Source organism: Gopherus flavomarginatus, chromosome 12, assembly GCF_025201925.1.
Source record: "Gopherus flavomarginatus isolate rGopFla2 chromosome 12, rGopFla2.mat.asm, whole genome shotgun sequence".
NCBI lineage: Eukaryota > Metazoa > Chordata > Testudines > Testudinidae > Gopherus > Gopherus flavomarginatus.
The window spans coordinates 46832981-46977159 of record NC_066628.1 but is presented as its reverse complement, the minus strand read 5'-3'; the positions used below and the strand labels follow the sequence as shown (position 1 = coordinate 46977159).

Here is a 144179-nt window from a genome sequence, read left to right as displayed (position 1 = left end):
GAGATTACCAACGGTTGATAATAGGCTCTGAAACAGTTTTTTATCACCTCTTCAAACCAAGCCATGGTCAGTGCTTGTAATGATTAGTCAGTGCCTATTTCTGATGGCTACTTAGTGGCCTGTGTGAAATGACTTTGGTCCTCTGAGCCCCATTCTCAGTGGGCAAACATCCACATGATCATTCCCCCACCCAGCTGGCACTAAATTGACACATCTATTGGTAAACCACAGCATGATGGCCCAAGTCTGCATGAGGCTTGAAAACAGAACTGAAGGATGCCTCTAGATCAGAATGGATTGGCTGGGAAGACTATGCTGTACTTGTCCTGTGAATAAATATAACACTTCGGTTTCCAAAGACGTCAGTCCAGCAATTTGCACAAACACTAAATTTCAAAAGAAAAATCTGTTGAGTTCTTTGTTTAATTGCCTGGTCTTTGCAAATCAACCCCTTAAATTCAGGACTAATAGATAATGCGGTTGCAGTCTGGTATGAATTCTACTAATGTCAAATCAACTCATTACTCTAATCCTCTGAGAAACAAAGTTTGGCAGTCCTCTTCAGATTTTTATTATGGATTACAACTCCTGTGATCAGTTAATCCAAGAAATTACTCAATTCTTCCAGTTTACTGAGACTAAATATGATTGCTCTTGAAAAAATGCAAACTTGTTCGTATTAATCTCTTCATCCTAGAGGTATAATGGTTTTTACTAATTTTCTACAAAAATATTGCCGTGTGTGGGCCCTATAAATCTGTCTCACTCTGTTACCAGTTACTAATCCCAGCTGCTCTGAACTTTACAAAAGTTGCCTAACCAAAACCCCCGCTGCCATATGTTGTAATTTCCTCTTTGGGGGCATCTGCTGTTACTGTCTCTGCAAACATTCTGCCAGCTTTCCTGAGGAAGTTTTTTCTCTCTTCCCCACCCCCCTTTTAATTCTATCCCTGAAAACACTTTTGGTAGTTACTGTGTTTTGCACCTGACCTGCTAGCCTAGTAATGTAGTCATACATAACCATGATCAGAACTCGGGGAAAGTGCTGGGACAAGGGAATTACATTTTGCCGGCTCTGTGGATTTTATCAAGCAAGTTTCCGGTTGTTTCTTGGGTGTCTGCCTTTTTATTTGTCTATTATTGGTGTTGAATTATGGGAGGGGGAGGAAGAGAAAAAGATCAAGACAGAATATAGGTCATAGCTTAAAACTTACCTTTCTGTTCCACCCACTAGTCTTAATGGCCTTATGCTCACATGTGTGTTTCTATTTACTTCAAAGAGATTACTTGCAGGGAAGGTATTTATGATTTGGCCTGTAAATGGATGACAAACACTGACATTCCTTTGGATGACCTCTAAGGCCAACATTTCAAAGGTTTTGCCTAAGTTGCACCCACCAGATATGCATATAGAGGCACAAAGAGCTCCTCTATTGTAAGACTGGTAGGCCCATGCCAAAATATATAAAACAACAAGTGGAAGGCCATAAAATCTCTGCTCTCAAGAACAAGGTCTTTGAAATGGAAATGAAGTGAAACTTATACTATGAGTAATGTGTTCCAAGAAACAATGTGAAGTGGTTTCATGTGTCCTCCCCACACCCCGCACAATTGTATTGATGTTATGGAGCTCTCTATTGCACCACAATGATGCATTAGGAATTAAGGAGAAGAGCTTTACATATGCTTGAAAAAATAGACCATGTGGCCCTATTACCGCTCCAGATTTGCACCGCAATGGAAAATTGTTTTCATGGAACCATCTAGTTTCGAACAAGAAGGCAACGATGTCCCTTGAGGTTCTGCCCCTCAGCCTGCAAACAGCATTGAAGCCCTGTGTTCCATTTTAAGATGGTTTCCCGGGGGACAGCTTCTGTTGCGCTTGACCCTCCAGCGCATAAGTCAGCAAAGGTTCTGTTGACCTTTAGAATTGTGTGCATGGTGTCTAATCATCTGTCATCTGCCTTGTTAGAACTGTACACAGCTCAACAGTTCTGGTTTATGGGGCTTTTTGCAAACATCTCCAGCGGTGCCCATCAGAGTGAAAAGACACCCTTATCGCTCTAGATTCACATCTGAAAGATCCCCAAAAGTTTAGAGAGCTGGATTGGATCCATTTAGCCACACTTCTAATATAGGACACAGTGCGGAACTGCACCATCTTTGAGGAGCTTGAGACAGACAGTCTCTCCCCAGAATACCTGGCAACAAGGAGAAGGCAGCGCAGCAAAACTTTCAAGAGTGCAGTTGTTTCCTTTCTTTGCACACAGTTGGCTCTGCAAGAAGATGCGTAAGATCATGGACTTGCTTTCCTCCCCGTAGTGGTGTTCAACAACTACATTAATTTGACTGAAAAATTATGAAACTCTTAACACAACAGAAACTACAGCATGCTGTTCATTACAACCTGCAGTGCATGTGATTCAGTCCACAGCCCCACCTTCCAAGAAGGAGGGTACCCGCTGGCAATTGCAGCCACATCCCTCACTCCCGTATAATAATTTCACATTCCCCACTTTCTTTGGGGTGACATGTGCTTGAGGGGCTTATGGAGGAATGAGAAACAATCGCATTAGCTGGTGGACCTGTGGATATAGTTATGGAAGAATGGGCAAGGTTTGGCATGTAGGCAGGAGCAACAGCCTCCTGATTAACCATCAAGAGCTTCTCCAATCCAAATGCATTTTTATGTTCAGATGCAGTGCTGCTCAGCCTAGAATCCACCACACGCCAGAGATGAGTCATCCCTGATCTCCAAACATCAGAGTGAGATGCGTGCCCTTGGAGAAGTGACACAAACAGCGGCACTCCCACAGCACTGTGACTCTCTCTCCAGGCATCCTCAGACACACACACCTCACCAAATTGGCTAGGATTGCGCATAGTTCACTTTAACTTGTGCGTATACATTGCTCTGTCTATTTTCACAGGGGGGCTGTGGGGGCAGTAAGCTATGGTACTCTGAAGAAAATATGACAATAATCTCAACTCATTGTTTTCTCATTTTACTTTGGGTTTTGTTTCATTCTTAGGGGAGAAATCCAATTTTCAAGTTTCTGACTAATACACAGAGTGGGAGATTGTATTTGGCAAATACTGCTCATGTCTCCCCTGGTGTTTTGAACACAGCTAAAATTATCTGAGTTGGGGGGAGGTTGTTGTTCTATGTTGTTGTTTATTTAAACGGTTTAATTTTCAGTGGAGATCCTGTCTCATCACTTTGCATGTGGTGGGATGGGTGTCTTCTTGGCAGATACACCGACGACTGAACTGGTGACATCCAGAGTTAAAAGCATGAGCTGGTACAGCTTGAGCTACAGCTCTGTAGTTAGAGGCTTTAACAGACTCATGACTTCTCTGGATTGATTAGTGGGGGACCTGTAACACACACTCACCAATGGGCTACACTGGCACCATCAGTGCTGTCCGCACAGCCCCTTGGCAGAGTGAATTATGGGCATTCCACTGCCGGGGCGGAGCGTCATCCCTTCTCACTGAAGCTGGTGGTAGCATAGAAGCTGATGATGCACTCTCAGAGGCCGACTTCCTACCATATCCTCAACAGAGCCCAGAGATTCTGAGCTAGTGTCCTAACCCAACATCTGTTGTATTACTGTTTCTGAGTTACTGAAACTCCACCATCAGCCTCCAGGCAAACAGTCCTGAACTTGGTCATTCCTAGGATTTCCCATTGTATCATAGATGAAGTTTGTTTCATTCCCCAGCAGTAATTACTTTAAATCTTAATGTAGGGCTTTTGAGCCTGGAAGAGCCCTGCATTCCTATGCAAGGTCTTAGCCTCCCCCATTATTTTACATTCCCGTACTGTCAATACTATGAGTGAAAAATGTTCAGGTTTCAGGAAGGACTTAGTTTTGTGTGACACCAGGTGTGGAATGAGGCAGCTACCTCCTGAATTCTAGAGCTCTCACATGGAAGTCTGGCTTCTCACCATCTTTAATGCCGACCTCTTTCCCCCCAACTCTAACTGCTTATTATGCACCACTCCACAAGGGCAGTGACCAGCATAGCAGTGAATCTACTAGCCTAATTAAATCACCACCGCTCCTTGACTGCTCCCTCCCACCCCATTTGTTTGATCACCTAGGGGGCCATTCCCCCACAGCAATAATGCCTACACTCCTTGAGATTCTACTCGCTGTCCTGCCTGCAAATGGACACAGAGGAACTGTTCCGTGTCCCCTGTGTATAGGGCTCTCTGCACTTTGGAGAAGGAAGCCGGATTAGGCTTTTATTTAGAGACATCTGACTTTTTCCCCTCTTCCTTGGTTTTATTTCATTGACTAATATACAGGGGCTATTGTTGTTTCTCTGTCTCCTGAATTAAGGCCTACAGGTCTGATTTCTATTGCTTCTGACATTGTTATTTAGGACTTAGTCTGTAATTACCAGTGGATGCAATGGGAGCGGTTAGTAATCACCATATCCCACATGACTGGCCATTCTGAATAAGCCTAGGTTTTGGACCACAGGTAGCGGTGCTCATGAAGTAATGCAACATACTGTCAGAGTCACAGCAGGGCCTTTTTTCAAACATATTTTCTGGAAAACGAGCATGACATTTGAAAAGAAAATCTGCAAAGAGGGACCCTTTCTGAGTCCTGGGGGCTCAGCACCTCCCAGAATTGGACCCATAGGAAGCAATATACCTGCAAGGATCCTTGCAATCCTTCTGTTTTAATGAGCTATTTGACTACATTATGCATAAGCAGCTGATGCAATATACTGAATCCCTGCCTATAAATTACCTTTGGTGCTGAAGTGAGGTTGCAACCAATATGTCTTCTGGAAAATGCAGTGTCTTATATTAGGCTCTTTGCATGTATCTGAATACCAGCAAAGAGCAATAAATAAAACTTGGAAGGGCGTTTTATACCTCTTTGGTTCATGCTGGAATTTATTTCATGTTAAAAATAAGTATACAAAATACATGATGGCAGTGACAGATTTACTTAATTACACATAAATGCTCTGATTCAGGAAAACAGTTACTCCCATGCTTAACTATATAAGCACCTGCAGAAGTATCGTTGAAGTCAAAGCAAAGCATACATTTAAGTGCTGTCCTGCATAGCGATGGACTTAGTACATGCTTTCCTGAATTGGGGCACACAAGCTGAGCCTTCTGATAAAATGAACAGTAAGATATGAACTCCTGGGGTGAAATCCTAGTCTCACTGAAGTCAATAGCAAACTCCCATTGATTTCCATGGCATCAGGATTTCACCCATAGATTGTCAGGAATAGAAGATCACACTATCTATCTATGTATTGCTGTCTTTACAAACATTTTCCCTATAATCCTGAAAGAAGGCCTCAGATTTAACCCATGAATTTGGTGTCACAAAATACTGATGATCTCTACATGGGCAGTATACTAGAAAACAGAAGTACAATTGTTGTATGGAATTACTAGAATTGTATCAATGTACCAAAAAAGAACTCTGAGTTGGATTAATTTCTAAAATATTCTGAATGATAACATCAACAATGGCAATAATAAATTATTTTGCAGTGACAGAATATTTTTCTCTCAATATAAGCTAAGCATATTATGAACTATATATATATATATATATATATATATATATATTAGATTTAAATAACCAACCCAAACAAAAAAGTTCTTGGGTGCCTTAACAATTAGATTCACACTCACAAATGATAACCACCCAGCAGCAAAAAATGTTTATCTTCATATCATGAATTAACTCAGCAAGCCAATAAATCAAAGCTGTAAAACAGCCTCCTTAATTCCAACCCAGGAAAATACTCTCAAACTTCCCTCAAAACCTTGTTAAATCAGTGATAAGTATACCTGCAGAAGCAGCAATTTTCAGACTATTGGAGAGCTCGTTAGAGATGGCTGAATAGATTGTCCACAAAGAAATGATAGCATTCGTACTGTTTATGGTCCATGATGTATCACTATTTAACTTTTGGTCATCTACCTGGCCATGAAGCTAACGTGACACATCCTGCCTTTGCTTGGGATTGCTTGTTCTGACTAGGGATTTCGCTGAGCACCACTGGGTTCCTGAGTACACAGAAAAAAGGATTCTCCTTCCGCAGAATGTGAAGGCAACAGGAATGTGCACAAAACCGAATAAAAAACTAGTCCAATGAAATATCAGAACTCATGATAAATCACTGCTTAACACTGTCACATCTACCAGACCAATCTGGTTGGTTGCTTGGTTTGTTTTCAAAAAAGCATGATCCAAAGATCACTGGGAAAGTCTCACAACAAAAGAGTCCCTTTCTTTGCGCGCCTGGAGAGAGCTAAGAAAGAAAAGTGTGCTGTTTAAAGACTTTATCAACAGAACTTTTCATCTGTCACCGAGCTTACCATTAACTTGATAATATATGATTATTATTTATTATTAGTGTCTTGGTCTGAAATGACTGAGTATGTTGACCTATGGGACATAACTCAATGTACATCTATTTAGGCTGGCTGCTGCAAGACTGGGCTATGGCAGGAAATCAGATTTGTGGGTGACAGGGTAGATTGGTGATCTGCATGTGGTGTAATTATGTTTGTTTTTGTAATATATGGCAGGGGCTTCTAGTGTCCTGGATGGGCACCTTTGTCTTATATTCATATAAATCTCAATCAGTAAATATATTTCTGCTCCGAGGTCTGTACACACACACACATATGCACACACACCCAGCAGCAGGAAGCATCATCTCAGCTCTGCCTCTGATGAGCACCTAAGATGTTGGTCTCAGACTTCTCACACCACTGTTATTCAACAATCACGAGCAACGAGCAACGTTTACTTGTACTGATGCATACCCCTCACTTCTCATGGTCCATTTTCACAACCACGTGTCACCACTGAAGACTTTGCTGGAGCGTAACTTAAGCCAACATCAAGGGTGGTATTTCAAAGGATACAGCCACTTGGCCAAGTCTCTTGATGAACCTGTAGAGACTTGCTGAGACAATCTTCACCTTCAGAAGTCTGAGCAGTTCACATCTATTTGAGAATAAAATTAATGATACCTAAGGCCTTTATTTTCTTAGGAAGAGGAGTTGCTTTGGTTTTGTAACTCAGCACTCCATGCCGTTTTGCACTATTCTTTTCAGTCTGTGCTGGCAGCATGTTTCTTGGAGATTTCTCTGTTTTATTACAGATTTATTGCTCCGTCTTTCCCGCTGACAGAAAACAGGATGCCTTGTGCTCAGGAAATGCTTACACGGTTATGGGCTAAAGGAGAAAACAAACATAGTAAAGGGGCTTGCTCTGCCTGACCTTCCCTTTGTTGCTTCCTGGAGTGTGCAGTCAGCATGGGTCACCTAAGGCTCATGAACCTTTGACATCTCAGTCACCCACTGAGGCCTAGTGATCCCTGAGCTCCCATTCACTGGGGATGACCTGCAAGAGCAACTGGAAATCAGACATCCCAGCCACATGAAAATGACAAACATGAGGATACTGAGATGTTTGGAAGATCACCTAGACCAGGCATATGTTCTCACAGAGCAATCAGCTAGTCCAACCCCCTTCTCAAAGCAGGACTAATCCCCAGACAGATTTTTGCCCCACATCTCTAAATGGCCCCCTTGAGGGTTGAATTCATAACCCAGAGTTTAGCAGGCCAATGCTCAAACCACTGAGCTATCCCTCTTCCCTACTGGTTTCCCTGTAACCCTGGATGCCTTTGTGTTGTGCAACTTTGGTTAGACCCTGGCGCCAGTCCCTGCCCACAAGCACAGGATCTTACTCCTGCTTCCACCAGCCTAGTTACTCTACGCAGGGTCACACCAACAGCCCTAGTCTCCCCAAATCTGTCCTCCCCAAGTTCTTAACTACTAGAGACTCTCACACATTTCCCCTGTGGTTCATCATCCCTGAAGGCATGAAACTAGCCCCCAGACACCAGATTACTTTGGTGCACAGACTCCGCAGTTTGCACAACCAGACCTGCTTGGGAGCCAGAACACCATCAGGAGCAGGGAAGACTGGTAGGTGCCGTGAGGCCCCTGCCCAGCCAGGAAATGCAGTGGGCCAGAATGCTGCTGAGAGCAGGGAAACTAGGCACAGCCGTAAGATGACATCTGTCTGATCTCCCCTGGAATGAGAGAGACTCCAGGTAGTAAAAGTGCTGATAAATTCATGTTACCTGGTAAAGAGTAGGAAAAGCCCAGCGCGGTGTGACACAACTGCTGGAGGAAGTGTAGGTGTCAAGGAAGTGCCAAGACTCAAGCTCTGAGTCATTTCAGAGATAATTAAACGTACTGAGCCACTGAAGAACAAAGTAGCCAGCGGCACTGCAGAAAAGCAGGAGCAGTCGTGGCCAGAACTCTAGCATCAGGTAGTGGGGGCAAACACCCTAATGCAAGAACAGGGCTGTTAAACCTCAGATATACGCAGTTAAATCGGCTGATTGTGCACATTGTAATTGTGCAATAAGACTATATCGGATAATGGTTTTTCATGAAAGCTTGTAATGATCTGAACTCGACGGTCATTATGAGATACATACACAGGCCATGGTTATGAATGTATGTCTGTATATATATAGAGAGAGAGAGAGACAACCCGTAACTGTGGTGCAATAGGGTGGTGAAGTAATCAGGCAGGGCTGGTGTTTTCACAAATCAGATTTTTACACAAAGCCAGCTTCAAATACCCACCCCTTTCCAGAGAGGAAAACTGTGAGTGCCTGTTAATTTAGAACTCAGGAAGGATGGATTTGGGGGGGACTCAGGACTGGAAGACTGTTGGTGTCACCCTGCATGGAGTAACTAGACTGATGGAAACCAAGGTGAAACTTTGTGCTTGTGGGCAGGTTCCTGGCATCAGGGGTCTGAAACAGAGCTGCACAGCATAAAGGCACCCACAGTTACAGGGCAGGCAGTGATACAACCCCTTACCAGTCTGGGTGAACCACAAAACAGTTACCACTGCAGCAACATTGGTTTGGAGTAAAAAGGGGAAGGTTTGTTCCTGACTGTAATGAGAAAGAGAGAAACAAGATGGGTGAGGTAACATCTTTTATTGGCCCATCTTCCATAGGTAACATATTTTTAATTTATAATTTACTCACTAAGGTGAAGACACAGGTGTGTTTGTGTGTGTTCTTTTTACAGTGGGTGAGTGAATGTAATGCTCTTTAAAACATGTTTGGAGCCAGGCACAGTGAAGGCATCAAGGATGGGGTAAAAGTCCCACTGACTTCAATGCAAGCAGAGTTAGGCCAATGCGAAACACTTTTGAAAATTCCATCTATAACAGAGAGATCCTAAGCTGGTGTAAATTGGCATAGCTCCCTGGAAATCAATAGAGCTATGCCATCTTATATTAGCTGAGGATCTTGCTTATAAAAGCATAATAACTTGAATCCTGCTAATGAAGACATCTAGTGGCCATGAGTTCCACAAGTTAATAATTCCTAGTTTCTTTTAAAAGCAGACAACCAGTTCAAGTTTATGTGTTGGATTTATGTCAGCTCAGCACTGAAAACTGGAAACTAGTTACATACACAAAGTGAAATCCTGGCCCCATTGAAACCAATGGCAAAGTTTGCCCTGACTTCAATGAGGCTGGAATTTTGCCAATGGAGGGGTGGAGAAGGGGGTGCAGGACACAAATATTTTCCTGCTTTGGGGGCAAGAGGCTGCAGAGGACCAGAAGGAGCAAAAGAGAATTAAGGAGAAATTAATGCAGGAATTAATATGAGGATGGAGTTAGACAGAGTTTTAAAGGTGAAAATGAGGATCTTGTACTTATTACAGTGAATTTCGAAAGGCTCAAGTGATACAATAGAAAAATGCCCCAAATAACATAAGCTTGAGTGTAACTGTAATAATATCAGCTCACTTGGAAGGCATACAAAGCTGAATAATAATTCATACAAAACAATAAAAAAAAATGCTGGATGATATTTTGCATCATGAAAACCACATACTGGAATCGCTACAGTATATTTGTTCTTTCATCTGTTTCATCCTCCATAGTCCTGAATTCAGCAAACAAAAATGTGGGCTCCTTGGAAATGTTTCCCAGCTGTAAAGATTTGTGGAGGGCATGTCCTGACATGCATTGGATTATAACCGAACCTGAGTTAGCTGGCGCCACCTAGCTCAGAAATTGCTGATAAAACGAGAGAGCTCTGTAGTCCATATTTTGTTAGAAGACAGTGAGGCCACATTATGTTCTCAGTTACAAGCATGAAAAGTACTTAAAACAATGGAGTTACATGGGCAGTTAAGTCAGGGGAGGATTTGACAACTAATGTTTCAGCAATGATGGAAGTTAAGAAAAGTAAATCCTGCTGCAAAACAGGTTAAAATGATTTTTGGGCAAAAATGTTGTGAGCATAATGATGAAATTGTAATGCAAAGATGAACAGTATGGGTAGATGTAATACTGTAATAGAACTTATACGTAGAGTACTTTTCATTTAGGGGAATTCAAAAAAATTTTACCCTCTTTACTAACTGTTTATGCAGATGTTAAGGGACAATAGCACATAGGCGACCACATACCAACCAGGTCTCTTGCAACGGAAGGCCAGTTACTTTGAGAGTGGTGCTCAGCAGCTGTCTAATGCTGCACAGCAAAAGTACATAACACTTTCAGACAGCGAGTGAAGGCAAATGCTGTATCCAATTGAAATGAGGTTTGTAATTTTTGGTAGGCGGAATGTCATTGCCAAAACTGGAAGGCAGCCAGGACACTGGGGCTAAAAGTTTGATTCTTTCTAATAGTCTCAGGGAATGCCAATAGACAGCACCTTCAGCAGAAGAAGAACCCCCTTAACCCTGTTGTGGACCATTGGTTTGGTGTTAACTTGCAGGGATGAGCACCACCTACTTCTCTTGCGGTGGCTCCAATTACTTCTGAAGAAGAGCTTTGTGTACGCTCGAAAGCTTGTCTCTCTCACTAACAGCAGCTGGTCCAATAAAAGATATTATCTCACCCACCATGTCTCTCTAGCATTTTTTATTATTATTTAATAGGAAGCATCCTTGATGGCTTAATAGCTATGCGTTCCCTGAGGTTATTGTTACAATATTTCTCGGATTCCATGACTCAGCACTTTATTGCCAAAGTAACGTTATCTAAAATAGGATTCCAAACAACAGCAGCAGTAGCCGCAAACAGGAGTTTGTGGACAGTGAACTTGCATCATGGCCAATGGCCAAAGCTCCAGCATCAGACTCACACGGTAGCAGAGCTCTGTTCCATTCTCAAAGGAGTGGGTTGCATAGTGCAGCAGAATCAAAGCTAACAAATCTCACATTTCACGTTGTTCCCTTCCATGATCAAAACTTTCATTCCCATTGCACTGAATGGAGAAGTTGAACTCGCTGAGAGAAGAGCACATATCGGCAGAAAGATTTCAGACATGCTAGTCAGTTTCCTGAAACGCCTTATGGTGGCCATACGAGGGGTGGAAACTGGTTTCACACCAGCCTTTGCTGACAGTAAAATATAATGAAAAACATTTATGTGCAACAATGTAGACCACATGCTAATTAGCTTTTTATGTAACCGCACCGTAGTTCATAAGATTTCAATTTAGCCTAGCTAATCACAGCATCAATTGAGCTCATTTAGAGCCATGACTTTCTGCAAATTCACACTGCAAAGGACTATGGTGGCCTATTCTCTGTCATTTCAAACTCTTGGTGGAAAAATAAAAACTGTACAGGGGAATCTGGACATCTGTGACCCATACAACGAGGCTTGCATCAGGCACTTTAGAAAACCAATTACACTGAAGTCTAGCAATATACTCAAGACATCAGGCAACCTGAGTACCTTAAAAGTGGCATCAGCAGCTAGGGAGATTGAAGAAGTCTCCTTAGTCCTCTTTAAGAAGAAAAGGCTTCCTCAAAACAGTGGGATCTTTGGGCTTTACAAACTTAGGTAAGGTGTGCAGTGAAGATGGGCAACCAGCCAGCACAGCAGCAAGAGAAGGGGGAATTTTGGCCCAAGGATACCAGGACAAATCTCTGCTTTAACCAAAAAGGCCATAGGTTCTATAGGATGGGATTTTCAAAAGTGATCTACTGTGGACTTGTCTACACAAACAATTAGACAACAGTGAGTGAGGCTGCAAATCTGCCCTACACAAGCCTGCCACGGTCTAACTCTCTGTGTATATCCTGCTGACACAGATGAACAGCTTGTTGGAGCATTTGGAGCTAGTCATTCAAAGCACCCTAACAAACTGGTAAGGCGCATTAGCTGGGTGCACATGGACAGTTAGTCCTCAGCAGGCTAGTGCAGGGTAGATTCCCATCCCAGCTTGCCATTAATTGTTCGTGTAGATAAGCCTTTTGCCTAAAGTTGCTCCCACTGAAGTCAATAAGAGTTTTAATGCTGACTTCAGTGAGAGCACAGCCAGGGCCAACACTGAGTGCACTCTTACATTTGATAGTGAACGTTGGGTTTGGGTTTTTTTTAAGGTCTCATCTCATCTCAGAAAGCCCAATGTAATAAAAACGATTTTGCACAAGAAACACCTCAGATATTCCCTGTATTTATAACACCTCTCTTCAGAGGCCCCAAATTACTACAGCTCTGACACCAAATCCCAGGCTCCACCCACTAGACTGGGCTCCCCCACTCTTTCACCAAATAGCTCAAATCACTGCAGAAGTAATATAGAGCCCACCTCCCCTGCTGCTATGTTCAGTTTCCATGGATATAAAAGGAAGAAGAAGCAACGACAATGGCAAAGCTCTGGTTAATTTCCCCTTGTTGACTGGTGGTTTCACAGTAGCCTGCTTTCGGAGCATAGGCATCGTATCAGTCTACAGCCTCTCCTCTTCCTCCCATCTGCTGCCAAGAAGCAGGTTTTGTTTAGCAACTGAACAACAGCAGCATCTACTGTATCCTGTAAAGAACGGTTTCGAAAGCCTGAAACATCAGGAGCTGAATGCCCGTCACACACACACCCAGTCCAATCCAGGATGTTTAGGCATAAAAATATAACCAACCAATAGATATATATATTTTATATATATATATATATACATACAGTGCAGAAGGGGCTGGTTTCGATCATGTTACTTGCGCTGTGGCTGTGCTGATATCTTGGAAAATTATGAGCATCAGTAAGAAAGTGGGTCCAAAGTAATTAAAGTATAACAATAAACGTTCACACTATAGACAGCGAAGCTGGGATTTTACTGTGTTTTCGTTTGGTTGTTGTTTTCTCGTTTGTAGGTTAAACAGGAAGATTGCTGCTGCAGGATATGCCAGTTCTTCTGGTCACGGTAATAACTTTAACACTTCGCTTTCCTTTTCTCACACAATACACTTAATGTTTCCATTCTGGGATCTGGCTTCAGCTGCAGATTTCCGGCACCAAGTAAAAGCATGCCTTGATTTAACCCTTCAATAGGTATGTTCCACATACCCATCAGTGAAATCTCTTTCATATCTCATTTGGGAAGGGGTTCCAAGGTCTAGCATAGGAAACTTTGAAAAATACAGCTAGGATCCTATCAATATCCAAACAGCATCAAACTCAGGGGTATAAATCTCCTCCTCTCAAAAGAGGAGAAGATCTGTGTTGACCTCTGTCTCTGAATAAACAAAGAGCTGGTGGGATTCAGCCCAGCAAATGTGAAAGTTCAAAAGGTTAAGAAAGCACTTGGCTTTCCCCATAAACAAACTGGGAAATGAATCTGGGAACATATCTTTTCATAACAATTGGGCATTAATAACACCCTGGGGGCAGCTGTCTTCAGGTTACATCACCCATGCCCCTGGCAGATTGGGAAACACAACCAATCAGAGTGTAGGGAATTGCATAACTGGCAATAACCACAAATGTGCCCACCAATAACTATCTAGCCTCCATTCACTTTTATTGGCTTTTTGAGGCCTGTACAGATGGACTCATTTTGAGGCCATTTTGAGGCCTGTGCAGATGGACTCATTTTCCTATCAGAGATGATAGATATGCAGCCATCTTTGCTCTACAGCTGGGAAGATCTGAAAAATAATACTGATAAAAAAAGACATTTTCTGTAGTTGAAAAGAAGAGGAAATGGAGCCATACTCAAGACTCTCTAACAATCCCACACCCACTTAGTGGGTGAGAACTCAGGATCTTCTGTTTCATAAACACACAGAAGCTTCTTCCATATATCCATGAGACAAAACAAATACCCATGAGAGTATGGCCACAAAAAAAGGTCCTCACCTTGAAAAAGTCTGGACGGTGATCTCTCTGGACAGGTTTCCATCAATCTTTCTGTTACGGGCTTTATTTTGCCCTGACGTGTTTTCAGATTCGTGCAATGGAAAGAATTTTCAATAACGAACTGCAGAATACTGCTGTCCCTCAGCACATGGACAATAAGCTTTTGATACTAGGTTTCAGGAGTCTCAAAGTCTTGAGTCTTCTACTCTAATCTTGTTTCAATTAAGTTTCTTGGTGGGGGATGGGGGGCAAACAGGGGAACTTGCAACAATAGCTCAAAAACAAACTCTGGAAAGAGCGACTCACTCGCTGAGCCAGTGAGGATGTTGTTTATGTATTATATCCTGTTTTCTTCCTTAAGCAAACAGCTTCTTTTACCAGGTGCTTCTGCCTTGGTTATCACCCCTCCTTTGAGAAAGCAGCTTCCTGTGGCCTCTGTGTGAAAACGGAACTATTAGATAGTAGGCAGGAATGAAGCATGCCTGTCAAAGTTTATCTCCCACCTGGGTCATAATGAGAGTCACTGTTGTCTGCTGAGGTCATTACTGAGTCTATGTGGCTTAGATCACATAGGCAGAGACATGCTCCTGCTGTTGAAGCAGCACTCTGAGGAGAATAAACACTGATTTTGAAGGGAACCCTGAACAAATGATTAGGGCTGGCTGAAATCACAGTTAGAGTAAACTTTGCCTCACTTTGGTTGGGATGAGTTCACAGTGCAAGACTTGGTTTAGACAATATAAAAACTAAAGTTCATCCTAGCTAGAATCTTCTGTGCCTCAGAGGTTCCTACAGGTTCAGAACTGGTGGTTTCATTGCCCTCTCCATCTGTGCAAGCTAGCCGCAGCCTGTACTTCACACTGGAAGTTTCTAATCCAGCATGAGCTGATTCCCTAGGAACTACTGCTAGAAAACCCACATACAGATCATTAACTGCATCCCTGAGCATAATGCAAATTTCAGAGTAGTCAGTAACCACTTGTGAATTCTAGGGTCTCGCTCAGATGTAGACAAGACCTCCGCTGACATTGCATTGATTGCCAAACCATTTTTTCATGTGAAATGATGGTGACCCTAGCCTGAATTAATGACAGTGGGTTAACTTCTAGTAATTGTGTCACTGATTCGTGTTGCCTCTCTGTCTGGTATGTCCAACCGATGGCTTCATCTACTGGGGACATTTTGAAAACATCTGTTCATTAGAATGGATGTGTTATGGAGTCTGCTACAGGAACTTATGGATACTTCAAAACAGTCAGTGAAAAGGGACTCTAAGGATTCTTCTGAGAGGTTGTACTGCTCTCTATCTTCAGTGCTACCTGCCTACCGAGGTCTGGTTTGGAGGAAAGCAATGCAGCAGAAAAACAAAGCTCTTTAGTGTTTGATGTTGCAAATCTACAAACCCCTGAAAATGGGGGTCCCACCCATTTTCCTCCTGGAAATTAAATTTACTTTAATCTCCTGGGCATAAATGTTAGGGGGAAAGCAAAGGACCACTCAGGATGGAGAAGCCAGCTAAATTCCTGCTGTTACCTTAAGGTCCTTCCATTGCTGCTGAGGAGCAGCAAAAGTGGCTCACAGAACCTTTGAAACTGTTCATCTTGCCTTTGATCTACCTGCTTCCTTCTCTTCTCCTGCAGCAGCCCTGGGGCAGCTGATCACAGATGCAGTTCTGGTGGGAAGGCGGCCACACACTCTAGGAAGTAATAGATGTGAGCAACATCCTCGTTTGCCACCAACCAGTGCAAATGAGGAAAAGATGGGAAAGGGACAGAGACTTGAGCACAGAGGGAAATCGAATGTCAGAGTCAGCAGGGACCAGAGTGGAGTAAAGAGAGGAGTCAGAGCCACCTAGGAGTGGAGAGGCAGGAGACTCAGGTCAGTGTGGTTTAGGATAGACATTGTGGATGGCTAGGTATAGGTGACGAGGGGGATTTGTTAGCTGTGGAGAGGGCCTGGGATGGGGTGAATTCCCACCACTTGCTGGAGAAGGAAAAAGTACCAGTTAATGACGTGTTCCACACCTCTGGAGTGACTCATGAATTGCCCCCTGGCCACCAGGGGCAGAGGTAGGTGATGAGTTATTAGTCACCTGGGCCTTATAAGCAGAGTGAGGGAGCTTAGGCAGGCGTCTCCTCCAGGATGGAAGCCGCAGGAGGGAGGGAAGAGCCCTGAGACAGGGCCTAGAGGGAACAGGGAGATCCCTAAGGGAAGCTTCCAGAGTCCCCAGGGAGAGGAGGCACTGGGAGAAAACCCATTACACAAGAAACAACAGAGGAGGAGTCTTGCAGGAGCAGGTTAGGTCCTGTGGAGAGGGGGAAGCCCTGAGCTAGGGGCAGTAACAGCACTTCAGTAGGGTCTGAGATGGGTAAAAGAGTTACTGGTTTAGAGATTTACTTGACTTTTATTTGGACCTTTTTGCTATCTTGGACGGGTTTTGAACTTTGTGACTTAGCTGGAGACCAAGCCTCGGACGACCTGCAGGGGGCACTGGAGCCAAGTGTACTATTGACATTATGCACTGATGCAAGGGGGTGCTCTAAGGGTGAATGCACCCCATCACAGGGATCAACTCTGACTTTGTGCTTAGAAGCCAGTCCACATATTGCCACCTCTCTGATCAAGTTCCCACCCCTACCCCAAGGTAAATATTCCCCACTGTGCTCCCCAACAGACACAGCATTTTCCCACACACCTTCTACCTCTCCTCTCTTACAGAAAGAAGAAGGAACTGCCTAGGAAGCATCCCCTGGTCAGCAGCCCCCTGCGGCTGAGGCGTATGGGAGCAGGAACATCTGCAAAACCGAACTATCTGCCAATGTGAGAATGTCGAACAATGTTAGGAGCCTCATTTAAACAAATAAATAAATAAGCTGACATCCTCTGGGTACAGGTTCATGATCATAAAAACAGAGCACGTGACTCAGAGGCGGAAAATACATCGTGTATTTTAGCATCTCTCATTTCCTCCTAGACCGTCGCAAGAATTTCCTCCAAAGACCTTTGCTTCCTCCTGACATTCTAGAGCTGCCTAGAGATCCATGTTACATTGTCCTCTTGATCCAGTGGCCCCTGATAATGAGTGATGCAGGAAGAACTGGCTGGAGGGTTACACCTCCTTGGAATGATTATTGGTTTCTTTGAAGTGCCGTGTGAAGCATAGAAACAAAGGAAAAGAAGGGGTAAGGGGTAAGTGTCTTCCATTGCCTCTAATTTTTCCTTTATGCACTCCCACAACCATCCTGGGGAATTGTTCAGATGAGATATGACCCATGGATCTTGAGATGCGATCCCTATTCATTTCCAGAGATGAGGGCAAACCACTCTTCCCCCAAAATGACCTCCCAAAGTGCCATGGGAGACAGACTGGACCCCAAGCTCAACAGTCAGATTAATCCAGTGCATGTGAGCAGGAATCCGTCTAGTTACGTACATAGGACCTGCTCCAGAGCCCATAGAATGCAATCTGACTCTTTTCATTGACTTCAGTGGACTCTGGAGTAGGCCTATAGGGCCTGGTAAAGGAATTTAGATAAAACCAGAATCAACCTGGGTTTTTACCTAAGCCTCAAGGTGAAATCATTAAAGTAAAATATTAAAGAACAAACATTGTGTCTCAACTTGATGGCGTTAGCTTGAAGCATATCCACATTCAGGCTATTGCTGTGGTGTTTTCAATTCATCCATCACCTTAAAGTCTCAGGAAAGTGCTTATTTTGGCACAATATGCAGCCAAATTCCCAAAGCAGAGAGGTTCAGATGACAATAATGACACGAGCTCCTCAGCTGAAAGTTGTTACACAAGTGCAAAGTTCTTTGTGAACATTAATGAAGCCTGACAACCCCCGTGTGAGTAATTAACTCATTTTGAAGATGGGTAAATTGAGGCACAGAAGAGGCAACTGACTTCTTCACAGTCACTCCATGAGGCAGAGCTGGGAACAGAACCCAGGAATCCTGATCAAAGTCTTCAGTTATGGAGTGTCCAAAGCAAGTCACCTAAAAGCTCAGCATCTCAGGGGTAGAAATTTTGGGCCTTGCCTCACTGTCTCTCCCTGTAACCATTAGCTCCTGAACTCTGGGGATACTTATCTAACTCAAAGTTCTTCTGAATTTTGAGAGCCCGTTAGCCCCGATCTGAACATTCTCTTCTGGACCCTCAGCATTTGCTACGCCACAGTCGTGTTTATTTCATTGTGTTCGGTTGTAAATGAGTTTGAAAAACTGACCTTTAAGTCTAAAATTACAATATACAGAATCTGATTGCAACCTCACAGTAATATCACTGGGGGGGAGCGGGGAGACATAAAGTCACCTTGGGAAGAGAATGCCTCCAATTTTTTTCTTTTTTCTTGGTCTCTCAGAGGTGTCAAAGGAAGCAATCTGACGTCCAAGGACCGGAAAATAACAGCTTTTTGGCTGATGTTTATGTAAAGCAAGGTCACTTAGAAAGATATCAGTGACTTAAAAATACATTAAATTTAAAGGCTGCCTTTAAATAATATCCTGTATCCACTGGGTACAAGCAGGAAGACACTGGAATGGCCTGCACATTCCCCCTCCTTTTGTTCATGCTCCTGGCGGTAGATCACTGAAATCTTCGGCATTCAAATGAGTGCCTGAACTTCAGAAAAGTTAGGCTAGGCTGTTGCCATCGTGCCAGCTTAGGAGGTGCAATGCCATCCTTCCCCAGCCAAGGCAGCCTGCTACTGTGCCATGTTATGTGATGAGGTTTAACAGAGCTTTGTAAAGTGTCTGCATGAAAGACATTACAGAAATGCACTGTGTATTAATTATTATTATTATCGCTCGAGCCAGTGAGTAGCTTCTCACACTGCCATGAACCAAATTTGAGTGCACATGCGTTTGCAAAAAATGCCCACCAGGTAATTCCAATGCCAGCTGCTGTAACCAGTCTTCAATAGCTTCCTGTCTAGCAGAAATTCCCGCACCTTTTCTTCAGGACCTGTCATCCTCATTTCTGATCATATCACTTTCTGTTCGCTAGGCCAGAGGTTCTGAGATGGGGTGCAGGGACCTCTGCCAGTCTGTGGAGCACTTGTTGATCTGTGAAGAGCTGGCTAGTCACATAGTGCAGGTTCTCCTGGTTCCTGCTGCTAATGTACATTAAAAGGCAGCTAAGAATATAAACACTTTCCTAATATTACTTTGCTGTGTGAGCAAGTGCTGCAGTTGCCCCAAGGATGTCAGAAAAGAGCACATGAAAGGGGAAGTGGTCAGCCATGTGGCTTAGTGGGTAGTTCATTGCACTAGCACTCAGGAGACACGGATTTGATTCCTGACTCTACCACCAGTTGGGGGTGAGTAATAGCTCAGTGGTTTGAGCATTAGCCTCCTAAATCCAGAATTGTGAGTTCAGCCCTTGAGGGGGCAATTTAGGGATCTGGAGACTAAATCTGTCTGGGGATTGATCCTGCTTTGAGCTAGGGGTTGGACTAGATGACCTCCTGAGATCCCTTCCAACCTTGGTATTCTGTGATTCTACCTATCATGAAAAAGCATGATCACAAATGAAGCAGGAGGTGGCCTACCTGGTATCCCAAGAGATGTGAACCATGCTATGAAAATATCTGAGCATCTATGCTGCATTCCAGACCTTATTTCCCTCAATTACTAGACTTTACCTCTCTTCCTACCTCCCTACAGAGAGCGCTGAGTCTCCTTTATCCCTCATCTTCAGAAACAAACTTCCTTTGAACAGGTTTTGATGCAGGAGTTACTGGGTAAGGTTTCACTGACCTGTGTTATGTAAATGGTCAGATCAGATGATCAAAATTGTCTTAAAATCTTTTAATCTATGCCTACCACATTCCTTGGCTCGCTACTCAGACTCTATTCCCTTTGCTGGTAACATCGGGCTTAGTTGTCCTTTAACACATACTGGTTTTACACTGGTCTAAATCCTGTGATTTCTTATCCTTTACAAGAGATTCTACAAGCCCCCACCAAGATTAGGGCCCTGCTGGCCAAGGTGATGCACACGTATACACAGTATGAAAATCTGTGCCCCACGCTTCCCCTAATTTACCCAACTGCAAGAAGAGAAGGAGAGCCAGAAGCTGCCATTTCTAACATATCATCCAGCCAGACGTTGTGTCAATCCCAGTATTCTCTATATGAAGCGGCCCAACACATTGTAATGTTGCTGGGAGTTGTAATGTTTAGAGAGACATGTGTTGAGTGCTATGTGCCAGATTCTGCGCTCACGTACATAGTTTTACACCTTAGCAATCCACTGACCAGAGTGGAGGTAGTCAGGGCGAGTGAGATCAGAAGCAGATGGCAAGAATTTTGACATTTCAGACAATCCTGAAATGGAAAAAGTTGATGTTTGCACATAGAGTTCTCCAGTTGGGCTTGCACTGGTCTTAACGTATTATCTTTCCAGCACATTTGCCTTCTTTGGAAACATCTCAAAGGGTTCAGGCTGTCATTGCTCTGCATTGGCTAACTGGCTAACACTTGAACAGAATGATTGATAGTAGCAGAGAAAGGGAGTAGTAATAAAGCTTGGAAAGGTCAGGATAACACACCATATATTTCTACATTTTTTTTCTGCTGCTATTGATACATCCAGCGTGTTTTTATCTGTTGAGAAATTGACTTGCAACACAGCTAGAGACTGCAGAAATAGAGGTTGGTTTGTTTTTTCTCCACCAGGAATCAATCACTGTGGATAAGGAGCAGGAAAGCAACATAGGCAAGGCCCCTTCATTCAAAGTATAACACTTAAAATGGTGTGCATGCAATTTAGCCAATAGAAAGTCGAGAGGAAGTGGTTCCTGCCAAAACACAGTAGTAAAACTTTCCATGGGCCAAAGTACCAGACAGCACTAAATTAAAGACAAGGGGAACAAGTCTTGTAAAGTCAACAGGCTTGCAGACGAGTAACTGAAGACAGAATTTGCACTGTGCTTGGATATGGAACTGCAATCCCAGTTTCTATTCAGCCCAGGTCGGTAGTGTATGGGGCCAGTTACCCTACTCCAGGAAGAGGAAGGGTTAAAGCAGGCCAGAGGGAGCCTGCACAGAACCCTCCAATTAGAAGAGGGCTCACTAAGCGAGCCAATTGGGAGGTGGCTTGTTGCAGCAGCCAATCAGGGCCAGCAGGGGCCATATATAAAGGGCTGCTCAACAGAGCAGAGTGGTCTCTCCCTGGCTTGCTAGGGAGAAGGACTGGCTCCCTAGGAGCACCATGGCTGGACTATAGACTGCCAGTTCCACCAAGAGGCGGGGAGACAGCAGAGCAGGGCACCACTGGAAGACTGTACCTGGAAGAGGATGCCACGATCCGGGGAGCAACACGAGTCCCAGAGTGGTGGAGACAGCAAAGCAGGAGTAAGTGCGAGCGAGACACCACCGGAGGAGGATGCCCTACAGAAGGACTTGAGCTAATTCCAGAACGGCCAGCAGGGGGTGCCATGGTGGTGAGTCTTGCACTGCTACAGTAGCAAGTGACCAAAAGTCATCACTATGTGAAGTTTGGTGGCCAATGTGACCCATTCCACTGACTAGTGGGCAAGTGTCCACATCATCAAAACAGCTATTGTAATTTGAACTTATTAACTTTTTATTGGCCATCTCAGAAGATGCCACCATTTCAGTGAGTTATGTGTCATCGTCCTCTCACCTGTGCTAGAGTTGAGGTGCATTGAAAGGATTAACCTGTATTGCACTTGTTTTGTAGCTAGAAGGTAGATGTATCATCCAGTTGTTAGGGATCTAGCCAGGGACTTAGGAACCTCAGGATCAAGTCTTTGCTCCTGTGTGGCCTTGGGCAGGTCACTTTAGTCTCTCTGGGTATGTCTACACTGCAGCTGGGAGGTGTGGTTCCCAGTGCAGGTAGATGGACTTGTGTCGGCTCAGCTCGAGCTAGCATGTTGAAAATAGTCTGCATGTTGTGGCACAGACAACACCATGGGCTAGGGACACAAATTCAGACCCATGCTAACTTGAGCAGAGCTAGCCCGAGTCTGTCTACCCACACTGGGAATCACCCCTCGCAACTGCTGTGTAGACAAACCCTCTCTGCCTCAGGTGCCCCTCTGTAAAATATGATGAGAGATCTTCCCTGCCTCAGAGGGATGATCTGAGAATAAATAACAAATGGTGAGGTGCTTAGAAACCATGGTAACGGGGGCCGAACAGGGAATTTTACCTTGCAGGGCTCTCAGGCTGGCCCTCTTTGACCAGAATAATTTTGAAAAGAAGAAACTTTCCCTAAAACTATTATTTTTGTAAGTAAATAAATAAATTTTAAAAAAAGGCACATCAATATTTGACAAGTGAAAAATTCCACCAGGGCGGAATGCGACATACGCCATCCAGTGCCCGCTCACAACAGGAAGGTCTTGCAACTTGGTGGCTGCGACTGCGTGGTAATGATGGCAGGTTGCCATAGTGGCTTTACCTGGAGTGCCAGGCTGAAGCGAAGTGCTGAAAGCCCTTCCTGTCCCAGGGCACTGTAGCTCTGACTTTTCTACAGCCCATAAATGAGCTCTGTTCTTTGGTGAGTTGTTACGTATAGATTTCTCTCTCTCGTTCCCCTTCAGCATAGCGAATCTTTTCTTCTCTAAATTTTGGCGGGTGTGTTATAAAAATAAATAAATAACGGCTGAAAAATTGTAGACAGACTATCCATTTATACGTGACATTCTTTGCTGAGAAACTTTACAGCACTGGGAAGAATTGACACCCAAGCAGAAAGAGAGATTGAGAGGAAGAGGACTTGTATCTAATAAGCTTAAAGGATCAAAAGCTAGAGTGATGTAAAATGTCACTTCTTCACATTCAAGCCTACACTTAGCCTTTCATGTCAGCAGGAAGGAAGGAAGATGCTGAGAACTTTCTCAGCTTTATAGAAGTCAGACTTTATTTCCAGCTCCCAGGTCAAGAGGTGGTGAGGAGAAAAAACCACAACAACACTGGGAGATAAAAGCTAAAAATATCTTTCTATTTTTTGGGCGTAGCAAGATAGACATCGATGCCAGAAGACTGCAACAAGGATGTGCGTAGAGGCCAATCTGCGTCATCCTGAACAGGTGTCCCCCAGCACCGTTTATTGACAATAGGACGAGTGAGATCTGGAAGCAGGTGCTTGAAGAAACCCAGGCGGAACAGAAAGAGAAGTATAAACAAGACTGGGTCTCAGTCAAACTTTTTTTTCACAGCATGCTGCATGTGAGCTCACAAGTATGTGGGAGGGTCAAGCATTCCCTCTCCAGGTGCCAAATAGCACAGGGGCCTTGACAACTTCTTTTTATGCTTTGGCAGCTTCAAAATAGACACGGGGCATATGTTGTGAGTCAGCTTTGCTTTTAGTTCTAGGGGATTTTGCGAGTAGGGGAGTGATTTCCCAGCGCGGTTCAAATTGAGAGTATCTTTCAATTGTAGCGGAAGGGGAGGGGCAAATCCTGACACAACTTCAAAAGTGTCTATTTCTGATTCAGGCAGCCCTGTGCTTAGGGCATTCTAGGGCTTGTTTTGTACAAAATGTGTCAGAAATCATATAAAAATGGAATAGATCATTAACACAGCGTAGCCTGTAAGCACTTACGGGCAGAGATTGCAAACTACTAGGTGTTTTGCTGGTGCCTAGCCCAATGGGGCCCTACTCTTAGCCGGCCCTTAGGCCCTACTGCAATCAACATGATTAATAATAATAAAAATCACATTGCAGCCTTCATCCCTCAGAAGTATTTTCCCCTTGCTCTGCCTGGAGAAGCATTCCCGAGAGGGATTTATTGTGCAACAATGTGAAGCAGTTGCAAAAAAAAAAAAAAAAAAAAAAAAAAAAGGGCTAATATCATTCTGGGGTGTATTAACTGGAATGTCATATGTAAAACATGGAAGGTGATTGTCCTGCTCTGATAGGCACTGGTGAAGCCACAACTGGAGTCCTGTGTCCAGTTGTGGGAGCCGCACGTTAGACAAGATGGGGACAAATCGGAGAGAGTCCAAACAAAAGCAACAAAAATGGTCAAAGGTTTAGAAAAATCTGACTCAGGAGGAAAGGTTAATTAAAAAAAGGCATGTCTAGTCTCACCAAAAGAAGACTGATAATAGTCTTTAAGTGTGTTAAGGATTGTTTTAAAGAGCACAGTCATCAATTGTTCTCCATATCCATTGAAGGTGGGACAAGAAATAACGGTTTAATCTGCAGCAGGGAGATTTGGGTTAGATATTAGAGAAAACTTTCTAACTTTTAGGGTAAGCTCTGGAGTAGGCTTCCAAGGGAAGTTGTGGAATCCCCATCATTGGAGGTTTTTAAGTACAGGTTGGAACCTGTTAGGGGATGGTCTAGAATTACGTGGTCCAGCCTCAGCACTGATGGTTGGACCTGATGACTTCTCTAGATGCTTTCCAGCCCTATATTTTCATGGTTCTATAAGTCAATGGATCTTCTGACAACTTTCCTGGAAAGAGGGAGTCCTCCAGGGAAAAACCATCTTTTTGTTCTGTGTTTGTACAGCTCCTAGCACAATGCAGTCCTTGGGCATGACTAGGGCTCCTAAGTGCTACAGTAATAAAAATAATAAGATGCTTCTGGGAAAAATGCTTCTGCAGAATGCCCTCATCCCCATCTCCTTAGCTCCCAAAGCAAGGCTTATACAACTGTAAGCAGAGCCAAAGCAATTTGCAGATGAACTAAAACTATTGCTTCACACTAAATGAATCCAACAGAATCCCATAGAAAACTACAAGCAGCTGCTCTCTCAGTTCCTCTGGCTCACAGGCAGCTCCTGAACCATGAAAAATGTGTGGAGCACAGTTTCATTTAAAGCATAAATACTCACTCCTTGGAAAGTGGGAGACAATTGCAGTTGTGAGTGGAGTATTAGGGGTAGGATGACATGGATACTGCATGCTTGGAGCAGAAAGAGACACTGCGAGGGCATAGAAAGGAGAAGCTGCCTTAATGGGAAATATACAAGCTGGTGGTGACTAATGAGAGTGTCACTGTCCATTCCAAGAGATGCTAAAAGTTCATCTTGTCTGCAGTGTGGGATGACAGGGTGGGATATCTGTGTGGGTGTGACCCTGACTGAGGCAAAATGGGCAAGTCACTCACTTCATCTGACACTTCTGTAATTACTCTATTCACCAAATTCAAGACTCCCTGATAGGCAAGATTGCATGAAAATTGGGGACTGAAGAAGGCTACGCCATTCAATTGTCCTTGTAGCAGCCTGAGCCACTTACATGAGCTACTTATGAAACACAGATCCCTGCACGGAACCCTTCATCCTGAGGGATCCCAAAGTGCTTTGCAAAGTATTGACAGACAGGGCCATTGTAATTTAGCTGCTTCTCTGGTGACGGGTGCAACCAGTCAGTGCATATCCCACCGGACCACAATGTGGGAGCAAATCTAGCTAAGGCACTAGTGCAAACCCCCTATTCTTACCAAAAATGCTATGGGATCTTTAACATCCCCACAGTGCAGGCTAGTTTTTTTCAGCTATTTCACAAAAGACACACACACTGAGTACTGCATGGTGCTCAGATCTTTTGCATCGGAAAGATTTATGGATTTAAGGCTGCGTCGACCTACTAGAATTTATATCTGTAGTTAAAGGGATCAGTTTTTCCACTATAAAGCTACCTCTTTCCAGCTCTATGCCAGGCACAACAGAGGTATTGCTTTTTGCACAGTATGTGTGGGGCATTCATCCAGGATTTCTCCTGTTTCCATCTTATTCTCATCCTTCACTTCCGGGTGATCCAGGCCGGATCCAGTAGCCACATTGTTGCACTTGTATGTTTCAATTCTGACAGTGCACTTTTCTAAATTCCCTGTGGTCTCTCTCATCAAATTCAGTGGGACACGTTTCCATGTGGGCGTGCGTGTGTGTCTTTGTACTATCTCACTATGGAATATTTACCTTAATGTATAATTTGCTACCAGGTCCCTTCAAATAATAACACAGATCGAAGGGGACACTGTCCAAGGCCGATGAGAGCCCTAAATTAAGACTTACCAGCTGTGATTGGTATGAGAGATATTTTGGGGAAGATATTTTTAGGCTGCACATAATTGGCAGACATATTTCATCATGTATAGCTGGAGCTGAGTGAATAATACAAAACATTTTCCGTAGTTATTCATTCAGACCTTTAACCGAACTTGCTACCTCCATGTTCATGCTTCTTTTGGGTCCGATTTTGGCAGTACATCTTTCTAGAGAAAAAAAATGACTTAATTTCATGCCAACAAACATTTATGATGGGTGCTTTCACATTCATCCATTCAGGGCCCAGATGAAAAAAATACCATGGAGTTTATCTGATCAATCACTCTTAAGATTCCTGCCTGACATTTTGAATAGTTGCAATCAGTCGATAGAGTTAAAACAATGTATTTGTCAAACAGTCCAGAAAATTCAAAGAAACTGTGATCTGCTCTTGAATAATCTGCAAATAGAAAAAGGGCTATCAGGCCAGCTCATTAATGGTGTGAATCTGTATCACGCCACTGAAGTCAAAGTAGCTGTGTCAGCTTACATGAGCTGAACATTTGACTTTAAGGCCCTTGTGGTTAGTTCTGCTTATATGGCTGATATATTCTCTCTCTGATTCTATGAGGGACAAACACATGTTTGTATGTGTATGCAAACAACCATGTTTTAAAAAATCATCTACACACTAGCTCTGAAGCCCGTTGAAATCATCCTAGTGGAGTAAAAGCTTGCAGGATTGGGCCCAAACTTTATAAGCTGATTCCTGTTAAGATTTGAAAAGAGCAACTTCCAAGCTTAACACAATTTCCACTGTGAGAACAGGATGGGAGCCCTCATTAGATCTGCTGCTTGGAACCATGGAAGTCCTGCTTGGACTCCCAGCTGCAGACAATGCACAGAATGCAAGCAACGGCCAAGCACTGGACAGGAGACTCTGCTGTTTGAGCCAACGTAGCGTGTGACAGTCAGGTGGCAGGAACAGCAGCTCCTTGTAGTTTAACAGACGGCTTTCTATTGTCAATTGATCTGTGTAACACGCCAGGGTGCAATCCAGACCAGGGAGGGGCTGTGTCACCCCTGCCCTGCAACCTTGGATGCCGTACAACACCTTGCTGGTAATAACTCCTTCTGAGCTGCTCACAAGCAGCCTTCTGGCATGCAACTCACACCCTGAGTGTCCGTGTGTAACTGCAGCCTGCCAGCCACACTTGTGTTACACTTTGGCTCTCACCAGCCTTGGTTGTACTGCAGGGTGACCCCAAAACATCCCCAGTCTCAGATTTTCTCCCAGAAATGTATGTCCTGTACTGCCCAGCTCTCTCCTGGACATTAACTCTGTTATTCCTTTAAGGAAATAAAACACACTAGCTCACCACTTTAAATGGTGTTACCCAGACACTTTAACTTAAGCACATTGGATTGGATACAAAAATAAAACAAGTTTATTAACTACAAAGAGATTGATTTTTAAGTGAGTACTAGCAATGAGGCATACGGGTCAGAAATGGTTACAAGAAAAATAAAGAGAAAACGCTTTCTAATGCCTACTTTAACAAACTATATTAGATTTAAAGCAAAGTTTCTCACCACATGCTTCCAACAGAATTGCTGACCAAACTCTTCAGATCAGGACCCCTCCCCTAAAGTCCAGCAGCTGCTTCTTTTGTCTTCTCGGGTGCAAAGAGTAAGATGGATAGGGAGAGACAGGAGGGGTGGGGTGTCTTGCAGGGGTTGCTCTTCCTTTTTATATTTCTGTCCCTGTTTGAAAAGTATTTCCAGCTAAGAACCCAGAGACATGGGTTCTGGTGGAGGAAGGAGACCTCATGCCGTTCCTTTGCTAAGATACTGATCTCTTTGTCCCTGCCCCGCTTTCTTGCCAAAAGTGATAGGTGATGGCCCATCAGCTTTGTTGACACCTGGCTGGGGCATCAGCTTACCCTTTTTAATTTGAGTAACTGATTTAGCCACTCCCCAGACTTATCAGGAAACACATTTCAGACATGATTTTCGTTTGTGTTCGTAACTTTACACATAATGTTGCCCCATGCACTCTACCATGATATTACTGATCAAGGAGTTATGAGTTTTCAGATGACACCTCACCTGGCATGCCTTGTACAAAGATTATTGCAACAGTGTGTACGGTGTGAATACAGGGGTGCATTCCATCACAATCTGGCAACTATTATACTGCCTGTCACATTCTTTTTAAACCAGCCGCAAACATTTCCCCAGAGCAAGCAATCTGAGTGAAGGCTTTCATGCTATTATTCCTCCTGGAATTCTCCTTTTCCATGTTTTTAGCTTTAATCCTTCTGCTGGGGATACTGGGTTGCAAAAGCCCAAACTATTTCTTGCTGTGGCGCACCTTACTTTTTTTTTATCCTTCTTGAAGATCATTCCAAGCCAGGGAGATCAGTATTGGTTACAAACCTTTCCAGACAGTGTTTTAAGTTATGTCATTTTTAATAACTCACAGCTAAGAAGCTGACTAGATCAGTTTTGTTTTGCTGGCATGAACTCTGCCAATTCACCACCTACAAGGGCTTACATGTTTGCTTAGAGCTGATTGCCTGTGTTTTCTGAAAGAATTCCTTCATGCCAGCTTGAATTATTCTGGACAATGGAAAATCTACTCAGCATATTCCATTATATTCCATTCAAGTTGCCTGGCAGGAGCTAGACAGAAACAGAGATGTTTTAAATCTCCACCTACAGCATATATACATAGACACTACAGAACCTGGAAAATATGCTTTATTTTAAAGATTGTAGCAGCGTCCTGAGTCCCCAGGCAACCTTAGTGCCCCATTGTGCTAGGTGCTGTATGAACACAGTAAAAGACAGCCCTTACTCGAAAGAGATTATAGTCTAATTAGACATGACAGACCTGGAGAGCATTATGAGCCTATTTTACAGATGGGGTGACTTGCCAAAGTTACACTGGGAGCTCACAGCAAAGCAGGAATTTGAACTGTTGAGTCACAGGCCAGGGGTTGAGCTACAGGACTACTGTCACAGAGTGTGGGGGAATCAGGGCCCTGCACCCTCCACTTTGTGCAATTCACGGTGACTCTCAGCCAGCCAGTAAAACAGAGGTTTATTAGATGACAGGAACACAGTCCAAAACAGAGCTTGTAGGTACAGGCAACAGGACCCCCTCAGTCAGGTCCATCCTGGGGGGCAGGGAGCTTAGAGCCCAGCCCTGGGGCTCCCTCCATTTCCCCAGCCAGCTCCAAACTGAAACTCTCCAGCCCCTCCTCTGGCCTTGGTCTCTTTCCCAGACCAGTAAGTCTGGGAAAGACCTTTGTTCTCCAAAACCTTCAGTTGGCACCTTTGCAGGGGAGGGGCCCAGGCCATCAGTTGCCAGGAGACAGGGTGTTGGCCATTCTCTATGCAGACAGCATCACACTGGCCCTGTCAGTCTCTGCAACAGTCACACCCCCTTATCCCACCACCTAGATACTTGAGAAATGCAAAGGCGAAACTGAGGCAGTCACACATTATTCAGAGAAAACATTAAGAACATTCCCACTTCGTCACACTATCCTTCCTGGCGTGATGATTTGGGTGCTATTTGGAAGTTTCTATGAAATCTAGAAATCTGGAGAACATTAAAATGTCTGATTATGGTAAGAACAAAAAAGGGGATGTTCTGAGCTACAGATTTAGAGCCATGTAGAGCTGAGAGGTCGTTCCTTTAAAACAACATCAACCCCCAACAGCACTGTCATAAACAGATAGTTAAGCGTTAATGCCTCTTTTACCTGTAAAGGGTTAAGAAGCTCAGTGAATCTGGCTGACACCTGACCAGAGGGCCAATAGGGGACAAGATACTTTCAAATCTTGGTGGAGGGAAGTCTTTGTTTGTGGTTTTTTTTTTGTTCCTTGTTCGCTCTTGGGACTAAGAGGGACCAGACGTACATCCAGGCTCTCCAAATCTTTCTGAATCAGCCTCTCATGTTTCAAACTTGTAAGTAATTAGCCAGGCAAGGTGTGTTAGTCTTATGTTAGTTTTCTCAACTTGTAAATGCTTCTTTTTGCTGGAAGGATTTTACCTCTGTTTGCTGTAACTCTGAACCTAAGGCTAGGGGGGATCCCTCTGGTCTACAGGAATCTGATTACCCTGTAAAGCATTTTCCATCCTGATTTTACAGAGATGATCTTTATCTTTCTTTCTTTAATTAAAAGCTTTCTTTTTTTTTAAGAATCTGATTGATTTTTCCTTGTTTTAAGATCCAAGGGGATTGGATCTGGACTCACCAGGGATTGGTGGGGGGAAAGGAGGAGGGGATGGTTAATTCCTCCTTGTTTTAAGATCCAAGGGGTTTGGATCTGTGTTCACCAGGGAAGTGGTGAAGCCTCTCAAGGCAACCCAGGGAGGGGAAAGTTTTGGGGGGACAGAAAGTGCTCCAGATACTGAAATTCTGGGTGGTGGCAGTGTTATCAGATCTAAGCTAGTAATTAAGCTTAGAAGGGTCCATGCAGGTCCCCCACATCTGTACCCTAAAGTTCAGACTGGGGAAAAAACCTTGACAAGCACACAAGGGCATCTGGTTAAACGGACATCCTCTGGCTATAGGAAGTGTCTCCCCGAAGAGACAATGGCTAGTGAAGCAATGTCTCCAGGAACAAGCAGTCATTGGAGCTGGGACTGTCATGTTGTGCAAAGGAGAACGTGCTCCTCTCTTGTGCAGCATATACAAACTTTCCCATCATTGGCTCTGGCATTCTCTGAAATCTGGGGTGCACTCCTGTGCTACCAGCCCTGACATTCCTTGCTCTAGGCAGGACTATTTTCATTGCTGACAGGTCCTGAGGCAGGATGGGAGTGAGTCTCTTCCTCATACAGGTGTTTCAGAGTTACCTCAGAATGCTTTAAGGGCCTGCTCCAGAGAAGCCAATGGAAAGAGTCCCAGCGATTTCAACAACCTTTGGATCAAGCTCTACACTGTTAGATTTTTAGCCTTAAAACAGATTAAGCAACAGTCTCTATAGAGGGGAGCATTGGTGACAGGTGGTTGACTCCAACCCCAACATCCCATGATGCCAGACAACAAATTCAAAAATTCCTTCACTAGAGAAGAGAGGGGGGTGGACTAATGGTTACTCCCAGCTCTGACACTTTTTCCAGGGCCTGTGTGCCTCATCTTTAAAAGGGGAGGATATAATGGGGGGTAATGACATTTCCTCCCTCTCAGGAGTGTTGTGATGCTTGCAAGGCACCTTTCCAATAAGGCCAAGATTTTCAAAAGTGACTGGTGATTTGGGGTACCTCACTTCCTGCCCTCATGGAAATGGCTGTAGAATTTAATTTGCATGAATCCTGTATGCCTCTATACAAATGTCATAGGTTTCTATAGGAATGACTCTAAAAAACCTATGGAATCTATTAAAGGATGAGATCCTCTCTCTGTTTTGTTTTGTTTTTTTAATATCCTCTGGAATGCTATGACTGGGATATAATTCTCGATTTGGATTGTAAATTCTTTGGGATAGAGACTGTCTTTTATTTTTATTACATGTCTGTGCAGTGCCAAGTAAACTGAGGCCCTGATGCCAGACTGGGGCCTGGGGACACTGTGATGGTAAATTATTAATGATTATTAAATTCCATAGGAGCATTAAACAATTCTATAAAACAATTATAACTTTTTCTTTTGTTTCAGACAAGGCACTTTTTGCTGGCGGAAAGAAAGTGCACTGAACTTTCAGTCATCTACGCCGATATTCAGCGAGGTATTAACGCACAGCATTTCCCAAATAGTTTTGCCTAAAGGGCTCTTCAGAGTGTATTTGGGAACATTGTGCCGCATTGCTACCTAAGCCTCCATTATTCAAGACTTTAATCTGAATGATTCTAAATCTCAGGTTGAAGGGAAAATATTCTAGAGGAGCCAAGAAGCCAGAATGATTTTAATCTTGGGTGTTTATCTCATCCTTGGTTAGAAAATTGAATGTTTCCTGCTGGGACAGGGGGAACATAGAAATCAGGTGTCATAAAAGCTCTTCCATAAATAGTCTAACAAATCTTTGTAGGAAAGCCTGGGTTTCATGAAACTTGGAGCAGGCGCAGTATAGACTGGACTCGAATGCTGTAAGGTTAGCTGTCTTAACATTAGCACCAGCAAGTCTATTGTTGCGTAAAACTGAACATGTGCCATTGAATTATGAAACCTGCACTTCAGAAAGCCTCTCGTAGGCAGATGCCTTTAAGGTTAGATGTCCCCTTTAGAGCTTAGTTAGTTGAAGGAGGCCTATTTAGTCACCACAGCTTTGCTTGGGGTTGCTAAAGACAGGTTTGAGTTTGGTGCAAAGGAGTTTCTCACCGAATGAGCTTGTCTCTGATTTTTATCTCCCTTGCACCTTCCAGAATTGGGTAGAAAGGCCCAGTGGGTGCAGCTGGAGGTCAGGTGATTAGAAGGGCATTCACAGAGTTGTAGCTGCAGGGGGATGGATTCACAAGTCCCTGTTGCGTTTCTTCCTTACAACCAGGCTAGTTAGCAAAGACAAGCAGACAGCCGATTACTGAGCATTATGTTCCTTAGCCTGTCTTGAGGTGAGGAAGCCGTCAGTACTCCACTGAAGAGAATCCACTGCCCGTCCAAACTGTCTTTGTCCTCTGCCTGGTTTCCTTTTATCTCCTCGTGTTTCTGGAGCAGAGGGGAAGGGTGGTTTTGAATGATGAAGAGGTACTAATTTGGTGTAACTCTAATCAGCCTCTTGTCAGGCACTGAGCACCCAACCTACCCTTCTTCCAAGTGTTGGGAGGCTCATGTTGCTTTACGTCCTAGAGGGACTTTGATGGGACATGTCTATGCCTATAAAGTGCTCTTTAAAAGAATCCTTTTGCCTCGTTACCTTGCAGCACATGCTGCGGACATATGTCTATGCTGCCCCCATGTGGGCACTTGAAAATCATGACTTTTTGGCACCATTCCTTCTGTTCTATTCCTTTAGCCTGGTTTTCAGTAGCACTTTGCAAAGGTCAGTTGACAACCTTTCTGGAAGCAAAACTCTGAGCTACTGCCACCAGCACCCATGTGCAGGTCAACAGTCCCCAGGCAGAATGCATTTTGTAACATCAAACTATCGGTAGCTTCACGCGTTAGGTCAGAGCATTCCTGTTTGAGCCAAAATGCAGAAAAGGGGAAAAAATGTAAAATCCTCACCCACGAAAAACAACAGGATTCTCATCCTCTTGCAGACTGGGATCGGTTGCAGTGATGAGGCGTGGACCTGTGAACTCTGGAGACCTGTGAAGAATTGGGATTTTGGGAGAGCCATGGATTTTGGGGGACCCAACATGTCCCTCTGTCTAGCCGCATGGCTAGTTGGTGGCTAGGTTGCCATTTATTTCCATGGATACACAATAGGTCTTCCTCTGAAGTAGGAGAAAGAGGAGTTGAAACAAGATGCTAGATGTCTTTAGCTCTGTTCTGGGATTTCCACTGGAAACATTGGGCAAAATCTTGGAAGCCATTGGGAGTTTTGCCATTATTTCATCCTTTGCAGGGGCCAGGATTTCACACTTTGTGAGCTTCTTAGAGGAACATGCTATCTGCAGCCAGGGAGCCCAAACTTCATCACCCCACAGAGCCCCTAATACATATTGCTTATCCATAGGCAGTGCCACAACCCTGGGGACAGGATAGAGTGTGCCACATCACTACTCCATCTTTCTCCTGAGCTCCCCGCCCACGTCCATGTTCCCCTCCACACTGTGTAGTGGAGGGAAACAATAGGTTCCTTGGTTGCATGCTTTAAAAAACTCACACTTGGTTGATCCTTCCCTAGTGGATGTAATGTTAGATTTAGCGTAGTCGTTGGATTGCCCTTTACTGGACTACAAAGAGGGCACTGAAGGTTTGAAAAGGGACAGAGAAGAGTAGAACCAAGATGAGAAAGGGCTGAAGGGTTATAATTATATGGAAATTTATACAAAGGGACAAGGGGCTATATCTACAAGGGTTATATGCAAGGCTGAAGAAGTACAATAATATAGGTGTGGCATGAAATGAGCTTTCAAAGGCAGCAATAGACCCTGCTACTCTGAGTATATTTTGAAAAAGGGTTAGCGCACAAGAAAACAACAACCTAAGGCATGGCTATTAGAAAGGTGGGTGAGCCTAGATGGGCCATATTGCCATCCAGTGCTGGAATTTCACTGTTAGAACTGTTGGGATCTTCCCTTTCTGAGGTGAAATTCTGTCCCTATTGAAGTCAGTGGGAGCTTTACCCTTATGGTGAGCATGTTTGAATGGGTTTTTTGATCCCTATGACCATCCAAGTGTACAGCTCCCACTGACATCAATGGGAGTTCAGCACATGGCAGAGGATAGAGCCCTGTGTGAATCCCTTGAAAAATAATTCATCGTCTCTGCAACCATAGTGTAAATGCTCCAGAGTTTTTATAAAGTGTGGAGGGAAAGCAGAAGAACCCAACCTCATATCCTTGACTTTGTAGCCCTTGTGTTGATATAATGAGAATGCTCTTAGTATGGAACTCCAGGACTGTATGGGCCTGGGGCAAAAACTCATTCCCTGGAACATGAGTGTGACTGAAAGGCAAGGGGTTTTGTCAACTTATGATTCACAAGCTATAGACAAACATGTTTCTGTATCTACATTACTACTAACACTCTAGAGGATTCTGAGAAAAATGTTACTAAATTAAGCATTTCAGTTGTATACAGTGGATGTAATGCTGTGGGCTTCTTGTTCCATACAGATGTTCAAGGGGTAGACCACCACCGGCTACTGATTCCGTACAGACGTTTCATGAATGCAGTGTGACGAGCTTTTGCTTGCATTGAGATGTCCTGTTTGTGCAATGATGCATGATGGTTCTCGTTCCAAACAATTGATCAGTATGTTTAACAATATGGGCTTTTGCCTCTCAACTGCATATGGCTCCTCCTAGGACATGATCCACTTACCAAAAGATAAAGAGGAAAACCAGTAACCATGTAGTGAAGGGCTTTGCTATGGGTTGCAGGTACACTGCTTCTCAGGACCAAGCCCTTTATTCTTTGTTTTAACACCAGGTGCTGTAATTTCAGCGAGACTATTCATGTGCTTAATGTTAGGTGTGTACATATGTACTTTGCTGAATCTGAGCCTGTATGCCCCAGCTGCTGGGACAACATTGGAAAAAAGTAATGTGATCTCCTGGTACTAACCTCATTAAGGGAGAATACATCTGTTCCATAGTGTTTTTCAGTAGCAAGAATAGACACAATTCACATAGCCAAAAAATGACTCTATTACACTTCCGGCTATTTATTTGCATTGCAATGCAAAATTGGAAAATGGGGGTCCAAAGGTTATCTGGAGCTGTCCATTCAGCACCGGAACATCACCTCTTACAGAGCCATAAAAGGATGTATGAGAAAATGTGACTTGACTGAGTAAACGTAGGCTAACACCTGGGCCATCAGGAAGTTTAGAATTTCCATGATACACATAGCTTCCATGATCCAATAACTAAAAGCCATTGCCTTTCGTGAACTGGTGACAGTAGCCATCACGAATAGTGGCTATGTTTAAACTGGGCCATATTTGACCTGCTGTCATGCAATACAAAGGCTTCTTACGCTGTTGCCAATCTATGGAGACAATGAGTGACTCCTGGCCTACTTTTTCCCATCAGCTAATCAGATAGTGGAGGGGCAAGATGTCCCGTTCACGCAAATCTTCTTCCTGCAGCTTGCATGTGCTTTAAGGGAAAGCGATACCCGTTTTTCCCAGGGCAGCATTCTGGGAGCTCCTACAGTGAAAGGAATTCTGAACTCTAATTGCTTTTCACACTAGACTCACTCACTGGTGCCATAATAAAAGATGCCTTCCCCCGCCCCCCCAGCCAGGATAGCCGTTGCCACCAGCAGGCCCAGGAATGTCCATTATACTTAAAAGGCTTTGACTGGACCATTGAGTGTGCCTCTACAGTGCAACTGGCAGCGTGCCTCTCAACGTGGGCAGACATACCTGCTAGCTCAGAGCTAGCAGGCTACAAATAGCTAATGGCAGGTCAGCGGCTCAGGCTAGCCACCTGAGTCCAAACCTGCACAATACCCTGGGGCCAAGCTCAAGTGGCGAGCTCAAGCCACTGCCCATTCCACAACGTTACAGAGCCAGAATCAAGGAAATGTCCTACAATTCTTGCTGTTCCCCTGATCTAGCCACCACAGCACACACCTTCCTTGCCTTAGATGGAGCTTTCTGTTGAAGTCTATGGAGAGTACAGACAGACAGACCACATGAGGGCAATATCCACTGAAAATGCCTGTGTATATAATTTGTCCGTTTTCTCTCTTGCTTTTCATAGAATCTAAAAGAAAGGGGGAAACAAAATGAAAGACATCACGAAACCACAGCCCTCCCTCCCACTGAGAAAATAAATATGGATGTTACAGGCTCATGTGTCCTATATGTCTCCAAATTTTTCCATCTGCTTCTGAAATTTCCATTAGGAGCTGCCAAAAAGTCTTACAGAATTGTTAACACAATGGTAAATTTAGATTCTTTGGATGGAGAGACTTTTCCCCACCAGCTTAAATGTTTGGTATCAGTTTAGTCTGTCCTTGATAAGACAAAGGTATTGACACTCTATGTGTCATCACAAGTAACATCACAAAAAATTGGGATTAAATGTGGACCATACCCAGTCATATTGCTCTCTCCAGCTGCCCCTGTGCAGGCGTCATTTTTCCTTGTGATGGTCAATATTTTTCTTTGTAGCCACCCATCCTGCAACCTTCAGTCTTTGCTCTGCTTCTCTTCTCATTAGCTCTCTCACACCTTGGCAACCACGGTGGAGACTGGGTATGGACATGGGGCTGATGCAGTGCATTATAATTCTGCAGGTGTTCTCTTTTTATCCATCCAAGAGGTGCAGTACAGTCAGGTGAGAACTTCACTCTCAAATCAATGTCCTCCATCTATGAGCCAGTAGGACTATGTCTAGTGGTGAGAGGGTAATTAATTCTCTATGCCACTTCTTCCTGGACCTTTGCGCTGCGACTGCCCAAAATATGGTTTGAATTTCTGCTACCTGCAGTGGTGATTTTTTTGTAGGCTAAGCCTACCAGCTACCTGTCTGATAACAGCTTTAAGCCACTTTCAATCCAGGTTTTATTTGAACCTGCAATCTAAAGGTGAATGGCTTCAAATCTAGATGTCTTTTCCTCTGCATAGTTTACCTTTAAAGCATCTATGTAAACTAGAGATGGACAAACTATGCCTGTGGGCCACATCCGGCCCACGGTCTCATCCTGCCCGGCCCCCTAGCTCTTGGTCTGGGAGGCTCACCTCCAGCCCCTCCCCTGCTGTCCCCTCTCCCCCTGCAGCCTCAGCTCGCTTGTTCCACTGCCGATGCAATGCTCTGGGTGGCAGGGCTGTGAGCTTCTGGGGCAGTGCAGCTGCAGAGCCTGGCCTGACCCGGTGCTTTGTGCTGCATGGTGACGGCGGCGGCAGCTGTAGCACCACCAGCCACCAGTGCTCCAGGCAGCGCAGTAAGGGGTCAGGGAGCAGGGAAGGTTGGATAGAGGGCAGTGGAGTTCGGAGTGGTGGTCAGGGGGCCAGGGTGTAGATGGTGGTTGGGGGGGAAACAAGGGGTTGAATGGGGTTGGGGTCCCAGGAGGCAGTCAGGAAGGAGGGGGGGTTGGATTGGGTGGCAGAGGTCAGTCAGGTGACAGGGAGAAGGGGTGGTTGGATGGGGCAGGGATCCCAGGGGGAGCATCAGGAATGAGAGGAGGGGTTGGATGGAGGATCAGGGGTCTGGGGGCAGTCAGGGGACAGGGAGTGGGGGTGTGTGAATGGGGCAGGAGTCCCAGAGGGGCCATCAGAGAACAGGGGGCGTTGGATGGGGCAGGAGTCCCAGGGAGCCAGATAGGAGGTAGGGGCTGGGCCATGACCCCCTCCCCTAACCGGCCCTCCATACAATTTATGAAACCCAATGCGGCCCTCAGGCCAAAAAGTTTACCCACCCCTGATGTAAACCCTTTGAGCTCCTAGTACAATAGTTTCCCAATATCTGATTGGGGCCTTTTAGGCACTCCTGCAATACACATAATAAAGATACTAAGAGCTGCTTTGCACTTTGCCTTTTAACACAGAAACCTCAATTCTCAGTTATAATCCAGGGCCCTTTCATTGCTGAACAATACAAAATGGGACTCTTATGCCATTATTAAGGGAAACAGAAGGGTCTTCTGTTTGTAAAGGAAAGGAAAGAAAGAATGGAACAGTGACAGGGTCTCCCAGCCCACCTCTGCATTGACACCCCCTGCTTAAGGAAAATCTGTATGTGTCAGGCTACCAATGAGACTTAGTCCTCCAGAGACCTAGAAGGGCCAGGAAGTGACACTGACCAATAGAGAGCCAGCAGGCCATTTAAGAAGGCTTGCTTGTGGGCTCTGGAGACAGTGCTGGGTGAGGCTAAGGCAGGGGAGGTACTCCTTGTTACTAGCCTAGAACTATAAGGCCAGATGAGGACTTTTGCTTAAACAGTGCCATTAAGCAGTTACTGTTTGGGTTTTTTAGTTAGTTTAAAGGCGCAGACAGAGAGCTTTTGAGTTTAGGCATTGTCAACCATTTAGAGACTGACACCAAGCACATGGCATGGGCTATTTAGCCCCAGGTGGGGTGTTGCAGGAAATAATTTGACTTCTTTCAGTGGAAGAAGAACCCATGATAGTTGTTGAAAGAACTTTTAACTCTACTGAGATGCTTCTTTATCTTACCTTCACAGTATGCTTCTTGACAACATACACACCTGCTAGGGAATGCAGAGAGAGTTTAGTATTTTAAATGAATGTATAAATGAAAATAAATATTATATACTCATATATGACACATTCGTTGCTTGATGGAATTATGCATGGCTATGAATGAGGAATGTGGGGCTATAAAGGGGATTCCTCTCATAGGGCCTCCATGAAAAATGTACAGAGAGGGGGAAGAGCTAAGGAAATCAGTGGTGTTGTGGAATATAGCTAGAGGCATGCAGCGCATTAGGAGAAAGACCTGCAGTAAAGTGTAGCGTGCTAAGTGCACAGGAGCTCCAGTTTGCAAAAGGAAGTGGACAGGTGTCAATCAGGAATAATTTAGGCAGGGTTTTTTGTTCATTTAACACACAAGTGCTAACAAGACATACGAGTTCGAGAATTGTGTTATTCATGTAACACCCATTCAGCAAAATTCTGACTCATACAAGATTGCTACGGATTACATAAGTCAAATTCAGTGGAAATTAGGAACATGACTATATTATATTTGAAATGACACACTCAGTAAGAAATAGAGGGCCAGCAGCAGCCCTAGTGCAACTCCTTTGATTCAGATGTAGTCACATTGGGAATCTATTTAGCGGAGGATGCTTAAACCAAAATATAGGCATACTTGTACACTGGTTGCGGATATCCGTAGTGTAGATGCAAAAAATATTCTTCCTATATTGATCCTTGACTGAAGAAAATTTTAAATGTGTGAAGGTGGAGGCTTTCACAAAAAATTATGACTGTTTCACTCAGAAGTATTCCCATTTTCAAACCACCAGGAAATTTCACAGGTAATGGGTTTGGTTTTGTTTTGGGGAAGGGGGGGAAGTGTGCCAAAATCTAATCATGTTCCCAAATTCAAAATAAAATGCAAAACTTTCCAATTTCATGGTTACAAATGTTAATTTTGAAGGTACCATGAAATATTCCATGTGAGATTTGGCCAAAGTTATATATTATTTTAGAAGTATATCTTTGTGTTTTTGTTTTGAACTCACAAGGATTTTGTGGGAGGTTAGTTTAACAAAAATAGCAATTCCTTTTTAAAAATAAAACCTACTTAGGTATTTTTCACAGATTTTAATATACTTTAGATTATTTATATAGCACCAAACCACAGCTCTGCATTGCACTGTACAAACACGCAGGAGAACCAAGTCCGTGATCTGAGGAATTTTCTATCTAGCACCATTTTTCACATCACTGTTGTTTATATTAATTTTGCAGATTCCAAAAATTAAATCTGCATTAGCTTATTTCTTCTATAGCAACAATATGCTGTTATTGTAGTTTTTCATGCAGCACCATTAATGTTGTTTGTTATTAAAGAGCATTATTGAAACAATTTGTTCAAGTTATAAACAAAATGCTACGTTAATAGAACCATCCTAAAATATTATCAGTGGGGAAGTAGTAAGTGCAATGTTAAGCCAACAACTCTGGGAAGTTTTTGAAAGTGAAAAACTTTCACTGAGTAGCATTGTGGGTGTTAAAGAGCTTGCAAAAGTAAAACAAGGCAATCGTTAATGACACGTCACTGTTGCACAAAACTTAGGCCTTATGAGAATAATCCTGTTTGCAGAACATATTCTGCTTGTGTGTTCAAATTGGCAGTGTTGTCTTTATATACTCACTAATGCAGTCCAGCCTCCAGCGATCTTCCCTTCTACTTGCTAGCACCAGGCAACATGCACTAGGAAACCTTCAGTGCACACCAGCAGGATCTACACAGGCCAGTTAGCACGCAGCACATTGATGGGCATTAGAAATCCCACCCTTCTAATGCGTCTTGCTGCACCATGTAGACAAGGCCACAGTGTCCAAGTACACTGGTTGCGGATATCCCGTTGTGCACTCTGGGGACTGGATGGCCCATGAGGAGATAGTACGATACAGAGCTTCTAGGCCACTAATTCTGTGTCACCTTTGCTCTGTGTTGAGCTTGATGATATCATGACTATGTGAAAAAGGTTTTGGCAGACTATGTTAGAAGTGTGTGCATGCCAGCAGGGCCAACGCATGAAAGGGTAAAGAAACCAATGGGCTTTGTATAAGACCCTCAACGGGCATGGAGATGGCACTTCCTTAGAGGTGACTCCTCCAGGTTGGTCAGGCTGGGATACATTGGCAAAGGAGCGTGGTGGAAGCCTGCCTTTCAGCTTTCTATGCTGTATGTTACCCAAGAATAATAACACTAAAGCCTAGCTCTGATACAGCACACTTCATCAGCAGAGCTCAAAGCACTTTACAAAGGAGGTTGATGTCATTATCCCCACCTTACAGATGGAGAAAGTGATAAGCAGTATCCCTTGGGTTGTCAGTACACCCCCTTTGCGTGGCACTAATTTCATTGTCCAATAGTTATATATTTTTATTAGGCTTATTTCTTCTAGGCAGACCCTCACTGTTCTCTGCAATACGTGGAACCCTTAGAAATCCACGTATGATGATACATATGTAATTTACACATCACGTTTCTTCTAAGCACTCATTTTGCTCTCCCCTGGGAAAAGGCCAGTGTTTGATGGGTGAAATAGCAAGGGATAGGAAATCATTTTCATCGCCAATCCCCTGGTGATCTCAGGTGGCTATTTTATTGTTTGTCTTTGGAGATTTATTTCCATCCAAGCTGACTGGATGATTTGTGCTTTCTGAGACCACGCAGTTAACACAGCAGTGGATCCACTTACCGGAAGATGAAAGCCAAAATAATCAAATGCACAATTTCAAAATACACTGCGTGTTCTTGTTGGCTGTGTCTAAGTTTTTCCCTGCAGAGAAGTTGTCGACAATGACTTGATAGCAGTCCAGTAACATTCCCTGGTCTCTAATAATAAGTTGCACTCTAGTAGAGCTTTTCATCTGAGACTCAGAGAGCATTTTGCAAATGTTCATTACCGAAGTTTCACAAAGGAAGAGAGGATTTTTATCCCCGTTTTACAGATGGGCACACTGAGGCAAAGAGAGCTAAAATGACCTGACTAGGTTTCCAGAGTGAGTCAGTGGCAGCAGAGCTGTGACTAGAACCCGAGCATCCTGCTCGGATTATGAGATCATACTTACCATTACTACACATACACATACCACATCTTAGCTCTTGCAGGGAAACATGGGTGGAAGAGCAGCAAAGAATCCTGTGGCACCTTATAGACTAACAGACGTTTTGGAGCATGAGCTTTCGTGGGTGAATACCGACTTCGTCGGATGCATGGGTGGAAGAGATGAGTTTGGAAAGGGAAGGGAGGACATCTTAAAAGGCAAGAGTCAAGTAATGTTCATGTAAAGAAGGAATTTGGGCAGGCTGAACAAATGTATATATGATAAAGAGAATACAATCTGAGAGGAAGAATAAGTAAGGAAAAATGAGGGAGAAAGAACTAAAATGAGGATGGAAGGGGAAAAAATAAGATGATAATGGCTGTGCCAAAAAATAAAAAAAAAGGCAGGCAGGCTAAACCTGTGACTTTTATTTTCATGCCCGATTTCAACTGAGGTTATAAAATTAAATGTCAGGGTAATAAAAGATCAATCCTTTAGCTGTGCTTGTGTGAGTGTGTTTAAAGGGTGTGGCTTTAAATATAAAATGCCAGTCACACAATCCTTACCCTTGTGTTTCTAAATTGCTCATCTCTCTGGAACTAAAGTGTAAAGAGAGAGAAAATACCACGATCAACATTAGGGTCCACACCTCCCAGCGAGCCAAGAAGGGAACACAATAAAGTTGAGTTTGGTATGTGAAAAGTCCAGATTTGATGGCGCTGGGTCAAAGCACTCATGATCTTGAGATGATGAAAAGCCCTGACTCGCTCTGAATTTGCAGACTTTCTTGGACAGCCATCATTCGAAAATGGGCTGAGCTTTTGGAAGGGCAGACTGTACTTGAGCTTCCATAGGCAGAGACACAGCATGTCTGCCTGATGGCAATGTTTTCAGTCAGTTTAAAAAAAGCCAAACCCTGCAGAGACATAGATGTACTAGTAAACACACCCCCCGGCTTAACCACACTCAACAGAGGCCAAGCAGTCGGTTGTCCCTAAGCAGGTAGGTCCATTAAGAGGAGCCTATAGTAATACTGTTGTTATTCTTCTCACCGAGGGCCTCTGGCTTGTTAATACTGATCACCTGTCTGATATTGCAAAACCAAGACTCTAACATCACACACTCATGACCAGGGGAAACACAGCCCAACTAGATGGCCTAGTAGTTCAATTTATAAAACAGCCAAATGGAAGCCAAAAGACTTGGGTTTAATCCTTCCAGTTAAGTCATCTCTAGATTCCTTCTCACCACAAGCCATCTGATCTTAATCAAGGAATCTTGGCTTTCATCTCATAACCTTAGCTGAGAATCAGAATGATGAAGTCTGAAGTAATCTGTATACGAAATGCTTTAGTAATGATTCCTTCAAGAGGTTTTTTTTTTCTCCTGAGTTCACGATAACACTTTGATGTGTATAGCTGTATTTAAACAATCAGAAAGCTCTTTTGAAACTGTTTCTCGTTAATAATTTGTTAACACATGGTAATTTTATAAGGCTTATTTTGTTTGATTTTTGAAAAAAAGGTGCAAGTATCAGAAGCATATTAAAAGTAATAATTTGTGTTTAAAACAACCTGTAGCCATGCATGATCTTTTATGAAAGAAAATAGAGTCCGTCTACTCTCCTAACACTGGTGAGAATTTTGCATGCATATCAAACCAAAACCAGATCTCTGCAGTTCGTGAAATGAACAAATACAATCGATAGAGACTGCAATGTGTTTCTGTGAAACATAGCACTTAGAGCTGCATAACTTAGAACGAGAGCCACGAATATCAAAAACTAGCAAGTATGAATTTAACCCAAAAGTGTGGTGAATTTGTTTTAAAAAAATAACAGTTTCAGCTTTATTACTGAAAATGTTAAGAGGTAATTATAGGGAGCAGAAACAACTGGAGCCAAATTTGAGAGGGTCTTTTTTTGGCAATGTAGGGAGAAATATGCAAATGAATCAATATAAATTAGTTCACAAATTCAAGTTGTCATTGCTAAATTTTCCAAAGGACACTGACGGATTGTTGGAAGAAGCAAAGTTAGCCTGCAGCACATCCTGGGGCATGGTGCAGTGAAACAGGAATTGTTGGACGTTTGATCTGGAATGTTTGCATTTTGAAGGAAAATATTACTCTCATCCCATGATTAGTAAACCTAAATAGGAAAAAAAGAAAAACTGCTAACAGGGATTAGAAGCTCCTGGAGCTGGGGCTAACTGTGGTATGATTTTGCTTGAGAAGTCTTTTTGGAGAGAAGATGGGAAGAATACCTTAGGGCTCCAAGAGAGAAGTGTGGTCCTGTTACCCTGTATTATAAATCCATAGAACCAGGTCCTCATCTTATGTAAATGGCCAGGGCTCCATTCATGGAGGAAATATAGTTAAAATTATATAGAGAGTTAAAAAGATGAATGCAATCCCCATTTAAATACGGAAAATACCTGGTGCCATGCAGTGGTAAGATGGAACTGGAGCGGCGTCGGTCCCCCCCACTCCTTATGCCCTCAGTTCGGAGCATGAGGAGACCTGAGCATGTGTGGACCAATGGACATTACTTGCCAGATATCTCTGAACTCAGGTGCATGGTGTGGGTACATAGCCACAGGTGGAATACACATAAGGGCCAGCATTCAAAGATGAATGGAAGTTACATCCTGCTATGAATTCTGCAACAGTGCGGGACCTCTTTGTGATATGGGCAATGGAAAATACCATTCGTCAAAGAGTGGTGTCCTTCTGAATATTGGAATTTGAAGAACTTTTCTAGTTTTGTGAGACAGCACTCGGTAACACTGGTCTACAATTTTTGAGAAGTCGTCTGCTTCAGAGATAAAATGTGATATTTATTATGTATTTTGATGTGCTGAATTCAAATATGACAATTAAAACAACTGGCTACTGTTTCTAAGATATTTAAGATTTTACATTTTATGTCTATGTATATTGTGTAGATAGTAGAGTTTTAATCATAAATTGTAAACCTAGATCTTTTCATGTGTTTATGGTTGCTTTACATAATAGTTCACCTGTCCTGTTTATGTAACACTTTAAAAATCAGCAAAAGGGTTATATAAATAAAATTTGTTATGAAACAAAAGGCAAAAAACTATTATGTACATAGTTTAGTCCAATTCAGTGTCTACTCGGCGCTTCTTGGCTTGTCTCTTGTATTCATTAAATGGAGCATCTCTTGTCACTGTCCAGCAATAGTCTGCAAGCATTGATGGGCTCCATTTGCCCTGATAGCCTGCCAGGAGATTCCACTGCTGTAGTCTGGAGCCCAACAGCTCTGCCTTACTCTTGGGTAGTTCCAAATCCCTGACAAGGTCATTCAGTTCACCTTGTGTTATGAGGTGTGGTTCAGAGGAGGAGGATGGGAGAAAATGTGGGTCCTGTGACATTGATGGTTCAGGACCAGAAGTTTCATCCTCTTCCTCTTCCTCGTCTGACTCAAGTGAGAATGATTCTGGTGCATCAGGAACTGGCAGTCCTTCTCCGTGGGGTACTGGGCGTATAGCTGATGGAATGTTTGGATAATGCACAGTCCACTTTTTCTTCTTTGACACACCTTTCCCAACTGGAGGCACCATGCAGAAGTAAAAATTGCTGGTATGATCTGTTGGCTCTCTCCAAATCATTGGCACTGCAAAAGGCATGATTTCCTTTTCCTGTTCAACCACTGGCGAAGATTTGTTGCATAAGTGTTGCAGCATATGTGTGGGGTCCACCTCTTGTCCTGATCTCCAATTTTGCAGCCAAAATAAAGGTGATAGGCTTTCTTAACCATAATAGTTATACTGCGCTTTTGTGATGCAAAAGTCACTTCACCACAAACATAGCAGAAGTTATCTGCACTGTTCACACAAGTACGAGGCATCTCTGCTCACTTTGGCTAAACAGAAATGTGTCCCTTTGCAAAATCAAACACTGACAAATAAGAGAACAGGACACTGTATGATTTCTAGAGCTGATATAGGGCAATTTGTTCAGCAGAGTGATGTAAGCTTTGTTATGATTGCATCATCCATGACTTCTAGGAATAACATGATGCAATTCATAACATGTATGACGCAATACCAGCTTCAGATTGCATCATTCATTGTTTTGCCTAAAAAGCAAGTACTGTCCAAACCCAGTCATAGATTTATTCATAGATCCAGTCAAAGATGTATTTTAGTCATTTCTGGTTTAAATTGAGATCCCTTCCCTTTATAACTCACTTATCCTCCGTCATTCCCAAGTCAAGGGTCGTATGTACTGACCCAATAGCATATCTTGAAAACTAGAGCCAATCAACAATTTTAAGCATCATTTTCGTTCTCAGTGACCCAGAATTAGTAAAGTTGGACTACATTTATTTCAGAAGCATTTTGGCTGTAGAGCAGTGTAATCTAGTGAAAAAACATTCCCAGTACATCTCTCCATTCATTTTAATAACTTCTACTCATTACCAATGTGTTTGTTTCTTGACTCCTTTACAACGGAGAGGCCTTTTATTACTGTTATGACATCACCTCATTCAAGTCTCATCAGTCTCCAAACAGCCTGTGACAGCTTGACCCACCTCACAATAGGAAGGACATTTTGGATCCTGAAAGTTCTCGGCAACAGATCACGAGGGTGTGGAGCAAAGTAATTTAAATGTCTCTTGGTGACCCTGTGTAATACACACACACACACACACCAACTAGAAGTCCCACTCTCCAGCCTTTTCTAGAGGGAGTGCATTGCAGACACTGGGGGCTTGGTTACGCTTGCGAGTTACAGCGCAATAAAGGAGCTCCAGGCGCCCTAGCTCACTCCCCATCCACACTGGCAAGGCACGTAGAGTACTCTGTCTCCGCGGCTACAGTGCTGCTGGTACTCCACCTTGGTGAGAGGAATAATGTTTGCTGCGCCTTGGCTACAACTGCTCTCTGATCTGCCTCTGGAAATGTCCCGTAATCCCCTTAAGGCAAGTGACCACTCTTGTCAATGTTTTGAACTGTAGGAATGCGGAAATGCCCTTTCAAAGCTCCGTTTCTGACAGCCGGCATGCAAGCCATTACTGTGGAATGCTGTGTGTGAAAGAGAGAAGCGGTGGTGTGGAGGGTGTTCTGCTGTCTGAACTTGCAAGACAGAATGCTGATGTGCTCTCAGCCTCCCAAAAGCCCACTTTCTCTCCCCCATACATACACACAACACACTCCCTGTCACACTTCACCCCCCCCACCCCATTTGAAAAGCATGCTGCAGTCACTTGCATGCTGGGATAGCTGCCCATAATGCACTGCTCCCAGTGCTGCTGCAAGTGCCACAAATGTGGCCACGCTAGTGCGCAAGCAGCTGTCAGTGTGGACAGACTGCAGCGCTTTCCCTACTGCACTCTTCGAAGGCTGGTTTAACTCACAGCACTGTACATCTGCAAGTGTAGCCATGCCCTGTGATAACTACAACTACTAATAGTAAATATAAGTGTAGTAACACCTAAAAGCTCCAGTCATGAACCAATGTCCCATAGTGCTAGGTGCAGTATAGACACTTAACAAAAAGACAGTCCCTGTCCCAAATAACTTACAAAATCCCATGCCTCTAGGAACCAGCTATTTCTTCTTTCTTTTTCTAAACCCTACGAAATTCAGTGGTGCTATGCAGCTGCGTTGGGAGTGGGATTTACAAAGCACTAAGTATTGGACTAATTCCATTCCCGCTTAACTTTGTGGCCATTGATGTTCACGGGAGTAGAGTTAATGCAGCACCTAGCACTTTAAAAAACCCAGTCCCTAGCAATCTAACCAGTGCTTGGCCATTCTACTTATGTGCAGTAGGAGTGAGTTGATTTCAGCCCATATTCAGGAAAGCAGGCCTATTGCCTGGGCACATAATTTAAGCAGGGCACGTGTTTAAGTGCTGTTCTCCTGAGCAAGGATGGATTTCAGCACATGCTTCAGTGATTTCCTGAGTCCCAGCTTTTGCTATTAGGTATTTTAGCTTTTGCCATTCTTTATCTTATTTAAAACTGCAATCTTAGCTGTTATAGCGTAGGGGGTTGTTGTGCATACAATTCCCCCCTCCCGATGAAATACTCTATATCATATAGATGATGAGACAGAGAGAACGACTGTCACTTTGCCAACTAAAATAATTATCTTAAAAAAACCCAGTCTGACTTGTACTATTGTCTCTTGTCTATATTCCAGTGCTATCCTGAAGGTGGATATGCATCTAGAGTCTTTCAAAGAGTTAGCAGCTAGTCTGTACTCTTACTCCTTGCTATTTATTTATTTATTTTTCCATCTTGGAGCTTTTAAAATTGATAGGAAGCACACAGCAAGAAGTGATGTATTGTAACTGATGACAAAGAGGCTCTGTAAACTTGCTTTTGGCATCTCGAGTGTGTTCTAGCTCCATCTTATAAAGTATTGGTACACTTCAATGATAAAAATAAGTTTGTTAGAAACTGATTATATGAGATAAAGCTTACATAAAAAGAAATGCATTGATGTATAAATGATCTTATACTTAGTATAGCTAGAGATGATCAAATCCTAGAATAAATGTCACCCTTTAAATAGATAGACATATACACACACTGAGCAAAACAGATATAGAAACAGCAGCTGTTGTGCTTAGAGGAGTCCCACAAACAACTGTATATCTTACATCTCCTTTCTCAGACATCTAGAGTGGGACCTGTATATCATAATATTCTCGTTGCAATCTGAAAATGTTCATTCCTTGCCAGTTGCATCCTTTTCCATGCTATGAATGTTGATTCCTTTCCTGTCTGTCTACAGGTTGGTAAATGAACCTGGCTATTTTTGTTGACTTCTTTCTTTAAAGCATCAGCAGCAGAGCTCTGGAGTCAGTGCTTGTTAGGTAATGGGGACTGCAGAGTCAGCTGGTGGAGTTTGTATATCGTTTTCTGTGAGTCTAACATGAATAGAAAGGGTTCTTTTATTTTCACAAGGACGGGTGCTATTGCATGTTTCTTTAGGATCCAACCCTGCACTCCTTATTCAAGCAAAATGCTGCTTGACATATCTTAAGAAAATAGAAATGAAAATCGGCTTTGACAAAAATTTGGGATTTACAGTTTAAAATCAGAAACACAAAAAATAATAATTAACACTTAACAAAATCTGCCTAGTTTGAGCTGGCACTACCACAAGAGCTCAGTCATACTAGATCGGGAATACGCCCATTGCATTTCCATTGCTGCAAATGCCACTGTTAAATAGAAGACACTTTAGGGTGCCTCTTTTTGTTTTCATTTTGAAGCCTTGTGGCCCAGATCCTCAAAAGAATGTAGGGAATCTCTACAGTGCACTGTAAACCCAGGTCTGTGGCACCTGGATTTGTGGACTCACTGTTTCCAAGCCTGTGCCTGGGCATCCACACTGAATTGGAAACCTGGGTTTACAAGTGCTGGACCTGGATGTCTCAGCCATAAAAACAGCCACACTGGGTCAGAGCAAAGGTCCATCTAGCCCAGTAGCCTGTCTTCCAACAGTGGCCAATGCCAGGTGCCCCAGAGGGAATGAACAGGTTATCGTCAAGTGATCCATCCCATCGCCCATTCCTAGCTACTGGCAAATAGAGGCTAGGGACACTGTTCCTGCCCATCCTGGCTAATAGCCATTGATGGACCTGTTCTCCCTGAATTTATCTAGTTCTTTTTTGAACCCTGTTATAGTCTTGGCCATCACAACATCAGCTGTGTTAACGCATCCATACAGCACTACACAGACCATCTGACTCATGTATGAGGCTTGACCTGTATCCACACTGCAAAATGACAGGGGTTGGACCCAACTCACAGTGGGATTTGGGCCTTGACCCCCTTCTGCAGTGGAATCCTAGGACCCGGGTCCTGAGTGTTTGTTGAGTTGAGTCAGACTGATTTGTTTGTGGACAGAAGCATGGCTTGGGTTCCAACCTGAATCAGACCAGTCTGGGCTTGATGCATAACATAGATATACCCCAAGGCCCTTAACTCCCAGTGAAATCAAGCTCACTCGGGACAATGTCATGTAGTTTAGGCACTATATTTAGGGGGGTTTCGGTTTTTGGGCAAACAGAAGCACAGAGAAGTGAAGTGACTTGTTCAAGGTCACCCTGAGAATCACTGGTGGAGCCATGAATGGAACCCAAGTGTAAAATTCTGACCCCCATTAATGTCAAAGAGGCCAGTTTTGTCACTACAGGTCTCCTGACTGCTAATCCAGTGCCCCCGTCTGCTAACCCCAAAGCCTCTCAATTAAGCATTGCAACAGTGGGGTAGCATGCGAGAGTCAGAAAGTGAGGCTGACTGCAAACAGCCTTGAATCGGAAGGGAACCCGAGTTGTCCCTTTCCTTTCTGCACTTCACTCAGCTTGAACAGTGAAAACAAACAGCAGAATCAGTGAAAACATATAGTAGAGCTTTAACGTTCTTCTGGGGATTTTAACAATCGATAACACATTATTAGGAGTAAATTGTAACATGATTTTTGACCCAACTGGATCCTTTCACAATCTGACAAAAACAATACTGAAAATGTCCACAGTAGCTACTGTACGTATCCCCTACAGGTATTTCCCTCGATTAATACATAGAGACAGCACCTTTTAAAAATTTTCTTTATTCTTTTGTACATTTTCTGAACTCGACTGACATACCATTGTTAGAAAGAAGCCCACCTCTTTGAATATTTAATCCCATACCACCAGTTCACGTGTGGTTATAAAAAGTCTCAGCAAAGAGGTTCTTGTTGTTTTGTTTTTTTCCTTCCAAGCAGTTGTCTGAATCATTTGATGGCTGAACACGACATTGAGCTGTACACACACACCGTGCCAAGTTTAACATACACGTCTGGAAAATGGTTACAGTGGTTGAAGTTTCAAAAAGGTATTATTCCCCTCTTCTCTCAGCAGCAGTGTTAAACCTATGAATATCCTGAGAAATAATACCAGAGTGTAGTAGAGTTCCTCTCCTGTTAGCAGTTTTTTTCAAGTAAAAATATATTCTCCCATTTTAATTTGTTGAAGTGTTGGGGATAGGGATGGCGGGGGGGGGGGGGGGGGGGGGGAGGACAGACAGTAGTGATTTAAAGAACAACTGCTCCAATGTTTCACCCATGTCCTCAATCCAACAGAACGCCGATCCATAAATTGTTTAATAAAAAAAACCCAACAATATTAAATTAAAGCACACATACAGTCACACAGCTGGTTCTAATGTCAGCTTCTGACTGTTGATCATCCTCCTAATTCTAGAAACCCCGCAGTTTGGGATGAAACAAACATGCACGCGCTAGGAGGACTTTTACTTTAAAATACTCTTAATGCAGAAGTTTGGAGGAATCTTTCTGATGGTGAATTCTCATTAACAGGCATATGGCCCAAATCTGGCAGCATTTTTATTTTTGTTTTTTGCAAACCATATCCCTAACACTTGTTCACAGTAACTGGCTGTGGCAGATCATACATCGAAGAGAAATACAATACGGCATGAAGATGTACAGATTGCCTGGAAAACACTTGAACACTTGAAATATCTCAGCCTACTCCAACTCCCACAAAAGACAACAGGAATTGGATCAGGGCCTACATTATGGTTTGGGTTGTTTTGCTTTTCAGTAGGGAAGAGCTATCTAACCAAGCAAGGAAGTGAAAATTAAGCTTTCTAGCCAAATTGCCTGGCCTTTCAATATATTTCTATGTCCTTTTCAACCATTTTCATCTATCTTGACATAAGAGCTTTGGATCAGCCACGGATTTTATGTCTTCATCATATAGCCTATGTTACCTGCTCATGTATTCTTATAGGGGCATCTAAGGTTAGGAGCTGGTAAGCAGCAGTGGGAAAACACACCGCAGGGGAAACAGGCAGGCAAAGACTCTTTAAATAAAACAATTTAAAGCAATGAAAAGATGGATGAAAATGCAGTTTGATGTACTTTCGACGATAAATAAATATTTTACATTTTTTTAAATCTCTCGTACTATTTTAAAATCTCCTAAATGGCAGATATAACATCCCGTACACACACACATACACACACACATACATTTCTGGCTTAGTACAGCTATTGTATTCACTTTAAGACAGGTTACTTGTGCATTTTGAAGCAGAAAGACGCAAAGTTTATTACCTGGCTTGATAACTCCATTTTCTCCCAAACGGTATTGGAAAAGCAGAAATTAAACCGGGGCCAGATGTTTGCTTAAAGTTCACTTCAGATGCATGAAAACATTTATACCCATGTCCTTCTGAGATCCTTACTTCTAAGGAGTTCCATATTCTGCAACCCACTTCCCAGCATTTGCTCACAGAAAAACCAACGCAAGAAATTAAGAGAGAGACGCAGAGACTTCTCTTGGCAGAAGGGCCAGTGAGGTTTTCATACCAGCAAAGGAGAAAGGCACCTTTACAAATGGCAGGAGGGAAATATAAAGAACAAGATTTGCCCCGACTTCACAGGAAATTTTGTTGAAGAGCGGGAATGAGCACTCAATTAGTTACTCTACGTTTCATCATCCAAAGACCGCACACCAGTTCTGTCCTCTATATAACACATGAGGAATGCAAGCGGGTGCATGTTTCACCCTAAAAGGACACAGGGCTTACTGATTTAATAGCTGCTGATTGCAGTGGGTCTACTCCTGGCATGGCTTGCAGAATCAAGCCCTAAGAAGTCACCCACTATCTCTCAATTCAGAATAGGATTAACTGTCATAGCCTAATTCTGGCAGCCCATCCTTGCCACGGAATATCCCAAGGACACGGTGCAAGGTGTTTGGTGGCAATATCCTGCCTTTGGAATGTGTGCGCTATGTCTGCTGACATCAATGGAAGTTCTATAATGCAGGCAGAATTTGGCCCTCCGAGTCCCTGGGTGGCCTATGACCTCATAACACAATAATCATAACGTTTGATTGACATCGAGTGACTGTCTCATTGGCCAAGAGTTAAAAAGAAAGATTGAAATGCTCCGTGCAAATTTGACATATAAAGGCATGGAGCAACCAAGTCAAGCAAAGACTTAGACAACCAAACATCTTTAATCTATGGCAAATCAGTGATTTTATTTTTCAGATGGAGAATTACAGGCATTTAAAAAAAATTTTAAAAAGGTCTTTCCTTGCAATTGCCAGTGGCCCTTTTGGTGAATCACACTGTGATACTCACAGAATTTACTGATTCCATGAGCCTTAAACTGAGACAATCTGTTTCTGAAGTCACTGTCACACCCAAAGTGGAACTCCCCCTCATCCAGTGTTACTATTGTTTTTATTTTGGCTGCAAGATCTATTTAGAAACTTCCGGACCTTCAATTAAACGGTGTAAAAAAAAAAAAGATCCTTATTCCCACAGCTAATCACAGGGCAGAACAAGTTAAATTTCAAATTGTAACAAATATAATTTAAAATACTAATTAGCGCCAGCAATAGACATTTGCCATTTCAACAGTCAGAGGCTAACAAAGAAAGACATAGGTAAGCATTTTGGGGCAGGGACGATGGCTTTCTTTAGTACATTTTGGGTGCTACCACAAACGAATAAATAATAACGAGAGAGTAGTTTCCACCTGAATTCTATCTGATTCTAGAAACTTCATCACAAAACTTCCCACAACCCCAGGAAAGAGCAGATTGTAATGCTAGAAATTTTAAAATTTCATTTGTTTCGATGCAAAAAAAACCAAAAAACAAAAAAAATAATCAATCTTGGCCAATTTTTAAAATCACTTGATTTCAAAGTTTCAGTCATTTCTAGATTTTTTTTCCCTTGGCAAGGGTTCATGTTTATTCCTAACTCGCAAGAAACAAAATTTAGCAGCTATTTTTCAAAGTTAATTTAATTTCACCAAATGGAAGCGAAATGCAAATTTTCAAGATTTCCAAGATGTTGCTGTGAATATTTCAGCCAACCTTGATCAGTAAAATGGCAGTTGTCACTAAAAACACCATTCACATGATTCACAGCTTCAGAGACAATGAAAGGGTGACATAGCTTTGAAAATTCATTTGCTAAGATATATCTACAACAATTTGAGCCAAATTCTACTGCCATTGACATTAATGTCCTCTGATAGAATTAGGGTCTAAATCTGGAGTGAGTGCTCTGTGTTGGATGCAAAGTTCTGCATTTACACCAGAGTACATGAAAGCAGAATTAGAAACTGATTGAATAGCTGACATTCTGACTGCTGTTTATTTCAAAGTTTACCCCGTGAGCGACAGGTAACTTTTTAACTCTCCTGCTGCCCTCTGCCAGCTCACAGTAGATCCTTAATCTAGTACTTCCTATCTTTTCACAATATTCTTCTTAAACAAAATACCTGACTGGACTGAGAAGGACTAAAAACTTTAAGAGACTGTTCCTGCAAATTCAGGGATGGCTGAATGTTCTCTGAAGAAACGTAATGTTCCCATCCTTTGGTATTTACAGTACTTCAAAATCCACCTGCCAGTGTAACAGACAAATGTGTAAGTGAAAGGCTGGACTGGCTAAGTCAGGGAAAATGCATTCTTCCAGCACAAAAACCAAACAGTCCAGTGCCCAGATCTTCAGCTGACCTCAGTCATTGTAGCTTCATTGAAATCAACAGAGCAGCGGTGATGTATATCAGCCGAGGTTCTGAGCCTTAGACTTTCAGAACAGCGGGCAGATGGGTTGTCATCTGTTTCAAACCCTCTTCCCTTCAGTCAGGACTAATTCCTCCCCCTCTTCCCTCACAAATATATCTGTATGTACAACAATCTGAATCTGTAGCAGCTTATCCTTCATTAATATTCTGTGCGATACAAGGGACGGGCCAAGTGTTAGATATATGGCACATCTGTACTTCAAAATTGCCGTCAATGCCCCTGTTCCTCTCTCAGTCATCAGAAGGAGCGATGCCCCTGGCAGAAACTTGGGCTTTTCCTCATGGTTTCTGTATGAAGAGATCATCTCTATTTCCAGTGGGATGGCACAAGCCATTTCACCCTGAGGCTGCAGGTTCCAGTTCCTCATAGATCACTAGGCCAGAAGGGACCACTGTGATCATTTAGTCTGATCATCTGCATAGGACAAGTCAAAGAACTTCCCAGCCTAATTCTAAGATGGCTGCTCTCACCACCACATTGTGGCCACAAGATGTACTCTGGTCCTTATCTCACGTTGTCTTCTGGCACAAATTGGTGTGTGTCATTTCCGCATACATGCGAGCAGAGAATACACCATATCACAGAATCTAGCACTGAGATTGAACTATATCAGGGGCCACTCAGTTTCAAAAGGATTGAACACCCAAATCACACTTACATTAAAGCTCCTTTACACTGTTCTGGCACAGTGAAGGCACCTTAGTGTAAGTGAGAATCAAGCCCACTATCACCTTCTAAAGGTGAACAATTAGGGAGGAGATATAATCAGAACTGGCCTGAATCCTTCCTATAGTGCTCACCAAAGAGACATTTTTCAAAAAAAACTTGGTTCACTTTTTTCCCCCTTCTATTTAAAAATTGCACCATTTTGTCCTTACTGGGTTTGGCTGGGCCCAGAAGTGGAAGTAACATATCAAAATATAATCAGAGAAGCTATAAGAAGGTTTTTCTGCTCCAGTCAAACCCACGATGTATTGGAAATCTTCAAATGACGTCTGATCTTGTGAGATTTCCATCACTACTTCCAGAGGACTTAAGAAGCTTCTGAGGTTCTGCCTGCTTATCCTCATAGAACCACTCAACCCCTGGAGTTTTGCCACATTGCTTTAGGGAACCCGTAAATCCTTCTGGGACTTAAACACAGTCCACACTGCAGTGTGGCTGTGGATGAGACAGATTCAGTTCTCCGTTCTGTTGGTGTAAATCCAGACTCGCTCCATTTCTGGAAAGGATTTTATTGTGCAACACTCTGAGAGCAAGAAGCCAAGCCGGAGCATGCATTAGTGGGCCACAGGTACACCCTCTCAGCTGGTGGTAGACTCCCATCAGAGGTGTGCACCCATGGATGATTTAATGTGGCTCACTGCTGTAACATGAGTCACTGGACAAAAAAAAAAAAATCGATCAATAAGAAGGATCCTAAAAACAATTGCAGGCAACGCCCCTGCCTCCCAAAAAGCTGCGGAAATCCCAGAAACACAGTGCAAGCCTTAGAGGATGGTCACAAAATGAGATGAGGACACAGGTAACCAATAGTTCTCATCCCTGCAGCCTTGGGATGAGAACTTTAAAGGTTTAACAGCTAGGTGTAAAATAACACACGGTCAGATTCATCCCTGGTGGAGTGCCACTGGCTTCAATGAGGAATGAAACTTCCCCTAATAGACCATAAGTCATCTATTCCTTGTAATAGGATAGTCAAAGCCAGCCCTAAAAGGTGGCTCCTCTCACTTCTTGGCTTTGTAGAACTTCCCTTGGCTCTCTTGTCTTTGTACTGCTGCCAAAGTTATGTCCCAGAAACACACTGACAAACGTGGCTAGGGAGTCGATATGCACAGGAACGTGTATTAGCTGGTATGGATAAATTAGCTGGCAGAGTTTTCCCTCTGGATTTTATTTGGGGTTCTGCTGCTCTCTGCTCTAAGGCCTTCACCGGGACAGCTTTGGGGCGATGAGAAGGGGTACAGTAGGAATCGGTATTTGCAGCATCAAAATGTTTTTTATCAAAGGGAGGACTTGTGTAGTTGGGCCATGTGCACCGGACACAGGAAACGAGTTATCTTCTCTCTTGGTCTGCTTAGTGGCTGAAGCAGCCTATGGTACATGGGATGTACCCCATGGGCATACTCGGGGAGCTCTTATGTTCTGCTTCCCACCAGGAGCAGAAGGGAAATAGGAGGATCAGCACTGTGGCCAGTTCCTTGGTACTTCCTCTACCTGCTGCCATGCAGGGACTGTGCTCCTTCCCACACATCTTCCATTGTTCAATTGCATTCCATTTATGCAGCACAGAAGGCACAGGTCCAAGGGAAATCTACTAAGGAACAATCCTTTGCTAAATATCTTCGCTACTGCTCACATGTCGCAACACCACTTTGCCTCTCCTCGACGATGTTCAAGGAAAGCATCAACATCAGCATTTGAGATGGGCAAAGGGAAGGCATCGAGACCACAACTGACTGCCAGTGCTGACAGTCATTCTGCCGCTTGGCTTTCCGGGAAGGTTTCTTTCTTCGGTACCACTACTGGAAACATTTTTTACTAGAGAGGGTTTGTGCGACCAAGCATTGCACAGCAGCCATCTGCCCACAGTTCCAACACAATGATGTCCTGGCCATGTCCACAATAAAAACTCAGTCAACAACTTGCAAAGGCAACGGTTTGGGGAATCAAAAAAACTGCACTGGGAAGGGGCAGACATTCTCCTAAGTGAAATCAACTGGCTTTATTGCGTGGCATTGCAGGGGTTGGTAAGTGCTCTTTCAACTAGAGAAACACATCTGTCTACTGGGGAGACCTCAACAGCAGCAGTTTCTTCCCCTCGAGGTGTAGGGGAGTAAGTCCGACTGCATCAGTTCTTCCGCAGAGCGCTGGCCTGCCAGAACTCCTCAAATTCCCTATTATCCACCTGCTCCACTAAAGGCTGAGCTGAAATATTAACTGGGAGATCAGATCTTTTTTCACAAGAAACAATCTGGATTTCTTAGCAGAGCAAAAGGCCAACTGTGCAGACAAAGCTCTGTAACATCTCCTTTGCTGCTAGTTAACAGCTTTCAAGGAAACAATCAAGTAGGGGAGGAAGGTACAGACTATAAAATATGTGGACATCAGGTCAGTTATGTCTCTTTTATATGCACTTCTCACCCCAGCCCTCCCACTATATAAATATATATGCACAACAGAGAGACAAGATTCCTTAGACATAAACAGCCATAACACGGCAATAAAGATTAACGAGTGGAACTTGCTACTTTACGTGAATCCAGGGGAGATTTCCATCCATTAATCTTTATTATTGTAGAACAGCTGTTTATACAAAGGGGGCCAGAGTCTCAACTGGAGTAAATCAGCATCACTCCAGCTAAATCAATGGAGTGATGCCAATTTATGCCAGCTGAGAATCTATAGCCCAGTCTCCTTCCCATTTTTAGGGACAGGAGATTTTACTCCATTAATAGCAGTGAATATTCTGCAATATTCCCCCCATGCAGACCACTGTTTGTCTTGATCCCGCTCCCAGTAACAAAACTGAATATAACTCACTGCCTGGTAACTGGAAGATGTCAATAAATTGGAGGAAATTCAATGAAAAGCAAAAATATGTAAGAGGCTGGAAGGAGGTGATTTTTTGGCAGGTTTGGTGGCACGCTAACCTAGGAGGGATGTGATGATCTCCATCTGCAATCACCAAGGATGGTCCACGGGGGATGGACATCAATGAGATGGAAGAGGGGCCAAGGAGCATTTTGACGTGTTTTTTTGCAGCAGGGACAAGAAGTGGTTCTGCTTGAGACTTTTACAACTACACTGGACCAAACACTAGTGAATGGGCTGCAAGAATCCATGCTGCATTGGTAGGGGAATGGGTAAGATGGCCTAGCAGATCTTTCGCATTGATAATTTCTATGAAAGGTTTGAGGCAGACTCTTCTACTGAAGCAAACAGCAAGAAATACTGGCCATGTTTCATAGAATATCAGGGTTGGAAGGGACCTCAGAAGGTCATCTAGTCCAATCCCCTGCTCAAAGGGGGACCAATCCCCAGACAGATCTTTACCCCAGTTCCCTATATGGCCCTCTCAAGGATTGAACTCACAACCCTGGGTTTAGCAGGCCAATGCTCAAACCACTGAGCTATCTCTCCCCTCTTGTGTGCATAAGTGCCTTTGTGCTCCCTCTGCACTATATCAAGGAGGGAGCACAAAGGCATTTATGCTCCACCCACTGCCTCTTTCTGCTGGAATCTATAGTGTAGACACAATCCTCACTTCACACCACATATCATTTGGTGCTGAAGGGAACAAGGGTGGTGTTGGCATGACGCCTTTGTATTCGCACAAGGGCCTCCTTGGCTTGCTCCTGTGGCAAAGAGCCCTGGGCCATATTCTGGCTGCCCCTCGGTGGCTGTGCGAGGTGGGCAGGGAAAGTGGTGCAGGGAGCTCCTTCGTTATCAGTGCCCACATGCAGAAGGCCGCCCGCTAGCTGAGCCAGGGCTTCTTGAGCAAAAGGTGTAGGGCAGCAGCACTGTACACTCCACAGAGAGCACGACTCGGCGGACTGGCATTGCTACACCCCACTCTCTCACCTGCCGACGTGCCACGGGGCACGTGGGGGAGCGCATGCTTCCCTAGTTAAAGTGCTACTTCTGAGCAATGCCCTCTCTAGAGCCCCCTGCCGCCACACCATGTGGGCAGGCTGCACCCAGACACTGCCACTCCACCATCACAAACCCAGTCCCTGTGGGTGTGAGTTAGGAACGACTCCAACAACCAGCAAACACGGTAAAAGGAAGGACAAACACCATGCGGATCTCTGTGTGAAGTCTCGTGTGCTGCCTGGGAAAATCTCCAGAACCAACAGCGATTTGTCCTCAGCTCCAACAAAATCCTACCATACAAACAACAGCAACCAATGCACCGCAGCCTCAGCCTTCCCGCTCAGTGTGTGATGGAGTGAGGGACCTCTTGTAATATCCAGAAATAGAGTGTTGGGAAGCCGCTGACAGAAACCTTTTCACTTTCACTGCATGAGCCACACAATTAACCCTCAACACACTCATCTTGGTAGGTGGTGTTATCTCTATTTTTACAGATGGGGAAACTGAGGCAGAGATTACACACTTGCCCACTACCACAGTGTTAGTAGAAGAGCCACCACAATGGTAATCAAGCGCTTAAGGAATCCTGGCTCCCAGTCTTGTGCTCACACCACTAGGTCATGCTTCCCCCAAGGCTACCTGTGGCACAGTACTTACAGCAGGTGTCAAATGATCCCCACATGTTACAAGCTTTGTTTTGATAGTTGCCCAAGATGGCTATGGAGATACAGAGCAAATCTCAAATTTCTCCATCGACCCGCACCTAGCACGGTCATTTATACTGGACAAACTGGGTGTGTAATGCTGCTCAACCAGAATTTCCCACTCACACCACCAGTAGCAGTTTACACTTACTCTGCAATGATTCAAGTGAATCACCTACCCAAGGTGAAAGGCAGCAGAGACTCAGGCTTTTGAACATCAGATAGAGGAATGGGGTGACTGTTTCTTTTCAATATTCCTTCTTTCTTGTTTTAATGTCATTAAACTAAGAGTTTGGATGAACCAAACATCACAAGAGTAAAAAGCATAAAAGAAAACACTCGACCTGTAGTGTAGAGCCATGCATGATTCACATAGGATTACTAACTGCATACAACACTGACATTAGTTTTCTGTTGGAAAACGCTGAGGATATTAGTATCTGCTGTTAATACTGATCTTTGATGGTATCCCATAAATTCAGCCCGTCAGTTACCATGGCACTGGAATAAAGGTGCTCTGAGGTCAAGGGAATGTGGTGTCCAAATGAGACTTATATCCAAGAGAAACGAGGCAAAACCGATCTTTAACGAAAGCATCAGATCCATATGCAGGAAAACCAAAGGCTGGTTTTAAATGTCATGTTTTTCAAGTGAGAACTGATGCTGGAACCAGCTCTATAAGCTGGCTGGCTGGACTTTCACTGCAGCTGAAGACAATCAATCAAAACAGCTCGGAGTCTATGCAAAAGTGAGAGAGAGAAAAGACACGCACACAAAGCTGAAAACCAGGGTGCAGATTATGAGCCCCCTGTGGCCTTTAAAATGACACTGAAATGTAAACGAACCCCGTGTTTCATCTGCAACAAAGCTCCCCCGGAATCATGCGAGAGGGAGATTATACTTACAAAGGGGTGCTTAGGCTGGAAAACAGGGGCTGGAGAGCAAGGAACCTCTTCACACAAAGGATATTGAGATACTGTACTCACGGGGCATGCCTGCAGCTCGAGCAGACAGACCAAAGCTAGCTCTAATTTAGCTAGCATAGCTCCTAGAACAGGGAAACCGAGGCAGCATGACTTTCAGAGCTGGCTGTGCAAGCCTGCCTGGAACGCTGGGTAATTATTCATTGAGCTAGCCCAATCTGCAGCTCACACTGCTGCAGCTTCACATCTCCAGGACTCAAGCTCAAATGGCAGCCCCGCCCTGCGATTATAGCACAGACATATCCAAAGTCTTTGCAACCAATTTAATTCTTCAGAACACTGTGCCCCCTGGGGAACTATCCCGCAATCCAGCCTTTGAACCCTCCAGAGCCTCCTCAAACGATGGACGTAGCAAGTACGTGGTGCAGAATGATGGGATCCTGATGAACGAGACGGTAGAACTCCCATAAACAGTGCAGTGCTGTCTCCAATGACTAATGACCCCCCCAGACAGATGCAATGCAAGTTACCATCCTCCCCCTCCGACCTTGCAAAGGAACAAGGCAGCCTTGGGGAGTGGGATCACTTCACAAACGGACGCTTTGGGCTCGTCCACCGAGTTACGCCCATTTACACAACTGAGGGAGAGGGTGAAACGAGGCAGAACTTGGCCGAGTCTTGTGCTGCAGTGAGACTACACTTTGTGCAGTTTCTTTCTGGGCCTGAATGGATTTCAAGGGATTTCAGCTAGGGCTGCTGTGGGTTTTCATATTACTTTCCCTCTCCCAACCCCAGCTCTGCCTGAATGGATCTTCCTTCCCCTAATACGGGAGAGAAAGGGAAACGAATGCAGAGAAGGCCTATGACTGGGTCACAGTGGGAGCTTTCTGTTTCCCATGATGCAATAGAAAAGGCTGCCTTCAGCACATAAGCTAGGGGAGAGGAGCTCTCTTGACTGGCATAGCACCAATTTTCCCGGCTCTTCCAGAGCAACATGGGATTCAGCTTCCAAATCGACAAATCTGGAGCTTCTGTCTGTGACCCTCCCAGCAGAGGCATAGTGCTGCGATGGAGGCTTTTAAAAGACAGAACAGGGAGATGACATCTCACACACACACATTCTGCCTAGCTGGGAGGGTGAGAGGGAAGAGATCAAGGGGGACAAGGCGCAGAGACCGGATTGCAGAGAAAGAGCCAAGTCAGGAAAGCTCTCAGGCCACGTTCTGCTTGGTGACATCAGTGTGAATCAGGAGTCAGTGGAGTCACTGAGAGCAGAACTAGGATCCATCTGCTCACCCTACAGAGCACATGTTACTGGGTTAACACGAGAGCAGCGTTTGTGTGCTGTCTTCCCCTCCCATCCTGACATCCCCAATGCTCTTCCCCCTTGGCTAGCAGTTTTCTTTGCGAACCACGTCCGACAGCAACAAGCTTCTGGTATCAGTGTAGCTGTGGTTTCCTTGTGGGTTTTCCCAGACTGAAACCCTGCTAGGGGCACCTGCAGCGTGTGCTATAGCCCAACATGCACAGCTGCATTGATCATCCTGACCAGCCCTGGACGAGGATCAAACCGCACTCCAGCAGGAGTTCCTGCGGAGCTCGCTAGCGTTTCAAATGACTGTGGGTAAGTTCAGGGGATTTCTGTCTATGTAGTGCTAGGAACTTTGGAAACCCATCCTGGGACGTAATCCTCTGTCTTTGCTTCCCCCTTTTGCAGATATCCAGCCATTCATAATGTTCCTTTCTGTTCAGGGAGGACAGGAAAACTCCCTTGTGAGGCCAAAACCACCACAAAACCTGAACTCTAATGTCAGCACAAGGTTCTCTATGGAACACTCCCAAATTCATAGCCAGGTGAGGGATCAGCAAATGCCTCTACACATTGCCACGCACTTTAAAACAAAATCTTTCCTCCCTGCATTAGTTCCAGTCACTACGCTTCTTCCTCAGGACATCGCTGTCTTTCAGACACTTGCATAAATAGCTGGAACCTGAGGATTTAGCAACGCAGTGCGCTGGGAATGCACCACAAACGCCATGAGAACCATGAGAGATCCTATCAATCCCCTCAGCATGTTTTCCAAGGTAGCCCCGGCTTTTGACCCAAGATCCTTGTTAAAAATTCTTGAACGATGCACATTAAATAGTTTCCCACAACATACAGGCTTCTTTTTTTTTTTCTTTCCTTTTCTCCTTTTAACCCTTTTCACAGCAAAGCCCTATAAATATTGCTTGCTGTAGCCTCATTTTCATCATTATCATCACACGTTCATTCTCATATAAAACAGAAATCTATTCAATCAAGCACTTAACATAAATATTAAAATAATGGAAGGGACAAAATATAAATCTACATACAACTTCATGACTACCATAGCACCTATTACCATGACAAAAGCAATTTGACAGAAACAAGGGAAGGGGGTTGAGGAGAAAGTTGGGGCAGGAGGAATCTTGACTGTCATTAAATATTTCAATCACCCTTGTTAAAAATTATTTCATTTGTTTGAAGAGTGCCAACCTTATTAAAATTCATTTCACTAACCAGTTCTCTCTATGTCACTATGGATACCAAAGAACCCTTTAAAACATTGGAGAGGCGAGGATTTTAAATTTTTTTTAAAAAGGCGACTTTCTATTGGTGCTTTCGTGACCAAGCCCCGCCGCACACCTCTTCCCCTAAACCCACCAGTCCACAGAAGGGCAAATCATGTACAAGTCCATTTCTCAGTCTCCCAGGATGAGTTTTACAAAAGAAGCCACGTCTGTCTCTTTGGATTCGTGCTGGGTGAAGAAAGGGTGTTGCTGGGAAAGAAAAGAAAAGAGAACGTATTAAAATGTACTATTCAAATCAAAACCACCGAACTGACACCCTCAGCGTCAGCTTGGCAAAATTCTGCTCAGTTGGGGAAAAGTCTTTCTAGTTAAACAACATTCCCCTACTAGCACCACTAGTTTCCCCTACTAGCACCACAGTGGTGTCATTCAGGTGGGTAAGTAGATATCGTGCCTGGGCCGGAAAATGCAGTTTTCTCTGGCTCTCTAGCTCCAGTATCCTCTGCTGTCTACTGTCCCTCAGTCCTGGCAGAGACTAGCAGTATTGGAATGGACTGCTTGCTCACCTTTCATCTAAGAATTACAAAGTGACCATTAGAGCACGTGAACCCCATGTGGGTAGGAACAGATGGCAACGTCCCGACAAGCCCACAACAAAGGGAACAAAATGGTGCAATGCGTAAACAACATGGCACAATAGAAGATCACAGGAGATACAGGTTTAGAAGGATGCTTTGGGCCCAAGGAAAAACAAGGAAGGTCAGAAAAAAGCTGGGCCCATTAGCCTTGAATTTGTCTCTTTCAAATAACGGACTATATTATAAATCAAAGGCATTGGATCACTGAACGGTTTGAAAAAGAAAGAAAGAAAGATGTTATCCCTTATTTTAGTAGGCCCAGACATCTCTCAGTTGAATTTGCATTTCCATTGTCAGGGAAGATATAAATGCGTTCGCTAGGGGTGTGCATTCGAAGAGCATGCTCCCGCTGAATTCACAGAAACAGGACTAATAGCATGAGTACAGTTCCACAAATGTGTAAATGTTCGCAGGGAAAAGTCTATCTGCAGTGAATATTTACCAAGCTTCCAATTTTATTTATTTAATCTTTTCCCTCTGCTCAGTTCTGGGTTTTATTCCTTCCTATTGGCAACTGTTAAGTCTCCCAGTAGGAGAAGGCTACTTCATTCTTAACCACTCAGCAAAGAGGAAAGCCACGCTGGCTGGAAAATGATAAACAGCTATCTGTTTAAACACTTAATTGTAACTAACATATTAAGGCATCCTGCCGGAGGCTCTGTCTACAATTCTGTCAATGAAAAAATATGTGCAAAAAGCAAAACACAAAACAAAACAATCCCAAACCCTGCTTTGACCAGAAACTAATGTTTGCTACTGAGGGCTGCATCTCAGTGGGTGAGATCAATTCACTGAAGCCAGAAATCAGCAAGGCTTTGGGCAACGCAGCAGCACCACCACTGCAATTTGCCAGAAGCTGAATGAGGCTTATCTAACGACCAGTTATTTATTTGCACTGAAAGGAGAGTCTATGCGCCCAGTCAGGGCCCATGACCCCACAGTGCATAGAATTCAAAAGACAATCCTTGCACCAAAGAGCTTATAGTCCAAACACAAATGTGCATAAAATCAAGCAGACTGCCATTGACCTCATCTTCAGTGCAGGATGGAGCTGTGGTTAATGCATGGGGGTGCTGGATTCAGTCCTCAATTCTGACAAAGTCTGGCTTGGGCCAATCTCTCTGTGTCTGAACTCCTTGGGTGTAACGTGGAGATCATATAACTCCCCAACCTCATAGGGGTGTTTGGGAAGATAAATTGAGGTGCTCAGACACTACTCTGATGGAAACCATGTAAGTACCCCTCACAGACAGGTCAATATGGGTGCATGACCCAGGTTCCAGCAGGCAATCTCCACCTTAAGATAAAAGGTGTGACCCATGGAGACCAAAAGTCCCGGCATGCAATACTCCACCATGACTTGTGTTGGTTCATCCTGCACAGACCTAAAAACACGGATGTCCATTGCCTACTCTTGCCTGTATGGCACAGCAATATTGAGAATGAGAGGGACTGCACACCAGGTTCTCATAGACTACATTGCAGGTATCTCTAACATACATCCAGGTTGGTTTACTATTGGTTCATCAGAACATAAGAATGGTCACACTGGGTCAGACCAAAGGTCCATCTAGCCCAGTGTCCTGTCTGCTGACAGCGGCCAATGCCAGGTGCCCCAGAGGGAACAAACAGAACATGACAATCATCAAGTGATCCAGCCCCTGTTGTCCAGTCCCAGCATCTGGCAGTCCAGTGGGAAACAGCCAGATTTTTAAAAGACTATGGACAGAGGTCCACTTGCATAACGGCTACACACTTGAGTCACTCTTTGTGCCAGTAATTTGCACATGAAATTGCTGCGGTGAAGCCAGGTGAGTTCACATACATGTGGCTAGTTAGGCACCCAGGTGTGCGACCGTCCAAATGCAGGGGCACAGCAGGGACTACAGCTAATAAATCTGGCTTAAGGTGCAATGTATTAGACTTGCTATTGCAAGGAGCAATAAAATCTCTGACACCTCAGCAGATCTGAGAGGCCAGGGCTGCAACGAGGCTTCATATTTCTAAGTTTTCGTCCATTTTAGAATGTTTTCCTGGACATTTTGCTGTTTTATAATACCCACCCTCCACTCTTCCCTCTATCTCCTGTTCCCCTCCTGCTCCCCCTCCCCCCACCTTCATAATGAATGAGCAAAGGCTATTTTGGGAGGCAGTGACTTTCTCACAAGCCCTGTCTGCTTGTTTAATCACTACATGCTGTCCTGCATTACACTCATTCCAGTGGGTGTCAGTTTCGGAGCAAGAAGCCACGATTCCCTGTGCTCAGTGACCTGCACTGGACCTTCCAGTCCCCGGCATGTGTTATCAAGTTTTTGCTGAATATTCCTTGCTGTTGCATGCAGGTAGTGACAGCCCCTTTCCCCCCCTCCCCCAACCATCTGCATGCAGTGGGAGTTATATGAAACCAGAATAGGCAAAGCCAGCATGGGAGAGATATGCCACTGCACAGATCCCTCAGTCCCCCTACACAAAACAGCAGGGCATGGCAATCACTGCTTGAGTTCAGGGGGAGGAGATCTGGCCCTTACCCATCTCCCCAGTGCTTATCTGAGCTACTGGCACTGGATGCTAGGCTGAGGATTTGGAAGAATCTATTTTTCAGATCATTTCCTTCACCCTTACTCTGCAAAAATAAAAGCTTCCTACAGCACCCTGACAGAAATGCAAGGATCGTACCCACTCACTCTGTGTAAACAATCCTACAAAACTCCTGCTGGGCAATCTTAGCTGCTAATTGCATTCCAAGAACCCCGCACCCCACCCCCAAATCTGAATTTGTCTGGCATTTAAAGACTTTGTCAAAATCATTCAAAACGTCTCACTGATGATATGGGACCAATTTAACTGGAGTTGGCTACACTGATGCTTCCTGGCACAGGGGTCCCTGCTATTCCCTTCAGCTTCTGATGCACGCGACAGTGAGCTGTTGGGTGGGGATGTCCCTCCCCACACTCGCTTGAGACACAGCATGGGCGTGGTTTTGCTTTTTGTTTCTCTGCGCATGCTGCAGAAATGCCCTGGCAAGCCATGGGGGAAACAGCAGATGTGTCAAAATGTGCAGCTCACCTCTTGGGAGAGAAAACGGCTCTTTGCTTGGCTTGCTTTAAAACACTAATGTTCAGCTCATAAAAAGGAGGGACAAAGAGCATGGATCGCAGCCTGACTACATGACAATGTCTAAAGTGTACCCAGCTCCGCCAAATAACCTTAATCCTGACCTGCAACACCTGCTGTAACCCCAGGCCTCTGCCCGACTCTGCTAGTCCAACCCTGCAACACCCATACTCCAGTTCAGGGCTTCGTTGCAGCTCTCTGGTTGCCTCTCCACCCAGCCCTGCAACACCCTCTATTCCAGTTCAGGTTCCAAGTACCATCCTGCCAATGCGTCTCAATCCAGATCCGAAAGCACTGCTGCTAATCTAGTTTGTATTTATTTTATTTGACTTTGTTGTCTTGCATCTGTCAGTAAAGTCCCTTCGTCAATACGCTTACAACCTAAATCAGACAATGGATGGACAATGCACGTGAGGATGCCATGGGAGCTGTGATTGTTTAGGCTTGGCACCTGCATTATAAGATTTGTTTGTTAATGCAGATCAAAATTATTTTTAATCTATTGCATTGACTGAGTGGAGACAGGAGAGGGTGGTTGGAAGAGGGAAGAAGTGAGCTGTCTTAGGGTGGATTTGAAAGAGGAGAGTGATGTAGCTTGATGCACTAGAGGCTACGCCAAGCATAGGGAGCAGCATTAAAAAGGTTCAGAGACATAATGGTAAGGAGGAGAAGGAACATTTGAGAGAGGCATAGATTTTAAGCAGAGAACAGGGCTCAAGCAGCCATGAGACAGGAGATAAGAGCACAGAGATCGTTTCGGCTGATCAGAGATAGTCACTTGACTCAAACTGTGCCATTATATGAGCAGGGACTAGCGAGAGATGCACCAAGTGACCTAGTCACTTTTCATAAGTGCCCTGTGAACAATTCTTGCAACAGTTCCCATGATTGTTTTGGTCACATGCTGATCCCTCCAGGATCTCAACCGCAGCCACTGGCTGGAAGAGAACGGTGCCAAAAGCTAATGGCCCAAAGCCACCTCCACGTGACCTAGGATGTATTTGACAGCCTGCAAGCTGCGGGAGGGGGATTCCTTTCATTGTTTCATGCTCCATTTCACCTGGGGAAGCAGGTTTGAAAATAGAATTAAGCACAGACCATCAGTATCTGTTTTCCCGCTGCTCAAGTCAGAGAACACAGAGTCACATTTTCCATGAGAAACCTCAATTCCACAGGAAAGCAAAGAGCAGTCTTGTTCTAAAAAGACAAGTCCATTCCAGTACCGCAACTCGTAATGCCATAAAAGAACAGGAGAGAAAAAAAACACCCCAAAACCACAGGACCTCACAACATTAACGTCTGCCGTAAAATACCACAGTGTTGAGATATGTTGGAAAGGTGATCCAAGAGCCTAATTCAATAGACATGAGTCCAGCTGCCAATGGGTTTTATGCTGCAACAGAAAAATCTGCTCTGGTGAACCTTTTTGATAAAAGGCCATTTGGCAAAGGTCTGAGATTTGCCCTCTCTATATTTATTTATTCAATCATAAAAAATAAAAACATCTGATCCTCCCTTTGTTAGAAAGTCGGTGTGCAAGCAAAGCTGCGTGTAAAGTCAAAAATGCCCCAGGAATTACTCACTGCTTACACTTGATTTTTAAAAGGCGCATGCCCTTCCAGCACAGCTAACACCTATCGAGAGTTAGGAACCTCAGAGCTCTCTATCAGCTGGTATCGCAAAGACCCGTAAACTGAGCTGGAGGAAGTGATGAGTGAGGATACTTTCATTTCTGAATAACTTCCTTCCCGCATCCCAGCAAATGCAAGAGGTGCTGGAAATGGCAGGGAGGGAGTGGGACATGCACCTGGGGATGGACAAAGCACTCGGCTAAAACAGAAACCGAGCAGAATGTCTAGGGGAGAGAGAGATGTTAACTTCACAAGCAGCTATTCAGCTCTGTTATTTCTCATGTTTTCATCGGGTCTCAGAAATTCCAGATTCTAACCAGAAATAGGAGCAGAAGTAGCTCCAGAAGATCAGGAGAGAGGTTCTGACCAAACTCCAGTCTGGAGGTACAGGACACCTCACTGCAAAGCCTGTTCTTGCCAAATCAGTTCCTACAGCTCTGGCTGAGTTTAGAGCAGTATCCTAACTGCTGGGAGTTCATCTGCAGCTAAGCACACTTGACCTCTGAGCCCGTTCAGCACTGCACACCAATTACCTCGCATTGCCCTCCCGTCATTAATCTTTTTCCGCAGCTGCTTCCCCCAGCCCTGCCCAAAGCAAATATATTCTAAGCAGCAGAAGAAATTCAGTAAGTGAATTATTGTTTTGGTCACATGCTGATCCCGGCCAATAACATCTGGAAATCATTCAGTTCAAAGGCCTCCTCTCCAAGTTGCCATGGCAATGAATCTCTGTTGCACGTTCTTCTCCTGCTGCCCAACTGGAACAGCAATGAAAACTCTGCTCAGGATGGGCGTAGAAAGACATCATGCAGATCCTAGCAGAGAGTTTTGCCTTTTGCCAACCCATCCTCAGCCATTCTAGCAGTACTCCCCAGAAACTCTTGGTCCATTACGCCTTTAGGGAAACATAGTGCTCTTAGTTATACATGTACACTTTCCTTTGATCTGAGTGCGAAATGCACCTAAGTAATAAAGAACCGAATTGGTACTAACACCAAGATTTCCTAGAACAAGTAGTGATTTGGGGGTGCCTCACATTTTGGGTGCTCAACTCCAGACACAAGAAAGGGGCCTGGATCCTTGGAAAATGCTGAGCATCTGCTCTCTGACGATCAGGCCCCTTCAAGGTTTTTTCAGAAGTTGGGTATCCAGAATCATTAGTCACTTTTGAAAACCTAAGCTTTAAGCTCTGGTTATCATGCACCTTTAGCCTTGCCACACTCACCATAAGCTCTGGGTATGTTGGCCGTTCTTTGGAATTCTTCTTCAAGCTTTAAGAAAGAAAAGGAAAGAAAAAGAGAATTATATCTTGTATGTAATTTAAGCAAAGCCATAAAAATACACCACTCAAATACCCAAAGATTTAAGTCCTGCATCCATATTCTAGATCAACAGCCCTCAGATGTCAGGACCTTCCAGTGACTGGAATACGAACACTCTAGATTTCCTAGCAGTTAACGTGTTTTGTGTCACTGTGACCCTGGCCTTTACAGGACTCTGAACAGCTGACGCCATCTCCTGAAGACCATGTTTCACTGCACACCTCTGAAGCATTGAGACCCTTCCTCTGATTCATTCAGTCTCATCAGGAACCAAATAATGAGCTGGCCTACAGCTCTTTGAAGTCAGTCTTTCTATTGACTGCAAATGGGCTTTGGATCAGACCTCCCAGGCAGTCTTGTTTTCCCCATTTATGTTCTCACTTCACAAGTCCAGGTTTATTCAAAACTCTGTCTAGAAAAAGAAATGCTACAAATTTAGGGTCGTGCTCTGTTCGCAGTCCCACCGACATCCTGGGAGAAATCTGGCAGCCTGTGCCTTCTAGCGATCACATCTCACCCATCAGATCCCTTGCATTTTAAAACTTTCATGATAACATCCATCTGCAGCCATGGGCCTCTCTGAATGTATCCCCCTCTGCTACTTCCTTTTCGATGATCTATTCGTTATTTGTGGCTCTGTCTGCCAAGGTTCATTCCCCAAGTGGCAAGCCCCAGAGCCCCAAGAACTTGCAGGCTCAGTACGCTCCGTTCATGACCCAACGACAGCCCAGTGGCCTGTACCCTCCCTGCGCCACTATGCTTTTGAGTCTTGGTTTCTCAGTCCCTCGGCCAGCAGTAGCTCAGCTCCAGGGCAAGAATTGCATGGCGGCAGGGGAAATTACTGCACTTTGTGTTTCAATAAAATCCCCTCGAGCTAGATATGGACTCTGATGGTCAACATACATACAGACAAAGGTGACAAGCTGCACCACTCACTTGTGGCCCATGGAGCCACTGACTAATGCCAGGGCCATCAACTGCAAAAACAAACAGTTGCCCCAGCTCTAGTGGTGGCAACAGGACGATTATCTCCTGGAAGGCCAGTCATGAAGGGAGAGTGATACACACACCGTCATGATAATAATTAGTTCGTCTACAGCATTGTTCATATGAGCTCATTGCAGCAGGCATTCTCCAATGAACCTTCCCATAACCCCTGAGAGGTACATAAGTACCAGGCGCAGAGCAGTGAAGGGATTTACCCAAAGTCAAACTGCAAGTCAGTGGCAGAAAAGGAACCCAGGAGCTCTGACTCCTACAGGCACATCCCTAGAAAGCATACACGCTAGCCAACACATTGCACATCTGGTGAGCTCTGAAGGGACCCTCTGAATATATTCAGGGCTAAAATCAGGGCTTGCAGAAGTTCACAACTCCTCAGTGCTCCAGCAAGGGAGAGCAGAACTGAATGGCTTGGAAACCCAGGCCTAGCTATTATTTATCTCAGTTATGGCACGGGGACAGTTACACGGAACATCCTTCAGTCTCCTCCACTACAACAGACGGCACGGGAGGCTGGTGGCTGAGAGGTTATTTTTGTTTCCCTCCAGCAGAAAATAGCTTATAATCACAGGACGTAATCGCTACTCACTTCCTGATGGTGTATTTATGGGAAGAAGCTTGGAGTGATTTTAAAAAAGTTGTTGACACATCCATGGGGAAAGGTGTCACGCTGAGCAAAACAAAAGTGTGATCCTCAGCTATGATAAGCCACTCCACTGTGGGATTTGCCGGGCCTAAGGGAAGTGATGGATGCCCGCTGAGTTGATATTTCCTGTCTCTTGCTGCACATGGTTAGCTCATGTTTACTGTAACCATGGTGCACTGGTATGATGCATGTCAAAACAGCTAACTGTGTCCAGTGACTGGGAAAAGATGCATCATATCCTTCAAGCCTAGAGAGGAGGTACCTTCAAGCTGAGATACAAAGGTGAACTTCAAAGCTTGGGTGTGTTTTCATCCAGGATTTGGTCTGTGCTCTTGTTAACTTAGCCTTCATGGAAAAGACCCGTTTTTGGATGACCAATCTCACGGCATACAGTGACAGGTTATTACTGAAGGAATTTAATGTTACTCTTTAATAAACCTTTCAAAACCTACTACTGATCATCACTGACAATAGAGTTCGCAGCAATATGGAACCTCTGGTTCTGCCAAATTCTCTTTTCAGTTCCCTGAGCTGCTTTAACACCTACATTTCTTGCTTAAGATCAGTGTCCTAACACCCCCAGATTTGATCCTGGCCAGAATTTAAAGGTCCAAATCTTCTTCCATTGAGTTCAGTGATGTTGAAACAGGCCAAAGACACTAAGAGCCTGGTTTTCAGAGGTACTGAGCATCAGCAGCTCCCACAGAAGTCAAGTGAGATTGTGGATGCTAAATCAGGCCCTCTGAGATGCACACATACTTGCCTGCAAGTTCTAAACGATAGGATATTATCATTATAACCAAACAATCTGGATTTCCTGTTCTTAAACCTGCTGGTAAAGTCCATGTGACCTGCAACAAGAAGCGGGGCTTGCAAAAGCAAATAGCTCAGCATTCTTTGGAAAACAACAAGCTGTCCAGCTCGCAAAAACAAAGCAGCAAGCAGGCAAGATGGAGGAAAGGAAGTTTGTGTAGAAAAGAGAATTTCAGTGTTTAGCTTCCACAAGGGGTGGGTGTCACCGCCCCCTACTGGATGGAATCAATCCGTGTGTGTGTGTGTGTGTGTGTGTGTGTGGGTGAGGTGAGGTGAGGTGAGGAAAACGGGATTGATTCTGCATAGTAAGAGGAGGAAATACATTCCAGGACACGTGAACATGTGGCCGGTGTAAACAGGACCCCAAAGCAGAATCCAAAGTGCTGTTTCTTAAGGTCTACTGGGCTGGGCTGATAAACCCCTTCCTGGGGCACCAGCAGAGATCAGGAATAGTCTCGCATTTCTGCATTTGTCAGCCTGTAGCACTTCCCTGGCTACCATGCAAACAGCCATCCACCTGCCAACTTGACAAAGAGCATGTGGCATTGCAGTGTCTGGAAAAAAGGAGGGGGGGGCTCCAGAGTAGTTTCCAGGGAGGCTGAAAGGGAGGAGCATTCAAATACTATGGGGCTGTTGCCAGAAGCTACTAAACAGTGCACCACAGGACAAGGACAAATGCCAGTCTATTTTAGGGGGCAGGAAGGATCCGTTCTTTTATGCAGCCTTCTGAACCTGCTGACAGTGCTAGTCTTCCTGAGTCCATAACACAGATCCTTTACCTCTCTCTGTGCTCACCTCCTGGCCCATCCTGCCCCACTGAAATCAACGCAGATGCCCTGCTGCAAGCCAGAGGAGAGCCTGCCCCTTGCACTGATCGAAAGGAAGATGTGACCGATCTCTGAGTAAACTCTGAACTTCCACTGTCCTCAGCTAGTCTCTCTGTGGCACAGCTTCCCAGGGGCTCCGGGGGGGGAGGGGTCATTCGGGGTCAGAGCTACATTTCCTGAAAGCCACAGGAAACAGCCATTCTCAGGCCCAAACACGTTCCACCCTGGATGCCTTACGGAAGGTTCACTCAGGCTCACGTGTCCGTGCACAGGAAAACAGTGCGAGCTGTTGATGTGCAGGGCCTGGGGAACGTGCATTTCTGAATCTTCTCTTGCCGGGAGCCACCTGTTGTGGAAAGAGCGGAGCCAATTCCAGGGCCCGGGTCACGGCTCCCCGTCAACAGCGGCACCAGGAGTGACTTGGGTTGTTTAATTATTCAGCAAAGAACACAGTGGCTTGAAAAATTCTCTTCCTCCATCTCCTCTCTTGGGAAACATCCCCGAGGGCAGCACAACTGCTTTGGAGGGGTTCCAGTTTGGGACCCAGATTTAGCTAGTGTCCCCTTTAAAGATGAAATGATTTGCCATTGTTTTCTCTTGCATTTCTCCCTTATGTCTAAGACGTGTGAGAGCCTCTGGACGGTGCGTGTTATATGAATACCGGAGTCTTAGGCTAAAAACCTGGCTCGCTAGCTGGGGCTGTGACTTGTAAAGAGACATTCTGGAGGTGCCCAGTTCAATCCCTCGTGTCAGCCAAGATAGGAGCCATCACACACACTCAGTGGGGAGTTTATACCAGCACACTAGGTTTAAGATTGGCTCTGATAGCACAATATCCTTCCACACCCGACCAGTGACAGACAATTCTGGTTCCAGGCCCGGGGCATGCTGGGGCAGGAGGCTTCCATTTTACTTTGTTCTAGGTGACAGAGCCAGCATTAGAGTCTCTTGCTCTTTACTGAATGCAAGGAAAACATGTCAGAGCTATAGACTCCATGCAGACAGGGCTCGGCCTTGGACTGAGCTTCCTGCCAGTGTGGGAGGTGCCTGACCAGAGCTCAGGAGAGACCCGCTTACCACTGTGAGGTAAAATCAACAAACTCTGCTGAGAACTTGTCCGCCGGAAGCTGCGGTGACGGCTCCTCCACCACCTGTTTGAGCTGCTGGAACGGCGTCCCCCAGGAGTCATACGGAAACCGCAGGATTGCCAGCTCGATCTGGGGGGAGAGAGAAGGGCAGGCATCAGGATATCAGCAGCGAAGACTTCCCCCCTGCAGCTTCTTGGCTTTAAAGCCCCATGAAGAGCTCGAGTGACACCTGCAGTAATGAAGGGTGGGACTGGGGTGGGGTTCGATCACTGGCTCTGTCAATTTCCGAAGTGTGCACACAGTGTGCATTCTTTCCCTCAGCACTGCTCTCTGTGGCGGCTGGGGATGGGAGAGATCAAGATGTACCCCATTACTTAGGCTTAATTCCTCCCCTGCCAGAACAGAACATAGGAGCGGGTTCCTGCTTTGCAAGGGACACTAGTGGGACCAGTATTAAAATACAGTCAACGGGGAACACTGATTTTCCTTTTCCCATAACAGATACATCAGTGAATGACCTTTTTCCCCTCTCTTCATCTCATGCTTCCAGGACACAATCCCCACTGCCCTACCCCCTATGCCAGGGATCGGCAACCTTTGGCACATGGCTTGCTGGGGAAAGACCCTGGCGGGCCAGGTCAGTTTGTTTACCTGCCCCGTCCGCAGGTTCGGCTGATCGCGGCTCTCACTGGCTGCGGTTCACCGCTCCAGGCCAATGGGGGCTGCGGGAAAAACGCAGGCCGAGGGAGGTGCTGGCCGCCGCTTCCCACAGCCCCCATTGGCCTGGAGCGGTGAACTGTGGCCAGTGGGAGCTGCAATCGGACGAACCTGCAGACATGGCAGGCAAACAAACCGGCCTGGCCTGCCAGGGTGCTTACCCTGGTGAGCTGCGTGCCAAAGGTTGCCGATTCCTGCCCTATGCTGTTATTCACACCCATGCAATGCAAGTGTGTATCACCACCACCAGGAAGAAGGGAGTGGTAGATTCTGACTCACGGTGTCTGTACTGCATCCACGCTGTCAGCTCATAGCTTTACTATTCTTTGTACCACGGTGCTAGGTACTGTACATACTGATCAGAAAGTTCAGTTCTATGCTACAAAGATCTTACAATCTAAGTACAATGAAAATTTCCTAATTTTCTCTTCATATGTAATATTCAGTGTGAAAGACCCACTCAAACTACAGGGGAAACTGACTATGTAGCAAATAAGTTAAATGCACATAGTGAACAAATCTGAGGTAAAACCTTTTCCCTCTCTTATTTCTCTCCATTACCCTACTCTCAGGTGTTAACTTGTCACAGCAGTAGGTCAAAGACTGATTTTTAAGTTGGCAGTGTCCCTTTAACTCCAGTTTTCCTGGCTCTCAGGGCAGAACTTCCAATTCTGAGTTTAAAAAGAGATTTTGCTAGCTAATAAGCACCGAGTTTATTTTTATCTTTGAAATCAAAGAAGCTCCGAAACGACAGAATCTCCGAGTAGGGATGGACGCTGCATGATCAGCATTTCAGGCCCTTCGCTAGCGTTGGCTTGTACTGCCATCAGCTGGCCAGCTGAAGTTACAGTAGAGTTGCTTTTCAGTTTTAAGCAGTACAGTCGAACTCTAAAGAAATTTACTTTAGGAACGCTGGGCTTAGTTGTGTCTTTAAGGCACCAAACAGGAGAGTCCCAGGACTCTCTGTGCCTCAGGGGAAGTGCAGAGTGCAGCAGAAGGGGTCAGCTCTGCTGGTTTGTGCTAAGCTAGGCAGGGCGATGGCCCCCTCAGGGGAGTGCAGTGCCAACACAAGAACTAGACTGTGCACACCCTGAGCACACAAGTTATCCAAGGACAGGGCTGCAGCAACCTAGGGTCATATCCTACACTCACTGCCCCACCGGCAGAGCATGGGTGGAATTATCCTGCTAGGTCAGTGGGTTCCCCCAAGTTCACATCACTCCAGCCAGCTATTCTTGGGGAAAGCCAACACACAGGGTACATCTATGCCACAGCTGGAGGTGGACATATTAGCTTTGATCAAGCCTGTGTGCTAAAAATATCTGCAACGGTGCATGCGGTGGCATGGCCTAATCAAGTACATTCCTAGGACTTTGGAGGGGATTGTATTGGGCAGTGTCTATGCCACTCCCTAGCTAAGGTGCTCATTACCTTCATGTCTGAGCACCTCACAATCATTAATGTATTATTCCTTACAGCACTCCTGGGAGGTACAGCAGTGCTATTACCTTCACTGTACAGATGGGAAACTGAGGCACGGGGACTAAGGGTAAATTTTTCAAAAATCTCTACATGACTTCAGCTCCTAAGTCCCATTTTTGGAAGTGACTTAGGAGCTTCACTCTCATAGCCTAAGACATTTCAGCACTTTTGAAAATGTCTCCTCATGACTTACCTCACGTCACACAGAGCAGGATGATTGAACTTGTGTCTCTCAAGCTCATACCCTAATCACCAGACCCTCCTGCCTCTCTAGAGAGGATGATGAAGGCACACAGTGCGACTGCAGGGATCCAAAAGACAGGAATTGGCTGAGGGAGGTTCCACAGACAGTTCTTGCCCTTTAAAATTCCTCCCACCCTGCCCGGAAGGAGTGTCAGTCATTTTTCACTTGATTCAATGGAATTCACCATGGAGTTCAGGAGATATTAAAGAGATGGGCTGCACTTGCTCTGGAGCAGGGTTTCTAAACCCTTGGGTCAGGACCCAAAATTGGGTCACTAGAACATTTCAAAGGGTCGCAAGGCAGCTCCTGTGGCTCCTGTCCCATGTGTCTGGCTGGGCTCGCCTCCCTACTCCAGACACTGCAGCCTCTGGGGTCCCTGCACCAGTCAGGTTTGGCCTTTCCATCATGATCATGGGAGTCTGGGTAGGCCAGATCTGAATGAGTGGAACTGCAACCACACAAGCCAGGTCACAATTCCACTCATGCAAATTTGATAAGTGAGGAGGGCCGAGGCCAAACCTGAGTAGTGTAGCAACCCCTGGAGGTTGCAACCCCCGGAGCAGAGAGCCACGTCCAGCCAGCCCCACAGCACAGGAGCCACCATTACGGGGTAAGTGCCGGGCAGGACCCAACCCCTATGGAGGGCAGGATCCGACCTAAACCACCCCAGGGCCTCCACCCCCAGACTATTTACTGGGTCATGACAGGCCATAAACATTTACAAACGGGTCCTGAGCCCAAAAAGGTTGAGAACCACTGGTCTAGAGAAGGGTCACTTTTGAAAACCATTTGGCATCGGAAAAGAAAATGAAATTACATGGAGGTAATTTCTCTTACCTGATCCTTCCCCTCACCACATCTACCCAAAAATTAAGGAAGAAAATACTTCGTGGGGGGGCAGCCTTGGATGGAGATCTTTGGGCTGAGAACTACCACGTTCATGGCAGGAGTGAAAGCCACTGGGTTTTTATTTGAGGGTCCGAGTGGGTCTTTTTTCCTCCATGTGGATGACTTGCATTGCCCAAGGATGCACCAGGCATGAACAAGTCGATGTTCTTTTCTTTATTGGCAGCCAACCCCCCTTCCTCCTCTTTTTTTTCCTGCACAGTGAAAGACAACCCTCCTGTTAACCTAGACGGGAGAATCTCAGGTGCTCAATGTGAGAATACAACACTGTGCATTAAAGGATAGAAGTATTCTGGGTTGACTGCTGTAGATATAAGACCTGAGGTCTCTAAGTACATCACTTGGATGCGGACAGCTGAGTTGCAGGGGTGTTCAGAGGGGAGACTGAAGGAGATCTTTGGATGTTAGAGAAATCAAGGTCCTCTCCTGCTTAGTGGTTCGCTTGGTACACATTGTCTTGGGCATTCAGAGGAGTGCACTCTTGGTTTCTGTTCAATGACGTGCAAGTTCGACTCAGGAGTCTGCCCGTGTGCTGGGTCTGCTATGACTGACTGTTTTGCAGCAGTGTTCATTGCCATAGTTTCTAGGTGCTGACTGCCCAGTACGATTAGTGACAATCATTAGGATCTCAGATCACCTGGCTTAGTGAATTAGCCCTAGGCTTCTTCCCCTTTAAACTGCAACATGTTATGGGCTCCTGGTGCAGGGACAGCTGACTATCCCCCGGCTTTGGAACTGTGTCAGGGATCTGAGGGAGAGGTCCAAGAGGAAACAGAACCAGAGAGCACTTCCAGCCCTGCTGAGTGTTCCCTTAAACCCCAATCACTTTCACAGATGCCCTTTCAGGGCTCCATACTCTACCATGGTGATTCCCAGACTCCAGATATCCGATTTGACGCTGTATCCCTTCTGGTTTAGCTCGGGGTTGATTCTTTCAGGCTGGAAAGAGAGACGAGGACAGTTTGAAATAGACATACAGGCTCAATCCCTACATCGCTCCGCCCCTCTCCATCCCCTTGGAGTGCCTGCTAACACTGATGTGAGCTCCCCAAACTGCGCAACTATCCCCTATGTTTCAGCAAATGTCCCCAGAGCAGGTCTGCACCATCACCAGAGTGGAAGATCTTCCAGCAGGCAGTCCCCGCTGCAACACTAACCATACTGAATGCACAGGACCAACCCCCAGAGGAGTCTTGGAGAGGAAACCCATTTCTTTATTCAAACTCCACTCCCCTGTTATCTCTTGGCTGGATCCAGCCTAGGATCTCTGTTAGTCTCCCTGCAGGGACAGGCAACAAGACTGGGGACCGGAAGTGGATGGCATTTGCATTCTGAGGTCAAGATAGTAGAAGCTGAATTCCTGTTTCCCCAGTTCCCAATTTGAAACACGGTCTGGCTTGGATTTATCCAGGAGACTGGAGGCCACAATTCACTAGTGCCTTAAGCCTCATGTAGGTATTTGCCCCTCGGCAAAGTAAAATGCTCCACCAGGGGTTGTGGGCAAAGGATTCCTCCGCCCCTCCCCCACACCCCCCGGGTAGGGTTTTACACCCACTCTCGCACAGGCATAGAAAAGTGCAATGCAGGGGAGATCCATCCTTAGAAGCTATAAACAAAGCTGCTGCTACACAGACAGATCAAACATGGCGGGGGACCATGGGCCAAAAGGCGTGAATAGCATAGCATCGTGAACCTTCTCCCCCCTGGGCAATGGCACTGAAAGGGTTAATGCAAACCATCTCTTTAAAGAGCCAAAAGAGGATGCGTGAATTAGCTGCTAAATGAATCCGAAACAGCAGCTGTCCCAGGGTCCCCAGGATACCAAACCTCATGGGCCCTAATGTACCTGACCCTTCTAAATTGACTCCTCCGTGGTGCTCACAGGTGCCTCTTGCTGACTTTTTGAGGAGGAGCCTGGATGTTGCTAAAAGTGTTAATGTCCCCACTTTGCAAACTAAAGCCAAGTGAGGTCACCGGGACTTCCTTACAATCACACAGGGAGTCAGTATCAGCTGGGAACAGACCCCAGGAGTCCTGATTCCCAGCCTTGAGCGCCTCTTCTTTATGTTTACAAATAGAACCATAAAATACCAGGGTTGGCAGGGACCTCAGGAGGTTCTAGTTCCAACCCCAGCTCAAAGCAGGACCAATCCCCCGACAGATTTTTGCCCCAGATCCCTGGGTGGCCCCCTCAAGGATTGAACTCACAATCCTGGGTTTAGCAGGCCAATGCTCAAACCACTGAGCTATCCCTAGACACTGAATAACTACAGAGGCATGTTTCACTAAGCGAGCCATTGAGAGACATGCTGGAAGTTGCTCTGTTTTAAGATCATCTATTGCTACATTCCTCTCCACAGTAAGGCAGTCAATCTCCCACACATCTTCTCAACTTACAGCCATGTAGGGCTTGCATCCTGCATCCATGGTTTTAGCAACAGAGTCAACGAGGTAACCGCTAATTCCAAAATCGCACATTTTCACCTGCCCCTGTGTATTGATCAACACATTAGAGGGCTTTACATCTGCAAGAAGGAACACACACCATCGTCACTCTCACAACTGAGCCTTGCCCCATCGTTTTAAAGCATCCCTGGGAGCGAACAGGGCGTGTTAGCTTCCTACCACCAGCGGGCACCAAACAATATCGACTGCATCCATCCACAGGGCACGTCATCTGCGGGGCTTTTTAGCCACTGCATGAAGATTGGGAGCCATTGCAAATGCAGAGGGCTGTCCCCGTTTACACGAGCCCCTCCCATGTCTTACAAACATTGCTCCCAGGGAAACTAACAGATTTCCCTGTTACTGTTACTTTGGGTAGGGCGCAGCATCATGATGTCACAGATAAGAGCGACATCACCGAGCAGCACCCCAAAGCCACCCCTTGAGCACACCATCGGCAGCGCAGATACCAAAAAAATCCCCAGTGAAAATCCACCATGGGATGGGGGTGGTGAGGATGCGTTAACTGAAGATGCTTTCACAGCAGCAGGAAGGGAAACCCCAGAGATAAGATAAGAAGGGGACAGAAGACGGGGAAGAAGGGTGGGACTCTGGAAAGACCAGAGGCGAGAGAAGAGGTGGGAGAAGGAGGGAAGGGAGCTGGGGAAAGGAGATATAGAGGCCAAAGTTTCAAGAGTGGCCTCTAGTTTTAGTGTCCAACTTGAGTCACCTTGGGCCAGAATCAGAGATGCACCCAGGGGTGCTGGAACAATTTGTACAGCAGAGGCGCTGAGAGGAATTGAACCAAACTGTAAAACCTATCTATGACGGAAACCACTTCAAGCCAGCACCCATGGGTGCACCTGCAGCTCCTACTGACTTCAGCTGGAGTTGGAAGCACCCAGCCTTCCTGGATATGAGGCCCAAGGTGTCAGAAATTCTATTGTTCTATCATACTTATCTAGCCTCCAACACCATAGTATGTGAGCACTCCACACTCATGAATGTGTGAGGCAGGCCAGTGCTATTAACCCCATTATTCAGATAGTGTCTCTGTTTCCTAAGAAATTTGCCCAAGGTCACATAAAGGAGCCATTGGCAGAGCAGGGATTTGAACCCAGGTTGTTTATATCCTTGGGTAGTGCTCTCACCTAACCATGGGCTCATCCCTCACGCTGGAGGCACCCACCCTTACTTTTGAACCACTTGCTCTAAATACACATATTATAGAATAATACAAAGCTGTAAGGGCACCTGAGGGTTGCTAGTGGTGCCACCATCCCCTTGTGCCTGCTAATCAGAACCTGGAGGTTCATGGTATTTAGCATCTTGTTTCTAATCAGGGCTTTGCAATCAAAGCCTCTGGCATCTGAGTTCTTCCCCCCTCAGTTATTATGTCGGAACAAGGACTTTCAATTGAAATCAATCACACAAACAAAAGTCCAGAAGCAAAATGGCATTTCCCACCCAGCATAAAATATCGAGAAGGCCGGAGCTCAACCTCAAGCACACACATTATGTACAAGATACAATCCTCTGTTAGGTCTGAACACATGTGATTTCAAACAGCTCTACCTCCAGCAGCCATGCTGCAGATATGGGCTTTTTTTTTCATGACAACAAATGGAAAACAATCCTTTACATAAATGCGCCAACTGGTAAAATGGCAAGTTAGCCAGTTTCCTGTCATGTAGGTTCTTGGCATCCGCCTGAATGCAGGTTGTTGCTTTAAAGGGGACATTGTCATTTTAAACCCCAAATTTAGGTTCTGCTAAAAACAAAACAAACAAACAAACTCTCCCAAATCACACCCCTTCAGCTTTTGCAACTCAAACCCTGCTGTGCTGCATGACCGCATTAGAGTCAGATCCTGAAACTGATCTGACACTAAAATGGAGTGCAAAAAAACGCAGAACAAATGGGGAAATGAATTATTATTGCTTTTGTAAGTGGCTGTAGCACCTGAGAGCCCCAGTTAGGAACCAAACCCCGCCGTGCAGGGTGCTGTACAACACACACAACAAACATTTTTTCAACTTTAATAATTTTGGATTCTGAACACTGGTCAGGAAATCTGAGGGGGGATGAAACATACCCTGCCAGTGTCTCTAATATTACCAAACACTGAAGGTTTGATCACAGATCTGGAGGTCAAATGTGGTTGCCGAAAAGGAAAATATGGTAGGCCCCAATTTTTATTTTTTAGTACCTATGTCAGGCTTATAACGAACGTTGCATGCCTCTCCCACAGGCCAAGCTGTTGATCTGGCCTGCATGAGAGGGTGAACAATCTGAGACTTCCTTCCTGCCTTAGTGTAAATGCCACCAAACGGTGGTTCTGCCCCATTCTGCACCCAGAGAGGAGTTTGCATATGCAGAACCTGATCCCAAGCCCATCCCAGTCAATGGACTTCAAAGAGCTCTGAGTCAGTCCCATAATTAGCTATCTGTGCCCTTCCCAGCATGCAATGGGGAAGCAGAAGCAGAGGAGGAATCCAGTGAAGCAAGCAGGCAAATGATCCATTTCTTCTGCTAGCCAAATGAAGGTGGAGGCTGTTTTCTGTGTCCAGCTTCAGGGGAGACGTGTTGGCAAGTCATATGCAGTTTTAAGAGCAGCTCAACAACCCCAACCCATCACTCATCCTGAGCAGGCTTTGGGTTATCCTGGGTTGCTGGACCACAGGATTTCCCCTGCCGCCCCAACCTCAATTATTTGGGCTATCTTCAGTGCACCAGGCCAGGCTTTGAGCATAAGCCCTGCTGGACTAAGAGCATGGCACAGGGGTCAGTGAGAAACAAGCAGTGCAAGAGGCTGCGCGGGTCACACTTACCTCTGTGAATTACGGAGAGCTTACTATGTAGATGTTCTAGTGCTTTTACAATCTGAAACATAACAAATCTACAGTGAACCACAGCTGGCAGCAGCGTGACTTGGCTGATCAAACCTTGCTAGCTCGCCTCTCCTGCCTCGACAGCGACTGCCCCACACTCGCCCCCATCGGCCCCGCTTGGGGGAAGAATCTTGGTTTTTCATTTTGGCAGCACACAGCTGTGTGTGCTAGGGAGGCAGCGTGCTCCGCGGCAGGAGTGGGCTAGTGCGCCTGTTAGCGACTCCAAGTGGAGAGCTGAGAATGCAGCTCACCCAGGCGAGCCATCTTCAGCTTTTCTTGCTACACAGATCTTTAAAGAAGGAATTCCTGGGGGCTGCTGCCCTCCTCCAGCCTTGGATCTACTAGTCATGGCAACGGTTGTGAGGTATGTGACATGCAAAATGTGTTCCCGCACTGGTAAGGACACCTCCCTGATTTCCACTTGACTCTCTCGCTAGCTTTCCTCCCTCCCTGGCAGGCTGGTCCCCTCCCTCCAACCACCAGCAAACCTTCCTCTGATCCATGCCGCTCTAAAGGAAAGTGCATGCTCAGAGATCTCCTGGGAATGACATTGATGCAAAGGAAAAGCAGCTGCTGTGCCCTCTCCACATCAATCGGTTTTTCTGCTTCATAACTGAAAAGCAGATCGGCAGATTTGAGAGTATTTATGGCTCAGAGATGCAGACACATAATCGTGGACCAAATACTGGAAGCCAAATAAGAATTAGCATGTGGGCTGAGTTGTGGGCCAAGTTCATCCCAGAGCTCAGATGGCAGGGATGCTAGATCCTCACAGAAACATCACCCCCGCCTGTACTCACAGAGACAGCTATTTTCCCTAAGATGTCTTCAGGAATCGTCAGGCCTTTGTCAATGACGTGTTTGTAGAATTTGTCCAATGAGGTATCCATCAGCTCCATGCAAATCCACACATCTCCCTGTGAGGAAAGAGAAAGCAAACGTCTGCCCAGTCTCTCCTACAGCACTCGCCCTTGGCTTGCTTTTGCTGGCTTTTTTAACGTCTCGTAGAAGATTGCACTGGGCTTTCCATTCTCCTCCAAGCACACAATGTCTCCGATTTATATATGGTGCTGCAAGGGTTTAAAAATCAGATACTGGGTACAATTTTCCAAAGCACCTAAATGACTTAGGAGCCTAAGCCACACTGAAAGTCAATGGGATTTAAGCTCCTAAGTGCCTACGGCCCCAAGATTTTCACAAGTGACTAGAGATTCTCAAAGGGGGCAGATTTTCAGAGGATGGGTGCTCAGCACTTTCTAACAATCAGGCCCCTCTAAGGTGTCCCAGGTTCAGCACCCAGAAGCTGAGGTACCCAAAATCACTAGCCACTTTGGCCAGATCACTTCTGAAAATAGGGCTGAGGTGCTTTTGAAAAATTCCCCAGTGGTGATTTTCTTCTCTAGTTCTTCTCTAGTTCCAATTCAAGTCTAGATCAGTATTTACCATGGGAAGGATGTTTCAGAGAACCATGTGTTAGGGGTGCCTGGGTAAGATTTACTGGCTGTGATAAATGAGAGGTCAGATGAGAGAACCAAATGGTCTTTCTGGCTTTAAACTCTATGCACCTCAATGTGCCATGAGCTGATGTTCTCAGCACACAACTGTCCGAGTCTAAACAAACGCCATCGGAAATAGTAGCGCCATAGACACTGCTTTAACCAACTCACCCAGGATCCATGGGGGTTTTGTCTTCTCTGATCAAGGGAACCTTTGTGAATCAGATTGTAAGTTCCTCAAGGGAAGGATCAGGTCTTTATACCTATCTGCATAGCAGAGTGCACACCAATGGTGGTGTATCAAAACAGACACCCCAGCCAGGGACATAGCCTAACTGTCTAGATGGCTGGGAGAAAAGACTCACAATATAGTCTAATCTTCTATCTTCTGTTATATTTTTTTAACAGATGGCCCATCACATCACAGTGGTCTCCCAGCCAAGTAAGTGTAAGTGCCAAGTAGGGGAAAGATGTAGGCAGGAATCCAGAATGCTGTACCTCTCGAAAGAGAGCACCATAGAAAGTGACTGTGAAGTGGCAGTCTACCGTCCTCATGGAGATGTCCAAGTCCATCAGTAACCTCTTCTGCTCCTGGCTATTAACTGTGGCTCGGATCCGCTGGAAGAGAGAGCGTTTTAGCACTGGCTGAGAGTCTCCCAGCTGCATGCTGTGTTTCACTCACATACGTGCACTCACAGCAGCTACATGAGGGGAAAACTCCACACAACGCAACACACTAAAGACCTGGCATTTACTCCAGATTCGAAATCATTTCCCCATTTCCTGGCTCTTTTTACAACTGAGAGGCACTGTGGTCATATGGAGAGCAGCGAACTGAGGGGCCAAATTCTAGGCTGGTGTAAACTGCCACCACTCCAGAGCTGTAGGAATTTACACTGGCAGAGAATTTGGTCCAGGACTCAGATCAGAGTGTATTGCAATTACTTGCCTCAGTCAGAGGGACTACAACAAAGATTACCCTATTTGCCCCCCAAAAATGTCATGTTAAATTGGAGATGGGATATATAAGCGGTGCACACAGAAACTCCTTTCATCTTTTTGTTCTGTTTGCAGTAAGAGACATTCATCTCTTTCTAAAGTTCTAATGCAGGAGGGAGGCAGAGGCCAAAGGAACAGTCCTTACACTTAATAGGGAGGTACAGCCTGTGGAGAATTCATCTCTTCGTATGCTGCGGTGCTTCTTCATCCACCCACAAGTCTTCTGGGATCTCCATGGTCTGCACATGCACATTAAAAGTGGGTCCTCTAAACTGTATGTGACCCTTAGGCTCCTGTTAAGTGGCCTGCAGTGCAAAACATGGATCCTCCTGACTTAATGGGACAAATTCACACCTGCTGTAGTTTGTTTTCCAACTAAGCCGGAGTGTATATCTCCGCTAAGAAAAGAAGTGTGCTTTCAAAACACGAGAGCTAAGGCATTTTAAAGTCCTAGGTGTGCAGATGAATAACTTGCCCTGCCTACACTAGGATTTTTAAACACGTCAGCTGTCACTTTTGAAAAACACACCTTTTTTCCAAGTGTAGATCTGGGTTTGAATTAGGCTTAATGTCCTGTCCATCTCAGCACCTGAGTTGTTCCATATGGAAAGAGTAAGTCCCTTGTCAGACTGGGCCTACTTGAGTGAAGGTAAGAGTGGAAGCTTATGTTGAGGACAGCCTGAAGGGTCAGCACACACAGAAAACACCTTAGGAGTCTCACTCTACCTTCACCGCCATGATCTGTGCGCTAGGCATGTGGCGCATCTTCTCCACCACCCCGTACGCACCTCGGCCCAGTTCAGAGATTGGCTCCAGGTCATCGGCCTTCACTTCAAAGTTCTGTGGGAGGAAAAGAGCCACAGTGAAAAAGGCCAAAGGCAACAGAACAGGTGCAACAGTTTTCCTCACCGAAGGCAGCATGGTCAGTGTGATAACGGAAGTCAGGAACTCCTAAGATCTAGGCCTTGCTTGAACACCAGTTCCCACTGGTGGTGCTGGGCAGATGACCTCTCCTCTCTATGCCTATCTCCCTATCTGTAAAATGAGGATAAGAACACTGACCCTAACTCCCAAAGAGTGCTGTGAGGATTAGCTAGTTAATGATAATTAACACAGGCCCCGGAAGAGGTATATCACTACAGTGGTGCAGCACTTACCTGTGTGACTAACTGCACCTCATATGGAAATGAAAGAGCTTTAAGAACGGACTATCCAACCTTTTCAGTTATATTTCCTAAATCTCATGGCAAAGAAAATCAAGCCAGTTCCCACTGCATTTGGTCAGTTTCACTTTCAGGTTCTCGGTGCTGCAACGGTCGTTGAAAACGCTGCCGAAAAATGCTGAAACAACTCTTCCCATGGGAATGTCTTTAAAAAAATAATCCAAGGAAGCATTTCCAAATGGTCTTAGGGTTTGAAAAGCTTGTGTCTACAAACCTGTATTGGGGCGAGATCGGAGCTGAGAGTGACACTTTAAAGCTTGGTAGATTTATTTTGTCTAGCGTTACAGATCGCTTTCTCTTGGCTTTGCCTAAAGGACAACTTTGTTTCGAGCTTTGCATTCTACCCTGCCCCTTCTTCTCTCTGACGCAATATTGTGCACGGGCTGTATTTTTGCTTCTTATTATTTTTGGATTTTGCAATATGTCTTTGCTACTCAAACCGGCTGAACGCCCCACCGCAGAAGTCAATCATCCTGCTGAAAGCGACTGGTTATAATGAACTGATTCACAGCACATAATCCCACACCACTTTCTGCCTGAGCAGCAGAAAAACTGCCGCCTGAAAAGTGCTGTCTGGAGAGGATTCCGAGAGCTTGGGCGCACACACTGCATTACTGTACAGCTTGGACACGGGCTGTTCGGTCACAATTACATTTACTGTAAAAATAGCCCTCACTAGCTTTTTTTGTGTCAACATGGATCCAGGCATCTTTTTCTGTCCAACACTGTGCCCGCTGTTTAGTGCAAACTCTTCTGAAACAAGCACTTCGCCTCTTTTTCAGGTAGTGTTCTTAAATTTAGCAGCCAAGTTAAAGGGAAAGGAACAAATAGCATACTCTAGGGAACACAACACAGCCTGTGGAAGAGGGGCATGATGAAATCATGTCCTAAAGGAACCTTGCAGGACAAATGCATTCTGGGAGAGAGACAGCTAACTCCTACCAGGGTACTGAATGCTAGCCAATCCATGGGAAGCCATATTAAATAAAAAGTTTGAGCTCTGTATTGTATGAGGGCATGCCTCTTTGCATGCTCCAGCACAATCTTGTTGCCTCCATGCAGAGATCCTTTTGGAATTCTCTCCCACTTTCTTGGGATTGTGGGTGTGAACGGCTTTTCTTGGCACAAGGGATCACTTTAGCAGCAGGTATTTCTTTGACCTGATGCTGGGCCATTGAGCTGCAGATCCTTCATCCCCGTTCCATCTCCCAGCCCCAGTGCTATGCCAGGGAAAATAAACATTCAAACTTAAAAAGAAAAGAAAGACAAACGCCGAATGACAGATATCGTAAAATGCTAATTAACTAATACATCACCTAATAAATTCACCGGCTGATGTTCAGTGGCAAGAGATAGTCCTAACCGATTTACTGCCTGGATTTATTAATGCTCCTGGGACATTTACGCTAATAAAAATAGCTGTTGCATATTCTTGTTTTCATGGAAAAATTTACAATGTGAAATGAAACTGGACTCTATGCCTGCTTTCCTCAGAATCTGATTCTGAGACAGGCTGACCTGTGCAGGTCAGAATCTTGGACATATACATTCATTGTAGCAGCACAGATGAAGAAAAGCTTCCGGTGTAAGAAAGGAGTCAAAAACTTTAGGGGGCAGGTTAAGTCAGCAGTAGATCAGACTGATTCTGATCTCCTGCTGGTAAAGGTACACCCACCCAGCATACTTTTAATGCAATATTTCAGCGATCCCATGTTCTGACAGCAAAAAAAAGATTTTGGATCCTCCTTACAGCCAGAGTTGACAATCCATGCTATAGCCCTGCAAGCTGTCGGGGATGACTGAGTTGGCTTGGATTATATTTCAGGAGGGGAGAGTAGGCTCTCTCCTCACTCATCCATTAGGCCTCCCAGTCAAGTGTCTTCAGAGTGAAAGCCAGAAGAGGTGTCCCTCACTGAAATGTCAAGGCTGAGCACTTGGGGAAGCTGTTTAACAGCATCTGGGGAGAGGTAAGGAACTAGGCTTTGAAGTTAACAGTCCAGCAAACAACAGTGGAAGTTCACACCTCAGCTGGAGCTAGGGACATTGTTCCTGGGGAATGAGTCAGTATCCAAGGGGAGGCAGGAAAAACGGGAAAGAAAACAAGCCCTATTTTCTGCTCCAGCTGGGGCTAGGAGAAAATGGCCATATGCAAGGTGATCAGGCTGCTTCCAAGAGCCCCAGGTCAAGTTGTGACTCAGCTCAGTTTTGAGGACTTCATGGTGCCTGCACACGTACATACTTGATCACTGCTCCCCTGTGTCCCACCTTGTGGGTCAATGATATCTAGGGCTGTTTTGAGGCGATTACACTTTACAGAGGAGCAATCAGCTTCTGGCCACTGAAGAAGCAAGAGCCCATTCGGTTTTCACTGGTGTGATGCAGGGAGGGCTGCTTTGACGATGAGAGTAGGTAAGAGAAATGGGAGCATCCTCGGAATCCGATGCCAATATGGAGGAACCCCTCTCGCCCCCAGACGAAAGGCTAATGAACAGGCCAGTCACACTTAATAGGCACATGGAGATTCCAAGCAGCGAATCTAGTTCTTTGCCAGCATTCTAGGCAGAGTCACTCCAGGAGGTCTGCATAATGCCCTCACTCAGTATCCCACATCAGGACCAGCAGGCGATCCTAGCCAATTAGTGTCATTGACTCCAGTCACAAGGAGATTGTCAGGGAAGTCTCTGGAGCCTTTGGGATCACCAGAGTTAAGATCATGCATTACTGCTAGCGGCTGGAGCTCCAGAAAACTCATCCAGCACCCTTCTGGGAAACTCTCAGCCTGCATCCAATTCAAGAGAATTTTAAAACCCTGCCTCAACTCCACGTCCATCTCTGGATGAGTTGGGCAGCACCCTGTGTGCTAAGTCCAGCAGCTGAGGATACAAGTGTTAACTCTGCAACTGAAGGAGGGCTTTGCTTTCGCAGCAAGGACGCCAAACAATGGTGCAAGGCCAGGCAGGTGGGTGTGATTAAACCAGGGCGGATACTCCAGTTATTAGAAGTGGTCACCAAGGCTCACACAGACCATTTAAAAAGTAAACTTCTCAGGCTGCATCCTCTTCACTTGTATTGATCCTGGTGGTGGGAGAATGAAGTAGAAGAAAACTACTAACATTACCCAGGGTTTAGCAATCGGCATCTTGCCCCTGACTACGTCACTATTAATCCTAGTAAGCGTGTGGTGTTGGGGGCAAGGGTTAAAGGGTGTTGCAAAGGGAAACGAGGCCACGCTCATTAAGCTAGATAATTCGCTGGAAGACCAAATGGAAGTCACCTCTGAGGCCTTCTCCACGGAAGAATTTGCTCTTATGGATGGCCTCTTGCTCGGCCATTCCCCTGGGCTGGCTTTGCAGAGCTGCTTTGCTCACAGGAGGAGCCAGACAGCCTCATATGTGAGCTCTGAGCCTGGCTGCTTTTTAACAGACGTGCTGACACAAAAGACCCCTCACACGCAACTTGATCTCACTTTCGGATTAGGCGAATAAAGACCGAGGCAGGTTCGATGAGCTGCGGCTAATGCCTCTCTAAATGATACGTAAACGTTTCAGCTGAGAGGCTGACACTGGCCACGGGGCACAGGCTGGGTTCTGATTGGTGGGAATCTGGTAGAACAGCACTGGGTCAAGAAGACTCACTAGCTAGTTTAGCTCTATCTGCATTGGGACCAAGCGCTTGCTGGCTACAACCTGGCTAAAGCAGCCAAGCTATGAGCATGACATCACACTTCTCATCCCTGTGCATCCATGGGGCAGGGCTGTTTCACCAAAACCTACAAGGCAGGGCAGGGAGGGGAATAACCTTAGGCCAGAACTAAAACCGGCTAAGAGGCTGCAGTGCTAAAGGGGACACCAATCGTACAGGTGCTTGAGGGTGCTTGGCTTATGGCCTTCCGCTTCAGAAACTTTAGATGCATGCTGATACCCACTGTAACTGCACAGCCTGGTTTGTATAACAATAATAACTATAATGATTTGCACTGTGAATTTGTGATAATGCCAAGGAGCCCAAGTCATGAATCAGGACCCCATTGTGCAAGGCGCTGTACAAAACACAGAACAAAGAGACTGTCCCTGACCCAAAGACTTTACAATTTTACTCTTGTTTTGCCAAACACACACCTGTAAGGAAACCACCATGAACCTACCTCCATCTTCTAAACCAGAGCGATATATAATGAAAGTTTAGATTCTGTAGAAAATTTTACAGCCCCCAGAAAACATGTATCCCCCTTCACACACACACATATAATCCCTGGTGCTACACTTTCTATACACTGAATGGTCTGAGCTATTTTCTGTCACACACGTATAAACAGGTACATAACATGCATTTCTACCTATTTCTCCAATTAACAATTTTACTGAAGATATGGCACTAGAGAGTATGTAATCCATGAACATTGAGTCTGAATGGATAAACAATACTTTCTGGATATTGCTTTTAAAATGTGTAATGATCCCATTCCTATGCACTGAACATAAACTTTTAATATAGTGGCACAGTGAAGATAAGATGATAAAGGTCTTATAAGCCAGAACAGTCTCTCTTTTTTGGAGGGGCAGGGGAATTAGCTGCTAAAGCACAAAAGATGGTAGGAAATGGAGAAACACGTGGCTTAGGGAGCACTGACAGCAAACGTCAGCGGTTTTATGGTTTAAAATGGTCAGGAAGACCTGCCCTAAACCTGATTTCAATCCTTCTTCACGTTCGGATTGCAGCATCCCTCCCACACAAGAACGAGGAATTATTTTTCTAAACATATTTTCGTAACTTAGTTCCTGACCCTGTGTACGCAAACACATATGAACTCTTTGGTTGCCATAGCTTGTAACTGTACCTTCTCGCCAATAGAGATGCAGGCTTTGGAGTCTAAATCTCTAGGGGGCCTGTGGAAGAGAAAGAAAAAAACAGTAGGCAGAAAGCACCAGTCACAGAGATGTTACACAGATAATATTCCAAAGAGACAAAGCCTTTCAGAGCCCCTAGTTCAGGGGCTATTGCCTTGTGGCTATGGGACTCTCAGTAACGGGAGATCTGGGGATAAGTTCCTCTCAAACTGATAGGACAGCAGCCCCGTGCAGCATATGCAGCAGTGTCACCCTGAGTAGCCAAGCTGGTTTCCTAGCCTTTCAGTACTATTAGATGTTGCCAAGGTTCCCAAAGTCACCCCAAAAGGTGCCAGGAAGAAAGCTGCTGGAGTTGGAATTTCACAAGCCTGCGTCCAATTCCAGTGCTAAGGAATTCAAAGAGAGACTCCCTTTGAGAGGCTGGGACTGGAACCAATTCCTGGGAAACACAAGAGAGGCAAAGAGAAGCAAATCCACCTTAGCCAGTTTACAGGACAGATTGAACAGGCAGAGAGGAAAAACGCAAGTCCAGTTTCACTTCTGTCTCGGAAGTAGAGTTTGGCCCCGAATGCACCTGGGGCTAAAAGGAGTTGGGGACTCTATGCTCTGGTTCAGGCCTGTCTCCATTTAGAAAGGGAAAATATTTTTCAATAGGACATGGCTGATTTTTATTGGCATGTTGTTTTCTTCCTCCCCTTCCCCTGATGAAGGAACATCCCCAGCGGAGCTTTTAAACAAAAACCAGAAGCAAGCGTTAAGCCCTAATGCACCAAACTGTGAAATACCCCTGGCCTCGGAGTTGTGGTTAAGTGTGGGTACATCTAAACTGCAAAAAACACCCAGCGGCAGTGAGTGTTTGAAGCTGGGTCAACTCGCTCAGGCTCACGGGGTTAAAAATAGCAGTGTAGATGCTGATGCTCGGGCTGGAGCCTGGGATCTGAGACCAACCTCCTTTCTGATTTCAAAGACCAGGATCCAGCCCATGTGGAAACCGTCTACACCGTGAATTTCAGCCCCGTACAGCAAGTCCCATGAGCCTGAGTTAGCTGCCCCAGGCTCTGAGACTTGCTGCAACAAGGGGCTTTTTTTGGAGTGTAGATGTACTCTCTGTCCTAAAGCATAAGGATTGATAGCCCATCTAACTGCTTACTACCTGACTCCAGGCAAAAAGGTTAACATCTTGTTATCCTCATCTCCTAGAACTGGAAGAGACCTTGAAAGGTCATTGAGTCCAGCCCCCTGCCTTCACTAGCAGGACCAAGTACTGATTTTTGCCCCAGAACCCTAAGTGGCCCCCTCAAGGATTGAACTCACAACCCTGGATTTAGCAGGCCAATGCTCAAACCACTGAGCTATCCCTCCCCCCAATGCTTACAACCAACGCTGTACAAAGCAGCCGTCCACTAACGCCAAGACCCCATGCACGTCAATTAGCATGGTCCCACTTCCCCTAAAATGATCATTACACAAAACTACATCTCCCAACAGTCCTGCTAAGGGAAACCTGCTCCATCTATGATTCTACAAGGCAGCAAGAATACAAATAAAGGCATCTAGAATGGGAATCCCAGCTCTGATTCCTCCACAGTCTCCGCAGTAACAGCTACCCCATCCGATTTACAGAGAACCCGAAGCTGCCTTCATTTATCTTACACCAACCCTTTCCAGGAATAGTTAAGACAAGGTGGGGGACAGTTCTCCTTCTCAGAAAAGGCTCCTCCTCCAGCAGGAGGTAAGGCATCGGGTCTATCTGACTAGAGAGAGATTTCTCAGATTTCTCCTTTCTGATGCTGCCTAACTGATTTAATGTATTAAAAACCACGGCGAGCACACTTTGAAAAGTCAGGCTTCCTGCTTGTACATAAGCTTGGGGAACCCAAGTAGAATTGCCCTGGAAAATCAAGGCCTTCTTGCCATCTCTTTACATTGTGGCCTCCGTGACCTGCTAATTGGCTGAGTAGGCTGGTCCCCTGGGGATACCGGGGCTGCTCCTTTGATCAGGCAGTTGAATTATGCTCTTAATAAAAAGCCAGTTGGGTTTTTTGTTGTTGTTTTTTTTTTTTTTAACTAATTTGTTTCTGGAATCTCATCAATGTCAAATTCCCATACGAGAGCACATAGTCACAGTATCTGTGTCTACTGAGTTAACTGGGGCTTTGGCGGCACTAGAAAAGCTTTGCTACTATAGCTATACCAGTATAGATGTACACTAGCCAACCTCTTCTAGTGCAGACACAGCTTATACACCTCTACCTCGATATAACGCCACCAGATATAACATGAATTCGGATAGAACGCGGTAAAGCAGTGCTCCGGGGGGGGGGGGGGGGGGGGGGGGGCTGCGCACTCTGGTGGATCAAAGCAAGTTCAATATAACGCGGTTTCACCTATAACGTGGTAAGAATTTTTGGCTCCCGAGGACAGCGTTGTATCGAGGTAGAGGTGTATCAGTAAAAGAGTACTTTTGCTGGGCTATCTCACACATATATTTCTAAGCAACATTACTATACCAGCAAATGTATCGAATATAAACCATCCAGGGATGAGCTCCAGGGATATTATAGTAGCAACTGTTCCAAGCAAGTAGAAAATACAGGGTCTCTTAAGAGAAACTTATACCTAAATTACTTTCCCGATGACCACAAGAGCATCAGCCTCAATTTTCATATTCCAGGGGGAGACGTGACATCCCTTCAGCTTAGGGCGACCAGACAGCAGGGGGTGGGGGGTTATAGGAGCCTGTATAAGAAAAAGACCCCAAAATCGGGACTGTCCCAATAAAATGGGGACATCTGGTCACCCTACTTCATCTGTTGGCCACATCATAGCCCAGAGCTCTCTCCCCCATGCAGCCAGCAGTTTCCCAAACATCGGTGTCTCTGACTTCAAAAAGCAAGGGGCTCCTCCTTCAGAGGATCAGCAGAATGAGCATGAGGAAGGGGCTGATGGATGGGATCAGATCACCTAGTGTGTTTCCATTTAGGCCTATCAGCTGAGCAGACCTGCCAATGCAAACAGATACCCAAGTCACACAGGATGGTGGGTGCTGCTGCTTTAATAATCACTCTTAACCTTCAAGGAGGCTGAGAAAGCCAAGCAACCCTCAGCTGTAGAGCTTGCCTGTACAGCAAATGGCACCCTAATAATACTGGGCACTCTCTTCTGATTGTGTTATTTGGGGCGTTATTTTCAACGCTTGTTCTTAACCATCTCAGGGAAGTTCTCTGACTCACGTTACGCAGCAGGACATAATGGTCCCTTCTGAGTCTATGTACTCATTCACGTAAAAGAAGTGACACCATCAGCTAAAATAAGACCCCCTTGTGTGCTTTTGACTGAGACACGCGACAAAGCAGTCCATGAAAGAGCAAATTAAATGGGAGGGTTCTAGCCCCTAAGTTTTTTGAGACTTACGTAGAGCTTGTCTGTGGTTGTTCAAATGCTTCTTTAGGAATTTTCAGCCCAGGGTTTCTCTTCTTGCCTATGAAACAAGAAAGAGGCAAAAGTAAAGACAGTTTGCTATGGGGGAGGGAGGTGTTAACCTCTGTGGTTATAATTGTAAAACAGGGCTTGTCTACCACAGTCGACCTTATTTAACAGAAACACCAGCTCAGTCTGGTGGTGCAGATTCAGGGCACAGAGTTCAAAATAGAAAGTTCCTTTGTTCAGCAAGCTGTGATCAGGCCTGCAGTTCGAGCTCCCACACTGGCACAGAATGCAGGCGACAGCTTAGGCAACGGGGAAGGCATCTCACCTTTTAAAGCCTTATCTACACTGGCTGCCATGTCTCCTGAACTAATTCAATTCAGACTGAAACCTATTCCAATATACCAGGTATAAATACCTATTTACCCTGTGCAAGCAGGGATAGAATCTTTTTAAACAGAGTTTGACAACACAGGGCCAGATTCTGATCTTATAGGCCCAGATCCTTGAAATTAATAGGACTTAGGCGCCTAAACACCTTTGAAGGTCTGGGTTATTTACACTAGCGTCAACCAGGATTAAGCACTGAAGTCAATGTAGCTATGTAAAATCAGCACAAATGAGAGTAGAATTAGGCTCCAAATATACAACAGAATTTGTTCACATTGGCCAGCTAAACCTTCCTTAAAGTGAGTTAACATGAATAGGATTAAAACCAAGTTCTAAAGCAATTTAAACAATCCTAGGGCCCAAGAGTAATTGAGTTCCAAACCAGAGGGTGACAGAGTCGGATGGACTAGGGAAATATAAGAACCTTTTTATTGCTAAACATATAGTCGCATTTCAGAGCGAGGTTCTGAATCCAGCGACAAAATAACCTGAGAACATAAGTCATGTCACCAAATCCCCAGGATAAACATACAGCTGCAGTTTGGGTGTGTTATAAAACACTTGGTCCCAAAAAAGCACAGCCACCTAATTTAGACTTTTTTAACCTAACAATTTACATCAATTACTGTCTTTCTTCAAACCTCTGTTTCTCTCCCTGTTCGCGACACTCTCCTTCAACCTTTTACATATAAGTGTTTCGGTTTATTTTCCTATGACACATTCTGCCATCGTGCTCTGACACGCAAGCCTATAAATACCTGTGAATTCCAGGGCTGCAGGGGCCACTGGGTTAAGATGCATGCTCACAGAACTGAAAATGACCCTTTTAAAGCAATTAGTCAACATTTTAACTGTAGATCTTTTTCGTCTCAGCTCTAACACACAAGATCAAGCCTGCTCAGTTTGCCACAGGCCATTCCAGCATGTAGCAGATGGTTGCAATGCAGCTTCATGGATAAAACATTTATTTGGAAACTACTGCACATATCTTGCTTTATATTATTAATTCTGATTATTTATTACAAACAATACTACAAACTTGCATTTGAAAAAGGCATGTTCTCTGCTCCACAGAGCTTCCAGTCTAAATATAAAAAGGCAAACAGAAGATAAGACCCAGCAGAACAGCTTAAGAGAGAGAGATTATTGAGAATAATGATGAATAGTTTTCAAACGTTTCCCAAGAGACATCAGTTGGTCTATAAGGAAGAGGGAAAATGGTAAAAACTAATGCAGAAGCTTCTGTAATTAGATTAGCAGAGTACCCCTAGCCATTACATCTCTAGTCTTCTTACTATTCTTAGTAGTATTATAATAGCAGCTAGAGGGTCCATCTAAGATTGGGGCTGTGCTAGGTACTGTACATATTGTTGCCACGACAGGCTGAGTGGTTAGCCAAAAATCCAGGCTTTTGCAGAGTTGTTTCCATTAGGCTGATAAATCAGTAACAGGAGTCAGGTATACTCTTGGTGTAATCTTGTTTATTTACAAAAAATATATATACAGTCCTGTTTCCTTGAACACAGCAGACATAAACAGCAATCAGCAGTTTCCTTCCTCAGAAATCTCCAAGCCTGCCACTCCAGCAAGTTCAGTGCCCAAAAAGCCCTGTCTCTCTGCCTCCTCTTAGGTCATCCTCACAATTCCACTCACTGGCTTTTTGACACAGCCTGCAACCTCTATCCTAGCCCCTGAACATGCAATCAGGGAAACCCCATGAGTTCTGCCATGTGACTTCATACCTGGGGCTTGGAACACCCATTGACTTTGATGGGTCTGTGACTGCCTATGGTCTCCATTTAGATTGGAAGCTCTTTGGGGCAGGGATTCCCTCTTAATATTGTTGTTGTGAAAGGTGCTAATGGTGGGGGAAGGGGAAGCTTGATTCCAAAGACAGAGTGTAAGAATCCCAGCTTCCCAGCCCTGTATTACAGATAGGGAACTGAAACGAGATGATTTGCCCCAGGTGATAGAAGGAGTCTATGGGACAGTAAGAAATTGGACCCAGTATTCCACAGTCACATCTCAGCCTCTTAACCATAAGCAGGGCCCTACCAAATTCATAGCCATGAAAAACGTGTCACGGACCATGAAATCCGGTCTCCCCCTGTGAAATCTGGTCTCGTGTGTGCTTTTACCCCATACTATACAGATTTCACAGGGGAGACCAGCGTTTCTCAAATTGAGGGTCCTGCCCAAAAAGGAGTTGCAGAAGGGTCATAAAGTTATTTTAGGGGGGTTGTGGTATTGCTACCCTCGCTTCTGCATTCGGCGGCTAGAGGGGGGCAACTGCTGGCTGGGTGCCCAGCTCGGAAGGCAGATCCCAGACAGCAGCAGTGCAGAAGTAAGGGTGGCAATACCATACCATGCTAACGTTACTTCTGTGCTGCTACTGCCACTCTCCAGCTGCCCAGCTCTGTCAGGACCTCTATAATTACACCACCATGAAATTTCAGATTTAAATAGTTGAAATAATGAAATTTACCAGTTTTAAATTCCGATGACCATGAAATTGACCAAAATGGACCGTGAATTTGGTAGGGCCCTAACCATAAAACCATCTGCCTTCTTCTGGTTTGCTTCTTCGTCTTCATCTTGATCATCTACCCCAGTGTTTCTCAACCTTTCTGATACCAGGGACCGGCTTGCTGCCTTCCTGAACTGCGTCAGGGAAATCTCAGGGACAGGCACCGGTTCACAGACAGGGCATCGAGAAACACTCTATCCTATCCTCTGCTGCTGCAAAAACACTCACAAATTGGTCTACTTAAAAGTGAAAACAAGTACAGATTCTTACCCATTTTTGTTTTGTATCCTGCATTAATTTACTTGCAGAATCACACATGTTGTACCAATATCTCAGTATAGTAGATGTCAAGCAGTTCTGAGAGGATGGAAATTAACCCAATGGAAATTAACCTAATTTGAGCATGAACGATAACAGACTGTACAGAATTTAATCTTATCTTGGTTCACCAGTGGTGTCAAAGGAAGAACAAAGTAGCAAAATGCCAAACTCAAATGAATATGAAAAGACTTTCCGCCTTCTGCTGAAATATATTCTGCATGTTTTGAGTTTATTTTCCTTGTCTTTCTTAAGAGAATACAACATTTTGAAACTCTGCCATTTTTTGAAGCACAATCTGTTCCCTTAACAAAGCTGCCAAGACATGGACCTAGTTTAACATTAAAGCATCAACAATGATCAAAAAGAAAATATGGATCTCACGGTGGCATTGGGAGAGGTGGAACTGCAGGGTGGAATTAAACCAGCAGCAATTCACCCTCATAGCACCAAATTCCCCGTAGTATTAGTATGTGAAACAAAACAACAACAAATACATCACACACCACATTTCACCTCATGGTTATTTAATGAAAGTCCCTGGCCGTAATCCGGCAATTTTATGCCTCTCAGCTGAATCAGACAAAGTTTCTTCGCTCCTTTTGTTACAACATGCAAAGTGCTTGATCTCTGGAGCATTCTGGAGTGCTGTGCCCGCAACAGGGTGTCTAGAGTGCAGTATGAGCAATCTGCCTTCCAGCCTTTGGAAACACTCACTTGAATCAGATGACGTTTCATTCTGACGCACCCAAGAGTCACTATTTTTATATGGATACGAAGTGTCATGCTTGATTTATCCCAGTAGCTACCACCAAACAAGACGGTTCAGCAATGCAGGGAGAGACTGGATAGCACAGAGATTGCTAACAAGGAGCCTGATCCAATGCCCAGGGAAGTCAGTGGAAAACCATCCATTGATTTTTATTATTATTTGTATTATAGAAGCATCTAAGGCCCTCAGCCAAGATTGACGTGAGCACTGTACAGACACATAGCAAGAGACAGTCCCTGCCCAACGAGCTTGTAACCTAAATATACCAAAGGTGGGAAGGAAAACAGAAGGATGAAGAGATTTGCCCGAAATCCAACAGCAGATGAGTGGTACTGGGAATATAAACTAGGTTTCCTGGGGCCCAGTCTACAAGACCATGTTGTTTTCATTATGCTGAAGCGGTTTTAGATCAGACCCAGGATAAAAGGCCTTTAGGCCACGGGTTTGAATCTAGCCCAGGTTATCAATCAGCCACCAATAGTTGTTTCCACCAAATGTGTGGGAGGAGTTGGGTGGCTCTTAGCCCAGTCCCTCCTGGACAGAACCCATCTTACATTAGCTGGCATCTTTTTATCAGTCTCAAGAGAGCGGATACGAAGTGAGTGAGCCAGGGAAACTGACTGACTAACCCCCTGAGGCGCTTTCTATAAAAACCACACTGTCCTTTTCCCAGCACTAAATGCACTTTAGATGAAAAGAAGTAAAAGATGCAAAGCTACAGAGTTAGTGGCTGGTGTCCGTTCCACTTGAGTGCAATTCACTAACTCTATGCTTGCGATCACCTCTCTCTGTTAGCTGATCACACCCAGGATGAGACTCCTGCTTATAGACAGCTAAAAGAGCAACTCGATAGGAAGGATGTATTCTACTGTACTTACAGTTTGCAGGGAAGAGTAATATGTACAGGAGATAAAGATCTAGGGCTATCTGGCTTTTAGGCAATTTTAAAAACATGAAGTTTGATGCAGCCTGGTACACACCAAAAGAAAAAGAATTGTTCTGCAGCATACTCGTATGAACCAATATTATTTCCAGTACAGTAGTAACTAGAATCAGGGACTGGAGTGCATTGTGGGAGCACTGTACAAAAATGGAGTGCAGACGTGGTCCCTGCCCCAAACTGCTTGCATCCTTGGTTAAGGGCAAGAGTATTGTCAACTCCAAGCAGCCAAAAGGCATAAAATTGGCTTTAAAATAATCAGATTTCAAACAAATATATCAATAAATAAGAAAGGGCGTGTCCTTTTCTTACCCTTCTGGTTTCCAAGCATTCAGTAAGAATGGCTTGTGTCTTGTAGGAAGGGCATGAACAGAATTTTTTTCAGGGTTTTGTGTTAGCCCTGCCAAGGCTGGGAAGACAATGGGATAAAGAGAACTGAGCCTTTTACTTAACAATGTACTTCATGAAATGCTTAACTTTAAGCATGTGCTTAAATTATCTTCATCCTGTAATGCACTTCAGATAGTGCTTAAGTACTTTGAAGTGGTTGGAGCCTAGAGGCAGAGAAATCACTGCCTTAAAAATGTGGTGTTTTACCAGAGAAATCCAGGTGTGTGGACAGTAATAGGCCAAGATGCTGCAAAGTTGTTTAGTTGTTAAGGCTATGAGTGTATGAACCACTAGTGCTTCTTCTTTGGGCTTTTGTCTTTCTTTTAAATCAGGGGCATTGAGTAAACCACAAACTGGGGGTGGGAATGAAGTAAGGGCTAAAACCAAAATTATTAGTATTTTTCCTCTAGGATTTAAAAAAAACAAACAGATTGAATGCTTCCCTTTGAAAGTCTTGAGCGCCATTCCCAGGGGGAAGAAAAATACAATCTCATTCATTCAATAGTCTTGGTAATCTGGTTCCAGAGTCCAGCAATTTGCTGTAGGCTGACTGGTGGAGATGACTGCTGCCTGCCCTTTCAAGTGGTGGGTTGGTTTTTTTTGTTTGTTTGTTTTTCTAATATTCACCTAACTTTACTGTTTCACAGAAAAATAAAGGAAACCTAACAGAGAACAATATAGTTGTGTAGAATGGAAGAACAGAGGAGTTTGTTACCCACAGACACTGAGACAGAAAATAAACAGTTGCTCCTAAAGAGAAATCCTGTATGCCAGCCTCCAGGCATTTCATTGTGATCTAATCCAAAGTAAATGGTTTCTTGCTCCAAAATGCTCCTGTTTCCTTCAGAGGATATTAGCCAGTTCTGTCTCTGCCACAATTTATTATTAAAGCCAAATTCAATAGGCGTGACAATGTTCTGCTATTTAGCATAAGGGTCACTGGTAAAAGGTCACAGGAAGAGGAAGGTCTGTTTTTACTCCTCCCTCTCTACTAGGATTGGAGGGAGGGTTATCTAATAACTAGGAGCAAAGAGACCTGCTGGTTTCTATATGTGGCTCTGCTTCTGATTTTATTCAAAGTACTCAGGGACAAATTCTTTTCCTGTGATCAATAATACCTTCCTGTGCAAAGAGTTCTGCTGACATCAGGCCAATGGCAAACTTCAGATAGAAGAATAAATACTTGGCACTGGTCCGGGGTCTTCAACCCAAGACTCTGAAAGCACTTCACCAACATTGCTTACGTAGGGCTCCCAGGTGGCAGGGATGTATTATTGTTCTTCTTGTTTCACAGAAGGCGAACTGAGGTTTGGAAGGGGTAATATACCATCCCAGTGTGAGCTTAGGGGAGTGGCAGAGCTAAGGACAGACCCAAGATAACCTTCATTATTAATTGTATTACAACAGAGCAGAGGCTCCTGAACTTTTTACTGTGCCTTCCCTCCTCCATGGGAGTAACATAACAGCTCCCCCAAAACTCCCACCCATCGGGGGCAGAAAGTGACTTACTGAAGAGAGTGGGTAACATGCCCAGGGGCAGCAGCAGGCTCCTGCAAGCTCTGGAGGGTTTAACATATGCAGGGCTGTGACTGACCGGGCATCTGGGCCAGTGCAGGGCAGCACCCAGGAGCATGCATAGGAAATCCCCAGTGGCCAGGCTGCTGCTGGGATGGGGCTGGGCAGCTGGAGACTCCCTGCATGCTTTCCCTGCGGCTACCCTGCTTTGACCAGGTCAGCCACAACCCTACACCCTACCAGGTGCCTCGATAAGCTCATCACACCCCACTGTTTGAAAACGAATGCAACAGAGCCAGGAGGCCCCAGCTGAGATCTGGGCCCCTTTGTGTTAAGTGCTGTATAAACATCCAGTGAGAGGCTGTCCCTGCCCCAAAGAGCTTACAGCCTAAATAGGTAGGACAGACAGAGAGCAAGAAGGGGAACAGAGGTGCAGCGACTTGCCCATGGTCTCAGAGCAAGACAGTGGCAAAGCCAGGAACAGAACCAGGTCTCCTTCCTCCCAACCCTGTGCCCTGCAGGATTGATCCTGCACCAATCACGTCAATGGGAATGTTTCCACTGACTTAAAAGGGAACAGGATCTAGCTGTGGCAGGGAAGAGAGCTGCATAGACACAGAGATTAATTTAGCGACAACAGACCCAACTGGGTGTCTGAACAGCCTGGGGGCGGAAGCAGGAGGCGGACTGCTAATTTTGAGTTAAGCAACTGAATAGGGCATGTCTTCACGTAATGAATCATTCATTCCCTTGGGTATTTGAATTGTGTGCTGTATGTGGCCTATTTCACTGGACCCATTTCAGTAAACCGTGCAATAAAGGATTCCTGGGGAGGAGGCAAGTGAGTTTGCTGGGTCAGCTCCCACCATAGACCTACTCCCCCAAAACCCAGCAAGCTGGCAGCTAATCTGGACACCTGGTGCCTGAGTGCACACCCACAGAGGCTTTTAATAACCAGCTCACATGTCTCCAGTACCCCTTCAACCCTGAATACTTTGCAAACAAGCTTGACCCAGCATCACCTATGGGAGCTGAGCAGATAGCAGTGCAATGCCCTGTTTAATTCTATCTGACAGCGTCAGAGCAACTGTGTCCAGCCAAGGCTGCAAACCATGCACTTCCAGAGGACTGTTCCCGCAGTCCTTACACAGGCAAAGCTCCCATTAACAAAAGCAGCTTTATTGAGGCCAAAACCTAGACTCCCACCTCTCTTTAGATCGTGGCTGTATATGTGGCCCGTGCTAAACTGGAGAGCAGGCAGAAATCCTGCTCTCCTGGCACTTCCCAGATTAGGAGACTTGCATATTTTGGTAGCACTGCCCATTATGCTGAGCAGGAGAGCAGTGGCACCGCGGCAAAGAACCATCGCTCCCTAGCTGCGCTCTCAGGTCACCTAACACAGAAGCATATGTTGCATTATTAATATCCTGGCTGTCCTTTTAGAATGGTCCAGGAAGCAATGAGTATCACTTTTAATTAAGGAAAATGATTACAGATCATCTGGCAGGTTTACCACTGATGCAAACAAATGATTGCAGGTTAACACACACAAGGTAACAGACAACAGCTTCTTTGTGCACATACAAGAATTCAGCTGTTATTTGGCAGGTGCTGTACTTGTCTGTTCCGTACATCCACATACATTTAACTCAAGCAGCTGCACATCAGCCACTTGTCAACAAAAAGAGTGAAAAGCATTTAATTCATCCCATGTCTCTCCCCCAGAAATTCCCCCCAACTGAGGACATTCACTCCAAGTCTAAGAGGAGTGGGAAGGCATGTTATGTTGCCTGAATTCAAACTTTTACCACCCTTAGACTAAACAGTCACTGAGTAAAGACCCTTTCTGCTTCCCAGCCAAGTCTTTGGATTTAAAGATTTAAACTAAGCAAAGTACATATTAAATGCACCTTCTCAGAGAGGAATGTCACTTCCTGGGCTCCTGATGGCTTGGCTCCTCCATGTGAATTTTCACAAGCTTGCTGCATTTCGGCTGAAATGCAAGCTATGCCCCCAATCAACAAGAACAGAGATGGAGGCAAACTAGTGACTTCTGGTCACTTCCCTAGCACAGATCTAGTTTCCAGGCTGTGATTTCCCCCTGCCGTTTGTTCAGGTCTTTCTGGTGCGGCTACAGGGCAGCATCATACCACCAGTGCCTTCTCTCCCACATCTGCCCTGCTTTCTCATGTGTCAGCATTTCCTTCTTCTCCAGCTCTCCCTCACTCAGACTTTGGCTGGGTGATAATCTTTGGCCTGTGTTACACAGAAGACTAGACTAGGTGGTTCCTTCTGGCTTTAAAATTTCAGCTGGTGTAAATTTATAGCTCCAACTACTTCAAGTGAACAACCACCATCTAGACAAGTTGATGACCAGGGCCTTGTAGATCTAGGAGAACCATTTTTCAAGCACCACTGACCTCTAAGCTCTTGAGGGCTAGAACTATCGGGATTTTGTATTTCAATAGCACCTGACAAACCCAGCTACAAGGTGTGCGTTTCAGTGGTATGGCTGTAGCGGCACAGCTGCGTCACTACAACGTACATAGTGTAGCCACAGCCTCAGTAAGATACAGGCAAAGCTGTCAGAATGCAAGAACATTCTAAGCACAATTAAAGCTTCAGTCAAGAGAAGAGCCAAAGAGAGCTAGATTTTATTTGTATCACTGAAATATAGCTAAGAAGCTCTCTCCTTAGTCCTGTCAATAAATACAAGCTGCCAAGTGTTAGTGCCTGGCTGTCTCTGTATTAAGAGTTGGAATGAAAAACACTCCAGTGGGCTAATGATGAGCCAGAAAGCTCATTACTGAAACCCAGATTGGGATAAAGACAGGAGGGCTCCATAACAGCATTAGAAGTCTTGTGCAACCTTGCGGTGAACAAACTGACATGGGCTCAGGGTATGGCTACACTCGAAACTTCAAAGCGCTGCCGCGGGAGCACTGCCACGACAGCGCTTTGAAGTGTGAGTGTGGTCGCAGCGCCAGCCCTGGGAGAGAGCTCTCCCAGCGCTGCACGTACTCCACATCCTCATGGGGTTTAGCTTGCACTGTTTACACTGGCGCTTTACAGCGCTGTATCTTGCAGCACTCAGCGAGGTGTTTTTTCACACCTGAGAAAGTTGCAGCGCTGTAAAGTGCCAGTGTAGCCACGGCCTGAGTCACCTAAGATCTTAAGTGCATACTGGCACCTCTGCCAGAATGGGTAACTTCCTAACTTCACCTAGGAGTGAGCGGTGACTCAGTGCAGCTAGGAAAGGTCTGTCCCCTAAACCTGGTCTACAGACTCTCTTACATTGCTATGACTATGGCAGGAGGAGGAGGAGGAGGAGGAGGGGCAAGGTTAACAACAGTTATACCAGTACTACCCCTAATGTGGATGCAGCTATACTGTTATAAAGCCATCTTACACTGGTACAGGTTATTCCCCTTCCTGTGCAGGAATAAACTACCAGTAGAAGCGTTTTATACCAGTATAGCTGCATCCATGGGAGTAAAGCTGTACTGCAGCGATCGGCAACCTTGCGTAACCCAGGGAGCGTCTGTATAGTGCAAAAGACCCCCAAGGAGGTGGGTTGTAACAGCAAGTGACACAGCCCTTCATTGCCTGGAGGATTTTACCAGGGGAAAAAAGCCCGAGATGGATCAGAGGGAGGTGCTCAGATAATACAGTGATGAACCTACACAGAATAGACTGTGGGATTCAAAGGATTTCCTGTTGCTGCTTTTTATTAATGTCTCTCCTCACTGTCTGCAGTAACACTTTGGAAGCTGCAAACTGAAATCAGTTTCCTTAACAACTCACTCATCGTTGCAGGGCTGCTCAGAGGAGTAGGGGACATTGCACTTAATGTTATTGCAGGGCTACTTGCAAATGCTGGGCTTCCTTGTACTAGTTTCCTCTGTTATCACAGGGTTGCTGGCCTGTGCACATTGGCTTATTGGAGGGCAGCTGGCATGTGCTTGCCTGCACAAGCTGGTTCTATTGTAGGATTGCTCTTGCGTGCTGGACGGCATGCACTGGCTTAGAATTGTAGCTTTGCTCTTGAGTGCTGGGTTACATACACCAGCTTATCATCTCTTAGTTTCCTTACAGGAAACAGCATTAAAACACTTGAGTGGCGGGAAGCAGGGGAGGGGAGAGAGCTTTAAGAATGTCATAGACTTTGCCAATATATAAGAAATCAAAGGGGTGGTGACATGCCAGGCCTTGGTGCTCAGACATGTCTAGGGAACAGCTGCATTTGCTCTATTTCTAGTCCTCATCTGGTGTCAGTTTGTGTAGCTCAACTGACTACAATAGAGCTCCACAGACTTTACCAGAGATGCTTTACACCAGCTCAGGATCTGTCCCTTATGCATCCCTCTCTAACACCAGGCTGTGAAATCCAGGCCATGCTGAAGTCAATGGCAAAACTCATGCTGAATTCAATGAGGCCAGGGTCTCTCTCTCAAATACTTAATGAGAAGAAAGTGGCATCAGATCCAGAGTTTAGAAGATTTTTATTTTCCACTTGGCCTTAAGTCCAGACAGAGTAGACAAAGGACTCTCTACATGGGGACCTTCACACCAGGAAAAACAGCAAAGCAGTGGTACATCATGCGGATGAACTAGGACAAGTCCACGTTACAAATAAATTTGACCTAATTTACGTCGGCATACATCCACTGTAGTAATTACTTCATTTATGCATGTCTACACCTTGCTTCTTCAGTCAGCGGTGCACATCCTCGCCAGGAGCACTTGTGTCAATTCTCCTGTCAGTGTGGGGCATTGTGGGCCAACTCTTGAAAGCCAATAACTGAGATAAGCAACCTAGTGTCTACACGATACTGAGCTGACCTGACTACATTGACCTTGACTCAACTCCACTTCCACAAGCAGCGTAGAGTCGGCATAGCAAGGCAGTTACACCGGCAGGAGTGAAATTTAAGTGCAGACACTTACATAGTTAGTTGACGCAAGGCTACTTACGTTGACTTAACTTTAGTACAGATCCAGGCCTACGTTTCATTCTGCGGTTACTCGAATTCAGCAAGCTCCTCACTTCGGGAAGTCAAAGTAAGGCAGAGTCAATTGGTCTGGGGAGTGATTCTTTCAAGGACTGTATGAATAGTTCCTAAACTGTTTGGTGACACAGTTAGTAACTACACTGTAACGCCAAAGGTTGAGCAAACCTGTTGCTGCTTACTCCGGGACCTGTCAATCTCGCCGTGCTGCAAGCCACCTCTCAGGGGTTCAATTGTCACAATGTTCTACCCCCTCCATGACTCAATCCTGCAACCTGTAATAAACTCTGCACAGGAGAGCCCCCAAACTAAAATAACAGGAGTGTTGCAAAGAAGGATTGAGGTGCACTGGATGAACGGTGGGGAAGCTCATGCAGTCTCTGCTCTGATCAAGCCAGTTCCACGTGGACTGCATTCCTCAGAGGGTCCGACTGCTGAGCCTCCTGGCAAGCTAGTTGGCCCACAGTCAAACATACAAAAATGAGATAAAATGATCAGATCCCCTTAACTTGGAGTTATGTCAAATGAAGTAATTCAATACAAAATATAAGCCAACTCTAATAAACCAACCAGCAACCCAGTAAATAAAGACAAGATGTAATAAAACAAGCAGACAGGCCAGCTCTATGGGCTACATCGTGGGGATACTCGTATATACCAAGGCCTATGCAGCAGGTCAGCTACTCTGAGACTGCCAGGCTACGTCATCCTCCATTGCAATGTTTCCCACACTTGGGACACCGCTTGTGTAGGGAAAGCCCTTGGTGGGCCAGGCCGGTTTGTTTACCTACCGTGTCCACAGGTCTGGCTGATCGTGGCTCCCACTGGCCGCGGATCGCCGTTCCAGGCCAATAGGAGCCGCTGGAAGCGGTGGCCAGTACGTCCCTCGGCCAACAAGTTACATTAACTAATGACCTATCTTCTTACTGGGTGCCTCGTTTCTAATTATTTCCTGTTCCTTCCAATTTAACATGAGCAGGGTGAGCCTAGAAATCTTGTTCTCATTGCTGTCGTCAGGTCACTGAGGGTATGTCTACATCTACAATTTTGCAGCGCTGGTTGTTACAGCTGTATTAGTACAGCTGTATAGGGCCAGCGCTGCAGAGTGGCCACACTTACAGCAACCAGCGCTGCAAGTGGTGTTAGATGTGGCCACGCTGCAGCGCTGTTGCACACCGCGGGGAAGGAGACCTGCTTGGAGAGGGGGTCGGGGAATGCCAGAGCACACCGCGGGGCTGGATACCTGCTTGGAGCGGGGGTCGGAGAACGCCAGAGCACACCGCGGGGAAGGAGACCTGCTTGGAGGGGGGGTCGGGGAACGCCAGAGCACACCGCGGGGAAGGAGACCTGCTTGGAGGGGGGGGGGTCGGGGAACGCCAGAGCACACCGCAGGGAAGGAGACCTGCTTGGAGAGCAGTGGAGTTTGCTTGATTACCAGAGAGGCTTCCTCAGGTATGCTGGGATACCTGCTTATTCCACGGAGGTCAACAAAAACGCTGGTGAGTGTCTACACCTGATGACCAACGCTGGTGATCCAGCGTTGGATCCTCTACACCCGAGGCACGACCGGGTGTACAGCCAGCGCTGCAAACAGGGAGTTTCAGCGCTGGTAATGCCCTGCAGGTGTGTACACATCCTAAGTTGCAGCGCTGTAACCCCCTCACCAGCGCTGCAACTTTGTAGTGTAGACAAGGCCTGATACTTACAGGAGTATAAAAAGCTGCAGGAAAGCACAGGCAACCTGAGCCTGATGACCTTTGTCAGTGTAGACAAACTTCATGTGCGTGTGCTGTAAACATTTACATTACTCCCAACATCACTGGAAATACTCTCCTTTAGAGCCATGTAAATCCAGAGTCACACCATTTACTTTGAACGAATGACTCTGGATTTACACTGGTGTAGCTGGGAGAAGAAAAGGGGCCTGAATATGCTATTGCAACATTAGTAATGCAGTTACACATTTCTTAATGAAATTCCAGTGTTAAGACAACATAGAGATAATGGATGAATTATCTTTAGAGCAGTGCACTGTGTAGGTTTATTGGCAGTGAACTCAGGAAATGCTCCGGCATCTAATACAAAATCCCCCTTTCCCTGTACAATGCTGCACAAACGGGAATTTTCTGCCTTCTTCAGAAGCATCAAGCACAAAAACTGCTTGCAAGCTAATGGCTCTCTTAGCATGCTCTGCAATGAGTGAAGCACACTGAAATGTCCCTACACCGTGCAAAGACCAGCATGCATTTACCGGTCCTTTCAATAGACTTGAGATGCTGGTAATTCAATTTTTAAGTGAATTTCCTGATTCAGTCAGGTCTCACACTGGTTGTCAAATTTGTCCTAAAACCTATATTCCAGTAGACCCAGGCTCCAGTATCCAAGGTTCCACTCATTTACTCTGAAACAGGACTCTGGATTTCCTTTTTGTCTTCACCCTACACTTCTTATTGTGGGTTCAGCTTTAAAAAACATAACACACATGCAAAGCGTTCTGAGAGTCTGTCACTCTGCTATGACTGCTCCTTGGAACGTACAGGTAGCTAATAAAAGCTGGAAACATCTGGGTGTTAAACTGAATAGAGATTTAAAGGGGACAGAGGATAGAGGTGAGATTCTGTGCAGCTGTGCCTCTAAGAGGTGCAGCATAGAACTGGCAGCTCAGGACGAGCGGATGCTAAAGTGGGTTAAGATGCCTTTCTGCGGCCCACAGCATATTTTAGATGCTCTGGGGCCTACATTACGGCAGCCTCCTGGGGGAGGCCCTATGAGGTACAGTGCAGATCTGAATCTTAGGCCATGTCTACATCTAAAGTTTTGCAGCGCTGGTTGTTACAGCTGTATTAGTACAGCTGTATAGGGCCAGCGCTGCAGAGTGGCCACACTTACAGCAACCAGCGCTGCAAGTGGTGTTAGATGTGGCCACACTGCAGCGCTGTTGGGCGGCTTCAAGGGGGGTTCCGGGAACGCGAGAGCAAACCGGGAAAGGAGACCAGCTTCGCCGCGGTTTGCTCTCGCGTTCCGCGAACCCCCCTGCAAACCGCAGGGAAGGAGACCTGCTTGCTCGGCGGTTCGGGGAACGCGAGAGCAAACCGGGAAAGGAGACCCGCTTCGCCGCGGTTTGCTCTCTCGTTCCCGGAGCCACCCAGCAAACCGCAGGGAAGGAGACCTGCTTGCTCGGGGCTCCGGGAACGAGAGAGCAAACCGGGAAAGGAGACCCGCTTCGCCGCGGTTTGCTCTCGCGTTCCCGGAGCCACCCAGCAAACCGCAGGGAAGGAGACCTGCTTGCTCGGGGCTCCGGGAACGAGAGAGCAAACCGGGAAAGGAGACCCGCTTCGCCGCGGTTTGCTCTCGCGTTCCCGGAGCCACCCAGCAAACCGCAGGGAAGGAGACCTGCTTGCTCGGGGCTCCGGGAACGAGAGAGCAAACCGGGAAAGGAGACCCGCTTCGCCGCGGTTTGCTCTCTCGTTCCCGGAGCCACCCAGCAAACCGCAGGGAAGGAGACCTGCTTGCTCGGGGCTCCGGGAACGAGAGAGCAAACCGGGAAAGGAGACTCGCTTCGCCGCGGTTTGCTCTCGCGTTCCCGGAGCCACCCAGCAAACCGCAGGGAAGGAGACCTGCTTGCTCGGGGCTCCGGGAACGAGAGAGCAAACCGGGAAAGGAGACCCGCTTCGCCGCGGTTTGCTCTCGCGTTCCCGGAGCCACCCAGCAAACCGCAGGGAAGGAGACCTGCTTGCTCGGGGCTCCGGGAACGAGAGAGCAAACCGGGAAAGGAGACCCGCTTCGCCGCGGTTTGCTCTCTCGTTCCCGGAGCCACCCAGCAAACCGCAGGGAAGGAGACCTGCTTGCTCGGGGCTCCGGGAACGAGAGAGCAAACCGGGAAAGGAGACCCGCTTCGCCGCGGTTTGCTCTCGCGTTCCCGGAGCCACCCAGCAAACCGCAGGGAAGGAGATCTGCTTGCTCTGGGCTCCGGGAACGAGAGAGCAAACCGGGAAAGGAGACCCGCTTCGCCGCGGTTTGCTCTCTCGTTCCCGGAGCCACCCAGCAAACCGCAGGGAAGGAGACCTGCTTGCTCGGGGCTCCGGGAACGAGAGAGCAAACCGGGAAAGGAGACCCGCTTCGCCGCGGTTTGCTCTCGCGTTCCCGGAGCCACCCAGCAAACCGCAGGGAAGGAGATCTGCTTGCTCTGGGCTCCGGGAACGAGAGAGCAAACCGGGAAAGGAGACCCGCTTCGCCGCGGTTTGCTCTCGCGTTCCCGGAGCCACCCAGCAAACCGCAGGGAAGGAGATCTGCTTGCTCTGGGCTCCGGGAACGAGAGAGCAAACCGGGAAAGGAGACCCGCTTCGCCGCGGTTTGCTCTCTCGTTCCCGGAGCCACCCAGCAAACCGAAGGGAAGGAGACCTGCTTGCTCGGGGCTCCGGGAACGAGAGAGCAAACCGGGAAAGGAGACCCGCTTCGCCGCGGTTTGCTCTCTCGTTCCCGGAGCCACCCAGCAAACCGAAGGGAAGGAGACCTGCTTGCTCGGGGCTCCGGGAACGAGAGAGCAAACCGGGAAAGGAGACCCGCTTCGCCGCGGTTTGCTCTCTCGTTCCCGGAGCCACCCAGCAAACCGCAGGGAAGGAGACCTGCTTGCTCTGGGCTCCGGGAACGAGAGAGCAAACCGGGAAAGGAGACCAGCTTGATTACCAGAGGCTTCCTCCTTCCACGGAGGTCAAGAAAAGCGCTGGTAAGTGTCTACATTGGATTACCAGCGCTGGATCACCAGCGCTGGATCCTCTACACCCGAGACAAAACGGGAGTACGGCCAGCGCTGCAAACAGGGAGTTGCAGCGCTGGTGGTGCCCTGCAGATGTGTACACCTTCAAAGTTGCAGCGCTGTAACTCCCTCACCAGCGCTGCAACTTTCTGATGTAGACAAGCCCTTAGTGGCCTAGAATCTTCCCTCCTACTCCAGCCATGCACCTGATCCACTCCCTACACCAGAGCTTATGGCTGTCCCCCTGGCGCCTTCACTAGGGGAATCCTACCCCAGCCAGCGTATGCTGCTCGGATCTACTTACTCAACATAAAGGGGCCAGAGCACAGCTGGGGATCTCACCCCAGGTTCCTGCTGGAGCCCACTCCCTTTCTTTCCAAGCTGCGACCACTCCTGTGCATTTGCCATCTGCAAGGCTTTCCAGCACTGCTGATTTTATTGGCTGTTTCTTTGTCTGACTTCAGTAGGGCCAAGATTTCCACCTCTCTCTTTAGTGAAGCCAGCTGCATTTTATACAGAACCCTTCATATAATGAGGTTTTCATGCCATGACTAACAGTTAGCTGGGTAAAAACTGAGTGAGTAGCTCTGGCTCCAGGAGGTCTGTGTATATTTTTCCCTCCTGTTTCAGTCCGCACGGCTATGTGCCTACTCATTGGATTGTCCTAGGAGCATGCAGGAGAGGACACAGGACAATGACCAGGAAAAGAAACTCTCTGCCTTCCACATACTGCCCTCTAATTTACCACAGTCCTGAGGAAATCGATGCCTTATTCAGCTCTCCCCGTTTCCTGGCCCAGAAGATGCTGCCTATCTGAACAGTACCCAGAGGAGCAAGAAGTGCAACAAGAAAATGCCAAAGCAATAGAATTCTAAGCAGATAGCTCAGATCCGGAAAAGTGCTGCGGGAGGTGGGAGAGATACGCCTGCTGTTCAGATGTGCTGGTGCCAGGAATGGGCTGATATTTGCAGCCAAGATGCAGCAGCGCTGTCAGTTTCTGTGGCCAGGGGAAAATCCTGCGTCCTTTACTCAGTCTCTCATCAGCAAAAGTCCTTATTTAGCCAGTGACTTGCACAAAGGGGCCCTGACCTTGCTGTGCACCGGTAGATGATGCAACTTAAAAGTGAAATAATGACAAGAGTTGTGCCTGCACAAAGACTGCAGGATTGGAATTACAGAAGATTAGGGCTGAAAGAGACCTCAGGAGGTCATCTAGTCCAACCCACTGCTCAAACAGGACCAACCCCAACTAAATCATCCCAGCCAGGGCTTTGTCAAGCCGGGCCTTCAAAATCTCTAAGGATGGAGATTGGACCTTAATAACTTCCATTATGTGCTAGTGTCTTAACTTGTTTTCATAACACTTATCACCTTTTTGCCACCATTTTAATTGTGCAGCTACTCAAGCACCTCAACAGGCTGAGGACATGAATGGCTTTATCACTATCCCGCATCGTGCTTGCCTTCCAAAGGAAGCGGTGTGGCCTATCAGAGTACAGGACTGGGCCTCAGGAGAACTGGGTTCTAGTCCCAGCTCTGCCACTGGCCTAATGAGTGACCCTGGGCAAGTCACTTCACCTCTCTACCTTGGTTTCCCTCTCTGTAAAATGGGGCTGATGATGCTCATCTCCACTCATATGCTAGATATTATCTATTACTTTCATTGGATAGGTACTAATGCCAGTGCTCTGACTGTTCTGTATCGGTTCCTACATCCCACTCAGCACTGTAATATCTGAGCGCCTTCCAGTAATACATTAAGGAATATGACTAACATCTGTCCTGTGTTTCTGCTCTCCTTGTTGCCCCGGGGGAGAAATGTGTGCAGTGGAATGGTTTCTTCTGGATATTTTTATGCAGATGTACATTGTGTATGTATAGACACACACACTGCTAGAGGCTTGCTAGGGAAGGCAAGAAATGGGCCTCGCACACAGAGCGGAAGGTGATGAGATCAGCTCCTGTGGGTGAACTGATGGTACAAATATTGGCTTGGATCCTGCATGTTTATCCCCACAGGCAGACCCTGGCACCTGAATGGGGCCCCACTGATTTCAAAGACTTGCGCGTGGCGCCAGCTGGGGATTTGTGCCGCACACTGCCACTGACTTCAATGGCACTCTGACAACTTCTACCAGCTGAGGATCTGTCAAAGGGTTGATGCTCTTTAAACTGAAGTCCTGCTTTGAAATATATCAAATAAGGAAGATGAGTGTGTTCCAGTCCCAGCTCTACCACTGACTCCCTACATGACCTTGGGCAAGTTACTTAACCTCTCGGTGTCCCTCATTTATCTATGTGCCTAGCTCACAGGTGTGCTGTGACCCTGGCATAAGACAAAAATACACCTGCTTTTCCAAACCAGACAGGGACAGCTGTCTGTGCTGAAGGACATGTTGTGCTACGACGTGCTGGATCACAAGCCAACGTTTGTGGAAGCTTGTGAAGCTCCTAGTTAGCAGCATTAAAAACACATGAAATGCAGATTTCTGTGCCACACGTTCTGCCAGCTGATAGAAATACTGTCTGGGCAAAAGCAGGAAGATCAGCTGGAGGACTGCGACACTCGTGCGTCTTGTTCCTCTTTCCAAACATTTTCCTCTCCTTACATGGTTATTTTTACTCATTAGTTTAACAGGCAATTTTTCAGTGCTCAGCCTTTCATCCCAGCCTCGCTGTACAGGTGCAATAAGGTGTCCGTGCAAGCTACTTGGGCTTTTCTCTTTATGCAGAAACAAAAATGGCTTCAAATCTCTTGCTTATATCCACAAGTCCCCCTCAAATCTAGCTAATGTTCAGTATAACAGATCTAGCTGATGATCTATTATAGTGTAAGAGCCAAGTTCATCCCCAGAGTTACTTTGCTGCCTTTGCTGAAATTACGCCAGAGATCAATTAGGGCCTAACAGGGTCATTTTCACTTGCAAGCTTTTCCCCAAAAGCAACGCCAAATAAGACCTGAAGAATTACTTGCTTTTCACAACTAGCTGTTAACCCACTTAGCTCTTCACAGCTTGTTCAGAGCCAGACTGGTGCCGCTGGCTGGCAGAACCTTGTCCCTGTGTCACTGTTGGACACATCCAGATGAGTGAGGGGAAGCTAACGTGGCATGGAGTTTGGAAGTGCAATAGCAAACACCCTTTAGCTGCCACCTCAGGTCTCTGAAGCAAGGACTGAGATGCTCCAAGAGCTAAAATGATGTTGTTGACTGCCCCAAATGGCATTCCCTAAGACAAAGTCACTCAAGACATGCATCCGCTGCCTCCATGCTGACATTAGTACACACACATACCAGGGTGAGGAGAGAGATGACGAAGGGTGAGGAGGGAGATATTTTTTTCCTTCACAATCTCTCTCTGCCTGCAATGGCACTAATGATTTCCGGAAGACTCACAGGAATGCAAATGGAGGCTACAGATTATTTCTTTCTTTTTTTTCTTAGCTATTAGCTCTTCCAATGATCTGCTGAGTGTGACTGTGCAAGTCACTTCATCTATCTCTGCCTCAGTTTCCCCTCTGTCACTTTGCCTGGTCTGAACAGGTGAGCTCTTCACAGCAGGGACTCTCACTATGTTTGTATAGCACTGAGCCCTGATCTCAACTGGGCCCTCCAGGTGCTGCTGTAAAACAAATAAAGACTAGTTATAAGCAAGATGGGGTGATGGCTTATTCCATTAGCTTTTCGGTCTCTCGACATAATCAGTCAAGTCCAACCAAGACAAGTTTTGTTGTCTCCATCTGCCTTCATTCTCGTGGTGAGTTTGTGATGTGTATGACCACCACTCCCTACTCATGCGGGGTCCAGCACTGAAGAAGATTGAGATAAACTGGCAGAGCATGGGCAGCAGGGGAAACAGTTGGCAGAGACCCTGCCCCTTCAAGTAAGTGATCTGGATAACTCACAGGCATGGCACCTACTTCACCATATGTATCACCAAAAAAAAAAAAAAAAAGGACAATCTATATTTCAAGAAGCTTATGAGGCATCTGGTCGAGTAACAGTTTTGCAAGCCCCCACAGCCTCTCATCATCTTACTTTTATCTCTGGAAGTAACAGCATTAAAGAAATCCAATGACCTGAGTGGTGGGGGGGGAATAGCACTGCTGAGTCCCCAGTGAAACATCAATCACACTTGTATTTTCATTCTGCCAAGGTCCATTGGCTGCTTTGCCTTCCATTCTGCTCAAACAAAGGGAATCCAGATTGTTAGAATACTGCCTGTTACGTTCCTGACACGTCTCCAGGTTAAGAGGCTTTTTAGCACTGGGGGGAAGGAGGGAGGGATCTAGGCCATCGATGTTCATCTAGTTTAGCTGATAGCGTGAATATTTCAATCCTAGCACACTCTAATTCTCTGTTAAACTACAGTATTTCCATAAAACTATTTTCAAATCACCACCTCTGTCCCGCTTTTCTCTGCTTACAACCTCAGTCCTTCAGAGTTGTTCAAAGCCTTCATTTTCAAAATGAAGTCTGCCCTTAGGCCCTGATTCAGAAAAGCATTCCCCTATTCAGCAAGGCACTTAATCGCACACTGCACTCTACGGATATATTCAAGGGCTGCAGAGAACAGGAGTGGACCTCTGCAAAGCACTTCAGCAAGTGGTTATTTGCAGCCTTCCTGCCTGGAATATCTGTGGAGCAGGGGTCGGCAACCTTTCAGAAATGGTGTGCTGAGTCTTCATTTATTCACTCTAATTTAAGGTTTCACGTGCCAGTAATACATTTTTAGAAGATATCTTTCTATAAGTCTATAATATATAACTAAGCTATTGTTGTATGTAAAGTAAATAAGGTTTTTAAAATGTTTAAGAAGTTTAATTTAATATTAAATCAAAAAGCAGAGCCCTCTGGACCGGTTGCCAGGACCCAGGCAGTGTGAGTGTCACTGAAAATCAGCTTGTGTGCCACTTTTGGCACACATGACATAGGTTGCCTACCTCTGCTGTGGAGAGAGCGTACAGTCTGCATCTCTTGCTCAGGCTTCAATCCTGCAATGAGTTATTTTACACTCAGGAGAAGCCCCACCAAAATTTAATGGGACTCATTGAGCATGTGCAGAAATCTTCACAGAATCATAGCTTAAAAACCACAATAAACTCAAACTGCTTTTTTCTATCTTCCCTATAATTTTCAATCCACCCAAGTGATGTTAAATTGGTACATCGCACCCCACTAAAGAAGCAGTATCACTGAATAAAATTTCACCAAATAATTATTACTTGTGGCATCACCACTCTTTCAGTGGGATAAAACATGAGTGGTATTGCACAGCTAATCAGAGCTATAGTTTCATTTGTTACCGTGGGCCTTACCTACCTAGCCACAGGCATTTCCTTTTACCAAGAATAGATTTAACTGGTTCCGCATGTTACAGATGTTGTAAACATGGTATAAACGGCTGATACTACAACCATCTTTTGCTAATTAAATATTACATATAAACCCCAAACATTTACACTTCCTTAGCACTCTTATAACCTATATTTAAAGATCTCTGAGAAAAATTTAAGTCCTAAATGCCACCAAGGGACCATTATTATTATTTTTTTTGTTAGTGGCTATAACTAGAATGTATGTTTGTTTTTAACTTTTACTTTGGAATAAGTATTTATTTTTTGTAGTGCAATTTTTTCATTTTCCAAGTAACTTCACTTTCAGAGGTTTCACTGAAAGCAGAATCGCAATGTGCAGACTGTAGTACATTTTAGCATGGGACTTTAATTTTCTTTCCCTACAGGTTAATATCACCAAAGCCTTAAGTGGTTCTTTAGGGACCCCTCCTACTGTCATTTAGCTGAATTTGGCAGTTAGTTCCTTTTTTCTTTTAGGGACAGTCAAAGTAATTGTTTGAACTTTCTTTTCCTCTGTTTCAAACAGCACTTGTGAGTTATAAGGCCCTAATTTACTTTGTGCCATTTATACTATTTACATTGTGCACTTCACTCCCAGGGGACACCCCTAATCAATTTCACTTTCAGGGTATTCATATATTAGCATAACACTGCAGGGGAATACTTGTTTGTTTTAACAACATTCTGGTTGTTAGTTTCAAGCAAACATTTCTATTAGTCTTAGGGTCTGTAAAAGCCTTTTTTTTTTTTTTTTTTTTTTTTTTTACTAAATTACCCTGGTGCTGTCCCTTTAAGCATCTCTCCATTGCCTTTGATAAGGCCTGTTTTGGTTTTTTTTTTAGTATTAGCATCATTGATCTCAAACTGCTCAGGGTGCACACATTGAGAGCTAACTCTGACGCCCTCTGCTGGCGATGTAGCAGAACAAACTACATGTATGGGTCCTATCTACACAGGTAGGTATTTTAATGTCTCATGGGCAGGCCGATGAATTTAAATTCAAAACACCTGAAAGCCAGAAGACACTCCTCAGATTTCCAAAACTTGGGTATCAACTACTGAACTCAGAGAAGGAAAAGGAAGATGCTAAAAGAATAATGGCTCTTCCATTTTTGCAATCTTAACATTTTTAGCAAAACCAATAGCTGTTAAAAACAAGGAACAGAGATTAGCAGCAAGTAAAAGCTCATAGGTATTAGAGGGAAGCCCTTTTAGAGCAATGAATTTCTCATGCAACAACTATAGGCCTCATTCTGCAAACACTTAAAATATATGCATAACTTTACACATACAGATAGTCCCACAAAGCATAAGTTTATACGTTTGCAGGACTGGATTCACAGAATAAGATTTCCTGAGCTTTCCAATTAATCCCATATCCACTGATAATTACAGTGAATCTTGGCCAAAAGATGAACCCTCTTCAACCAAATTGAAGCAACAAGCGTAAATTTCTAGCTATCATTTTAGACATCTGCTAAGTGGGTTTGTATCTCATGACAAAGTACACAGTGTACAAAACAGAAACATCTGTTTACCCAGTGTGCAGCTTTATCTTCAATTTGGGAAGCAGGCTGAAAGAGCGTCCTACAGCATAGCAATAACACACGAGACAATAGTGCTTTTTTTGTTTTCAATAGTGCGTCCACACTCATATCTGCTTGAGTACCTCAGTTCTATTCTCCTTATGACCCTTCCAGGCCAAGTGAGACCAGGTGCAACAAATGCCCCCTGGGAAAGTTCCAGCCCTTGAATTAGGAATAAGCTCTCTCATTCAGGAGCTTCAAGTGTACTCCCCCATCGCAGTATTCCTGCCACTCTCTCTCTGGAGCTCTCTGTGCAAGATTGGTATTTTGAGACCATGGGGGGTATTAAGTGATTTTTGTATTTATAAGTCGCTAGAACCAACAGCATATGCAGACAGTATTTGACAGAAAAACAAGTACAGCCAGGCATGCACATAGCATTTACACACTGCAGCCCATCCTATAACTGCTCCACTTAGCAATCAAGAAAAGATTTATCTCTAATGCTGCAAATGCTTAACATGTGCTTAACTTGAAGATCCACTCACATGCTAACTGTTGAACACATATGTAAGAATTTGTAAAATCAGAACCTCAAAGATCAATACCCACCATTATGCCTCTTATAAAGAAAATGATTCCCAGAACCCACAAAATCTGGGTGGTTCCCTCCTTCCCCCCAAGACTGAGTTATGAGGTTTGAGTTAAATTTCCCACGATGCCCTGTGATTAAAGCTCTCCCAATCAGCTATCAGGTGGTCTCTTTAAAACAAGCTGCTCTGAAAGGAAACCTGCCTTGGAGGAAGAAAAAATGCTGATAGTGAAGCAACTGTCTTAACAGTGGGCCCAAACTTGTGAGTATCTTCACAAATATGCACACAGCATAAATACTTTTCTAAAGTTGAGAAGAAATAGCCTTGTTTTAAAATACACGTGGGGGTAGCAGGGTTCTCCTAATGCAGAAAGCTCTTCCAGCTCTTGCTTCTTGGGAAGGGCAGTCTGAACGGGTGTTAGAGAGATCCCATTCTAGCTTTCAAAGGATGCAGCCTAATAACAGGACTAAAACTCCATTCACACTATAAGGAAGAAAGGTATTCTGGTATTAGCAGGAGTAAATGCATTTGTATCGCAAGGGGTATGTGCCCCGCCTCTCTGTTCAAAGGGCTGCAGGTTCAGAACAGTTTTTCTGTCTGTCCTGGCTAAAAGATACCACCTAGGTTTTCAGTCTCTGTCATGTCACAAAAACAAGACAGTGGGATCTGATGATCTAGCTGTATGTACCCATAACCCCAGGCTTAATCCTACAGACCTCGGGAGTGTCTCTTTCTGTGTCTTCTTTCAGCTGAAATGTTACTTTGTAAATTGTAAAAAGTGTGAGGTCACTTTGTTCCATGTCTTGTGCCTGATATTCTGTTCTCTAGTGCATTTATCAACCTGGACTTGGCAATAACTCAAAATGTCAGTAGAAATTGTGTGTGTATGTTTTGGGCATGTCACTGATGTCTAATATATGGTCCTTCAGAACAGCAAGGAGGTCAGTCTGTTCTGATTCTCCTTTCTCCTTCCAGGAAGAAATATCTCAAAGGACAGCTCTGTAACACTTGGGTTAGCTCTATTTCCACAGTTCAGTGTGTATACCTGCTCATATCAGCTTTCTTTATAGCTGTCTGAGTAAATGAGAGACTCATGTGTTGAGATTTATCAGGTAGTAATTGATCCCAAATCTTAACTTCCAAACCCCTGATGCAGACAGGAGCAGGTTATTAGGGGATTACAAACACTTGGACAGTCTCATGCTGATAAATGGGAGAGGATTCCCAGTGAGGAAAATGTTCTGAACCACTGGTTTGCATTTAATTTCTTTGCAATTGATGTGCTACTCTGTCAACCTTTATGCATTTTAGATAACGGAGGAAAATATGTAGTGGTGTGGGAGCGGGGGAGAATTGTGTCAGTACAAAGAAAATTCTATATTATCCTGCAAGGGCCGGGAGAAGGGGCAAAAGGGAATGCATAGACCTGTGAAGAATCTGGGGGGCAAACCAAGGTTTGCAGGGGGCAGCTAGCACCCTTGCCACATAACAAATGATATCCGTGTTGCAGGTATGCAGTGAGGGTCAGTCTTCTGGGCTTTGAAAACATGAATTGGTATGGCTAAGCATTAAGGTCTGTTTGGAATTCTAATTCCAGTGCATGGATCAGTGTGGTGCTATTCTGAAAAGTGTCTGCCCTGTGGGGTGTTTAAACTTCTCTCTGTCTTCAACATCAAGTGTGCTCAATTTTACTATCAAACTGGGTTGGGGGGGGGTCCCTCTTCCCAGCTGCCAGCCCTAAAAACTCAGCCTGGGTTGTGTAAGTCTGACTAGGTTTTTTCCTACATGCGCAGTCCACCAGTAGCAGAGGTTCATGCAGACCACATCTTGTCCTCACTCGAGACCTGTGGAATCCATCACTTTCAAATTATGCCTCTGGAGGCAGTGGGATTGCACAGGTGCCACTGACTGAATTTCAGGAAGTGATCTTGATGCTGCAGAAGGACCGGAATCCGAGCTCATGCTAGCTCTTTCCTGCAGGGCTAACAGGACCAAAGAGCAATAAAAACGTGTCACCAAAGTCGGTGATTTATGACTTTGCATATAAACACAAGGAGGATTTGTGCAAGAGAAGACTTTATTTAAAAAAAAAAAAAAAAACACCACCAGACACTCCTTGGAAGAGAACTGTATTTTAAATCTATATTCTAAGATATAGCTGTTGCCAATGGCTATCTTTACTCATGAAGGTGTGATTGTGGCTGCTCCTCTCAGAATATAAATTCTCTTATGATACACTTGCAGGAGATTTCCAGATCTGGGAACTTTAATGGCTTCATTCCAGCTTCCTGCATAACCCTACAATTTAAAACATTGTTTGCTTTCCTACATGGTGTATTTGGGGGTTTTAATCTTTACTCAGCAGGGTTTGTAAAGTCCTTTCTTCCCCCTACCCACCTCTGCACCAGTTTCAAAGGAGATGGATTACACTAACCCCTCCCCTTTTAGAAAGGAAGAAGCCGGTAACATCACCTGGTTATAAAATAAGTCTCAGTCCTTCCAAAGCTCAAACTCTCTGCTTATTTCTCAGAGATATTCTTTTTCAGGATGGGAGATCCCACAGCTGTCAGCCAATAAAAAGAACCACCAAGAACAGAGGTTGCATTCAAATGGAAGAACTTTGCCTTGCTCAAAAGAGAAAACCGGTCCTTTACTCCTCTCCAGTTAGCAGCAGCAGCAATTAATAAATAAAAATAATAGCTAAGAGCCCCCAATAATGGACCAAGACCCCACTATGGTAGGTGTTGTACAAACACAAAACAGAATCCCTGATTCACAGCTTACAGGCTCAAAAAAAGCCACAGAAAACTGATCTGAAAGGGGACACTTCACCCTCCATAGACTTTGATGTTTTTCTCAGATATTCTCGTTGCCTGGTTCCGAGATCTCACTAACCCCTCGATCTGGGATAGCTCTTACACTTCTAAGGCTTGATTTCTCTGCTTAACATGCCTCCTTTCAAGGTAGCTAGGGCTGCGTTGAAAGCATACAACGAACTGAGCCCACACTTTGTCAGGTGCCTGCAAGCTCATTCTGTTGCTGTTCTAACATTATCTAAAGGCTGATCCTATTTGGCTGTGAATTCCAGATTGTTCCTTTTGTACAGGACGTGTTGCACGTATCAGTAACTGGCCTGCTAAACATTAGAGCAGTCAACTGCACTGCCACCCTATGGTGGCCATTTGGAATGCAGCTGACCACTCTGTGGACTACAGAGGAGCTAATTTCTGTCAGGGTGGTTTTTAGGCCTCTATTAATCCTACAGCAGCTTCCACAAACAATGTATTCATGGGGCACAGCATTGCTACCCTGTTTCAATACACATGGTAAACAAAAAGGCTTGAGTTACTTGCCCCCCATTTGTCCTAGCCTTGACTAACGGAAGCCCTAAATAAACAGCACGGCATCTGCTAGTGGACTAAAGAGAGGCTTGAGACAATGGACTAGTGACTATATAGGTGTTGGCAGATGATGCAGACAATGCCCCAGCCCTATGCTGGACAATGGAAACTGGCTGCCCAATGCCAGTAGCCAGCAGGGCACCAGGCATCAAGGAGGATCGCATATTAACTCACAATAAGGATTACATGAAGATGCAAAAGGTGTGCATTTGCAGGAAAAGATGCCTAGTAAAATGTCCAAGCATTCTTATTTGGGCATGCAGGGCTGTATTATAAGGCATGAGGAACATAGATGAAGGCCACCAGAGATGGCTATCCAATCCCTTAGGGAAATGGTAATTTGCACACACCCTTTTGCTAAAAGCTTCACTAAGGATCTCAGCTTGAACAGACATTAAGCAACAGCCTCAGTCATTTGTCTTCCTGAGGATACAATTAAAACAGTGAGGAGTTTGGTGACACCTTAAAGATTAACAGATTTATTTGGGAATAAGCTTTCACTCCTCGTTGTTGTGGCTACAGATTAACACAGCTACCCCTCTGATGCTTGAGGATACCAGACTTTCTCTCTTAACCCACTTCCCTCCCTGTCTGTCCCCCTCCCTTGTTAAGATTTTCTTAATAATTTGAGTCCAGTTCCTGAACTCTGGGTGAGGTTTAGATTTCTTAATCCCCTGGGGGGGGGGGGGGGACAAAAGAGAACTCGCTCTCGTTTGGAGGGCTGGAAAGCATCCATAGGATGGTATGGCCAGCTCTCTTCGGTGCTTGTGCCACAGAGACTTGTTGATTCTGATTTTCTTGGAATTTGTGGAACATTTAGTAACTCTATTATGCTGTCATCTGCCTTGTGCATTGGGAATTATGAGATGCTTGCTAGTGTTAAGTCACATGTGATCAAATAATCAAGAGCCTCTAGAGAGAAAATAAATGAGTGGACCGTTTAGGGAAATGTGACTTAATAATCACTTCTGGACTATTTTGACCTGCTAAAAAATGAACTCTCTTCCTTTTGTAAGGATGTGACAATTCATATATAAAACCTCCCCCTTTTCACAAATCCCTTATGGGCTGGGGAACTGCTCTTTTCTGCAGGGTAACTTTTTTTTTTAATTCATTTATTTTAATCAAACTTCAGATTTGTCAATAAAGGATCAAAGCCCCCTCCTACAATAACTGGTCTTGATCTTCTAAATCTATTGTTCTCTAGAGAAGCAATTAAGAGGGGCGATTCAGATAGAGGTAACTAATCACAGATTTAATTTATAGTCCGATAAAGACGTCATTGCTTTAGCATCTGATCAGGCAAATAGTAACTCCTGCATGTACTCCCACTGGGACTATATGAGAGAGTGAATGTGTGCATGGAAAGAACTACTTGCAGGGTTGGGTCTTTCCTCTCCAAGTCACAATTAATTTGATTCTGCACCTTTGACTTTTAAGTGCATCTTCCACCTGTAAATATTGTTTGTAATTAACACAGAGGAGCTAAGCCAATTGTGATGCTCACGATACTCTGAGGTCACACACAACTAATGAATGTTCTGCTTGTTTCTTTTGCTGTAGTTACATTTTTATACTGAGATGCCGCCTGCAAACTGAGCTATAAAATCTAAATGTATGCTGTCTTCATAAACTGCACCTACTTTCAGTAACTGTACAAAGTATGGATTCCTGTAGCCAGTGTTTGCTATAGTTTTGTTTTATTTTTGGCTCCTTCTCTGCATCTCTTGATTTTTTTGATTTTTTTTCTTTTTTTTTTTTTTTCTTTGCTTGCCCCATAAAAGCAAGTTAAGAGCTGACGGCACCCTGGGGTTTTAATGGAAGAAACAAATTTCTACATTTCTCATTATGTTCTGATAAATGCCCGTTTTGAGTGTAAATATGTAAACTAAACAGACCAACAAAACAGTGACTGCATGGAAGGGAAGTGTGGCTAAGCAATAAACTGTGTCTATTAGCTCTGGTCAGATGAGCTTCTCCCCCTCACGCGAAGAAAATGTTTTTCCCTCCGTGAAATCTTGCCTACAGCTACAAAACTCTATCTGATTTTAAAAGCTCGCAATTCCCTCTAGTTGTCCACGTGCCACTTCTCAAGCTCTATTTTCAGACAGCCTATTCTCGCAGCCGGAAGGGACCACTGTGATCAACTAGTCTGACCTCCCCCACAGGCCAGTGAACGTCCTCAAACGTAATTCCTAGAGCAGATGTTAAATCAAGACGGGATTTTTGTTTTTAAAAATCCGTGATGGAGAACCCACCATAACCAGTGCTGAGTTATCTCAATGGTTAATTACTCTTGCTGTTTAAATTTACACCTTATTTCCAGGCTGAACTTGTCTAGCTTCAACCTCCAGCCATTGGACTGTGTTATACCAGAAGAGCTCACTATTATATCTTTGTTCCACAGGCAGACAGACTGTGATCAAGTCACCCCTTAACCTTCTCTTTTTTTCAACTAACTAGATTCTAGGAGCTCTATCACTGTAAGGCAGGTTTTCTAATCCTTTAATTGTTCTTGTGGCGCTTTACTTGACCCCCTCCCCAATTTATCAGCATCCCTCTTGAACTGTGGACACCAGGATTGCAGTAGCTGGCACACACTAGTGCCAAAGGCCGAGGTAAAATACCTCGACGACTGCTACGTGAGACTCCGCTGTTTATGCATCCAAGGATTGCATCAGCCCCTGTGGCCAAAGGGTCACACGGGGAGCTCATGTTCAGCTTGATCCCCAAAACTTTTTCACTGCTTCCCAGGATAGTGTCCCCCATCCTGTAAGTGTGGCCTTCAGGATTTGCTCCTAGATGTTTGTTTACAGTTTGCCATAGCAAAACACATGTTGTTTGCTTGTATCCGGATGGCTCTGTACCAGTGACCTATCCTCTTAATTATTTCCCACTCTCCCAACTTCTCACCTGTAAGCATTATCTGGCTTTTTTGTTGTTGGTGGTTTGGTTTTTTGCCCTCCACTTCCTACATAAATAGTATAGGGCAAGAACTGATCCCTGTGGGAACCCACAAGAAACAAATCCAGTCAATGACAACTGCCTGTTTTACAATTACATTTTGAGATCTGTCAGTAAGTCAGTTTTTAATCCATTTAATGTGTGCCATAAAAAAGCCAGATAATGCTTAGTTTTATCTTTCTAATTTTTTAAATCAAAATCTCATCTGGTACCAAATCAAATGCCTTACAGAAGTCTAACACTATTACCTTTATCAATCAAACTCTTCCCCCACCCCCTCAAAAATAATCAAGTTAGTTTGATAAGATCTGTTTTTCATAAACTCATGTTAATTGCCATTAGTTATGCTCCCTCCTGTAGCGGGGCAGTCACGCCACTCTGGCTAAGAAGGGGTTAAAAGCCCGCCCTGGGAGAGGGCCGAGGCTGAGAAAAAAAGCTAGGTTGATTGGGGAAACAGCCACAGCTGGGGCCATGCCCCAAGCAGACCACAGCTGGCCCTATAAAAGAGTCGTGAGCCAGACGCTCAGACATACTCTCTCTAGCTTATATGAGAGAAGCTCCTGGCTGCCTAGGAGCTGGGTAGGGTACCTGAGGTGGGGCAGGGATGGGAAACACCAGCCTAGAAAAACCCCAGGCTGCAGGCCTTGTTAAGAGCCTAAAAGAGGTACTGCGGCTGCAGAGGGCCAGCCTAGAGATAGGCAGAGGCAGCTGCCTCTGCTTGAGCGGTTTATAGACTGTAGTCTGTCCCAGGGAGCGGGGGCTAGATGATGACTGGCAGTAGCCACTGAGGCAAGGGGAGGATAGGGGGTTTGGAGTTCCCCTGGGAGGGGAAACCCAGATTGTGGGTTACTGCAGGGGGCAGAACCCTGATGTAAAAGGGCAGCAGGGTCTGGGAAGGACATGAGGGCCCAGCGGCAGGTGAGACACCAGCCCACAGAGGGCACTCTGGGGCAGGGGAAGAGCTAATTCCCAGGACCACCAGCAGGATGTGCCACACTGGTGAGTCATCGCCCCACCACACCTCCTTTAATTCTTTACTATTTGAGTCCCCATTAAGCACACCATTATCTTGCTCAGGATCAATGACCGACTATGAGGCCTATAATTAACTGGGTTGTCCTATCTACCTTTTTTAAATATTGGCACAACATTCGTTTTCTTCCAGTCTTTTGGAATTTCCCTCATGTTCCAATATTGAAAATCAACATTAATAGTCCAACACCTCTACTAGCGCTTCTTTTTTAAACTCTTGGATGCAAGTTATCTGGCCTTACTAACTTAATCTCTAACTTAGCAGCTGCTGTTTAATATCCTCCTGAGATACTAGTGGAATGGAAAGCTTTATATAAGATGACTACATCATCTATATTCCTCAAACACAAAACAAACATTTCTGTATTATCAATAGTTCTACCACTTCCATCTAGTAATGGACCACAAGCCTTGTTAGGATTCTTTGTTCTTAATGTACTTAAACATCTTTTTATCGTCCTTAACTTTGCTGGCCAAAGAGTTCTCCTTGTGTCCCTTTTCTTCCCTTATCAATTTTCTACAATTCCTAGCATCTGCTCTCTATTCACTACTATCAACTTCTCCTTTATTCTACTTGTTACTACTTTTTTTTATTTTATAGTTACCTTCACTTCCCCTCTAAGCCAGGTAGCAGCCCTAATGAGTGGTGCCCTTTCTTCCCACTGAAGCCTCTTGAAAAAAGGAACTCTAACATTAACTTTATGTACGTTTACACATGAAACCTGACTAGACCCCTAAAATGCTGCTTTTCCCCCTGCCTCTAGCTACATGGCTTTTTGCCTTACATTTATGCAAGCTCAATCCCCTGCTGTATGTAGATTCCAAACTGATGAAACTGGCACAGCAAGGAGCCTCCATTTCCAGTAAGTAGGTCATTAACTGAACAAGAATGATATGCAAAAGCATGAGTGTAACTTGCTGGACATCCTTGACCAAAATTCCAGCATCAGTTAGCGTAGTCATCCAGAGCAGAAGTAGCTGGGCAAAGAGGAGAAGAGTTTTTAGCAGGTTGGACATATTAAAATAAACACATGCGAATAGGACAGGTGTGATGAAATGTATGAAATTCCAGCCAAGTGCTCTGGATTTTCAGTTTTAAAAATAATTATGCTTTTAATTTGGCTTAAAAAAAAAAGAAAGCATTGGTAAACTACAAAAGGAGTGACTGTTCCTTCCCCCACCCCACTCCACACCCCAACAGTCACTATTTAAATTCTCCTTCTCATTGAATAAGGATGACTAATCACAGATTTCCCTCTCTCCCCACTTTTTTTATGTCCAAACTAAGGTAGATTTGGAAGAGATGAAAGGCCAGAAGAAAACATCCGTGAATGCAATATCTAAGAAAATATGAAAATTAGACTTAATCACCTTCATAAGCTCCGTTATTGTACAGCACAGAATTTAAAGCTACATAAGTCGTGGGTCCTAAACTTGCTTCTAGCATCACTGCAGCCAATAACTCTAATCTCACAACATTTCCAGACAGGCCTCTAAGCACTTTTATAGGTAATGAAACTTTTTTTTGTTAATTATAGCTCTGGCCATGCTTAGGAATTAAAGGAATAGACCCTCTATTTCCCAGCCACTAGACTGATTCAACATATTGCATAACTTTTATGCTCCTGTAAGCCTACTAGGTATTATAAAGGTAGATGGCTAGTATTTAAAATGACACACAGAAGAATGTGTGATATTAACCCCAGCATCCAGTGACAAGGCTTGTGGAAAACAATAAGGCTGCAATACCCATTATTAGGCATCCTTTCCCTTCCAGGTGGTCTGAATTACTTTTCTCCCTGCTGACAACAGAAATGCTAGAGTCACTTTGACTAGCTGCCTGTAAGAACTGTTCCATGCTTTCGGACTCTGATGCATGCTTATGTGTATATCTCTGCAAAATGGTAGCACAGAATTAGTACAATTCATTCCGCATGAGAGTTAAAATAAACAAGTTTTGACCTCTCTCTTCTTGTATTTCCGCAATCCAGTGACGTAAGGGGCTGGAAATGCTAAATCTACAGTAGAGAGACAAGGTGGGTGATTGTGTCTCTCTCATAACCTGGGACCAACATGGCTACTACAACAAATCTACAGAACGCAGTCAGGTAAGGCATTTGGAAGGAGGGACAGGAGAGCGATGAGAAAACAGAGGTAACAAAAGTTAAATATGGTAACTGCACATCACTGTGTCTATGTGCCTTCAATGACATGTGATCAGGACCTCAGCTGTGTCTCCCTTGTGATCATTCAAGGTCCCATGTTACTTTCTACAAGTGTTCCTCTATAACTCGACTTTTAAAAAACTACTTTAAAACAATTTCTGTTTCTGACAAACCACTCTCGGATAGTATGGTTTTGAAGTTTGTTTTTGAAATCCTTTTTTAAAATGGCTCTTATAAGAAGAAAACTTCTAATACAAATTTTTAAAAAATAGTTCTTAAGGACCTTTTCAGCAAGGAAGAAACTGAATGATTAAAGAAAATACTGGGGAGAAATGTTCCCCTCCTCCCGCCAATCGTCATAGATGTTACTTGTAACTATAGTACATACCAAATGTTGATAGAAGTATAACTTTCATGTTGACTGGGTCCCTTTAATTCCAATGTCTTCGGGCAGATTTAATATTTACTTCTCTAAATCCCTCCAGCAGGCTTAATTGAATACGATCTTCACTCTCTTCTCCTAAATAGCTTAAGATATTTCAAGAGGCTGCTAAATAGTTGTCTTGTTTCACCCCAGAGGTGGCTGCATTTCAGTGGTGCGTGATATGCTTCTTAAAATATACCTCCCCTATATCACAGGGTTGTTGTGAGGTTTAAAGTCATTTCAGACCCAAAAAGAGCACTAGTCTCTACTCTACTCTATCCCTTTTTCCTACTTTATCACTTTTATTGATCAAATTATTTTAACATTTCCATTTTGTCAAATACTCATAACCAGCAAGCGGTCTGCAAGGCACTATGCAAAGCTGGTGTCCTGGAAAGTACGACAGCCATTCTACCCATGCTATTACAGCGTAGTGGGTGACAAGTGGCTCACAGATCGAAGGACAGGATACCTTATACGCTTTAGCATCCAACTGGCATTTTGCAAACCCTGTTCACTCTCGCATTCCTAAAACCAGAGCCAGCTGGCAACAAAACTTCCCATCAAACAGACACAAGAAGTGCAAGGGCACCCTCAAGAGACCTTCTGCCAGAGCCACTCCTTATCACCGGTACAGGATGTGCTCACAGAACCACTTTCAGCTCCATAATGTGGGACAAACACTCCTGGCACCTTTTCCAGAGGCAACATCTGCAGAAATGACCTGGTAATAAAGGTTGAGCACAGAGTATGCACCTTTTTCCTGATAGACAGGCTTGGCAGAACACACTATAGTTCTATGTAAATATGTATAAAATATGAATATTGATAAATTTTAAGTAGGGCTGTCCATTAATTGCAGTTAATTCATGTGATTAAACTGTTAAACAATAGGATACCAATTGAAATGTATTAAATATTTTTGGATGGTTTTTCTACATTTTCAAATATACTGATTTCTATTACAAGACAGAATACAAAGTGTACACTGCTCACTTATCATTTTTAGTGGAAATATTTCTAATAAATATAGAGTATTTTTCAATTCACCTCATACAAGTACTGTAGGACAATCTCTTTATCATGAAAGTGCAATTTACAAATGTGGATTTTTGTACTGCACTCAAAAACAACTGCACTCAAAAACAAAACAATGCAAAACTTTAGAGCCTACAAGTCCACTCAGTCCTACTTCTTATTCAGCCCATTGCTAAGACAAACAAGCATCGGGGGTAACCATGTTAGTCTGTATCCACAAAAACAATAAGGAGTCTGGTGGCACCTTAAGACTAACAGATTTATTTGGGCATAAGCTTTCGTGGGTAAACCACTTCAGATGTAAAGACAAACAAGTTTGGTTACATTTATGGGAGATAATGCTGCCCACTTCTCATTTACATTGTCACCGGAAAGTGAGAACAGGTGTCTGCATGGGACTTTTGTAGCTGACCTTGCAAGGTATACGTGCCAGATATGCTAAACATTCATATGCCCCTTCATACTTCGGCCACCATTCTGGAGGACGTTTCCATGCTGATGATGCTTGTTTAAAAAAATAAAGGGTTCATTAAATTGGTGACTGAACTCCTTGGGGGAGAACTGTCTCCAGCTCTGTTTTACCCACATTCTGCCATATATTTCATGTTATAGTAATCTGGGATGATTATTCTGCACATGTTGTTCATTTTAAAAACACTTTTACGGTAGCTTTGATAAAATGCAAAGATGGTAGCAATATGAGATTTCTAAAAATAGCTACAGCCCTGCACCCAAGTTTAAGAATCCTAAGTGTCTTCCAAAATTTAAGAGGGACGAGGTGCAGAGCATGCTGTTTTAAGACTTCTGAAAGCAATACTCTGATGTGCAAACTACAGAATCTGAACCACCATAAAACTAAATCAACCTTCTGCTAGTGGCATCTAACACGGAGGCTGAAAATGAACATGCGTCATCCGCACTGCTTTGGATTTTTATGAAGCAGAACCTGTCATCAGCATGGACGCATGTCCTCTGGAACGGTGGTTGAAGTATGAAGAGACGTATGTATCTTTAGTGCATCTGGCATGCAACTATCTTGTGACACCAGCTACAACAGTGCCATGAGAACGCCTGTTCTCACTTTCGGGTGACATTGTGAACAAGAAGCAGGCAGTATTATCTCCTGCAAATAAGGTGACCAGATGTCCTGATTTTATAGGGACAGTCCCGATTTTTGGGTCTTTTTCTTATATAGGCTCCTATTACCCCCTCACCCCCTGTCCCGATTTTTCACATTGCTGTCTGGTCATCCTACCTGCAAATATAAACAAACTTGTTTGTCTGAACGATTTGGCTGAATAAGAAATAGGACTGATTGGACTTGTAGGCTCTAAAGTTTTACATTGTTTTGTTTTTTGAATGCAGTTATTTTCTGTACATAAATCTACATTTGTAAGTTCAACTTTCATGACACAGATTGCAGTACAGTACTTAGGTGAACTAAAAAATACTTTTTTACAGCGCAAATATTTAATCAAATAAATAAGTGAGCACTGTACAACTTGTATCCTGTTGTAACTGAAATCTATAAATGTAGAAAACATTGGAAAAAAATTAAATGGTATTCTATTGTTTAACTGTGCAATTAATCGCAATTATTTTTTTAATCTCTTGACTGCCCTATTTTTAAGCATTTTCTTCTTCTTTTATCTATTTGTATTTTCCAGTTGGGGGTGGCCAAACAATTTTGGGACCTTCTGATTCAAAAAGTTAAAGCAGAAATTGTCAACATTACATGTCAAAACATGCCAAATAAATATCCTTAAATCTAACTCTAAAAAGTTCTCAAGCAGCTTTTTTTTTCTTTCTTTGCCTATCTGTACATTTTGATTATCATCCATGAAGAGGAAAAATTTCATCAGTTTCCGTGTGCAGTGAAATCAACTTTTACCGACACTTACCAATTTAAAACCTAATACTGCCAAGGCTACCAATAGGTAATACAGAGAGTGATGCTGGAAGCTGCTTTTATTAAAAGCGTGGGTATAGTGCCACCAAGGGCATCTGCTTACGTTCGCAAAAAGGAGGGGGAACCCTAAGCTATAACCACTCCCACTTAATCAGCTGTTCAAAATACTGGTCAGTTCTGTGTTTAAGTGATGAATAGCTTAGCTGCAATCTTCACCTTTTAATCTTCAGTTTCACATTCTGTTTTCTCAGCCCTGGGAAAGTTCCTCTGATAGTTGTGTGAGAGATTCACTCTTTGCATTTAAGGATTGAGAACACATTTATTTTTACTTTTTTATTTTTTTAACACTGCTCTGCTAGAGGGACCAATCAGGGGTTCTCAAACTGGGGGCTGGAACCCTTCGGGTCACAAGGTTATTACATGGGGGGTTGCGATCTGTCAGCCTCCACCCCAAACCCTGCTTTGTCTCCTGCATTTATAATGGTGTTTAAATATATTTAAAGTGTTTTTTAATTTATAAGGGAGGGTCGCACTTAGAGGCTTGCTATGTGAAAGGGGCCACCAGTACAAAAGTTTGAGAACCACTAAAATATACTATACCAGGGGTAGGCAACCTATGGCATGGGTGCCAAAGGCAGCACGCGAGCTGATTTTCAGTGACACTCACACTGCCCAGGTCCTGGCCACCGGTCCGGGGGGCTCAGCATTTTAATGTAATTTTAAATGAACCTTCTTAAACATTTTAAAAGCCTTATTTACTTTACATACAACAATAGTTTAGTTATATATTACAGACTTATAGAAAGAGACCTTCTAAAAATGTTAAAATGCATTACTGGCACGCGAAACCTTAAATTAGAGTGAATAAATGAAGATTCGGCACACCACATTTGAAAGGCTGCCGATCCCTGTACTATACTGTTCCATACAACACAGAGAATAAAGGAACCATAATTAACCCTCTTTTGAAAAATGGGGGGAAAAAAACCCCTACACTTGCCCACCTAGACAAACTCGCTAGTTTCAAATCTCCTGGACTACACCAAGCATTACTTTATGCTGCTTTTGCAAATTCTCTCCTGGCCAAGTGACTATGTAAGGACAATATGTTAATGCAAGAAGTTCTGAAACAGCACTGTGAAGGAAAAGTGGAGATTACATAACTAACCTGAATCTTTACAAGGCTTCGAAGAGGTTAATTTTATACCAGCAGCAACCCATAGGGGTGCTATACACAAAAATGAGAAACATGAGTTACTATTTTGTTTTATATCTGTTCAGTTATGATTTAGAGCGAGAAAAAATTAAATGAACAATGGAATATAATTAAAATGTAACATTCAACATGTGCACTTCCTTTGGTCAAAGTCCATAAGTACATATGTCAGTGAGTCACATATGACTAGCTTCTCACAACATTGCATTTTAACTTGTCTAGGGTTTTTCTTTTTTAAATCATAAATCATCGAAATGAAGAACTGGGATGTAAGTATATTTACTATCTCACATTCTGATCTCAGTATAGTATTGTGATCACAACTTCTAACATAAAAAAACCCTGTGTCTACAAGATTTTTTAAATATGGATTTAAAAAGTAAATGGCAACTGGTAATGTTACAATAAGTATAAAACATTAATTCAGACTTGTAGCTTCCGACTTTCGTGTGTTTAGCGAGGAATCTATGTAATAAGGGATTTCCTCACTTTCTTTTTCTGTAGTATCCTATTAGTTGTGACAGCCATATATTCCATATCTGGCACTGATTCTAAATCTTCTGTACTGTAATTTCCTGAAACAGATAATCTTCTATACTATTTTGCATATATCAAGGCGGTATTAACTTCTGGAATACAGAAATGATACTTCCTTCTGTTCCCTTTTTTTACTGCACTTTCTTTAGGGTGGGAAATAATTCCATACAAAGGAATGTAGTTTTAAGTTCTTGAATGACAAAACCAAGTAAATCATGTCTTCCTAGTGATCTGCTTCATGTCTGAGCTGCTAGAATTCTGTATCTTCTTATGAGCTGCCTTAACTTATATTTTACCTTTGGAATTCTAGCACTGGAATTCTGAGCCTTAATGTGTTTATAAGCACATTAATGAAAAGAAACCTGTATAAGACTGTTTTCTCAATTAACAAAGCAACTTTACCGAGGATGGTCTCTACCCTCAAATCTATTGCCTATACATTTTTGATGGAATAGGAATATTTTATTTCCAATTACGTACCAACGTGGGATCTAAAAAAATTGATCTTTCATTTAAACCAAGGATGAGACTTGCTCTTGTATACAAATATATCAACTTAGGGACCAACCTCTTTTCACTGCATTGTCTCCGGTGTGAAGAAAGACACCAAAACCAAATTAAATATAATTTTTGTCAATTTTTCTGAATAAGTTGTTGGAAATGACTTAAGGAGTCGGGATTACAGAGTTGAATGACGGGAACTATTCAATAATTTTTTTTATTTTGACAAGCCTGGAAAGGTAACTTCATATCCAATGTTAAATGATCTCACATGTTATGCCTTTATTTCATGCTAACGAATATGACTATTTCAGTAAAGTTTCTTGAGGTAGGGGAAGGCTGTTGATGACTCAATTCAAAAGTAATGTAAACTTAAAGGCACTTGTATGATGGAGCTGAGAGTGGGATGGATGGAAAAGGGATTCAAGAATGAGCCTATTCACTGAAATAATGTTTTGTGGGTTGGCTACTTGTCCCCTCCCATTTTATTGGTACTGAAGGGAACTGACAGGGCTATTGCTGGAAAACGCAAAAAGTTAGGTTAAAACCAGAAATGGGCTTCTTTCCCTTTACTAGGCAAACCTGCTCAGAAGTTTTTTTTCTACTAGGCATCGGGGCCTGCTTGATCAGTTTTTCCAACTCTGTGGCTGGGGGAAATCTCACTTAAAAAAAAACAAACACCCCACCCCACCCCACCCACCTTCCTTCCCTCCATTCCCTACTGCATAGGAGACAGGATTCCCCCCTATGAGATACAGATCAGCAGGTTGGGGTCTCATTAGTTACAAGTCCTGTGAGCATCATCCTGTTCTATTTTATATTATCAAACTTCTTTGGCTCCTTCTGTTGGAAACTTTTTTTTACATTTCTCCACATGGCTGGAAAAGATGTTTGCAGCCAATCCAAATTAGGAATAAATTATATAACACCTCTGAATCTCTGTTACAAAAGCAAAACTGGGGAGGGGGGATACGAGAGCAACCCCTTGAGTTAAAGAATAAAAACTTACCTTCTCACCATGTCTTTTCCCACTGCACTTAGTCAAAGTGTATTGATTGACACTAAAGTTGCAGGACAGACTGCCCTAAAGTTCTAGGAACACCATCCCAAGTGGCTGCTGCTGGCAATGTCTCTAATCCACCCACAGAATCTATCTGATGGCTGCAAAATACAAGAATAAGCAGCTCCCATATGAAATCCGAACCAGGCGGCTCAAAGCTGCATCTTGTGTACCCAGGAACCTCGTCGCCGAGAAATAGGTGCATCTACGTGCACAGCGACGCCTACTTATTCCATTCAAGATCTGTCTGAGAGGTTTATTGCATCCCCCCAGCATTTTTACATTTTTAAAGAAATCGCCCACAACTTTCCCCTCCTTTGAGATACAAAGCAGTATGAGTCCTGAACAACCAAAGGTTTAACGAGAGAGAGCCCCCTCTCCAAGTCCCCAGTGCTTCTAAAAATCAGTACTGCCCCAGTCCCACACAGCCTATTTTAAAGGCGAAATAAAACAAAATCCTTCCATTGGAGATTCCCAGCGATCTGATATCACACTCACTGCCTTTGACCAAAACTTACCAAATATTAAATGGGGGTGGGAGGGGTTGGTGGAAAAGGATCTCAATACTAGCACCAGAACAATACTTTCTCATGGAAACATGGGTATATATTTAATTCCTAGTGACTCCACTCAAGTTTCACCTTCCATCCCAGAGACCTTTTTTTAAAAAAAATAAAAAAGTTTGGTTTAATGCTGCAGTTGAAATTATCCGCTGTTTGGATGCATTTTGCCTATTTTGCAAATATATACAGTAATGCATGCATCTGCTCCTCAGCATTCTTTATCTGTCCTGACTATGCAAAAGGCAAAAAGAGCTCGGTAATCCCAGCAGAAGAATGCAAATAACGTCAATGCACAGCTGAACTGCAAGCCCTGCCTTACAGGAACTGTGTGTGAGTGTGCCTGTGTGTGTGTCTGCAAAAAAGGCACATACTAAACAGGAAATGCAACTGAAAGCTATGGAAAGCCTCAAACTTCAAAATGCAATTGCATCCCGAAAATTGCATTCATGCACTTGAAAATGCATGCATGCCTTTTTGCATATTTTGCAAGGAACAGAAGTCGGAGCCTTACCTCTCGGCTGAGACATTTTCCCCTTTGCTTTGATGGGGGAGGGGAGCACAAAAGACTTTGCCTTGCCTCTCTTCTGTAGCTAGTTTTGCAACAAAGATGCAAACTGCAAACGCTCAATCTTCATGCAACTGGAGTTTTTCTGACTTGCTGCAGCAGATCTCTTTGCAGAGAGGGGCGGTGCAATTGCACACCTTGCAAAACAGATTACAAAGTAATTTTTTTTCCCAATTGCAATGGAAGGGAAGGCTCTGCTGCACCTACATGATGGGCCAGGGCTGGCAGCTAAAAGCTCCAAACTTGGATCTGAGTATCTTAGTGCGCAGACGTCCTTCCTACGAGCACCGCAGTGATCACTGGGTAATGTAGTTTCCGGGAGAAGTCCATGGAACGCTTCTTTAAGGCGGAGACAGTTGCCGTGGTGCGTTGCAAAAATTGCACAGCACAGCGCAGTCGATCTGGATGCATTGCAAGAATAATCGTCTCGTTCACACCGCAGAAATCGGCTTCGCCACAAACGATTGCACGTCCTCATGCTTACAGGGAGTGTCACGGCAGCAGCAGCAGCCTTTTAGTCAGTGTGGCTTTGATCAGCTGGCGGAGATGCAAACTACTATCTCCCTAGTTACAATATTCCTTTGGCGATTGTGTGAATTTTTCTGTTTATGGTAGTTAATAATAGTCCTTCCTTGTTATGCATGTTGCTGCAAAATCCAGCAGCCTGTCTGCTTAGCAACACAGGTTGACTAGTACACAGTTCACCAATGGTGAGGCACTGGCTCCCAGAGGAGCAGAGTCCAGTGATATTAAGCCCTATACATGGCATTGGTCCTAACTCCCTGACAATGACAAACCATGTCTCCTTCCTCCAGCAGCCTCCAAGGACAGCCATGTCCCACTGGATCAATGAGACTGTCAGTACGGGGCAGCTTGCTGAGCTGAAGAGCTGGAGCCTGATTATGGAATTAACTCCCCCAGGAAATAAAAATGTCCATGGAATTTACTGCTTTCAAAACTAAGTGCCGGACTAATTTCTTCGGTTTGGCCTTCCCTCTGTTAGTGTTTGACATGCAGACAGCACATTGATTCGCTCCCACCCACAAAAATAAACACATTACAATCTAGTTAACGCTGTTTCTCCTGTGTATGGGAAGAAAAAAAGAGAGGATTACTCCAATTTTTAAATACGTAAGAGGTAGGGAGACACTGGTGCATAGAGAGAGAGAAAGAGTATATGCTGCAGGTTTTCAATAAAGCCATTTGGAGGCAGTTCAGGGAGACAGTGCTGTAGAAATACTTCATTAAAAAAAAACCCACCTATTTAACTAATACATAATTGGGAAAAATCCTCTCTTTGTTTAAAGATTCAACGATTCCTCTTTCAGTTAGGTTTGGGATAGGCAACCTACGTCACATGTGCCGAATGCGGCACACAAACTGATTTTTCAGTGTCACTAACACTGCCTGGGTCCTGGCCAGCAGTCCAGGGGCTCTGCATTTTAATTTAATTTTAAATGAATCTTCTTAAACATTTTGAAACCTTATTTACGTTACACACAACAATAGTTCAGTTATATATTATAGACTTATAGAAAGAGACCTAAAAAAGTTAAAATGTATTACTGGCACACAAAACCATAAATTAGAGTCAATAAATGAAGACTCAGCACACCACTTCTGAAAGGTTGCTGACCCCTAAGTTAGATCTATAAAATTTCCCTCTCCTGTTTTCCAATCATTCCTCCATCAAATACAGAGGAGATCAGACTTGCCATTTACTGAAATCTATAAGGCTACTGAAAAAAAATCAACCATGGAGAAAAATAATTCTGAAAGGAGGAATGAAAACTGTCCAGATCTTCTCTTTATGCATCATAAAGAAGCAAAAGGCAGGGTACAAAGACGTTTTCCCTTTCTTCAGGCCTGTATTCAGGAGTGCCCGTCACTGTTATTGCATTATTGATGTATAAAAACTAATCGTCCTTGTTTCCTTACATTTCCTTGACCTCTTTCTTCATACAAAATGTGGTATCCAGGTTGTCAAATTTTATTGTGAAGTCCTCTTCATATCATGGGAATGAATGGCTCTGTTTAAAGTCCTATTCCATTCATTTTTTCAGGTGGTGTGTCAAGGTCTGACATACAATTTTTCAGTTACGAAGTTCTTATATTTGAGTAACTATTTTATGGAGAGAGACTCTGAACTCAGACAGTCTTTAACCAGCTGGGGTGCTCTTCTTAATGTCTTTATCTGACTCTGAAAAAAGCCAAACAATGTTACGGTATTTTGTTGAAGAGCAGCAAGCCTGCTTTTCTGCTGCAGTTTTATTCAGAGTGATCACGTGTGCTTTGGTTTTGTTTTTCCCTAAAAAAACCCAGCAGTTTTCAATAACTGATATGCTGAGTAGTATATTTATATAGAATAGTTTGTAATAATGAGACAGTAGCATTAGCTACATTAGAATACTTTTTAAAACTACACCAGTATAAAAGTTAGGGTTTGATAGTAATGAAGAAGAATCTAATACATTCTAGGTTAAAGGGGGCTGTAAGTGAATATGGACATTTAACACTGTTTTGAATGTGATCTTGCTTCTACCAGGGCCCTGATCCTGCAAAGAGTTACCTTCATGCTTAATTTGAGGTCAGTGGAACTGTTCATGTGCTTAAATTGTGTGTGTGCGCGCATGCACGTGTGTGCAGGATTGGGCACAAATCAGGAATAAAACCTGTGAGAGCCGCATCAGGGCCTACGTGTCTCCTCCAAGCCACTTACAGCCCAAACATACTTTGGCTTAAATTAGCCTAGCTTGCGTGAGAACAGTCACACTGCAAAACACTCAAACGGCACAGAACGATTTTGTGCGGTGTGCAGAACCACTTAACTTGAATTTAAAACCGCACTTAACACAAGCTAGAGACTTTTGTGCCTGGACAGGAGTTGGGCTATGGGCAACACTCGAGTTATACCTCAAATTAACCCTGTAGTGAAGATGAGCCCTTAGTTATGCAGAACAGAAGGCACAATATAACGAGGAAGAGAATAAGTGTCAACTTTAGCTTTTAGTTTCCTGTCTCTTGGCGGATTATTCACTTTTGGTTTGTTTTGAAAATTTCATTCCAAACTTCCAGATCAAAATGTAGGGCTTTTTAAAAATTTTGTACTAAGTATAAAACTGACAAACCCAAACAGCTGCTTATAGGTCTCTTCCAGGCTATTAGGTAAAGCCTTCATATTGGACAGGTTTTTTTAAACTGCATATTGTATGTCGATATGCTATATCAGTGGCAGCTGGGTTAGCCTGCGTGAAAGGTGTCCTTGTAGTGTGGACAGCATGCTGCTATGGGTAGCAAAATGCCTCTCTTTGGAGTGATCATTCTCCACAATGAGGGTCAGCCGTGGTCCACCTGGGATGAGCAGAGAGAGCCTGAATCACAACTGACCTATGTCTACACTGCAATCAGGAGGAACATATAGACGTACCAAAGGTAGCTTTAATTGAGCCAACTTATTACGCATAGCAGTGTAGCCACGTTGGCATGGAGTAGCCACCAGAGTATGTAGCCAGGGGCCTGGGCAAGATTGTGCTCAGCTAGCTAGCCTGAGCCACCCGCAGAGCTGACACTGCTACATTGCTGTTTTTAGCAAGGGGATGTCTACGCTGCGCCTATGCATAGGGGCAATTGCACCCCCTCAGTGTATAAGCCCACTGCTATCACTCGGGTCCTCAAAAATAAATATTGTTGAGTGACCCATCTTCAGCCAATCTAGGAGCTCTTATTCTGGATGCAGATATCAGTCTTAGGGATGCATATTAATGGGAGATCCTAGAGGATGTAACTTTGATCTATCCCTGTGTAAATCTTGCCTTTTCCAGCTAACCAATCCATTCCAGAAATTATTTATAAAGCACCATAGATTCTTCATAGAACTTTGCAAACCACATAGGAGCACGTTCATCCCTGGTGTAACTTACTGGAATTATACCAGGGATGGATTTGGCCTATAATCAATACAGTTCCATGTTTGGAGAGCTTACACACTCAATTGGGACACAGTACAATCAAAATGTGAAGCACACAGGTGGAAATGCATGGTGCAAGTAGATCAGAGATGGCATGAGCTCTTATTTTCTCTCTCGGGTGCTCAAGCTTTATTCTGAGTTTGAAATGGAAGAGGCAGTTCAAGGCAGTGTTTGCACCATGCTGATTGCTGAGGCAACTCTGTCCCAATGATCCCATGGAGAATTCACACAGAGGCCAATGCAGTGAGGAGCCAGAGGCCATTTCTGTTTGTGCTGCATAGCAAATCTTAACAGTGGTGAACAGTTTGCCCCACCATACTGGAAAATGGGGGTGGTGGACAGCAGATGGTCTCTTCCTAACTGAAAGGTGGGGACCACATAAAAAAAGTCTGCTTTAAACAAAAGTAGGGCTTTTTTAAAGTGGTTCCCACCTCCCAAATCCATTACCTGCATGCCATTTTAAAAAATAAAGCTGCCTTTCATTATAGGAGTGTAAAAATTTACTTCAACAATCTAAAGTTTTGTTGTGGGGGCTCTAAGAGCTGTACACGCTTAAAAGAGTGTGCTGTAACTTTTATACACAAAATATAGCGATACCGGAGGTATAAAGTCCTGCATAAAGGGTTCAGAAGGAACATAACTATAATTATAAGCAGTGCTACTAGTCATTACTATAATTCGCTTTTTCCATACATTGTAAAATGTGTATTGTAGCAGATTTCTATACCACAACTTCGTCTCTCTCCCCTTTTTCCTTCCAGCATGCCTCTAGTGACTTAAACCATATTATGCAGTAGCCTCTTGGCAAATGGTATTTTTGCCATTTTTAGTTATGAGGGCAAAAATAAAAAGGATATGGCAACGTTCAATTAGCTGTATGCTTGTATAACTTTCTAATGTCCAGGGTGATTGTGTGGGAGGGCAGGGAAATGGCTTAAAATATGCCCCTCTTGGAGATCTTACATGCCAAGTTTCATATTAGAGAAAATCTTTACAACCAAGCAATAAATCCCTGAAATTAGAGGTTTATTGTGGAAATACTGACAGACCTTTAACTAACACATCCTGAATGGCAGTGCTACAAGACAGTAGCTAAATTAACATTGGCATGTGTGGCCTTCAAGCATTGCTGCAGCAACTTGGCAGCATTCTAAAATCCTAGCCAGTTTGAAGATCTGTATTGAGTTGGGTTTTTTTTTCTTCTAGTTTGTTTTAAATCCTTGGATTAAAAGTAGGTGGTCAGATTTGGAGGCATACTAAGTGATATTCCTTTTGATTTTTCACTTCTTAGCTTTTGGACTGCCGTTCAAAGAACATCCACCATGAGACCATGCCAGACGATCTGTTGTAATGCATTTTTCCTGTAGAAGGTGGAGTTATCTTTCATTGCGGTTTTAGCAACACTTTCTACATGCTCCCTTCATCACAGGCTTGCACATAAAAGTTGATGCATCCCAACAGCATTCTGTTATATACCTTGGATGGGAAGGCACAAACTGAATAGAGGAGCAAAACTTACGCTGCTGTAACACAATGAATAATGAAATAGAGAGGGGCTTTTTGCTGGTTAATGTCTTTTATTCCCCCATGATGTGTAACTTTTGAGTGGTAATGATGACTGCATTTATTTTATTGCTGTGATGAATTCATTGTGCATAGTTTACTCACTTGAATACTTGCAATGCATAAACTTAAGTACATATACGAGTCTTTGCAGGATCAGAGCCCTAGGGTAGGTCCGCACTACAGCCACACAGCTGTGGCATACAACCTGCCACAATTGCCAACTTTCATGTGGTAAATAAGCACCTCGACTTTCATAATAAGCCAAAAATCAAGCTAATCCCATTTCAAAACAAGGCCAAAACAAGCCAGTCCCTAAGAACACCAACACCCTATGTGACTAGATCTTTCCCCCCACCCCAGCGTGCAGTCTAGGACTGTGGTGGGCCCTCTGTGCACCCCTGACTCTCTCCTCCCCTTGCCCTGCTTGCCCCATGCTTGCCCCTTCTTGCCGGGAGCTGATCAGAACAAAAGAAACTACAAGCCCAACAAGCTTCAAGCCAAAAACTAGCCAACAAGCAACTCACAAGCCAATTAAGCCAAAAACAAGCCCAATTTCTGTGGTTTTTTTCACAGGTTTGGCATGTCTGCTTCCTGCATCAATGGAAGCGTTTCTTCCATCTGTGTAGTTAATCCACCTCCCAAGAGGCGGTAGCTAAGTCAGTGTAAGAATTCGTCCATCAGTCTAGCTACACCTACACATAGGGTTGAGTCAAACTAACAGTCGCACAGGGTGCAATATTTTTAATCACCCTGAGTGACATAGCTAGATCGAGCTGGTTTTTAAGTATAAGCCAGGCCTTAGATTGTAAGAGAAGACCGTCTCTTACTATTGTGGAGTAGGTCTCTGCAATAGCAGGACCTAATTGTTGATGTGTAAATAGGGCCTGATGCATCAACAGTTAATATCAATAGACTCCCATTCACTTTAACAGGAGTTGGATCAAGCCGATGCTACCGTAATGAGTTTAATATGCCAACTTTCCAGCTAATTGGTACTGTTCAGTAGTAATATTGGACACGTCAGCAAACAGAAGACCTAGCAGTCTTTATATTTTAAAATAAAGGGACACCGGCAACAAGATTGCTCTGGTAAAAGTATTATCCAGCTTTTATGCCGACTCTGTCTGAACATCTTTGCATTCAGTTTCCCAAGGATAAAGCAGCAGAAGACACTTGAAAATCCTCCCATCTTTAACTTCCACTCTAACTTCTATATAGGCACTGGTCCAGATTTATAATGCTGTTGTATCTTTATCATTTTCCAGGATTTGGTCCTGTTCCCAGTAAAGCCAAGAGCAGAATTCCCTTTGCAAGTGTTACCCTGTCTTTTTTTTGTTTTGTTTTTGTTTTGGTCAACATTTGTTTCATCTCACCACCACATCATCCTAAATCTTTTTCCGCAGGCTGTCTAGGGCCAGGTCTTCACTCAAAGGAGCCCCTCCTGTCACTGTAGTAAGTGTTTGCACTGAAGGGTTACAGCAGCCTTGCCCTCAGAGTCCTTGCTCAATTGAATTCTATGTCATCCCTCAGGGTGCTTGGGTAACTTTCAAACACAGCTGAAGAGTGGTTATTTTACTTCTAAGTTTTGTATAAATGAGTAAGTCATAAATGTGGATGCAAAACAGAAACGTCTTATTTATAAGGCCCTACTTAATTTGTAATATTGCTGATCCCTCAATATTGGGTTTCCACTACCATTTTGACAACGGCAGCCCTAGCTCTGAGCCCCAGCGGCCGACAGTGGAAAATCACAGAAAAGTATTAATGGACCTTATTACCACAAATAACTAGGTCCATTTTTACTTTTCCATGATATTTCGTGGCTTGTCCACAACTCAGTCACATTTTTTGACAGTCATCCTGCCATTCTAGTAGGGCCTTACTTATTTGAGTATTTGCCAGAGTCTTAAATGGGAATCACTGCCAGAGCTCAGGACTTCCTGATTCTCAGCCTTGTTCCTAAATCACTGGAAAACATCTTTCATTGTATATTCCCCATGGTGGTAGCTCCTTTGATGTATTCTTAGCTATATACT

The 144179-nt window shown here is 44.5% G+C and overlaps 1 protein-coding gene across 3 annotated transcripts; it reads right to left on the bottom strand.

The window, feature by feature from the left end:
• Positions 1-62260: 62260 nt before the first annotated feature.
• Positions 62261-136867, bottom strand: MAP2K6 (mitogen-activated protein kinase kinase 6). Of its 3 annotated transcripts, none has more exons than XM_050920998.1 (13): positions 136556-136867; positions 95132-95198; positions 91708-91756; positions 86374-86487; positions 85147-85266; positions 83953-84069; positions 83093-83144; positions 80214-80341; positions 78678-78755; positions 74457-74596; positions 73617-73725; positions 69995-70040; positions 62261-63635 (listed from the first exon to the last, which is right to left on the bottom strand). In XM_050920998.1, exons 1-13 carry the CDS (start codon positions 136569-136571, stop codon positions 63466-63468), a joined length of 1206 nt encoding a protein of 401 aa, XP_050776955.1. In that variant the 5' UTR covers positions 136572-136867; the 3' UTR covers positions 62261-63465. The 3 variants fall into 3 exon arrangements, with proteins under 3 accessions (XP_050776955.1, XP_050776954.1, XP_050776958.1); XM_050920997.1 differs by lacking the exon at positions 136556-136867 and adding an exon at positions 129185-129402; XM_050921001.1 differs by lacking the exons at positions 73617-73725; positions 136556-136867 and adding an exon at positions 129185-129399 and having other exon boundaries at positions 63463-63635.
• Positions 136868-144179: the final 7312 nt, after the last annotated feature.

Coding starts and splice junctions, on each gene's coding strand:
- MAP2K6 (XM_050920997.1), bottom strand. CDS start 129,212: ATGAAAGTTATACTTCTATCAACATTTG. Junction 74,597..78,677: donor GGAGTCTGGGAATCACCATG/GTAGAGTATGGA, acceptor CTCTCCCCCCAG/ATCGAGCTGGCAATCCTGCG. Junction 70,041..73,616: donor TGAGCCTGAGTGAACCTTCC/GTAAGGCATCCA, acceptor TCTTTCTTAAAG/CTTGAAGAAGAATTCCAAAG.